Source organism: Sinohyriopsis cumingii, chromosome 5 (assembly GCF_028554795.1).
Source record: "Sinohyriopsis cumingii isolate HCF-2022 chromosome 5, ASM2855479v2, whole genome shotgun sequence".
Lineage (NCBI taxonomy): Eukaryota > Metazoa > Mollusca > Bivalvia > Unionida > Unionidae > Sinohyriopsis > Sinohyriopsis cumingii.
In genome coordinates this window covers 134,294,670-134,429,170 of record NC_142965.1, presented here as the reverse complement: position 1 = coordinate 134,429,170, position 134,501 = coordinate 134,294,670, and the positions used below count along the sequence as shown (strand labels likewise).

The following is a 134,501-nucleotide window of genomic DNA, read 5'->3' as shown; positions in this document are numbered from 1 at the left end:
TCCTCTGCAACGAATTATATTACAATCTAAAATTAGTGTCTATTTATCTGCTCAAAATAACTGACCTTTAGTGACTTCACAGTTTGTAGTTTTGTAATTATTTTGCATTTCATTAACGACATTTATTTGTTCCTGAAGGTGAAGTTTTCTTAATTCCATTTGTATCTGAGTATGTTGAAATTTATTCTTTAAACCTCCTTTCGAAACCAGATATAGACGAAGCAATTAAATCCAATGCCCTGATATTCAAATTCCCTTACCTACCAAATAGTAAATCACACTATTTTGTGTCTCGTGCTTTGTGTAAGATTATTTCCCTTCAGAAAGATCATACTATGACACAAGATCAAGCAATCCGTTCCTTTTCATAGACTCTAACCCATTCGTATGTAGGATTAGAAACGTCGGTTTCGACATCATATGATAGTATCAGTGCTTGCTGGTTTCTATAAAGAAATGAGTGAAATTAAAGTTGTTACCATGGACAACGAAAATTCCAAAATAAAGTCAATTTAAATCTGTAAAAGAAGTTTTAATATCTGCTTTAAATACATTCAGATCCAGATAGTCTCCCAATTTCCGTCACCAGTTCTTGTCTTAAGCTAAACGAACAATATAAGAAAAAACAACAAGTAATTTATTTCTCTACAATGCAAAGTTAAAACTCCTACAGCATTGTGACTAAACCCAAATAATGTTAAATGTCCTATCACAGGTCCAAAAATATAGAATGTTCCGAATGAATTTCCATAGTCTTGAATGTCTCAATATAACGACTATAATGATTTAAAGAACTGCCGCCCAGTTTTTAATCTCCTATTCATATCAAAAATCTTAGAAAAGGTTGTTCTATCCAAGCTTGTATCGCATCTAAATTCAAACAGTCTTTTTAGCAATGTACAATCCGCATATCGCCCTTGCCACAGTACTGAAACTACTCTTCTAAAAGTAGTTAATAACATTCTCTCTGCGTTGGATAGCGGAAAGATTACAGTCCTCACCCTCCTTGATTTGTCTGCAGCATTTGACACAATATACATTGATATATTACTTTAACGTCTCCAGCATGTATTTGGCATTCATGATACAGCCTTACTGTGGTTCAAGTCCTATTTGGTCAACAGGACACAAATTGTATCTGCAAATGGAATACACTCCAACCCAGTTGATCTATGTTGTGGTGTTCAACTGGGGTCTGTTATTGGACCTGTTCTCTTCATTCTGTACACTCAGTCGCTCTCAAGTGTCATAGATCATCATCCAGTGTCTCACCAATTGTACGCTGATGACACCCAAATATACAAATCTAGCCACCCAACTGAAGTTGATGCTGCCATCCAGGGTATAGACAGGTGCATTTCCGATGTGAAATCATGGATGACTTGTAACAAGCTGCAGATGAATGATGATAAAACTGAGGCCATTCTGATCACAACACAAAGACTTTCTCATTCACATCCTTTACCTCAAACAATAAATAACAGCAACACCAACATTAAATTCACACAATCAGTACGAAACGTAGGTGTTACTCTGGACAGTACTCTCACATTGCACCAACATGTCATGAACATATGCAAGGCTGCATATCATGAGCTGAGACGCATCAGCTACATTCGCAAATATCTTCCAGTTGATGCCACTAAAACACTTGTGTGTGCATTAGTACTTTCAAGACTGGACTACTGTAACTCAGTTATGTCTGGTTCATCTCAATATCTGCTCCAGAAACTTCAAAATGTTCAAAACACAGCTGCTCGGATCATGCTTAGAGTACCACGATCAGAGCACACCTCACCGCTGTTCTGTACCCTACAGTGGCTATCCATTCTATCCAGAATCAAACACAAAATTTGTTCTCTGTGCTACGTTTCACTGTCGGACTCTAGTCCAACATACCTATCCGATCTCACTCATGTGTACACACCAGCAAGATACTTACGATCCTCTTCTGACAATCGTATACTCATTATTCCCACTATGAAAACAAAGTCATATGGACAGCGTTTTTTTTTGCATACCAGGGCCCACCAACGTGGAATGAATTGCCAACTGAAGTTAGACACAAAGACACAGTAATCACATTCAAGAGGGCTCTCAAAAGTCACTTATTTCGACTGCAAGAATAAAATTAAAGACCTAATAATGTTTCCTACCTGAAATATTCTCAGCATTTTTTTATTTTTTTTAATGTTTTTGTAATAATATTATTATATGTTTTTTTTATCTTATAGGTGTTGCGTAATAATGTAAAGCCCTTAGAGCTTCTAAAGATTAGGCGCTATACAAAGTCCTCATTATTATTATTATTATTATTATTATTATAACTGATGCTGTGATAATGGTTTGTCAGTTGGGCTCTAACTTTTGACACGTTAAGTTGTATATTTTGAGTAGTATTGTCACAAGTTTGGGCTGAATTTTATTTTCTTCAATTATTTAATTCAACTGATAATTTTCCCTAAAAATACAAAAGTGCTCTGTTATAATTCTTCGACAAAGACATTTGTTGCAATTTATACTGAATTCAAATCTGGAATAATATTTGTGTGAATCAACAAGAGACTGTGGACACGACAAAACTACTTAGGTTATTACAGACGTCTTCGCCTTCCCTCTTGAATTTCATCAGGATTCGAACTAAGATTTACTTTGTTCTTTTCATTGGCAAGATTTGTGTTTATAATAATTGTATTAATTTTGGACTTAATTCGCAATTCGCATGGAATCACGTCATATTTGTAAGCCTTTTATATTTGAAAGCAATAATTGTCAGTACCTGTGAGGTTTTTAGGCAAGAACTAATATGCACTCTACACAGTCAAAAATGAAATTAAGGTATGATAAAAATACAAAGTAAAGGAGTTTTCAGCCTAGTGATAGAGTTCTGACTCTCTTGCCCAAACTCTAAAATCTACTTCAGACTAAATACCATGGTATTTACACAGTTGAAAAGAAAGTAAATGGTTTAAATTATTTTAATAATACTCCCCGAAAGAAAAATCAAAAACAATTTTAACATATAAATATCTTAAAGACAAGGAATCAAAGAGTTCACAGTCAGTCTTATTGTCAGGTGTGAGATGGTTATCATTGTTGTGGAATTTGAGTTCTTTTATTTTTCTTTTAGATAAGTAAACAACCTTGCCCTAAATCGCTTTTGGTAATCCGTGGCCCAAACAGTAAAACTTTAAGCACTGAGACAGATTAAAATAGTTATCTACAATTGGCTAGATTCTGATCAACAAACTTGCTCGATCAAATTACAGTTGCATTCTATGAAAAAGTAAGTTCTTAATTTTCAACTAAACCCTACGTTTACGAATTTCCTTTTACTGGAAGAACTATTATTTCAATTATAGGATGAGTCTGCAAATTGACAGACGATAAACCAGGTTGTCATTTAAAATTATTGCAAAATCTAAAATGGATTCATTAAAGAAATTGCATGTGCTTGACTAATGTAAGGAATCTAATTATATAAAACATAATACCAGATTGCAGATTATCCGAAGCTTTCAATTGCCGTGTAAATAAATTATTGTAATGTAACATCATATGTTGCATTGGACCTTCTCCTTGACCCAAATTGATTCTTTTTATTCATTGTAAAGACCTAATACACATCTAAATTATTCTGTATATGTATGGGTTTAAAATCAGTATTTTGCAAACATTATAATCATTCTAGAAGGTTATTTTCCATTTGGTAATGGGATTTTTTGGGAAAATGCTAATTGTGACCTGAGGTCAAATAGAGAACTATATATAGTGTAACAGAGGATTTTATCAGTTGAAATTGTATTTGGCCTGGAAATTTTATTTCTTCTAATTATTCAATTCAAGTAATTATTTTCTCTGGAAAGAGCGCTTTGATAAAATTCTTGGATAGAGACATTCGTTTGAATTTGTAGTCAATTCGAACCTCATACATCAACACACAAGGAGCTATAACCGACACGTCATCGCCTTCAGTTTTTGGATTGATTTCGGACTTTTACTGAATTTTCTCAGGACTTTAAATAAATATGACTTTTGTATGTAATTCTTGAATTATTTTGTGACTTAATGCGCAATACCGTAAGTTCTTTTTTCACATTTTCACTTTGTATTCTAGGGAAATAAATTATTTGTTAAAGTTTCAAACTTTTTTCTTACTGATGTTAAGAGCATAGACAAGTAACACAACGTAGAAAGGAATTTACGAGAAGAGGATGACATTTGATGGGTTATGTGAGAACTTTCAACGTATTTCTTATCTTTGAAAACAAATGTCTGTAGTAACAATTAAGGCTTTATCCTTTAACTTCTTGTCGCAGACGGATTTTATTAAATATAAAATGTGTAGAAAATTTAGTATTTACCGACGTTCTGCTGTTTAGAACTTTTATCAGAGATAATTGTTCAATCTTTTTTCCCTAAATAGATGATTTTTCCAGCACATGGGATCACGTCATATTTGTAAACTCTTTATATTTCAAAGAAATAATTGTTAGTACCTGTGAGGTTTTTAGGCAAGAACTAATCTGCACCCTACTCAGTCAAAAATGAAATTAAGGTATGATAAAAATACAAACTAAAGGAGTTTTCAGCTTGGTGATAGAGTTCTAGCTCCGTTGCCCATACCACAAAATCTACTTCAGGCTAAATAACATGGTACTTACACAGTTGAAAAGAAAGTAACTGGTTTAAATTATTTTATTAATACCCCTGGAAGGCAAAAACAAAAACAACTTTACCATATAAATATGTTAATGAATTTTTTTAGCCTTGTTGATCATGCGACAATTTAGTTGTACCTGTCCCGCGCTGTGAGGATTTAAGCGATTGAATGCAATCGGACTGTAGCGACTTTGGTGTAACCAGTCGTCGGAATTCAGACATAATGAACAGACTGGACCAAAACTTTCACATCGGCAGCAACAAGAAAAGAATTGACTAAAACAGCTATAACTTGGACATGGGCATTTTTTCCATATGTAACTTAACGAACAAATAAAATCTACCATGCATCGAAATCATAGATTCAACACCTGTGCAACAGTATCCGGACAGGATGAACCTTCTCAAACAGGAATATTTTAAAAATGAAATTCAGTATTTGATGGAGAATGATCTCATTAAACAGAGTAAGCGTGTTCATGTTCCCCATGTATTCTTGTATCGAAACCAGATAATACTTTTCGCATGTGCACAGACTATAGAAAGGTGAACAGTGTGACCTAAACAGACTAATTTTTCATTGCCAAGAATCGATTACTGCGTTGATGAAATTGAAAATGCAAAATATGTACCATGTTTGACCTTTTGAAAGGATTTTGGTAAACTCCACTGACGGAAAGGGCAATGGAAATTTCGGTATTCGAGACGGAATTTTTCAATGTAAAATGATGCCGTTTGGAATGAATGGATCACCAAATACTTTTCAACGTTTAATGAACATGATTACATCTGGTCTAAATAATTGTGAAGCTTACATCGATGAGGCCATCATCTACAACGACACCTGTAAAGATTACTTACAGACAATTTAGAAATTTTTGACAGATTCACTGATGCAAATTTGACAATTAATTTATCCAAAAGTAAGTTTTGTCGTGCTTATGTTACATTTATCCGACATATTGTGGGACATGAACAAATTAAACCAATATATGCAAAGGCCAAGGCTATCAGTATAAAAGTAACTGATGAGATTTTTTTGGTATGGCTGTATAATACGGAAATTTTCGTCCAATATTTCTATAATTGCTGAACCCATGACAAATTTGTCAAACTAGAAAACAAAGTCTCATTGGTCTGAAAAATGTCAAGAGGCTTTTGAGAAGTTAAAGGCCATACTTAAGAGTGCATCAGTTCTTTTATCTCCAAATTTCAGTCTATCATTTAAAATGTCGCTTGATGCAAGTGATATTGGCGTTGGCGCAATATTGATTCAAGAGGGCAAACATGGTATAGATCATCCAGTGTGCTGTTTTTCTAAGTAATCAAAAAGCACCGGACAAAGTATTAAACAATCTAGAAAGAATGCTTGGCTTTGAACTGGGTTTGCGACATTCTGAAGTATTAGCTCAGCTCTATCTTTGATTATTGTATTTAGTGATTACAACCCCCTTACTTTCATCGGCAAGATGAAAACAAAAATCAGAGATTATTACGGTGACGTTTGATGTTGTAGGAATACAATGTTGAAATCAGGCATGTTAAGAGAAAATCCAATCTAACAGCAGATGTACTTTCACGCGTATGGAAATATAATATAGTTTCGTATGTATTTTGTGTCATTCATAAGATTTCATTTTATGTAACTTTATATGACAAGTACATTTTATTATAGTTTATGAGGGAAATATTAATTTCCATTAATCTCGGAGTCTGGAACTTAAAACAAACCCAAACTACTTGAAAGTTTTAAAGGAAGTGTACGATCACTGTATCAAAAATAAACACGCATCCGCAGAAAAAATATCCAATTGTTGTTTTTGCATAATCTTTTTTTCTGTTGCCATAGATGAAAGTAGAATTACAGACTCATTCTCGATGAGCGGTTTTTTGCAAACCTAAGTTTTACTTGATGGAGTGGACATTCTGGTATAATGTTAACATAAAATATACAGTAAATTAATGGTACTTCAATTAATGTTTATAAACATTACGCTTTAAAAAAATGTTTAATGAGATAATGTTTAAAATATTCAGTTAAAGACAATTATGAGTCTATGATTACACCTGGAATAAATGTCATTAAGGGAAAACAACCTATTATTTTCATCTGTTCCTTGAAAGAGCATAATAAATGAATAGAACATACATCACAATTATCTTCAAATCCTCTGACCATTTTAAGAATATAACGGATTTATTTGAAATATTCGCATCGAAAGTTGCCATAGTTGTGACAGCACAAATTTGCTACAGGTCTTTTGTCAATAAACTAGCCGATTGCAGTCGGCAGCATCCAGAAAGTTCATATTGGAACTGTCTAAAAAGTACACTGAATAATGATGTTAAACTATTAATTAATGAAGATAAATAAAGCTAAGACAAATAAACTATGAACCTGTCTATATGGCTGTCAGATTTGTGCATCCTGTTACGAGAACACAGAGGTCTTCACAAATTATATTTAAAACTAGAAACATAGTTGAGAAGGTTCATTTCTGTGTCTTACTTTGAAATAGGTTTTTCATGAAATAACTTCCATAGTCAGCGGACAGTGTCCAAACAATAGTTCGAAGGGACCAAATACTAAAATGCAAGAACTGATTCCTGACAGCAAACGAAAGCAAATGAACACCTTCATCCTAATCTTTTCCAGGATCAAAAGAATATGGTCGAATCAAATTTTTAAATGTTTCACCGTGATAGACAAAAGACTTAAATTGCTCGATGCATAATTCATACATATCTTGCTAGAAATTTCCAGACATAACATTCTACCCCTGACCTCACTGGACAGATTTGGGCAGACTGTGTAAAATAAACATTATCGAAGCTTTTACTATTATTTCAGTTTCAATGTTCCTCAGAGGAATTGCCGCTGTTAATCTGGTGGACGCACATATCATGGTCAACAAGTATTAATTACCTAACAGACACAGTCTACCATTATTCTTCTAAATAGTTCGTCAAATGCATGAATAGTTTGCAAATGCCTTAGGTAACTTCTGGTTGGGTTTTAGACATTATTTACAAACATTACTTTTAACATTTTGCTAATAGAAATGATTCCAGATCTTGTGAGAAGTCTTATGAATCTCTAAATGACCAGCCAAAGCAGTTTCATGGGCCAGACAAAAACTTTTCTATATTTGCGATTTTGGAACTATAATTTGATAGTTTACTGATCACTCACCCCCAGAGGTATCTCACGTGGTCTCCATTTTCTCAAAAGGACACCATTTTTAACAAACTAACAAACAGGTGCTTCAGTGGCTTCAGTTTCGCTAGTAGCTTTCTGAAACAAATAGGAGATCTCAGAATCTTTTTCCTGTTCGTTTGTCACCCTGATTAGATTAAAGATAATGAGTAGCAACAGGATTAATAACATTTGATAACACTGCAATTAATACCCTCTGATTCATCCAAACAAGCAGTGAAAGTGACCTCATCAAAAGTCTGACCAATACATGTCAATTAAAGAAACGTTTCCTATCAACATCATTCTCAAGCGTTTCTTTTGCCATAGATCTAATTAATACTCACTCTGGGTATAAAACAGGGATTTCATTGTCAATAGGATAGACTTTCTGATCTAAACAAGGCTTGTCAGTTACAAGTTGATTTATCACAACAATATCGCCAGTTATGTCAATGCCTAGTAATAAACAAATACCTTAGATAGGTAAAGACTACACTGTCCCGACTTTCACGAGTCCTGAAACTAAGTCTGCTGACAAACTTACACACTGGGAAGGAACATTAAGAAATCGGCACTCTACTCCCTGCATATGAACACTCTCATTAGAAGTCGACTTCTCAGAAAAAAGCAAAGTACCTGATAATAAAAGACTCATAGAAACTCCTGTGTCCTTAAAATTGTAATAAGGATAGGATTGGCAGAAAAATTAATGTGTGATGTTTAACACTTCCACATGATTGGTTCATAATTCTCCAAATACACCCAGACTGAGGTTTCTCTTACCTAACACATGTAAATGCATTGCTTTCAATATATGACCGTGATCTTCGCCTCTTAGAAATAAAAGCATTTGGAATAGGCCTATCTTGATTCTGTTCTTTATTTTTCAATTCATAGTAAACAGAAATAGTGTGCCCTTTCCTCTTGCAAAAGGCCCGCGTAGAAAGAGATAACATTTTCTAATCAATCTTATTATAATTTTGATTCCTAAATGTTCTGCCAGATTGAGATTTAGGATTGCTCTTATTAGACTGAAATAGATTTTCACCAGAAGACTGCTGAGTAGAAAACTTACTGTCGAAATTACCTTTATCAACAGCATTTTCTAAGTTTTTGACCTCAGGTACCAACTTATAACCCGTCAAGATAAATTCCATAACCAGATCATAATCAAGACTTTGTTGTGCTGACAGGGAAGTGTATATGTAAAAAAAAAAAAAAAAACCGAGTTCATTGTTGTCTTAGCCATTTCAAAGTTTCAGCAATCTTCTCAAAATGAGGAAACTACCTATCTATTTCTCTTTGTTTAAAATGGAATAATAAACTAATATTTTTGCAACATCAAAAATTGAAATTGTTTGTGAAGTGGCGACGTGCAATTCACTTGCAAGCGTAAATTCCTTTAATCTAAATTGAATTCACTTTCTTCCATTTCTCTTTCCCTCAGAGTCTGCAATTTTATTTCTCTCTCTTCCTCTTTCCTCTTTTTTCAACTGTTTTGTTTCTCTTTTCCATTTATTTAATTGAATTTTTCTTTCTTTTTTCTGAATTGCATTTGTTTCTCTTCTTTCTGAAGCTCAATTGTCCTAACCTATTTCATTATTGTATTTTAATTTCAATTCCATAACTGTTAAGTAGAGCCAGACGGAGACGTACAACAGGTAGACCCGGCATTTCATTGGGAATTTCCAATCTTCTGGACTCAGATTGAGATATTAACCGGGTCAGGGAGAAAATGAATTTGATTTTGGACAAAGTGGAGTCCAAAATACAATTATCCATAGCATATAATGAAAAACAAAAAAGAACAAACAGTGCAAATTAAATGTACATAACAATACCAAATACATGATGGAGACCTTGAAGTAATATATCATGCTTTATTGTGTTAAATGCCTTATACAAGTCAAGGACGGTGAGGACTCTAATCTTTCCTCCATCCAAAGCAAATAGAAGGTCGTTAACTACTCTCAGAAGGACAATTTCAATGCTATGGTGACCGTGATATGCGGACCGTACATTGCTACAAAAAACTATTTGAACTCAGGTGTCATACAAAGTGGAATAGAACAACTTTTTCTAATATTTTTTGAACGAAAGGCAGGTTAGAAACAGGAAGGTAGTTCTTTAAATTGTTATGATCATGCTTCGGGGAAATTTTTTCAACGGAGGTTTCAAAAAGGCAGATTTTAAATGTTATTGAAATTCCCCTGATGAGAGAAAAGTATGAATAATATCGGTTAGTGAAGGCAGTGTTGAATCTAAGCACTCAAGCAGCAGTGATGTTGGAATCGGATCGAGTTCACGTGACTTTGGGGTGCTCTTTTTCACAAGTGTATCTACCAAATTCTATTACGGATTGCCGTTGATATTCTATATCAAAACTGTATGGTGAGACAGTTGAAATTGTGCTGTCAAGCTGATCCTTATATGTTTGTACTTTATCACGGAAGAAATTTTCAAACAGGTCCCGAATGTCACCCGGAAAGAAAGCCTTGGGAAGTGATGTATGTTTATTCGTAGACATTAGATGGTTTGTAATCTCAGAAAACTCTTCGCACAGAGGCGTAGCTATGATATTTTGCGCCCGGGGACGAACTATAAAATTGGCGCCCCAGCCCCCTCCCCGTTTAATCACATTTTTGAATATTACCCTTGTTTACTTATTATAATGTAACGTTGTAAGCCTCATTTTGGCGCCCCTGTACCTTGGCGCCCGAGGACATATGTACCCCACTGCCCCCCCCCCCCCCCCCCCAGCTACGCCTCTGTCTTCGCAGCTGGAACTTTCAGAGATCTTAGTTTTGTGGTAAGCTGATTTTGCTCGATGAAGTATATTTGTGACGTTCTTTATAGCGCTTCATATATCTGCATATGAATAGTGAGGCTAATGGAAAGCCAAATCCTCTCAGTCTGACGGCATTTTCTTTTATAAGTGAGATGCTGGTCCTTAACGCTACTATAACATAGAGAACACTTTTGAATTTATTATCTGCACTTGATTGCTTGGGTATGTTTATCAAGCAATAAACGCAAGCACTTATTAAGTTGTACTGCTGCAGAAGGTAACGAAGTTATTAGGTTTGCTCGGATGTTATGCATTAGTTGAGTTCTATTTATCATACGGAGGTTTCTCTTGGTAGCAAACAGAGATGGCGAGTTAGGGACTTACACGTTGAAATGGTATATGACACAGATGTGATCTGATACAAGTTCGTGGAATGCAAATGAAGACTGTAGAATATTATTATCAGATCTATGTAGAATCCAGTCTAAAATGTGTCCATGCTTATGGGTGTATTGGCTAACTGACTGTTTGAGGATGAAAATATGTACATAATATAGGAGCATTGATGTGTGTGGGTTTCCAGGACAGTCAAAGCGAAGTTGAAATCTCCAAGAAGAATCAGTTTGCCACCTATCCAATTTTCATACTCCAGGAGGTTAGGAAATGTTCCAAAAAGAGATTCATTCAGTTTGTTTTTCGACAAGGATGATGGCGAGAGAAGCATGAAAAATGGACTGATCTTTTTTCAATGGTGAGTGAAGTTTGGACCGGTTTTGGATTATAAAGTTCTTTGAGATAACAGCAACTCCATCTCCGCGGGAGTGACGTGGGAACGACTTGATTATTGAGTAATCGGATGGTGTTAGATCCGCGCACATTGGCTCGTTACCTGATTTTGATTATTTAGCCATGTTTCTGCTATGATAAAGACGTCGATATGATTATTGTTCATAAAGCTAACTATTATATGCGCCTTGCCCGCGGTCCTATTGATTGAGTGTTGAATAATGCTAGATTACAAGGATTGGATTTGAAGGGTGTGTGGTCAGTATTGGCTTGAATAATGCAAGATTACAAGGATCGGATTTGAAGGTGTGTGGTCAGTATTGTGTACACGTTCTTCATCTGTACATTCTTATATTAACATTAGAGCATTTGCTGACTTGTTTTGAAATTGAAATTTCTTGATACGATGCAAATTATAAACGTGCTTTTAATCAGTATGAGTACCGGATTTCTTTAGCTCAAACACAGAACAGTGTGTCCATCAATGGCAAAATGACACTATACTATATCATTCGAAGTCTCGTCTTACTTCTCAACATTGTCAACTTTGTAAATATGTTCCACTGTTAATAGTCTGTGTATGACATTTATAAGTTGTACATGAAAAGGAAATGACCAGCCCTAATCTTCTTTCTTCACTATTCTTTGATTTTAAGTGAGCTGGGTGTATTCATCAAATTGTTGATTTAGAAAAAGTGGTTTTGGTTCATTGGTTTACAGAAAAATATATTTTGGCATACTTTGATCGATTCTAGCTGACCATTATTCGATCCTCACTGTGTGCTACTCTCAGAGACATTTTCCTTCACTTCCGTATCTGAACTTTGAGGGATGTTTTCGTTCATGCTTCGCTTTGAGCATCTGAAGCGTTACGTTCACTGTCTTTCCATACATCGTCGATAAAGAACAGAATCATGAAGAAAGAAGAATGACAAGTCAGGACTGCCAGAATGGAAAACTGAGCGAGTTTGTGTGCTTAATAAAGAGAGTGGAATATCTCTTGGGCCCGGTGAAAGAGAAGGAAAGCCATCCATATGGAAGCACACGAAGAGGGAGTTGATCACCTATAGATCAGCAAAACAAATAATAAGAGAAGTGATCGTGGAAAAGAAAGAGAGGAGAAACAGCAGTTGGAGCAAGATAAACGTAATTTCGAATTTCCACGGCTCAATGAATGTTTAGAAGGATGCAACAAATATGAAGATGAAGTCAAAGAGCTCTTTAGCAGCAATAAACCGAACGAAAATATCAACAGCTAGAATAGCCGATGATCCAGCAAACCGAAGATTGGAAGATGAAAGCAGACTTCTAATTTTAGACTCTCCGCCACCGTCAGAAGGTTGAGCAACTGCATTAAAATGTGACCTTTCTGCAGAGTCAGGTCGGGGAGTTGCTGTTATTCTGAATTTTAATAACATCAACGATTCAGGACAGCAATCGACAGCCCTTTTTCATGGCCAACCAGTTTTATTTTCTGAAACAGACGTATTCCGCTCAAGCATTGGTGGTATTGTTTGTTTGTCTTTTGTTTTTCACAGAATAAAAGTAACCTTGCAAATTGAATTTCATAGAACTTTAATTAGCAGATATCATGAAAAATGTGTTACAGGTTTTTTTCAATACATCGAAAAGTAAAATAATGTGGGTCTAAATTTTACCTCTACTGTATGCGTGCTGCATAATTTCGATTTACGTCCGAGAACAACTTTAATTGTATCCCTTAAAAACGAATACAGTCTTTACCTGAATACAAAACCTTTAAAATCTATTTTATTATTGACATCTATGTTGAAAAGAGTGTCTAAAAACTCGATTAAAAGTTGAATACTAATCCCGTGAAACTTGGCCACGTGCATTTCCAGATCAGATCAATTTTCAATATCTTGCCTTTGTAATCTTTTTCAAAATTGTATACCAAGTGTGAAGTTGAAAACATTTAATAATTTCCGATGCCTTGTTTGTTTCCGATCCAAAAGAATTTTCAACAACACTTAATAGTTAATAATCTGGACAGGCATATTATTTCCATGTCGGCGCCGGGCGTATGGAATAACAGGTTCTGGGTGATTCTGTAGACCTTCCTCGTTTCTTCTTCTTTCCCTGTAGGCATTAGTATATGGAGAATCATCACAGCGTGGACTGTCGCCAGCTGCGCTACCTGGAAGAAAGATGCATACATACATACATACATACATACATAGATACATACATGCACGCACGCACGCACGCACGCATGCATGCATGCGTACGTACGTACGTACGTACGTATGATACTCATTTAATTTCCTTTCTGTTGCTGCCACTCAACACTTGTGTGTTCGTTAGTCCTTTCAAGACTGGACAAAAGTTAAAAACACAGCTGTTCGGAATATTATTAGAGTACAAGGAACGGAGATCAACATAATCTGCACATTGAATTCAGATGAGATACAAGGTGGGATAGAAGAACTTTCTTGTACATTAATTTTTTACATGAATGGGAGGTTAGATCCAAGGCGGTATTCTTAAACTCGTAACAGCCAAGCGTCGGTGTCCTCAACAGAAACTTTGCAATAGCAGTTTTGAGAAATGATGGGAATTCCCCGGATGAGAGAGAAGTATTGATAACATCGGTTAGTGAAGGCAATACTGAACCTAAACACTCAACCAGCAGTGATGTCGGAATCGGATCGAATTCACATTACAAGTTTCACAAATCAAAATAAAATTAAACAAATGTGGATGCTGTAATGAAGTTCAATTTAATAATTGTCATAAAGAAAATACGTATGGGTTATACTAAACTGCGATCATACGGACAACAGCTAGCAATTGTCGTAAAGGAAAGACGAATGGGGTATACTTGAATGCGATCATATGGACAACAGCTAGCAATTGTCGTAAAGGAAGACGTATACTTGAATGCGATCATATGGACAACAGCTAGCAATTGTCGTAAAGAAAGACGTATACTTGAATGCGATCGTATCGACTTCTGCACAACTAAACATATATGGCTTTCAACCAGAGAGTTTAATTCTCCTTTCTTTTAGATATAGGATTCACATATAGGATTGTTGCTTTAATCAAGATCTTCATTTCTATTCCGGAAAATACTTGCAAATCGAACTGAATGGATCGTTCGTGTAAAATTGCAAAAGTGTGTTTTCACTGGGGCAGGAGGAGGGTTGTTAACCAGTTTGCGTCATTATAATCGTTAATTAATTTAAATTACAGCGAAAAAGATCACTCCAGCTTAGTTTCGTTTGATTTTCTTGACTTACGAGATTAAACAAGAACTTAGTAAACGAAAGCTGAAGTATATTTTCTTTCAGTTGACAACATATGCAGTACTTGAGTTGCGGTAGAAGACCTGTAAGGAAACATCGTATGCTTGTGTGGCTTATCAAAAATGGGGCTGTCGGGGGGGGGGGGGGGGGTAAGACACTGGGTAGTTTTCAAAAATGTCCTAATCAGTAAGATAATATAAGCCCCCATAAGTCCTGAGGGTAAGACCGTTTTTATGTATATTTGAATTTATTTATATTTAATTTAATTTAATTGCTTGTTTGTTATTTTTTTTAAATTAATTCTATTAGATGCTATTGTAATGTAACTTTGCTTACTGGATTCGATATTGTCCAGAATAGAATTCAGTTCTAACTGATCTTTTTTTCATTTTTGACGTAAACAACTTTATAGAGACATTGAATCTAATGCTGACCTAATTCCTGACCTTGATTCAGAAACAGTGGCAGTTCTGGTAAACAAACCTTTTTTTAAAAACAATTATTCTTTCCCCGAGAAAGAACCATTGATTTTAGTTAAGGCCATACTGGGAGTACGTGATGTTAGGCATGCTAAAAGCTTTTTTATTTTATTTTTTTTATTATTGTTTTTTCTCGAAAGATGACCATGTGACCCTCATCCGGGCATCTGTTTTGCGTTGTAGTTAGACTTTTTCTGATGTTTTGAGAAAGAATAGTCATTCGTACCTTAACACTTGAGACGTGCAGGTATTTTATGTTGTGTTCACTTCGGGCTAACTATTTTATTTTCTACAAATTATTTGGATTTCAAGTAATTGTTTTCCCTGGAAATACTAGTGTTCTAAATTAATTCTTGGACAAGGACATTTATCCAAATTTATACAGAATTAAAAAACTGGAATATTTTCTGTGATTCAACAAAATACTGTTGACACTGCAGAACTTCACAGGTTACAATCCACGTCATCGTCTTCCATTTTGGATTTCATCGGGATTCGAACTCAGTTTAATTTAGGAAGTTTTTGATAATAGAACTTCTACTTTTTATCTCCTGAATTAATTTTGGATTTGATTCGTAAAACAGTAAGTTATTTTTCTCATTTTTACCTTATTTTTCTATGGAAATAAATTATTTGTTAAATTTTACAAAGCTTGTTGTTTTTCGCTCTTTTCTTGTACGTTTTGTAAGAGCCTAAACACGTAACACCGTCTCGTCTGACAGGTTTTGGATTCTTGTCTTCAAACGGGCGCATACAACAATCAATGACTATACATACATACATACATACATACATACATACATACATACATACATACATACATACCATACGTACATGCGATTCTTACAATCAAAATCTACCTAGACCTCATCATTGTTAAACTACGTGAAATCTTAGTAAAGTCTAATAAATACAAATTAAACGAATACATCTGCTGAAATGACGTTGGGAGATTCCTGATCAAATGTGGTCATTATCTTGTCATGTGAGGACATACAATGCAAAGGATTGATAAAATTGTCTACAAAATCTGACCGAAATACAATCGCTCCAAAAATTTCAACTAGCAGAAATCTAAGTGTGGACAAATGAGCTGATTGTCGTCAGAAAGACGTTATTATTTCGTCTAGCCTTACATCTTTCTTGACTCTTATAATCCTTGTCTTTGTTTTTTAATTCAGTACCTTTTTCTATTTCTTTTCTTTTCCTCTACTAGAAATGCCATTTCGATACTAAAATTAAAATGTACTTACCATATTTCGCTTGATTCGGCAAGAGGGTATTCACGATGATGTTGAAGTGATCGAACACACCTATTTCAAAATCACTGTATCGATTCTTGAGTCGGTGAATTTTCTTGATATTCATGTGGTCTTTGTTCAGGTCTAGCTGGCACGCTTTAAAGGCAACAGGAGTCTTGGCAGTATATTCCATTGTATCCATCAAACTGCCTACCTTTGCTTCCACCTTGATTCTATCCACCTGTAAGACTTCATCTATCAGGTACATGATTCTGTTGCTAATACGTGTATCCTCTGCAATGGAAGTTTTTACTAATTAATTAATTAATTAATGGGTTGTCGTTTTATTTAGTTCGTAGAACTCTAGATGGTACTAAGTTTCAATTTCGTTAACTTAGTAGTACTTTTTCGACAATCACAATTTCAAATAACTGAATTCTTACATCGTATACTCCAACATTCAATTACGTTAAGCTTTCGTAAAATAGCCTGATGTTATGAGAACATTTGATGTTGGTAAAATGTTAAAAGAATAAATCGCAAGGTTTCGTTTTGAAACAGCTAAGGTCACTAGACGCAAGAATTTTATTAGTATTCAATTCATTGTTTAAATTCAAAATATTTATTTACCAAAAAGAGGATTACACATATGGCTTACCATAGTTTCCCAAGTCTACACAAGAGTTTTTATCTGGCATCTCAGATAATGCCAAGATTTCATGACCATTAATTGACACTTTGATGTATTTGCAATGTCTTGGGTCCTGGTAAAGAATCTCCACTTCATAGTCAGGATCGCTATTTTTGATCTTGGTAGACAGAATCCTGGGCTCAGTGAACGATGGGATGAAGTCCCAAAAGTTTCCTGCCAAGATCCCTTTAGGCCGACGGAAAGTTAAGATCTTTTTCCAACTCAGCTCTTCCTGTAATATTACATATCCAGCTCCGCATTGCCCGTGACTGGGACCCACGTACGGGAGCGCAATCCAGTTTCGCTCATCGAAGTCTTCTGTTAATAATAATAATAATAATAATATTAACAACAACAACAATGACAGTCGTGCATGGACGTGTAAAACCAGTTCGCGTAGTTAATCCGAGAAACCCTGTGTACACGGCCTTTTATGGAACTGGGCTTGTTCATGATTATTCGATAGTGCACCAAAATCAGTCAACACCTTATCATCACGCGCTGCACCCATCGCTAACATTTTTTGATGCTAGTTGTAAGGTCTCACTGGATAGTTTCGTATTTTGACAACCCCCTCATTTTTAAGGTAGAAGGCATGAACCTAATTATCACAAGCCTAGCATTTATAAATTCACACATAAGCTAAATCTATAATGTGGTTCAGATTTACTTTGAGTTAGGCTTGGAAATAGGTTGTCTTGTTGGTGACTGCCTGTCACAGTTAGATTTGCATTGGAGATCAAATGCGTAACTTGGGCTGCAAATGAGCTGTTGGCTTGGCTTACGTATTTATGTGTGTCTGCTACAGAGGTAAATATCTAAAAATCTAGATGGTTGAGGGGTGATGAAAAGTATGCTAATCTGTTATAGTACTAGTGAACTTTATTCATGCATAAGGCACATACTGATTCTTTTAGCTGCCTTGTCACAGAAAAATATTCAAAATAGCTATTTCTTGTCAAAAATGAATGTAAAATTTAGGGGTTGGTGGCAGTGTTGGTTCAGTATAAAAACCATCAGTTGCATCAGGAATTAACCTGATTACTGCAGTCAAAATCTCACATGTATGCTTTCTACAAAAATCATTAGTTTGTTTTTATTTGTATCTTCAGTGTAAAATTATTCTCATTTTTCTGTAATTGGTCATCGTCGGATGAAAATTCACCAGATAAACTGTCCAGTGAGACCTTAAGAACCTTTGTCATTTTTTCAGTCTTGTCAAATGTGATTCACTGTGCCATAAATCATATCCTTATTACCTCCATATCTTGAATCTGACATAGTTAGGTATTCCAAACATACACTTCCTATAGATTTGATTGCACTTAATCATAGTAGAAGAAGGGACTTAACTCAACAGTTTTAGTGCTACCAGGTATTGCTCCTGATCCATTCTCCTAATGAACAACAAAAACCTTATAAGTTTCAATCAAGGTGGTTTAATTGAAGTATTTCACATACTTATTCAGTTTATCAACATTTTCAGTATAAACTTAGTATATTTTCCTAATTTTATGATGATTGCCTTAATTTAATGCTCTTACATCCATATCTACTCATGATGTAATGTTTCAATACATATATTTCATCTTATTTACAGAAATTTAAGTTATAATGACCTGTATATAAGAAGTTCAGGGTTTTATTTTCTTGTCGGCCTCAAGGTGTATGGGAGCACACCTGCCGAAGTGATATTGCTAACAGCAGGACAACATCAACAATTTATTGGGAGTCAGACATGCCAATTGTTGTGGAGCTTTCACAGGAACAAATATATCTGCACCAGTTTCATTGAAGTTTTTGGTGAGTTATATTAAATGGATGTCCCTTTTTTACATTGTGTTTTTTCTCCTCCCCTTTTTTTACTTTGCATGATTTTCTATTTGCTTTAGATTCAGTTCTATGCAGGTGACAATCACTAGCAAAACACACTTCTAAATAGCAGCAACTTCAACAACATTATGTGCCGGCCAGTATGAAAATGATTTAGAGGTGTCCTTCTCAGTGTTCTTAAAATACATTATCCATGCATATTGTTTTATCAACAGATGGGATAAATATGGGTATAAAATTTCATTGTTTAAGTTTCCCAACTGATGTGGTTCAGTTTACAAAGATTGGTCCATACATTTGATGTTACCTGATGAGTTGCCTCCCTTAAGTCCACCTTGGACTTCTCTATTCTAGAATAGATTTGACCTTCTTCATGAAATCAGTGAGAGAGTTCTGGTCAGTTTATATATGCCGTGCATCGTTATTATTCTTTCAAGTACTTGGCATGTACATTCTGCAGCCATTGTACAAGAAATTCAGCTTGGCTTCTTTTACATCTTTTATTCACTACTATTTCAGATTGCATGAAGAGTTGTATTATTTGTGCTCTCAGATATCTCTGATATCACCAGGCACTAACAAGACAGGGTGTATTAGCTATGAAAAATGATGAAACTGACATATTATAAAGAAATTGTATGTTTCAGAGGGAAAAGTAACACATGAAGTATGAAGCTGTCTCATAGCTGTTGCTCTGTTTGATAGCTTTTGGTCATCGATAAATTCAGTAAATCATAGGAAACAAACAATTTTGAATTTCAAACTTTTGAAGGTTGCGTTTTATTTAGAATTGGTCAAAGTTTTGAAAATAAGAAGATTTTCCCTTAATCAGACTGCTATTTGAATTCTTAAGGTCTCACTGGATAGTTTCGTATTTTGACAACCCCCTCATTTTTATGGTAGAAGGCATGAACCTAATTATCACAAGCCTAGCATTTATAAATTCACACATAAGCTAAATCTATAATGTGGTTCAGATTTACTTTGAGTTAGGCTTGGAAATAGGTTGGCTTGTTGGTGACTGCCTGTCACAGTTAGATTTGCATTGGAGATCAAATGCGTAACTTGGGCTGCAAATGAGCTGTCGACTTGGCTTACGTATTTATGTGTGTCTGCTACAGAGGTAAATATCTAAAAATCTAGATGGTTGAGGGGTGATGAAACGTATGTTAATTTGTTATAGTACTAGTGAACTTTATTCATGCATAAGGCACATACTGATTCTTTTAGCTGCCTTGTCACAGAAAAATATTCAAAATAGCTATTTCTTGTCAAAAATGAATGTAAAATTTAGGGGTTGGTGGCAGTGTTGGTTCAGTATAAAAACCACCAGTTGCATCAGGAATTAACCTGATTACTGCAGTCAAAATCTCACATGTATGCTTTCTACAAAAATCATTAGTTTGTTTTTATTTGTATCTTCAGTGTAAAATTATTCTCATTTTTCTGTAATTGGTCATCGTCGGATGAAAATTCACCAGATAAACTGTCCAGTGAGGCCTAAATAGTGTTAAAAGTGCCGCTGTGAATTGATTGAATCAACTGGGCTCGCAGGCGGCTAAGATGCTTCGAGATCGAATCAGACGAAAATTACTTTCAAAAACAGTTCCAGTTACATCGCCATCGATGGTGGCACCAAATATTCAACGCAGTATTTGTATATAGACACCGAGGCCAATCATTGAGTCGTAAAATAGGTACGGATGAGAGACTGAGGGAGAAAATGGCCAGAAAGAAACATACACAATTGTGGGCAGGCAGCCAAATATGAAGTATATCTTTCTTTACGATCTGCCACACTTTCGCCTAACTTTTGGCGCTTTTTTTATCCTTGTTCCACATTTCGTGATATCAATAATAATTATAATAATAATAATAATAATAAAAACAACAGCAACAACTTTATTTTCTGAGGATAAAACATTTGGCTCGGAATCAATCAACCGATCTTATGCAGTCCCCAATAATAGAATATTAAACTATCAATGCAACATATGCTGAAAAATATAACTCTACAAAGTCGGACACTTCACATTTTGGTTGTTTGTATTGGTTTCGCTTCATTTTTCAGTACATGGTAGGGTATACATGGAAACCAGCATATTAGATGGAGAACCCCAGAAGAACCACTGACCCATGCGAAGCTACTGGCAAGCTTTCTCACATACCCATGTCGGCTGATCCGAGACTTGAACCCACGTGAACAAAAGAGAGATGTCAATGATCTGTAAAGGCGAGAGTCTTAGAGCACTCGGCCACCAGGGGCTACGATACGCGCTCACATACATACATACATACATATATATATATATATATATATATATATATATATATATATATATATATATATATATATATATATATATATATATATATATATATATATATATATATATATATATATTTAGGGGGAGAAGAGAGAGGGGGGCCTGAAGGAAGAGAATTACAAATATACACCAAACAGAGAGGACAGTCATATCGTTGTGCCCTACAGGAGAATGCTTGGCAACATAAATATAATTTCTGAATACGAAAAAATTATATCATAAAAACGATCGTACTGTAATTGAGAAAAGAGATATTCATAAAGTGTACAAAAATATCCCACCTTTCGACTCGAAATGCATATGAAAATGATTTCTAAATGTCAACATGAAGACCCACTCCGCGACCTTCTTTAACCTGTAACCCAGAAAATCATATTTACTATGTATCTTTTAGAATCATACAAATAAATACATTATTTAAAGGGGGCCCCGAGTGGCCGAGTGGTCTAACGCGCTCACCGTTCCGGATCACTGCCATCTCACCTCTGCCTGCGTGGGTTCGAGTCCAAGGCTCGGCTAGCGTGGGTACGTGGGAAAGCCTGCCAGTAGCTTCTCGTGGGTCGGTGGTTCTTCCCTGGGTTTTCCAGGGTTCTTCCACCGCCAGTTATGCTGGCCGCCATGTATAGCCTATCTTGTGCTGAAAAATGGCGTTAAACCGGAGAACAACAACAACAACATTATTTAAAAGATGGAAATGTATACCTTAAAACAATTCTGCACCTTAATCCAAGTTCCAATTTTGCACGAAGTTGTCCCATACGTACAAAATGGTCTGCTACCCAACATGTCAACTTGACGCTAGAACGAGATTCTTAAGAAATTCCCGGGCGTATAGTCTGTTTCTAAATTCTTTAGTAATTTTTTTCCGATAAACAATACACTGCAAACACATTACATACTATTCATTATCGTTTCTCTTCCACATAATAGCTTATTTTTTTATAAAATGTTGAACTTTACTAAATTTTTTTACAAGATCGGTTTAGTTTGCTTAATATCTCTTGCCATTTATTGGCATTGTTACATTGAATTTTGTGAAACTAGCTATAAACCTGACCTAATTACTACACTAAACTGCTGACAGAAACAGCCCAAAGTAATGTATTTCATTTCTATAGCTGGATGGATAAACATTACATCTTTTCAAAGCTGTGCGCAAAATAGGCCGACATATCGCGAGTCGTGAAATCACGGGGGTGGTATCACATGTGTCCAAAATTAATATTATATTAAACAGAATATTCTGGTGACAATTGCCTCTTTTCAAATGGTAAGCATTGCAGTGTTTTATTTTCGTCAATCGGTCGAATTCGGTATGCGTTTTGCTTCAATATTGGAGATGGAAACCTTAGGTGCGCAGAAATGCCCGACATCATTATACTCGTTAGATATTTGGTAATAAGAGTCTAAGTAAAGTGCCCGACGGTTTCGTGATCCAGATGGAGAGGTGACAACGCTGATATTCCCGAAATACAAAGGAAAATCGACGATTATTGATCTACTAAGAGAATAAATTACACAACCGAATCTTTCTATCAAAACAATAAAATCTACAGCACACACTCGGTAGTCTACAGGACTCACGGTACTAATTCAGTTCCCATAGTAAACATATGCCAACCCCATGATATTAAAAATTCAATAACTTAAACTTTTTGATTGCTCATGATCAAACCTTTATTTATCAGTATATGTGAAACCTGGATGTCAGCTTCTGTGTAGATGAGGAAAGGATATGAACCGCGGCATTTTCTGGACCTGCTTGTGTTTGAAACATGTGCTTTCAATTCCGCAAAAAAAAAGTCAGGTGCTAATTTTAGTAATGAGTGTTCCAAACTCAAGGCTGTTAATGGACTGAAATTCCATCAATAAAAGAATGTCTTTATAATTTTTTTTCACTTACAACTAGGATAAGTGTTCCCTTTCACTTACAACTAGGATAAGGGTTCCTTTTCCAATAATATAACTTGCATTATTAACCAAGCCTGGTCAGCCAAACCCATATATACTCTATTTTAGGTTCACCTATTTCCAGGCTGGTTCATATTTTTCCACATCATTAGTACCGTGTGTCCTACAATTTCCTGTTCTTAATTTACGATACTAAAGTTTGACTTAATACCAGTATAGGCATGTACTCAATAAAACTAATTTAGAGGACGTCAGTCACATTGTAAATACTAAATTTGTATATTTCTTCCTTGAAAAAGACGTCGGGGAATTTTTGCATATTAGTCATAAGGTATTAATATTTTGCAGAGATTGTAGTCTACAATACGGGTCAGATTATTACGTTTCGCTCACTTATGCTATATTATAGAATTATAGAATAACCAATTATTATGTTAGGTCAGGTTGGGTTGGGTTAGTTTAGGTTATGTTAGGTTAGGTTACGTAAGGGAAAGTAAGGTAAAGTAAGGTAAGTTAGGGTAAGGTTAGGTGATATGATGTGATGAGATGTGATGTGATGTTTTATGTCATTATATGTTATTCTATATTATGATATAATGTTTTGTTGTGTTGTAATGTTCCAGGTTGTGTTATGTTAAGCATGTTTGACATACATGTTTGCACTTGGAAAGTGACAACAGAAAAAGTCCTCTCTGTTTCACGAATCAAGCAGAAAGTCGACTCACCATTTCAAAACAACAGTATTTGAATTAGGACTCTGTATGCTTTCTTGCATGTAATCTACGTGTTTCCCCTGATCATGGAATCTTGTAAACCATGTATTTCCCCTGGTCAATGGAATCTTGTAAACTATTGTTTTGCATAGTTAATTTAATTGTTTGTTTGTTAGTTTAAAAGAAAATAATTATTCCATTACATGTTATTGTAATGTAACATTGTATTCTGGACTTGATCTTGTCCAAAACTGAATTCATTTCTGCTTGATCTGATTTATTTTTTATTTCATTTATGTAAACAACTAATAATATCTTCATTATTCTCTACGTGTATGAGCTTATTATTCAGGTACACAAGAAGGACTAAATATGTTGATCAGGGTTTTGGCGATTCCTAAGTGAATTTTATAGGCTATTGTGTTATAAATAAAAAAGGCTCATTAGATCATTCTAGAAGGTTATTTTCCATTAGGTAATGGTTGTTTTTAGAAAATGCTGAGACCTGCGGTCAAGCAGAGAACTATATTATCCTGTTACTGTGAGGATTTTGCCAGTCGTGCTTTAACATCTAGCACTTTAAGTTGTATTATGTTGTGACCAGTTTGGGCTGAAATTTATTTTCCTTATATTATTGAATTCAACTGATTAATTTGTCTGGAAATACAAAAGTGCTCTGACAAAATTCTTGGATAAAAACATTCATTGTGAATTTATACTGAATTCAATCTTGGAATAATATGAATTGATTCAACAAGAGACTGTTGACACATCAGCACTTCGCATGCCATAACAGACACGTCATCGCCTTCAATTTTGGATCTCTTCGGAAAACTTGAACTGAATTTTAATCAGGACTTTTTATTACTAGGACTTGTGTCTTTAATTCTTGGATTATTTTGGGGTTTAATTCGCAATAACGTAGTTCCTTTCTCTCATTTTTTCGCTTTGTATTCTAGGGAAATAAATTATTTGTTAAATTATACAAAGCTTGATGCCTTCACTCTTTTCTGTTACTTATTTTAAGAGCATATACTCGTAACAACTATATATTTGCCAATGTTATTGGAATCGTACTTGTAAACTATACAATTCCCCTGGTCAGTTAAATCTTATTTGTGAACTATGTATTTCCCCTGGTGGGTGGAATCTTATTTGTGAACTATGTATTTCCCCTGGTCGTTGGAATCTTAGTTGTAAACTATGTATTTCCCCTGGTCGTTGGAATCTTAGTTGTAAACTATGTATTTCCCCTGGTGGGTGGAATTTTATTTGTGAACTATGTATTTCCCCTGGTGGGTGGAATCTTAGTTGTAAACTATGTATTTCCCCTGGTGGGTGGAATTTTATTTGTGAACTATGTATTTCCCCTGGTCGTTGGAATCTTAGTTGTAAACTATGTATTTCCCCTGGTGGGTGGAATTTTATTTGTGAACTATGTATTTCCCCTGGTCGTTGGAATCTTAGTTGTAAACTATGTATTTCCCCTGGTGGGTGGAATTTTATTTGTAAACTATGTATTTCCCCTGGTGGGTGGAATCTTATTTGTGAACTATGTATTTCCCCTGGTGGGTGGAATCTTATTTGTGAACTATGTATTTCCCCTGGTGGGTGGAATCTTATTTGTGAACTATGTATTTCCCCTGGTGGGTGGAATCTTATTTGTGAACTATGTATTTACCCTGGTCGTTGGAATCTTAGTTGTAAACTATGTATTTCCCCTGGTAGGTGGAATTTTATTTGTAAACTATGTATTTACCCTGGTCGGTGAAATCTTTGCAAGCTATGTATTTCCAGTGGTCAGTGGAATCCCTCCTTGGAGCTAATGTTTTCAGTTGTAAATGCACCAATTTTAAATAAATTTATTTTTAACATTATTGTACAGTCACTTGTGCTTTTTCATTAGTTCAAACCCGGTTAATTTTAGAAATGAAAAGTACAGTCGGATGAAAAATGCCTCATGAATAATGGAATAAGTTCGGAGAGAGAGACAGACAGACAGACAGACAGACAGACTATGGAAACGACAGTCAGATGTACGGACGGTCGTTGTACATGAGATACATACTTAACAACAAAGAGACAACGTCCTTCCTGACGATCTTCCATGCCGCTTTTGCATCAGATATGTTCAGTTTCCTCAAATTGCGGCGCTTTTCAACTTTTTCCCGCATTTGTGAGATCCTGAATAAATTGAACGCTTATTATCCTACTGATGAACACACCGCTTTTGTCAGGAAGTCAAGAAAGTAGCTTAGCTACTATGACGTCGTCAGTTGTACGTCATATATTTGTTCCTCGAAATGACGTCAGAGATGTCTTGCCTTATATTGTATGTATAAAAATGGTAATAGTTTTGTTAATAGGGGACCCGAGTGGCCGAGTGGTCTAAAGCGCTCTCCGTTACGGATCAATGCCATCTCTGTCTGCGTGGGTTCGGCCAATGTGGGTATGTGAGAAAGTAGCTTCTCGTGGGTGGGTGGTTCTTTCCGGGGTTTTTCCTCCACCATTAATACTGGCCGCCATGTATATATAGCCTATCGTGTGCTGGAATAAATGGCGTTAAACCCTACAACAACAACAACTAGGTGATAATACAGTGGAAAACAGCTTTACAATGAACACCATTATTTAGCACGAGGACAAGCCTACAATTAAAAATGTTACACGCGAGTCCAAACAAAAGTGCCTCAGACATGATCTCATTGCTGAGTTTTATAACACTTTAAAAAAAATATCCGTTCTTCAGGAACAACTCAAGTTTTCTGCCCACTAGGGGCATCTTGTAACCAAAGTACTAGACCTAAAAATGGGAGGAAAAATATAATTAAAAAAATCGAGGTATGGTGGAAAGTGGGGGGGGATAATATTTTCTTGAAACTATCCAGAAACAGAGTGTAATAAGCTGCAAGCTATCCCGAGTGTAAAGCTAGCGATGTGGCTTCACTGTACAGCAGAAGAATGACGATGAACTTGATGATTTTCCAGAGGAAGCAAAGATTTTTTCAAACATCAATTTATGCTGTGCTTAGAATGTAATGTCACCATACACAAGAAATAAGATCACTGATATGTATATATCTTGATATAGACCAACATTAATTCTTGTGAGGGAGCTACAAAAGTTCATCCATGCCTTGACGAAAGTTATTTATAGCCTCAGTGAATCATATGCAAATTCACAAAAACCATGAAAATACACTATGGATATGTATTATATATAATGCAGGAAAATATTTATATATAGATATATAGATATATATATATATATATATATATATATATATATATATATCATAACTTGGGGTTAGCAGACAGAGAAAAAAACTTTCAAAGTGTGGAATACACGACTAATTATAATTATGCAAGTTAGATTAAGATGCATACAGTCAGAGCGAGAGACAACATTGCCATCGCCACCTGGAAGATTAAAACTCTGGCGCAAATAGGAAGACTCCAAGAGTTGACACATGAGCTGGAACACTACACATGGCACATTCTGGGACTCTGTGAAGTTAGATGGAAATCCCTAGGAGAACACCAAACCGAAGATGGGCATATATTATACTGTAGTGGAGAGTGTGACAAGTCCATAAATGGAGTAGGCTTCCTTGTAAACAAAGCCATCAAGGGATCTGTACTTGAATGCTGCCCCATATCTAGCAGAATCATTTCCATTCGTCTGAAAGCATCTCCCTTTAACATCACAATTATCCAAGTCTATGCTCCAACTACCGATCATAATGATGAAGAAATAGAGGAGTTTTACAACAAACTACAGGGTATTCTAAACATGGTCAGTAAGAAAGATATCCTCATTGTCCAAGGAGACTGGAATGCCAAAGTTGGCAAAGATGCTCTAAAAGACTGGACCTTCTTGCAAAGAGCTTACCAATGAAAGAGGGTGACGGTTGCTCGAGTTCGCAAGCTACAACAACTTGGTACTAGCCAACACCCTGGAACAACATAAAGCTTCACGATGCTGGACATGGCACTCACCAAAATGAACCCATCACAACCAGATCGACTACATACTGGTTCAAAACCGTTACCGATCTGGCATCAATAGAGCAAAAACAAGGACATTCCCAGGTGCTGATGTTGGGAGTGATCACGACCTCGTGATTATGAACTTCCGAGTGAGGCTGAAGAAAATTAACAAGCCAAAGAACATCAGGCTCAATTTCAACCTTGAACAACTGAAGGACCCTAACATCTGCAAGTCATTCCAAGCCACAATTGGAGGAAAATTTGCTCCACTCCATGTGATGGATGGTGATGTCAATGAGATGACAGACACCTTCAACACAGTCATGACAGCAACTGCCAAGGACATCATTGGCCTCCATCGACCGAAGAAAAAACCCTGGGTTACAGAAGAGATTCTGAAGTTGTGTGATGCCCGAAGAGAACTAAAAAACACCAGACACACAACAGGGGCATTGAAGTACCGAGAAATAAACAAGAATATCAGAAAAAAACTTGAGCAAAGCAAAAGAAAATTGGATTGGACAAAAGTGCACAGAAATGGAGAACAGTCTGATAAAGAATAACAGCAAAAAGGCATTCCAAATTGTGAAAGACCTCACCAGACAGAAACAACCAAGAGTCAGTACCATTCAAGACAAAAATGGAAAATGCCTCACAGAAGCGAGTGACATTGTAGAAAGATGGACTGAGTATTGCAAAGAACTCTACAACCATCAGTCCACAGGAGACCCAGAGGTGCTTGAAGTTCCAAACTCCTCAAATGATGATGACTTCCCCATTCTCAAAGAAGAGGTGGAGTCAGCAATAAAAGCACTGAAGAATGGGAAGGCAGCTGGAGTAGACAACATCCCAGCTGAACTTATCAAGAATAGGGGAGAATCAGTGAAAGTGCTACTAACAAAAATCTGCAACAAGATCTGGCAGACAGGTGAATGGCCAACACAATGGACCCAGTCCCTGATTATAACACTTCCCATAAGAGGCAATCTCCAGCTGTGCCAAAATTACAGAACTATCAGTTTGATCAGCCATGCTAGTAAGGTAATGCTGAAGATCATCTTGAACAGACTGAAACCACAAACAGAAGAAATAATCGCTGAAGAACAGGCCGGGTTCCAGAGTGGAAGAAGCACAAAAGAACAAATATTCAATCTCAGGGTTCTGTGCGAAAAGTACTCGTAACATCAACAAGACATCTATCATGTGTTCATAGATTTCAAAAAGGCCTTTGACAGAGTGTGGCATGAGACATTGTGGGCCACAATGAAGAAGTATAACATGGGTCAAAAGTTAACCAATACCATCAAGCAGCTGTACGCCATGGCTACCAGTGCAGTAATTGCCCAAGGTGCTGTGGGGGACTGGTTCCAGACAACAGTGGGAGTGCGTCAAGGCTGTCTCCTGTCACCCACGCTTTTCAACATCTACTTAGAGCGCATCATGAGCGAAGCCCTGGAAAACCACTGTGGGACAGTCAGCATTGGAGGGCGTAACATCACCAACCTCCGCTTTGCAGACGACATTGATGGGCTGGCAGGCAGTGAAGACGAGCTAGCCACCCTAGTGAAGAACCTGGATGAAACATCTTCCAGATTTGACATGGAGATAAGTGCTGAGAAGACAAAACTGATTACAAATAGTGGCAAATAAATCTCAGCCAAGATTAAAGTCAGAGGACATGAACTGGAAACAGTGAGCCAGTTCAATTATCTTGGTTCCATAATCACTGAAGAATCAAGAGCAGAAATTTTGTCAAGAGCAGCACAAACAATGGCAGCTATGTCAAAGCTAAGACCCATCTGGAGAGACAAGAATATCTGCCTGAAAACTAAAATTAGACTATTGCAAGCTCTAGTCATCTCAGTTTTTTTGTACTCATGTGAGGCATGGACCCTGACAGCAGAATTACAACAAAGAATCCAGTCACTTGAAATGAGATGCTACAGAACCATCCTTGGCATCTCTTACATGGACCACATCACAAATGAAGAAGTGCGTAACACCATCAGGCGCGAAGTAGGCCAATATGAGGACCTCCTCACCACTGTCAAAAAGAGAAAGCTGAAATGGTATGGCCATGTCACTAGAGCCAACAGTCTATCCACAACAGTCCTGCAGGGCAGCATCCAGGGTGGCAGAAGGAGAGGTAGACAGAGAAAAAAGTGGACTGACAACATCACAGAATGGACCAGGAAACGTTTTGCGGAGACACAGGCATTGGCACATGATCGAGACAAGTGGAGGGAACTGGTCAGATGTTCAGCAGCACAGTGCCTCAACCACACTAGATCATGAGACTGATGATGATGATGATGATGAAGTTAGAATCAACCAGTTGCACACATAAAATGAGACGTGAAGCAGATGTCAATTGTTTAATATGTATTCAGCATTTTGGCATCTAAAAAAACTACTTAAAAATATTTAAGTATTTTAAGTTATATAAATCAAACGAATAAATCACTACTTGATATGTAAATACCAAAAGCTTAAGATAAAAAATCACAATACCTCTTCAAACTAGATAAAAATTAAGGATGAATAAACAAACCTTTAACATAATCATGATTATATTAGATATTTATCCAAATGAATTATACATGAGAGAAACTACATCAAGAACCTAAAATAACAAAAAGATGTTGCCATGTTAATATTTCAACATGGTAGTTCTCGTGACCACAAAGATGAAAGGTACTATTGTGCTGGAAAAACAAAACTGGAAGATTTGTCATCACAGATAAACAGACATGGCATGAGAAAATACTTTTGTAGAAAAGCTTGAAAGTTTGCAATAAACCACAAAAATTATCAAACAAAACTGAATATGCAATTAGTAACATATATAGCTTTATATATATATATATATATATATATATATATATATAGCCTTCAGAGGACTCTGCTGTATCATGTTGCTTATTGTAATACTAAAATTACCCTTGTACCAACAAGTGAAATTGATACGCAATACAGCTAATCATGAATAATACAAAATAAAACACACCCAAAACATTCCATCATGGTTTTGCTTGCACCTCAAACCAGTCCAAAAGAGATATAAACCAGCAATTTACAAGGATACAGACTGTACTAAGGTTGTTGCTGTTGTTTTTCAGCACAAAATTGAACATACATGGTGGCCAGTGTAACTGGTGGAGGAAGAACCTTGGAAAACCCCGGGAAGAATCACAAACCCATGAGAAGCTACTAGCAAGCTTTCTTACGTACCCACATTAGCCAAGCCAGAGACTTGAACCCACAGTACAGAGGTGAGATGGCAGTGATCCTGAAAGGTGAGTGCTTTAGACCACTCTGCCACTTGGGGCCCCGACTGTTATGAGGTATTTTACAATGTATAAAACTATAAAATCAGTGTATGAAGAATGGGAAATTGCAAAATTAGTGTATGAAGAATTAGGACCAAAAACCAAAAAACCTATGGTTTTCACATATAAAGATGAAAAGCACTCTGATTGAATAAATATATATCATATTGGCTAATAGAACTTACCCAAATCTGTATGTACATATGATGATTGTTTGCCAGTGATTTGGATTTTTAACATAACAATTTTCAGTCATATCACCACAATGTCTGCAGTGTGGCAGTTTATAGTTATGTCTAGCACTGGGGCATAATGCCGCAGACACGCAGCATCATGTCCCACCCAGTCACATTATCCTGACACCAGGCAGACCAGTCCTAACACTAACCTCTAAATGCTGAGTGCCAAGCGAGACAGCTGCTAGTACTATTTTTGTAAGTCTTTGGTATGTCTCGGGTTTCGAACCCATGACCTCCCACATCCAAGGCAGATGCTCTAACCACTTAGGCCACTGGAACGGTCCATATAATGATTAAAGACGAAGGTTGTGTCTATGATCACTTCACTGACAAGCATAGAGGTCCAGCACATAAAGAATGCAATCTGAAATACATATATCCAAAATACAATGCAATGTCCCTTCATAACTTTTTGGAAACAGTAGGAACTTGTCTATCAGACATATGCTTAAAAATTATAAAGATTAAATGGTAAAAATTGTCAGCAAATGACAAGAAATATATTTTATTCATTAAGATTTTACAGTTGGCAAATTTGTAAAGGAGAAAGAAAAAAAGCTGAAAAGAAAATAAGGCTTTTAGACAGCATTGATTTATGAGGTAATCAACAGAACAAATTGCAAAGAACCATAATAATGACAAATTTATAAAAACCCTGAAACAGTTTATGAATATGACATTTAAGTATCTGCAAAAAGATGTTTACTCAAATAAATACATGTACACAGAAAGTTTTTACATGTTTAATAAAAAAGTCAAACAAACTTTTTAAGAGTCTAAATGACCTGAACATATGCAGTGATGATTTATTAGTATGTACATAATGTCATACAACATTTTAACTTGAAAACACTTGATGAAAAAGATACATTGATGCCATGTTGCATTTTTGAGGAATTTATGAATATATGAATGAAAATATGCAAACTTGACCCTGCTAATTATCAAAGTCTTGCTTGATTAGGACATTATAGCATATCATTGAAGATATTATGTACAGAAATTACATAGTTGACAGACTATGACAAGGTGTATGTTGGGGTGACAAATGTTTTCATCATCTGTGGTTCTTCATTTCCCCAGCTGATTAAATTAATTGTAATGAACATTTTAACATGTAGTAAATGGCATTGTTTAGACTGAACATCTTAAAAACTATTTAAAAAATTTAAAACCTTTAAACATATCTGATAGCAAAGCAAAAGGAGCTACTATCTATTAGGTATTCAGTTCATTTGAAAATTTGACATGATCGGAGTTTACTAATCAGAATTGTATTTCTTAATTTATTCATTAATCTAATTCTTAAATTATGTCATTAATTTGTGTGTTTAATTGCATCATAGCATCAATGTATCTTTGAAAATCAGCAGTTATTTAAAAAAAAAAATTCATCTGGCAAATACCCTATGAAAATAAACATGTATTCAATAGTTTTCCAATTTCCAAACCTCATGTTGATATCTGTGTTTTGCCTTTATTAAAACATGTGTCTGATAGAGATAAAACAGACATACAGACAGTCTAATAGGTATATTAAAATTAAAAAATTGGAATTTAATCAAAACCTAGACAAAACAGTTTAGTCCATAACATTTTTATTTCTTTCCAGCTTCAATAATTGCATCTATCAGATCCCCCTTTGTCTTCCTAAGTGCTTTAATTGCCTCATTTCTCTCAAGTCCAAGTTGCTGCATCATAACACCAACATCACGTTTGTCTAGACCCTCGTCACTTGCTGCCATTTCCCCAACTGCCTGTAACACTGCCCGCTCCTCTACTGCCTCACCTATACACTCCACACTCAGCAGTTTGCCCTTGTGAATAACCTTTAATTTTTCTAGCGGAATCTTCAATTCATGTGATAAAACTTTATAAATTTCACTTCCTGTCCATGACTTCTGGATATAAATTTTATGTTTAACTTTGTTATATTTTACAAATATTTGGCAGTGTGGTTGGTTAGGGTCAAGTTCAGGGACATCCGTACACTCTTCATCACGGAAAAGGTATGTCCGAACAGTCACTTCTTCACAAGTTCTTATGGCACTTATGTCCTTTTCTCGACTTTCAGTGCCTGGTTTGAACGCCAGATTAAAATTAACCAGTGGTGTGTGTCTATAATCTTCATCAACAACTGAGTAATTCTGCTCCTCTTCTGCTTGATCTATACAAAGTAAAAAAATTGTTTGGTTGTTAGAACAAAGTCAAACCTTCATTCAGAACACTAGGGATAAATATAATATTCCTTAGACAGATAAGAATATGCATGTAACGAGTGGCCAAGTGGTCTAAAGTGTTCACCATTACGGATCAATGTCATCTCACCTCTCTGTGTGCGTTCGACTCTCGGGTTCAGCCTATGTGGGTATGTTCGAAAGCTTCCCAGTAGCTTCTTGTGGGTTGGTGGTTCTTTCTGGGGTTTTCCCGGGTTCTTCCTCCACCATTAATACTGTCCACCATGTATAGCCTAGCTTGTGCTGAAAAATGGCGTCAAACCCCAAAACAACAACAGCATGTAATGAATTTCATGTATCCCATACAAAACAAAACACAGATATTAACAAAAATGAATATAGAAAGGCAGAGATACCTTCATGGATGCTGCCATTATATGATATTATCAATATGACAGTTCATGGCAACCAAATCACAGTACGAATCTCTAAGAGAGTATTGTCTATGAAAATGTACACAAAGATTCTTGGGCAGTCCCTTTACACTACAAATGATTACAACTGGCAAACATAATATCATTACATATGGAAATATAGATGTTACCACAGATCTAAAAGTCCCTGGCTATGCAAAGGGACCTACCATTTACTTTGGATGAAAAGGGGCCTGGGATTTTCTTTTGGGTTGGAATATTTCTGTCTTCTTTTACACTTACGAACATTTAATTTTTTCAAATAATGTAATGGATATAATTGGAGGGGTGGGGTTTAAAGTAAGAGCCATGTATTTTAAAAAAAATACAAGACCTCGCCCCCACCCCAACAAAACCTAAGTGCTTGGCTATTAATGGATGGGAATATTTGAGCTAAGATCAAATGTGAAGATGTTTTTAAAATTTTCAGCTGAGTTGCCACCTCTGAAGCTTTTCTATTTTGAATACTAGGTGGTACCAATCATAACTCGAAAAATGTTATCTTTAAAAAAAAAGGCAATAACGTTAGGCAGGCTGCCCCTTAAACCTACACTGAATAGGACACTGTATAAGCTTTAATTCCATGTCATATCATAATCTTTTTCCAGGCAAAAACTTATGGTTACCACGTTTTTCTTTTCTTTTGAAAGCTTCTCCAATAAAATGCTTCAAGTCTGAATAAATGGTCTATTGTGCTTCTTTAATTAATGCTTTTAGTCTGACAAGATGGTCTATTGTACTACTGTAACAAATGCTTTCAGTCTGACAAGATGGTCTATTGTACTACTCTAACAAATGCTTTCTGTCTGACAAGGCTGTTTACCGTACTACTCTAATACATGCTTCTAGTCTGACAAGAATCTATTGTACTACTCTAACACATGCTTCTAGTCTGACAAGACAGCCTATTGTACTAATATAATACATGCTTCTAGTTTGACAAGATGGTCTATTGTACTAATCTAATAAATGCTTCTAGTCTGACAAGACTGTCTATTGTACTACTCTAATATATGCTTCAAGTCTGACAAGACGGTCTATTGTACTACTCTAATACATGCTACTAGTCTGACAAGATGATCTATTCTACTTCTGTAATAAATGCTTTTAGACTGAATAAATGGTGGTAGTTGTACTTCTCTAGCATATGAATCCACAATGAAGGTCTGTTAGTTGTTTTGGACTTGAGATTGTAAAGAAATCATGTAACACCTACATTAACTTTGATATTTGTTTGAATTTCATCACAATTGGACATGTACCATGTAATAACTACCTTACATTTGATGTTTGTTTTAATTCATACTAGCAATTATGCATATCTTGCCTAGAAAATGTTAATCCAATTACCATCAGTGAAAATGCTGTGGTCATCTTTTCCAAAGTCCTGAACCTTTCTGTGTTGTAGATGTTTTTCTGGTTGACTATTAGATCCATCAACACTCTGTCTACATTCTGTTCTATGTGAAGGCCAGTCTTGGATCTGACAGTCTCTGCAACTAAAGTCAAGAAATCCTTTACTGTCAATTCAATCGCTAGATATAAGAGACTATGTCGAAATCTGAGGTGCCATAAAATCTTATAACACCCTTTACTGTCTTGGACTTTTGTCTTGATGTAATCAATTTTGTTCTATATTGATCAAATTCTTTAACTGAATTGCAGACAAAAATATCTGAAAACAAATGATGCATTAAGTCAAATAGAGCATCAGCATTATTTCTTGATAGCGTATCAATTTAAATCTGGAAAACTGAAATAAATTCTTCAAAACAGACAATAATAAAATGAGAATTGAGAGAAATTTATCTCTCTTAGTGTTATGTATATATTTAATTTACATTGTGTGCTTGACTTTTGTCTGCGACTGAGGTTCATGAAGTTTAGCATGCCTGTTTTTAATGATTGAAAGTTGTAAACAAGATGTTTACTAGAATTTGAGTTAAAACCTAACCTTGTTTACAAGTTAGTGAAATTTTCCATTGGAATGATTAATTTTCCAGAAAATTCTACTGTATCATAGATCAAGTGGGTATGTGTATAAATATGGAGTTGATAAATAATTCATTCCTGTTTTCAAGATCAGTCTGAGGATTACATTTTTTATCAGAATTTACAGTTGTGTTCATATATAGTTCAAGGGGAATTATTTATTTAAATTATTCATTCGAATTTGTAAGTGCTCATTGACTTTGGATTAATAAAATATTTTTGTAATTATCGAGAACTCATTCAAAAACATTCTAGACTGCATCACTGTGGTAAATCATGGCATTCATGACTACTGGCATTCAGAACATTTTATACTTTTAGACCTGTGATAGGACCTTTAGGATTATTTGGGATTTAACTCACATTACTGAATTGACTATTAAACTTTCTCCCTAAGAAATAAATTTCTGCTGATTTTAATAAACATGTTGGCTTCAATTTTTTCTGCTACAGTAACAAAGTTTAAAACCTTGAGTCATAACACTTTGAACCAATTTTACCTCCAGTGAAAAACTTCCTTTTAATTAAAGAAGAATGTGTGTTTAGATATAACAAACACAAAACAATGTGAAAGCTTTGTAAATTGTTTAAAGCTATATGACGCCAACAATTAATTTTAACATTCGTCCTGCAAAATTATCAACACTATATTTAAGGTTTAAAATCGAGCATTTTCACTTCACTCAAAAAATTAAGCAGTCACTTCACTCAACCAAATTTAGCATTGTCACCTCACTCAACAAAATTTAGCAGTGTCACATCACTCAAATTTTTTTTAGCATTTTTACTTCACTCAACAAAATTTAGCATTGTCACTTCACTCAACAAAATTTAGCATTGTCACTTTACTTACCAAAAATAAGCATTTTCACTTCACTCAATAAAATTTAACGTTAAAAATATATATCAAGCAGAACTCGTGTTATTCCACGTAAACCATTTTGCTCTGGTTAGTCTTTTGACACCAAATCAATTGAAATAAAACAACCCACTAATAAAGTTTGATGAAAGTATGTGCAACAGAACTCACATTACTGATTAGAAACTATTTTCTCAGTGATCTTGACCGCTAGCCCTTTGCCCCCAAATCCGGCAGGTTCTTTGTCATCTGTTGGACAACACGTCTTCAAAGTTTGGTGATGGCAACCTCTCATGCCATTTTTGGTACCTCGAGGGTTGAGGGGTCTAAGTATGTTATATTGTTAGACCCCTCAGCCCTGTATTCACTAACGAAGACTCCTAATTTTTTTTGTAACAATCCCCTGTGCCATAAGTCACTCTCTCAAAAGTACATAATAACTGTAGTCCTACCTCTAAGACCCGATGCTGATATTTATGTTGTTGGCGTCAGGGTCTTACAGCCTAACTAAAGGCGCTGTGTAGTGTGTTTTGATGTCGACTAACATCGTTACGAAATTAAAATTTTCAGGAATATTTCACACAACTGACAACTAAAATAATGACGCTTTTCTACAAAGTAAAGTTATAATGTTTTAGTCAGACTTTACTTACTATGATGCCTTTTCTCTAATAAATTCAAATTCTCACAAAAGAAATGGACCCGTTTTCAAGTTTCTTTGGCCTACTTTTCAGTTGGCTGGAAAGCGATGAAAGCCGAGAATGCCAAAATCGGATAAAGTGGAAACATTAATTTTTAACGAAACGAATAAAAATATATTATGCCTATTGGAACTGTATGCAACGGTTCGTTTCGTTCAAGAAACATATCCCAAACATCAACCTACTTGAACTTACTTCAGCATACTTCGACTACCGTCGCATTGCAACAAATTCAAATGTATGTCAACGTAACATGAAAATGCATCAATTTGCTAGTGTCATAATTTCATTCCACCAGGATAAAGACAGCACAGTAAGTTTATTAATTACACATAAATTAGTATAAAAATGTCGATATAGGCTGCCAAATGTGTGAGATGTTCCTGAAACTTTGATTACTCATTCCAATGTCAATGACATCGGAACACACTATACAAGGCCGTTATTTGGATCGTAAGACATAGCACCTTAACAAAATCAAAATGTGCTATGTCTTACATGTAGGACTAATAATAACTGGTGAGCGGCCCCATACTTGTCATTGTCATACGGTCTAACTGCTTTTTCTTGGATCTCAATCTCAGATAAAAGTTGTAATGTAATAATCTCTCAACGTGCTCATGCGCGTGGAAACAATACTATATAAAGAAATAGATGAATCCGGGTCAAAACAGCTTTACGAACCACTAAGCATGCAAAATAAACGGATGTAATCAACTAAACCTTCGTTAATGTACCTTAGCACCGGTCAAATTAAGCGTACACTTTGAGAATGCATTTTTCAATTCCTGGCAAAGCATCTATTTGTTGCCTCACCAGTAATAAGCATGTTTACATCTCGTGCATCGTTTCATGACCTTCATCTGAGTTCCGCATCTTTTACAATTAATAAATGGGTCATCCATTTCGTTACAGCGTTGCTAGTACAACTCTTTGGGACCTATCATTTTATAAAGGGAGGATGTTATATATATTTTACTGAATATAGAAAAATCAACCACCACCAGCCAAACTCATTGAGACAAAGGTTTTATTTGTAAACATAATAGTAAATTCCTTAGGTAAATTAATAAGTAAAATAATCCTCTTTTTAAATTTTAAAGATAGCTAAACGATTGCTCCCTATGGGGAGATTACTCTTATAGATTGTCATTTCTTCCTCCACTAGTAACGTTATTATCTTACAATATACACAACAGTCGTAAACATCAATAATAACAATGCAGGTGATGCTGATACAATAATCAATTTCCAAACACATGACTAAATGAGCATCAAAGACTAATTTGCCCTTCACTTATATTCGTCTAAAAAGTTTAAGCTTTGTTTCTACACATTCTCGTGTAACATTGATGACATCTTGACAAGTTTAACACAAAGTACGAAAATCAGCATTGATTTAGATCAATTCATGATAACGCTAAGTTAGGGGTGTCAAATGGTCAACAGAAGATTATATCCCCAAAGACAGTTGCTTCAGATAAAATGCCAGTATTATTCTTGAAAGAGAAAGACGTCTACCATCAACCTATAGACTAAAGATGTAATGTTAAATTCCCATTACACCTTATATTGGTACCACAATCAGTGAAGTACGTGCAAATATACTGAGTTTTTACCAGCACATAAAAATACTAAAGCTATACAAACACATAAAAATACACCGAGTTTATACAAGCACATTAAAATATACTGAGATTATACATGTACACGAGCACACTCAAGTTGTACAAGCACATAAAACAGAGAAGTTATGCAAACGCATAAAAATACACTGTTATGCAATATACAAGCAGATAAAAGCAAACATTTCAACTGAGGTTACACAAGTACATAAAAACAAAAGCGCATACATGATTATTATTTTTAAAAAAACAAATTTCTCTTATAAATATGCTTTGATCTATATCCGTAAAACTTAGTAGCTGACAACCACATATTTGTCTCCACCTCCCCGAAAACAATTCTACGGGAACCCCTGGTCGTGACGACGTTTTTGAGGTTCTCGGAAGTTCTCCAGGATTTGTTGGAGGGTGGCAATACTTATCACATTGGGGAAACGGGGTCTGATTATCAGAAATATATATATATATATATATATATATATATATATATATATATATATATATATATATATATATATGTTTTAGAGTAGCGGCCAAAATAGGTTGGGAAATACTGTGTACACAGGCGCAATATTCTTCCTCGGTAGTTGATGTCCTTCAAACGAATTTGCACCGAATATTGTTTCAAATTGAAATTGAAGTTGACATCATGTAGTGGACTTACGTAAGGCCTTTATCAATGGCAGTTAATGGCATTAATTATGTAGTTCTTCACAAAAAGCTAACTTTCATTTTATTAATGTTTTACCATTTTCATGAAAGTAACTTTCTTCATGAGAAAACTGTCTTTCTTGAAGAATATTTGTCTAGCCAGTACTGCCAAATATTAATGACAAGGTTTATCACGCAAAAAGATTGATCTTTTTAGGATTTGACCTGTGAGCTTTCTTCTCGAAGACAGTAACAACCTTCATGGAAAATGTTACTTTGTGAAAAACACATCTTCATGAATATCGCATAAACAAAAACAAACAAACAAAAAACAACGGTAATAAATATCCCATTTCATTATACTCATTGTAAACTGAAACTGTAAATTATAATGCAGCCTGTTTTAGTAATCTAACCGTGATTCAGTATTATATAATCACAAGTTATGTTCACTCCACCTTCAGTATAGTAATCCAACCATGCAAGGGCATACCTAAAATATCTTTCACCCGGGGCGGATCCTTAGCAGCAGGGAGGGCGAACCCTACAAACTTTAGAAGGTTCCAAATGTTAAAATGTTCTAAAGTTTCTAGGGTTCGCCCTCCCTGCTGCTTCCTTCCTTTGGCACTCCAACAAATAATTTTAAAATGTAAACACACAGAAAAATATATTATGGATGCAAGTAGATTTTTAAACAGTACGGTGCTGTCATAAGCAAACTGGAAATAACTTTTACCTTGGCGAATTTTTCATTTGGTTTGAAAACTTAACTGGTATTTCAATTTTCCGATGGCATCCCCCACACACACACACCTCCTACTGGCTGTCACCCGGGGTGGACAGCCCCCACCCCACCCCCTTTAGTATGCCACTGCAACCATGATTAAACACTATCAAAGTAGTGGATAAATTATGAATTATTTTGACGTCATTTTCTGTGCAGTTAGTCGATCATGATTAAATGTTATCTATTCACACTCCTAACTTTTCTGGACGCCGCTCACTGAACATGACACCTGAAAATATTATGCAACAAATCGTGTTATAAATATATATTGCTAGAAATTTAGTGTACACAAAATATTTAATATCACCGTGATTTTCATTGGAGATTTATTACTTTACATGTCTCAGTAACAATTGTCACTGTGATTTCCATTTCCGAGTTATTACTGGACATGTCTCAGTAACAGCTTTAAAATATATGTAAGACAAGAAGGTACTTCAAAACAGAATATACGTTTAGCGTACTTAAAATTTGTCCAATGCATGAATTCATGTATATTTTCAGAGTTTCAATATTCAATAATTTCCAACATTAATCAACGGAAATAAAAATGAATACTTTTATCTTTGTAAATAGGTGACACTGCTACTATCGTTTGAAATATCATCCATAACACATAATTTTTCCTTGTGTTCTGACACCCAAAAAGTCCAATGTCCAAATATTTTATCTCTCTACATCTGAATGGCATTGCGAAGGAAGTTGTTAAAAGTTGTTAACTTTATAGAATGGTTTTCAAACAGGCAGCAACTGTGGGTATGTATCGATTCCAAAACTATTGTTTGTGCATCAAGGTGAACCTGATTAAGTATAAGGTCAATGAAGAGTTTATTACAGATAAATTCCTATAAGAGATTTTTTCGGGATTTTAAAAAGACGTTAGAGGTTTCTACGGGATTTTAAAAAGACGTTAGAGGTTTTCTACGCGTGAATCAAATGGGATATCTACATGAGATGAAGATATTACTGCAACATTAAAACTTTTTCCTCTTGTTTGTCCTTGTAGCCCAATAAAATAGCATATACATATTTATAATTTCCCCTTTATAATCATTTAATTTGCTAAAGAAAGTTCTAAAAGTGAAGTTCTGTTTACCGTTTTCGTGGTGTTCTGCAGAGAATATGAACTTCTGACATAGTGGCATATGTAAGGTGAAGTTGTTTGCATTTGCAACATGCACAGTGGTGAGAATGTTCACAAAGATCTGATATTTTCATGTACTGTGGCCGAAATTGCGTTGGATATTGGACTTGTGGAAATTGTACATGACATAAGCAGACAGCTAACCAAAATGACTGCACGTATATGCTCTGAATATCAGTTTGAAGTAGTCTGAAGTGAACTATTTTAGCAGCCATTAAAATAGGGAATTGATTTTTGGCCAGATTAGACAATACTAGCTTCTGAAAGTGCAAATAAAGAATTACCAAATATATAAAATGTAAAAAAAAGTTATCGGTTCTTTTTTTAACACAATTTATCTCTAAATTCCAGGAGGTGAAAATGACCAACAGAGCTAACATGTTATTTTATAGTTATTCTGAAGTAATGTCTAGCTGTATATTCTATAATTCAAATAACAAATATCAAGCATACGTCAAAATAAAGGAAATTACGGGTTCTTTTAAGAATACTTAAGATATGCCTGATTCTTTTAAATAGCCAGTAAAAGGAGTGCGGAAAACCTGTGAAATGCTTTTTTCTTTAAAAAAAATATAACCCTATGCAAAATGTGAAACTGAAGTATCAAATACATATTACTACATCTTGAAAGTAAAGTTGCTTACACAAACAAGCATATCAGTCAATTGGGGGCAACACGTTAAATGGCACAAAAAGAAATAAAAACTTTGAATTGTAAGAATGACTAATGGAACAATCTACCTATAAACTGCATAAGCAAGTGAGAAAAAGATTTATAGGAAAAATGGTCATGTATGATTCTCATTTCATTATAGCTTATTGCTTTACTCACAGTATCATCAATACCGGTGACGATCTCATTGGTTTTTAAAATTATTATATTATAATAACGTTGCTTTGAAGCCGTAGTAACATTGCACCCAGCCCATACAAGTCAAAGGTATAATAAATCCTATGACTCTTTAGGTAACTCCTAAAGCCAGCAGCTAAAACTCCAGTTCATTGGTCACCTCTATCCATCAAAGAAAACAAAATTGTTTGCTCTGTTGTACTTTCTCTGGCTACTGTGCAGTGTTCGATTGTTTATACTAATTTACTTTTAACTTTATTTATTTTCGTAGACCTAAAATTAATCATATTGCTGGTAGATGGCATTGTTAGACACAAGTTTTATTTTCTCTCTCATTTAGATGCAAGAAATAGACTGCTTAGGATTTGTTTGTTTAGGTTTACTCATTACATTTCTCGCCGCTTCTCTCACATTTTTAAAAAAGTTTCTTTGGTTTGTTTTTAAGCATATAAATGTATTTAGACAAAAAATGTATAGATTTCAAAGCGTCCAGTACAGTTTTATTTAGATTAATATTGATGTTGTGCTTTGAACAGTTTCTTCGTTGTGTTTCTACTTCCTCAGTTGAGTTTTCAAAATGTATTTGTTTAAGTGTTATCAAACTATCACTCAAAGTAATCTCAGTCTAAGTGATAAAAACTCAGTCAAGTATATTATTATATTTGATGTCATGTATATCTTCTTCAAATTATATAATTCCTTTAATCTATCAATTGCTAAAAATTTATTTATTTGTTAGAGATGTTATTCTTAGTAACTCGATATATGACAATGACTTGGATATATTTGTTGATCTTGCAAATGTTGGATCTGAATCGCCTCAAAAACTTCGAAACTGTAATTGACTAATGTATGCAATTTGTTAGACATGGTTTAAGACGATATGAAGAACAATTAAGCCTCATTTAAAAAGTCAGGGAACAATATTCTATTACCAAGAGGTAGACAAACACAAGTGTAAATTTCTATAAAGGGTATCACAACCAAAATGTTAACACGTAACTCTATACCTGCACGAATAGGTGAAAATGGCTTTCCTCAATTCTTTATTTTTGACACGAGATGGAAATATATGGAAACCACAAAATAATAAATCTATAGGTTTACAAAAATCTTTAGAACCAACAGATCAAAAAAGCAGCCAGAGAAAATTATAAATGCAATTTTTAACATACATAAACCATTTGAACAGCATGTAAGGGAAACATTCTATATCAGGTGATTACCACGAAAGAATCCTAAGTTAAATACGTTGTAAGAAGAAAGACAATTATGAGAGGACGTGAATACCCCTGAAGTAGTTCAATCAAATAATATGAAATCAGACGCTGAAATGTCACAGCTAGAAACATCATTAGCACTGCATAATTTGCTCGTTGGTTGCAGCTCTATTAAAAGGTTTATATTTGGCAAGATACAGAAATGAAAAGAGTAATGAGGGAAAAGAATCTGTTTCAAAAGTAAATTACACCAGCTCCTTCAATCACAGACATGATTACAAATGGTTGGAGACTTTTTTGTTTCGTGATATGTGCCATTTTGAGTGTGGGTCATGCGGTTGTGATTAAAAGACTCCCACCATTTTCATGACTTTTGATTACATCATTCTTGCCCACGTTCTCTTCTTTTATGTTGCTCTATCTTCTGACAAAATATTACAAACTGCTGATCAGCTGGGGGTAGTATATTATTTCGGTGTTAGTGTTTATAGCAGTGTTTATTTGTAGATTAATCATGTCTGATGACGTTTTAAAATTGTTATTTGATCCAATAACGTTACCAGTTGTCACCATCTTATCAGTATATAATGACATTTTGCATTCACCTCCGACATCAACGTTTAGTCTTGCTTTTAAATCTGAAATATATGGTAAAACTTTCATTGTTGTGTTTTCCTCTGGTTCATGGCTTTATTGCCACAAATTAATTTATAATTCAAACAACTGTTTTACAGTATCTTCAACAGTGGAAACAGACTGCGCAATATATCTTCTATTCTGCACTTGAATACCTGATATAAATATTACATAACACGTAATGCTTTGATTTGATCTAGATATTCCTCCTTCTTTTGGCTCCATTATGTGTTTTAGGAAAAATAAGCCCATCACATATTTTCATCTCTTGTCATCGTTGAATTTTCTCCTCCAGTATGCATTTTTTTCTCCAGTATGCATTGTTTCTCCTTTGTTCACTTGTTTTAACATCACCATCATAATGTCGTTTGTATGCAAGTATCACATCAGCTAGCGTCAGCTCTCATAATCCGTTGTGTAGCTTTATATTCTTCATCTCCATTATCGATGAGATATTTATTTTTCCATTGATATATCTTCAGTCATGATTTGGTGGAATGTTAACGTTATTACATATTATGTTACATTCTTTTAGATATGAATCATCCTTTTTATTTGATTTAAAGCTTAAACAGTATAGTATAACGCTGAGCATTCCCTCACAAGCATTTATATATGAAGATAAACGTGAAATATGTATATCGATGTTACTAATTCGGTTTAGTTTAATATGATAAATACCAGGAAGATATTCCACATACTACCCAATTAAGTTAATTTTGCTAAACGTCAATATGACACCGTGCTATAAATTCAATGAAATACCAATGTCAGGTCTTAAAGTGTACTTAAAAAATAAGTATGACGGTTTGTTTCTGAATTAGTAATTTTCTGTGCAAATCAGTATACATTTAAATATTGGTTTCATGTCATTATTAATTGTAGCATTAAAGTGAGTTGCAGGATATGGATTGAGTGAACTGTTTGATTTTTCCTCTTTTAAATGTTTAATTCAGTACTAACTTTGTTCTCATAAATTTTCATTCCTTAGCTAAATCATAAACGTTTGTAGTTTAAATTATATTGCTTAATGTTTATTGTTAGTGCTGCATGAGTGATTAAGTAGTTTATCTTGCGCTAACTTGACTTAGGGCAAAATATAAAAAATAGGTCACTTGTAAAATATAAATGTTACAATTCTTATATAAACTTATAATTTAATTGTACTGGCGACAAGTTAGTTACAGTTATTAATTTATACTTGATAAGTAATATATCTCTTTTGGAATCATTTAGTTCTTTGTGGGAATGAGAATGGCTCAACTCCTCGATATTTCGCAGCTTAAAAGTCGTCTGCTGCTGCATTTTTCAGAGATGGATTGTTCTATGTTATAATTGTTTAATTTCATTTTTGTGACTGTAATAGCGCAGGCTGAGTTATTGGGAAAATATTTTAAAAATTTGTAGGGTATTGGATTTTGTTAAGATTTTTTAATTTTTTTGTTTTGTTTTGTGGGGTTTTTGTTGACATTGGTATGGTATAGTGGCCAACCATGTTGATTCTCTATACTAATTTTCTTCATTAAGAAAACACATTTTCTAACGTTGCACAGTTTTCATAAAGATTGAGTCTTTTGCATGAAAATTTCCCCTTTCCATGGACAGTCTTTTGTTTCGTGAAAAAATTACATTCTTCACAAAGGGGAAGTCACTCTATTACGAAAAACAAGTGTCAACTTCATCAAGAATGCCACTTTCTTATGAAGAAAATGCCTTGCCTTTAATTTCGTATGGTGATTGTTCACAAAACAACTGAGTTTTCAAGACAAATATTCGAAAACATCATTCAAAATGTAAATATCCCTAAAAAGCATGTGCCTTATATTCCACAAAGAAAGTAACATTTTTTTCATGAAGAGTGTTTTTTTTTTTTTATTTTGTTTGAAAGAAAGATATCACAACACTATTTTTCATTTTAAAAAATCTAATCAAGTTTTTTGTTCGCCCAGAATGTAAAAAAAAGGTGATAACTTTTTCATAAGGATTTTTGCCAGTATTGGCTAGACAAACTTTTTTTAGAAAAAAGACGGGTTTCTTTTCAAGAAAATAACTACTTTTTGTAAGAAAAAAAGAAAGATATTTTTGCAAAGGTCAGTGAAGATTTTTCTTCGTGAAGGATCGCCATGTTAACGACATGAACGGCTATTCATATATCAGTCCCTTTGATATGAGAATCCTAGAATCGTACTCGAAAAATAATGTAAACATACACGGACACGATTAACTTATACAGCATTGCCTGCATATCCAGTCAATTTGATCTCGCGAGTCAAAATTACATGCTGGGTGCAACTTGGACGTCAGTAGTGGTCAATGTAATCCACTTTTCAGGGTCAGCATCACTAAAACAAACCGACTCGTGGCCATCTTCGCTAGCTAAGGTTCCGATAACCCTGTCTACAGATAGATAGTAGATAGGGTTATTGGAACCTTGGCTAGCGAAGATGACTCGTGCCCCATAAAAAGAATTTTATCTCTGTATAGTATGATGTCTTGATCGTTGTCATCTATAGTTTATAGTGATTCATTCCAAAAACAATTCCATGTTAGTGAACATACTTTTTCTTATTATAAAATTACTCTAAAATAAAGATAAGGCATATGTATTCATATCAAAGCCCTCACCCCATCCCGCCCATTTGTGTCAGGATTTGTCTCTTCATCATTTTACAATAAATGGTTCGTACTTGCATTGGTTGAGCAGTCACTATCTCACGTCTTCGCCCTGTTCATCGATGAACGGCTAACATGCGACACCAATTATCAGCTCGGATAGATAAAGTAAATAAATGTTGTTTCATATTATGAAAAAGTGTCATTCTATTCATGGAGCAACGTGTTTGTAGGTGACTATATATATATATATATATATATATATATATATATATATATATATATATATATATATATATGTATATATGTATATATATATATATATATATATATATATATATATATATTCTTATCGCATCGTTTCCCGATTTAAATTATTTGTGCACATCTAGGATCATTATTAGATAATACCCTGTAACCTATTCAGTAAAACACGTCAGTTTATATAAAGATGTAAATGTAAATCAGGGGAGATGGTGAAATGACTAGATTTACAGCTGCCCCACCCATACTCACACCCAAATTACAGGCAACTTTGCAATCAGTATTTAACACTGCATTTTCTGTTTGGTGTGTTCATACAGCGTATTCGCTACACTTCATGAGCAGTGTATCTTCTGTGTAGTGTGTTCATACAGCGTATTCACTACACTCCATGAGCAGTGTATTTTCTATGTGGTGTTTTCATACAGAGTATTCCTTACACTCCATTAAAAGTGTATTTTCTGTCTGGTGTGTTCATACAGCTTATTACTTACACTTCATTAGAAGTGGGGGTATTTTTTGTGTGGTGTGTTCATACAGCATATTCGCTACACTCCATTAGCAGTTTATTTTCTGCGTGGTGTGTTCATACAGCGTATTCTATAAACTTCATGAGCAGTGTATCTTCTGTGTGGTGTGTTCATACAGCGTATTCACTACACTCCATGAGCAGTGTATTTTCTATGTGGTGTTTTCATACACCGTATTCCTTACACTCCATTAGAAGTGTATTTTCTGTGTGGTGTGTTCATACAGCGCATTACTTACACTTCATTAGAAGTGGGGGTATTTTTTGTGTGGCGTGTTCATGCAGCGTATTCGCTGCACTCCATTAGCAGTTTATTTTCTGCGTGGTGTGTTAATACAGCGTATTCCTTACACTCCATTAGCAGTGTATTTTCTGTGTGGTGTGTTCAAACAGCGTATTCCTTACACTCCATTAGAAGTATTTTCTGTGTGGTGTGTTCATACAGCGTATTCTTTACACTCCATTAGCAGTGTATTTTCTGTGTGGTGTGTTCATAAAGCGTATTTCTTACACTCCATTAGCAGTGTATTTTCTGTGTGGCATGTACATTGTAATGTTCATAATACTTTATAAATAGTATGTATTATGCATGGTCTATTGTCCAGTATGAATGATCACGTGACATAGAAATTATGTCCAGTGACTTCGGGTGTAGGTTCATGTCACTTTCCAGAGCAGAATTTGCATTACTGAAACAGTTATCCATCTGAATGATCCAATTGTGATCAGTGATCTACTACTACTGCTGCTGCAACAGCTGCTACTACTACCACATCTACTACTACTACTACTACTACTATTTTATTACTACTACTACTACTACTACTACTAATAATAATAATAATAATAATAATGACATTATATTAAAGACTAATAAAACAGTATATTTAAAATAAACTGCAAGCCATCCATTAATTTCTTTACGTAAATGATAATCCATTACCAACGTTTTCTGACCCATTCATGTGCTTTAAGGACAGCAGAATACATTTATTAGTAAATCACAAAATTAACTGTCAGATACAAGTGCAAACAAATTAATAATGAAAATGCGCATCGTACTTAAAATGGAACATAATTACTTAAATATTTCGTGCCCCAAATACACTGATCAGATTGTATATATCGTTAAGAATTCACGTAGATTCACACACACGCACACACCACATGCATGTACACACACAAATATCTCTCTCGAGACAGGCAGAGAAAGACTGTGAAAGATATAGGTTTTGCCCTATCTCACCTTAATCTTTGTTGTGCCATTTTGGAGTACCCAAATTTACTCGGCACTGTATAACCAGGATTGAGCTGACGTGCGGTTTAAACCTATGCGTTCATGGCCGGCTGATATCAATGGTCAGCAAAACAAATATATATTCTGGAAATAGCCATTAATTATCAAATTGATTAATTAGCAAATGAATATCAAAAGTCCTCTGATTTTATGGATTTCACATGGTAGAATCAATAATCGTCCCAACAAATGAACATCCAAATACCTTAAACATGGACTAGTGATGAACAATTCTCAGTATTTTGTACGCAAATCACACGATACTAAACAATTTAAATCTATGAAATATTTTTTCTTTCCCCCATACCAATGGTATGTTTATGATTTTCGTGCAGATGCGATGATGAGACTTTTAAAACTGCATTTCACACATGATTTGAAATGATGGTTCATACTGATTTCTCATTATTCGATATCTCAGAAAGTCAAAAGTAGCTCACAACTCGTAGATGACCTGAGATTTGTTTACACCTAGTTTCAGTTCGCATCTGACTCAGTCTGTCAAAAAGTCAAAAGTAGCCCGCTGCGTCTTCTTTGTGGTCTGTTCAGTCGCCTCTACAATTATTTCTGTCCCTCCGAAAGCCATCTTAACGTCATACCTTCCACCTTCATCCTCCTCCTCCAGTTCTATCAATATCTCACCCAGCAGTGTGCAACCTTTGTCGGTGACAAAGTTGGGACTTTTCTTATTCGAGGAGTAAACACGAATGCGCCCTACTCCTTGGTCTTTAGATGCACTCAGTGCTACGCTCGTTTGGAAATCACCTACCTTAACAGGGGTATCCATTTCAACGTATTTGTGGAAGACATCTTTAACAAGAACCCTTCCCAGACTGTCGGTATATTTCTTCTCTTCAGGTTGTCCTTCTTGATACAGCTTGCTCACAGCAATGCCGTATGTCAGACGACACATTCGGGAAGCGATTGACATTGGCTTGTGACCATAGATAACCGCGCCTTTCAGCACAGCGAGGCCGGCGTCGAAAGGAACCAGGACCTTCATGTTTGAAAACCTTCTTCTGATAGACTCTTGGACGATAAGTGACTCCGAAAAGCCTCCAACTAGCAGAAGGATTTTTGTACCGCGAACAGGATGTTCTCCAAGAACATCCTGTATGTGTTCCACGATGTTTTCGATGTTCTTCTTGAACAGCGATTTCATGACCTCTGCATCTATTACCATCTTGTCCGCTAAGCACTCCATTTTGCCTGCATATTTCCCAGTTTGGGGAAGAGACTCTTTCAGGGACTTATTTCTTTTACTCTTGAAAATTTCATAGAAAGATACAGGAATCTTCACTCTGACTTTCGGCTTATCTGTCATGTCCAGCTTGATCTGCCGTTTTACAAGCTCAAACTCTCTGAACAGATCCAGAAAGTCCTCGGTACACTCTTCTGTAAATTGACGTACCACATCTTCCCCAGCCAAATCTTTCAAGAGATCCAAAAATGCCTCATCAACCTTCACACCGCCCCATGCCCCACCGCTTGGTTTATGAAGCTCTCTTACTGCCTCCTTAGATTCCACTTCATGTACTGTGATATCAGCCGTCCCACCTGAAGGGAAGCAAATTGATCACATATAGATCGGAGTTGTAGAGTTTAATGTTTGCATTCATAGAGTTATTATATAGAAACTCGGTGAACATTTACAAAATTGTACGACGTTTTATGATATTTGCATTAAGCTATCTATTTAGGCAAGAAGCAGCAAGCTTCTTTTCTTTTTTTAAATTGGTAGCGTAATAAAATCTTTGTTTATCAAAGTGGAAAAAGAAAAACAATTTTTGCAAAGCGTCTTACAAACACATGCGTATTGATAAACACCTATAAATATATAGTTCGTGTATAACAATACAGTTCGTTCCTAAAAAATTAAATAACCATCTTGTTTTATAATTGAACAAAGTGAAAACATATTTCACAAAAAATGTTGTTCGCCATTATACTGTATCCAGCCATTGTCAGGAAAGTCGTAATTATCCCCTTTATGTGTTGCCTGTCAGATTCTAACTAAATAAAATTATGATTGTGTTCAGTGTTTTATCAACCCTTACATCTTGTTCATATTCTTATTCTTCAAAATTTAGGGTACATCTTTCCACACAATCTTTCATACAGCTATATCCTCATGAAAAGTCAGCAAGCAGCAGACTTCATCTCTCATTTTCTGGTCATATGATGGCAACTCTCCAATGAATTAAAACGTTTTTATATGATTACTTTATCATTGTTTCGAGTCTGCCAACTTCATTTTAAGTTTTGCTCCTGTTCCATATATTGATTAGAAAACATGTACTACGTTGTTTGGATGCTGATAATTTTCAACCAGGCTGGCTATTCTTCATAGTTTTGAATTCAAACTTACCGCCCAGATCGATGATCATGTACTTGGTGCCCTGGGAGAAAACGGTGAAACCAGAATCATCGGAGCCCGTTAACGTGCCCATGGGTAGATGCTTGCAGTAGAGGGCGGCCGCCTCTGGTTCCAGGGCAATGCTCAGCTGGTGGTTCTCTATACAACACTGTAGGGGATGAGAGTGACTCTTACATATTGTTTGAGGGTTAAAAAAAACAGGAGTATTACTTTCTAAAAAAGTTACGAAACCCTAGGGCGAATAAAAAAAAATTACGATTCATGTAACAGCGTTTAAAATTCTCTTCGTGTTGACATGCAGAAGAATAAATGGCAAAATTAATTCTGGGTAGTAGAAATGATGATGAGATGAAGGAGGGGATGTCTATGACGACAATCACGACGATAATGGGGTGCAGTACAACGACGAAAACGATGATGGTTAGAAGAAAAGAAGTAAACGATATGATTATCAAGCTACTAATATGACAGATAGTCTCACAAACTGACTGGCGTTGTCTGATCAGATAACAATTACTCTCACAAACTGACTGGCGTTGTCTGATCAGATAACAGATATTCTCACAAACTGACTGGCGTTGTCTGATCAGATAACAATTACTCTCACAAACTGACTGGCGTTGTCTGATCAGATAACAGTTACTCTCAGAAACTGACTTGCGTTGTCTGATCAGATAACAGATACTCTCTTAAACTGACTGGCGTTATCTGATCAGATAACAGTTACTCTCACAAACTGACTGGCGTTGTCTGATGAGATAACAGCTACTCTCAGAAACTGACTGACGTTGTCTGATCAGATAACTGCCACTCTCATAAACTAATTGGGTTTGTGTGATCCGATAACAGCTATTCTTAGAAACTGACTGGCGTTGTCTGATCAGATAACTGCTACTCTCATAAACTAACTGGAATTGTGTGATCCGATAATAGCTACTCTTAGAAACTGACTGGCATTGTTTGATCAGATAACACAGTCTCATAAACTTACTGGCGTTGTGTGATCCGATAAGAGCTTCTCTCAAAAACTAACTGGCGTTGCCTGATCCGATAATAATTATTCGCACAAACTGACTGGCGTTGTCGGATCAGATAACATCTACTCTCATAAAATGACTGGCATTGTCTGATCAGATAACCGACACTGCTAGATAAAGAACAAGAACATGCAGAGATGACGTTTTCCTCGATCTACTATTAAGGCTGCAACGTTTACCAAACTTTATAAACGTGTGCACGCTTTACAATAACCAAAACGAAGCTGTTTAATCAAACGATTGGAAATTTATCTATTGTTATGATTACTGAAAAGCTGGCAGCTGTAATAATGTCTACTCCACTAAACTTACAACTGTTTCATTTGCGAAATGTCTTTTTCTCTTGTTCTGGCAGGATAGTTTGATAAAAATAAAAATAAAAATAATTTCATTAAAACATCCAGGGATCGCTGTGATATTGTTTCCACTGTTACATATATGCAGATCTAGAAAAAAATCGAAACGAAAATGACGTAATGCCTAGACATGCACATGGTATGGAGGTGTTTTTGCAGGACATTCAATGAATAATAAACTATGGAGTGGCTGACTATATAACATTTCTTTTTTAAGAAAAAAAGACTTGGGTATATCATTTTCGATATACTAACACTCTGTGCAGCTTCCCTCATGAACTGTTTGGCGCCGTCTGACCAGATAGCGGGTACAGTCAGGACCCAGCTGATTTCTGACTCATCTATGTGTTTCCCCTGGAGATCCATGAGGTTTAAGGCGTGGTTCTTTAGATAGCGTATCCCGTGAGCGAATACTTCCTTTGCCTGAAGTGGCTTGCCGAATTCATCTTCTATGGTGGTTTCCCGACGAAGTCCCTGTGTAAATCAGAAGATTCTCAATCATGAAGCATTCTGCCTAGAAAATCATTAGTATTGCTTCCCTCTTCCAGATAATGACGTAACCTATGTATGATGTAATTCAGGTTGCACGTTCTGTACTTTCACACATCTAATTTTAAGCTTCTATTAGCTACCACCAACTGAAAGCGTGGCATCTATAATGATATCAAAGTATTCTGCTTGAAGACCGTGAATATGTACATATCAGCCGGTTAAACAATGTTTAATGAATATATAAATAACATGAATGGGCCCATTTATAAGTATGCTTTTTAAGTCACAATAAACTGGTATACTAATATACATTATAGTATTGTGCTGGCTTTCTTACCTGCTTGTTATGTAGGATCATCTTGAAACGACGGAAATAGTACCAGTCCTTATGCTCTTTTTGCTCTGCAAGCTCTTTGTATTTGTCTTCCGCCTCATAACCAAAATGGCTGAAGGTCTTGTCAGGTTGAAGCAAAACGCATGTCGGTGTTTTTAGGGACAGTAAATTGCCAGCGTTCCATCCGCTAGGGGTACAAATTTTCAGCGGGTCAGCTTTGAAGTCAGATAACAGAGAAAACGCGTACCCGGAAAAAGTGGTCCCAAAGTCAATGGCGACAGTAATTGGAAAGGACATCGTGGTCTACATGAAACACAAAAAGTAAACACCTGTATGTGCAGTTAAACAAGTTTGAAAAATGGCAAGGACAGTCGCCAGTAAATCTTCAAGATGGACGCTTTAAGAATATAATTCTTTTTATATTCAGGAATAATCATGTCATGTTTAGTACTAAATTCACACTTTTAGTACGCAAGGAATTCACCTCGTGCGGGTTCAGTGATGTAGAAATAGTCCGATGCGCCCTCCTACATGTTGTAAAAGGTTATTAGTGGAAGCAAGAACCGCGAAGGCTTTAGCTCACCAGAGTCGCCACCTGTCGGCTACCATTGTGTTTCTGTGCCCTAAAACCCCAAACCTAAGGATAAGGAATTTGTTTTAAAATTTTCTAAATGCAATAAATCGGCAAAAACGTTCTCGTTTTACGCGCTGTCGTACTTGTTTGAAACTTGTAGTCATTGTCAAAGGTCAATTATATTGTATTCAATCACATAATATAAATACTGGAGGAATTTACAAACTTTGAAATTTTTCTTGTGATACTTTCTGATTTATTTATCAGTATACAACTTTTAGAAGATACTTCACTGTGTTCCTTTTCGCTAAAAGATTAATTAATCAAATTATAAAACCTGCTTGAAATTAAGAAGTCCCAAGATTTTCCATTTCAACATTTGTCTTTGCGATCACATATACCAAAAGCTTTATATTATTAAATGTTGGAAAGCGAAAGGTCAAAGAGTGCTGAATAGATGAAAACTGCAAAGAGGAGAAAGAAACAACGGGATAAAATTTCCCAGAGCATAACAGTGTGAGACAAACCTAAGTTTGGAAATGTTTCAAGGCTTCATCATATGAAGCTTGTTTGAGACAAAAAGGTATTTATCTTATACCTTTTATTGTTTCTTTCTTGCTACAAAAGGCCAATGGCGGACAAGAATTTACCATGTGAACGTGCTCCAATAAAACTTGTTTTTGTTTTGCCATATTGTCGAAATGATCTGTATATTTCCCATTAAGCACGTTTGACCACCTATGACTCCTATTTTCATTTTCATTCCAAATCTTATGTTTCTAGCATTGACTTTAATAACAAGATGTTATCAGAATCGCCATATTAAAGTTTTTATATACGTTATACATTTTCTTCGCTAGAACGACGTTCAGGCGTAAAGTATAATGGTAATGGCCGAATATTAAATAGAGAATCAACCGCCTTTATTTCGATTATTAAGCTGAAGAAAAACATATTTCAAAAGAGTCTTGCATATTTAATACAAGTGTTTATGTGTTATTTGTATTACACGGGACCATCTAACATGGAACGCAATATGTAACAGCCGCATTTTTAGCCCAAGAATTAAATCAGGAGCGAATGTTTGATAATTGGACAAATGATAATTGATAATTTCATATTCTGTTTGGGAAAGGTACTATTTATTTTACATGAAACCATCTGACCTGGAGCGTAGTATTTAACATCCCCAATCGTAGCCCAGCAATTAACAGCGGACGTTTAAAAACTAAATGATAAGTGTCTGTTAATACGGAATTAAATTTATTTCAAAATGAATAATAATGCTGGAATATAGCTAATACTGGAGAGAGAGGCACTATTCACTTAGACGCTGCCTTGTGTTCATCTTTTTATTGTCGTCTTTTGACTGTAATCGGCAATTCTACATGAGACGTACATCTCTCTCTCTCTCTCTCTCTCTCTCTCTCTCTCTCTCGAATGAGAGGATTCGCTAAAATGGTATTTGCAGTTAGCTTTTAGCTGATAATTAAATGATTAACCTCAAATTTTCTATATTTTAAGTTGTGACTGCGCACTCACTATTTTGCTTGGGCCCTGCTCATCGCTTTTACTGCCTTGGGCCCCGCATGCTGCCTTGGACCAGGCCTGTAGGGAAGGAGTTTTTTATTTTGCTGATATCACGTAATTATTGGACTGCTGGTGATGCAGTCCACATAAGTGACAACTGCATTAAAAATAATATTGTGTTCATATGATCTAACATTCATAAAGTTATTTACAAAATTACTTTTACATATTATGTGATAAACTACTTATCTGAATGTAAATTTGTAAACCATCAAACTAAAAACAATCCTTTTGGGAGCCGAGACCACCATAATGTACATGTAACAGAAAGAACCATGACATTTCTTTACAAAGATTATTTTCAAATATATACAAATAACAAAGGATACAAATACATGAAAGAAATGTGACGCTTGAATAATTTGTGTAGTACAGGTGTGAACACCTTCATCATACAATGTTACTGCTGAGAAATTCATATTAAGCTGCAACAAGTTATGTTCATAAGATATAACATGCCTACAGTTATTTACAAAATAACTACAAGATAAGAAGCTATACACCAAGGCGGTTGGTGGGGTGGTGGTGGGAAATGTAAAAATTATGATCGCTAAATATACAACCCGTATCTCCAAGAATTCTTTTCCAAGTGTCGCTAAGAATGCCGACCCAAATATTCGTACACCTTAAACCTATACTCCATTGGCTGAACTAGTCACGTGACCCCATTCCTGGGTTTGATTGGCCCCAGAGGGTCTATATTGCTTTGTTTACAGTTCTCAACAAGACCCATTCACCCCTCATCACAAATATCCTTGCGCTTGCACAAATAGTTTTTTACTTGAGGCCCCGCTCATCGCTTTTGCTGCCTTAGGTCCTGCATGCTACCTTGGGCCGGGTCTGTAGGGAAGGAGTTTTTACTTTGTTGATATCACGTAATTACTGGACTGCTGGTGTAATACACGTGCTGTTTGCGAGATTTGGGTATATGACCAATAATGCAAATTGTGGGTTACCAGATCAAATTACATCAACATTGTATTTTCGTCTCACCTGGCAGCGGATTCAAGACCTAACGAATATTATAATCGCAATTTCTGATCAATTGAATCATATTCCGATCGTTTGGCATAGATGTAAGGTCCTTTAAGTTTGCTGTATAGTCCCGGTAGAAAGCATCTTTGCTAGTCAAGGTTCCGATGCGTTAACCCTGTCTACACTTTGGCGGATCGAGCAAATATGTCCGTGTCTCGGGTCTGTCAATTTCATTGGATGCGGCGACAAGTTACATCATCCATTCAAATTGAAGTTCAAATTTGAACGATGTTCCTAGATGATTGAGACAAATGGAGTACAGTCTTCCACTGTCGGTCCGTGTGTGTACATACACCTTTCACTCAAATACACCAGTAATGGCTTCCCTCTGGTACGTAGTCATACTTTCGATGTTAGTCGTATAAAGTATCCTTTTGAAGTCAATTGCCTCCACCATTTTCGGTCGATGTGCAATGCACCGCTGTTCACGCTACTGGTTAGGTGGAATTACATGTTAAGGGAGGCAACTCAACAAATCCAATAGATGTCGCTAGGACAAAGCACTAAGCTATCTGTTCTACCCGCCAAGGTGTTGATAGGGTTAACACACCGGAACCTCGGCTTGCGAAAATGGGTAGAAAGCGACTATGAAATATTGATACCGCGGATGTCTGCGAATATAAAGGTTTCTATAGGCAAGGCGCTCTGACCCACACCCCATGTCAAAATAACTAATATTGGGTGGCGCAGGTCAGTAGTATCTAATAGGCATCGTAGGCACTGAGCCATGGGCCCACGAAACCGTGTTGTTGAAATGTGTTTACATACAGAGGGAGATTCATATCCATGACAGTCATAATAAAGAAGTGTCTAGGGCTAAATAACCTTAATCCATTCCTGGGGTGGTGAGAGTCAGAGGAAACTCGGACTACATCGTCGTAAGCCACTGGCGACATTTCACTACGCTCCTTTATTTTAGCATAAAGGAATGTAACTGATCGTTGCTACTGGCTTGTGACGATACTGAGGCATAGAATGGAAGATTGTCATTACTCCAGATTACCTCATATCAACGTGGTCATGTAATCGCATTTACTCGTCTTAAATTAAATAAGTATTGGTGTTTTAAAATTTAATACTAACGCAGTTTAACCAAAGTCTACTCAATTCCGATCGTTAAATGCTCTGTACCTTAACTGTCATCCAGAAATTTCCAGACGAAAAGTTTTGATTGCTATGGATTTTTACATTGGTGGACAGGTACTATCTTGGGTCAAGAAAAGAGACGTATGGTCTATTCATAACAAATTCCAGGGTAGTACGATTTTTTTATACGCGTAGCTTTCATTTTAGCATCATTTAATCTTGTTTTTCTGGATCATATCTTTAGGCTGACCTCTTACAAAAGTGTCCGCATAGTTTAACATCGGATTTACCGTATGTATGCTATTTCTCAGGGCGTGTATATCATGATCCACCAAGTAATATGGATATATGAGGATCTAAATAAAGTAAATAATTGCCATTTAAAGGTATGTGTAATCTAAGTATCGCCACCTTACGAACTCTTTACATCATAAAATGCAAGCATCCATGGAAAGAAAATATCTTTTTAAATTGAACAAAATTTGGGGTGACACTTTAATTATGTTGAATGTAACTCAGACGTTTTTACTGAGGTATATCGTTTATCAGCTTCCCAAACGAGGCTGAGGAAAACGAAAGTTGAAACCGCGAGCTCCAGACAACACCAAAATTCACACATTAAGGTCAGTTTGTGGCAGCCTAATTTAAACGAGACCACTTGTCGTCAAAATAAGCTGATACACCTAAAACCCTTTCAAATCAATGCTAGCATTTTTGCTCTTGTAGTTCTTCCTTATGGGGTGGGAGAGGGGACAGGATTTTCCCAGTTCTTGTTGTTCATTATCCATGCAACAGTTTCAATAACCCTATAATTTTTCCTGTATTGAAATCCTGAGTGCAGACTAAGCGATTTAATTTCCTCCCTAAAGGTAAGTTTCATTAATGCTTAAATTCGTATCTACATCTAACTTACCGATAAATGCGAAGTTGCACTACACTTCCCTATGTCACTGCCGGTCTATCAATTTTCTTCCTTGTTGTGAAATTCCATTATTCGGAATACTCTTGCACAATAAATTCTTCCACTCAGTTTACTCCCTCATAACAAATGCATTGTCATTAAATTTTAATAGATGTCAATGCACTAATGCAATCGCTTGTACATTCCAAACCTTTGGAGGATTGTGAAATTAGAAAGTTTGAAGCGCTATTATTAATGTTCATCTTTATCAATAGAGGTTAGATTACATAATCGACTTACAGGACATTTGATAATAGACTTATATGATATAAAATAATCAACTTAGAGGACATTACATAATCGACTTACAGGACATTAGATAATCGACTTACATGACTCATTGTATAATCGACTTACAGGACTCATTGTATAATCGACTTACAGGACATTATATAATCGACTTACAGGACATTAAATAATCGACTTACAGGACATTAAATAATCGACTTACAGGACATTATATAATCGACTTACAGGACATTATATAATCGACTTACATGACTCATTATATAATCGACTTACAGGACATTATATAATCGACTTACAGGACATTATATAATCGACTTACAGGACATTAGATAATCGACTTACAGGACATAGTTATATACAGTCTTCATTTGAAAGCATTCAAATTCTCAGTTTTATTGTTCTTCAAAACTCGAACGTAAGAAATCAATGAAATGATAAGCATACACAGGCGAATGGATAGAAGAAAATGGATTAGTTGGAAATTAAACTAATCGATGACTGACTATATTTTCAATTGGTTGTGCAAATGTAATTCAATATTATATGTACGGTGAAATTCACGCGAATCAGCATTGGTTGTTGGAAACTATAACCATTCCTGATATATGTATACATTGTTTTTAAAGAACTATGGATCCAAACAACCCAAACTAACTAAAATATATTTTTAGATTGGTGTGTATTTCCTGCACTACTTTTGGTTGAAAACCCATCCCGTGCAAACATGTAAAATACATTACACAGAAAATACGGGAAAATTTACCTTTACTAAATGTCCATAAAATGGAAACGAGTATTCATAAACTCATTAAATCTGTATACATGTCGAAAACATTTGAAAGATAGTTCTAGCTATGACAAAGAGTAATTTTTGTTTCAGTATGACAAGACGGTTGATTACTTTAAAGCAACTGAATCCTGCGTGAATCCTGGGGGGTGGGGATGAAGATACGACATGGTCTTTTCTTAAATTTCTTACATAATCTTAAACTTATTTCAGTTGTTTGATTTTTATTTTTTCACTGGCTGTTGACAGAAAAACATGGTGGATAGCAGTAGTGTTCCCTTGCCAGTTAATTGGTTGAGTTAAGCCAAATTGTCAAAGGGTGGTAATACAGAAGTCACGCAGATAAAATCTGATTTATCTGTGCACATCGGCCGCGTACATAGTGTGATTCGAATTTCATTCCGAGTTCCGTATGTAATCACAGCCTTTTCATATCGATACTTTTTCGGGATTAATCCTGTACAGTGTTAAGTTAGGAATTTTTTCGTCAGAAGTCATCGTTTGCTGCTTGGAATAAGATTTCGGTAACATAGAATTTGGTTTTATTTGTGCTTTGAGCGACGCAGACCTGAATAATAGCAATACAATTTGGAAACAGGCGAATGGAAGGTCCTGCCTTTAAAGTTATCTGTTAGAATGGAAGGTGGTGGTTTTGATTATGATTGTTTGTATGTAAGTAGATTGTTCTCTCTCTCTCTCTCTCTCTCTCTCTCTCTCTCTCTCTGTAGGGGGCCCCGAGTGGCCGAGTTGTCTAAAGCGTTCTCCGTTACGGATCACTGCCATCTCACCTCTGTCTGCGTGGGTTCGAGTCTAGGATTCGGCCAATGTGGGAATGTGAGAAAGTTTGCCAGTAGTTTCTCGTGGGTCGGTGGTTCTTCCCGGGGTTTTCCCGGGTCCTTCCTCCACCATTAATACTGGCCGCCATACATAGCATATCGTGTGCTGAAAAATGGCGTTAAACCCCACAACAACAACAACAACTCTCTCTGTAGAATTAGTACTAATGGTGTAGATGCATGAAGGCAGTGTCGAGTCTAGAACTGGTCTGTAGACGACGATGTGGCGCGCCAGTTTGGGCGTTTTAAGTCATTATATACTTTTGCGGTCCTTTAGAGACTTGTTATTCTACTGAATACGCATTCTCTGACCTGAGTTTACGCCGTGGTAAACACGGGTTGATCCTGTGTTACATTTGCTTTGACTTGCTAGAGACGTACCAGCTGGGAAGTTTTTCATAGAGTGTACTTGGAAAGCTGTTGGCCACCATCCGGGTAATAGTCCACAGTGGTTTTCATCATGCATAGATTGGATCGTCTGCTTGGAAAGATCAGTGTCCATTGGGAATTTCTGAAGGAATGTTTATAGCACATGTCAACTAATTATCAGCATGGGATAGTGATATTGCATGTCCCTGATTAATTGTAATAATTTATGTGATAGTGTTGGAACTCTGCTCTTGGGAAGAAAGTCTCTTGGAGCCGATTTCGTTCGCTGTTGCATTAGTAATTTAGTGGCGAATTAGATATAAGAGGAGAGTCAGCTGACAAGTACTGATGATGATCATTTATTTGCGCAGGTGCGCTAAGGTCTTTGGGGATACGTGTTATCCTTGTGGAAATGCAATCTCCGACCTGGGTTCTTCGTGGTAAACAGGTACGATCATGTGTTACATTTGTTTGACTTGTTAGAGACTATGTGTTATGAAGTGTTTGCTACAGTGTAATATGAAGACTGTTGTGAGAGAGTTTGAGTACTGGATGGACGCTCAAAGCAGTGTCATGGTTGATCCAAATTAGATAATTTGTGTTCATTGTTGATGTTTAGTTTATTTCTTTAAAAACATTTAAATAGAGAGTGACGGGTCTTAGGAAACAGGTCTATTGATTTTGAGTTTTATTTTAATCATGTATGGGAGTCACGGATCGATTTGGTGGCTGAGTTTAGGAGAGTAATCAATTATGACGTTCATGTTCACTCGAGGGCGAGTGATCTCTTTCGAAGGCGTGGGTAATGTAATAAGTCTAGAGTATATACCATTTGCAATTACGTCTCCATTTTATAAATTTATTAGATTTTAGTAATTAATTGTTTGATTATTGGAAATCAGTGTAAGAGAAATATTCCTCAGCTCGAATAATTAGCTAATTGATGAGGTTTCCTGTTGGCACAATTTAGTTTCGTAGTGAGTTCAGGTAAGAACCGCATAAATAGGCACCAGCCAAGTAGTTCCTATTAAAATCTACAAATGCTGCTTGATTGTGCATCACCATGTGAACAGTTTGTGAAAGGGACTGATATGTGTTTCAATGGAATAAATGAGGAGTTGTTCCATTATCTGTAGATGCCTTTTATTGTTGCTACGATAGTAAATATGGTGGAGTGATACAGGTGAAACTAGATTTATTATCGTGGTTTGACTGACCTAAGGATAGAGTAAGAAAATAGTTCCCCGATTTGGGAGTTTTAGTTTTATTTATAGTTTCATGGACAGAAAAACCGGCATTATGTTATGGCAAGCTAATGAGGAGAAACCATGGAGTTTTGAGGAAGTCATGCAATTGTGAAGTTTTTATGCAAATGTGAAGTGGTGATCACTCATTGATTAGAGGAAAACTATTTACAGTTTTGGCCAGTTATTAGAAATTCCAATTGACAATGGTAGTTGTCAAGAAGTCATTGGAAATAAGGTGAGTTTTAGCGAAATTCATGCGAGTGTTAGATTCGCTCTGTAGAAAGAACCCCCTTGGCATATTACAGTAATAATGTTCATGGACTTGTCACAAAAATGTATGTAAATTTCTGGATTATGGAGGAAACATGCATGTTTCCAAAGAAAAATTATTTGTGTTAAGTATTTAAATCCGAGGTTTAACAATGAAATGTACTGACAGTATTTTATGCAAATTTTTCTAGAGATTTTGCTTCCATTCAGGTGACATGCATTTTATAAACTTAGATGAATGCTACTGTAATCTTGCAAGATTACAAAAATGAAATGTGACAGGATTGTTTCAAAAATACCCACAAAATTTATCATTTAGTTACCATTAGCGATCAAGAGTAACTGCATATAGTAACAATAATATAACATTTGATATATAAGTAATCACATATAAACTACAACAGCATATTCATTTGCTTTTCTTATTTATGCTGGGCTCTAGCCCTGTATAGGTTTTCTCATTTTTGTTTTGTGATTTTTGTGGTTTGTCACTAATTTCAGCACATGATTGGCCATACCTGGCATCATTTTTTGCTTTGTTTTGCAACTTACATCTTGTATTCTCTATATAAGAACACATTTAAACCAGTCCAATTTCAAAGAATACCTCCATGTTCCATGTTGTCTATACAATACTGTGCAGGACCAGTCAACCAGATTTAACCAGACGGTCATTTTGCTGGAATTTAAAATCTTGTATCCATATATAAAAATATCTCAGAACCAGTAATGTTTTAAAACAAAAATAACCTTAACTTCCCAGACTGTAGTACATATTCATACGGTCTTCAAACAGATGTGCAGAACCACATGTTTTAAACAAAATTTCCACAAGTTCATGGACCAGTCTGACATTAATATTTTACAACTCTTTTTAAAATGTTGGACTACATTACTGATTTCTTGCTTGAAATAAACATTGCTACCAGAGCTGCTTGAATGGAGTGCAAACACAACTACCAGAGTTACAACAAAATAATAAATAATGTATCCCAAAATGGTGTGTGTGTGTGTGTCCTTTTACTGCAACCATGTATCTTATTTTTGCATAAACACTACTCATGAATAACAAGTGAAAAGCAAACTGATCACTGAAAAATTATTTCTAGCACTATCATTATACACTAACACACTGTATCACAACCTATACTTTTACTACTGTGATAATGAAATCATGCTATACATGTACATGGCTTAAGTACTGGGATACTACAACACTAATATAACATTTTAAAAAGCTCTTATGCACTAATGCAAGTGCTGTACAGCAAAAACCAAATATTTGTCTGGCTATTTTCATAGAATTAGTAAGCAAGGTTGGTAATACAAAAATGAAAAAACATTCCATTTCAAATCCAAATGTCTGAAGTTTGATTCTTTGCACGTGTGGACATTGTTTTATATGTAAGAGAGAATCACCTCAAAATCAAAAGATTGGCCACTAAAAAAGCATATCAAAAATATACTCCACAATCAAAATAAGCTCTGTGATTAGGAATAGGTTTTTTTTAAAAATAAGCTAAAAAAAATTGCCAAACTTTCAATGTATGGCTGTATATGCAAATGACTCAGCGGAAGTCACATGTAATAGAGAAAAGACATGCAAACAACTGAAACAAAATTCAATGTGCAGAAAACATTTAACAGCATGACAAAGTTTCTAGTGCACACAGTACACCGAGCATAAAGTTGGATTCCAGGGCCTAGACAAGATCTGCAACAGAAAATGTGACTTCCTTCTGTGGACTTATCCTTGGGGGTAGCAGGTGTTGCCATTTTGATTCAAGTACCCCTTTTGACAAAATCAATAGGATGTATGGTAGGTTTACACTGCGAACATTTAGGAGGAAAGTGAGGACCAGTTTTAAAATAAAGATGAAAACTAGTGAAATGCAGATTGAAATATTTCCTCTTCTATAATCAAAATGACAACTTTAGTACCATACACACTCACTTACAAGTCCAAATTCACAGAACCAGATTTGCTGTCACAAAATTAACCTGCAGATCTGGGTCGATAGTTTGGAGTAATCAGTAGAACAAAACCATGATCTCCTGGCAGTGGTAGATCATGATATGTGATGTCTGAGTCCAATTAAACAAATATACATGTATATAGTAATTGATGTGTACAAGAGCAAAACAACTAATTTGCATGCCCTTGAAATGACCTTATTTGATTAAACGATGCATCATCTACACAAAATTGAAAATAATTGATGTCTAGGGAACTATTTTTTATGGCAGCAGTCCCTACCCTTGTCTGTGAAATTTCATTTGAACACACAGTGAACAAGAAATTGACTTCACCTTGCAATAAATAGACATTTAGACAACCCCTCCATAATTTTCTATTTGTTATTCTGCCCAAAAGTTGTTCATGAGTTTTTAGTTACAGACACAAAAAAGTATAAACATGCTGTCAGATCAACTTTTGTGCTAATTTCATTTTGCCCCTGATGCCTTTAAGTCCATGTACCAAGTTACAATTTTACCATAAACAATATTGAAACAAAAGTGACTGAATGAAATCCCAAGTTTTTGGAACCTCAAAACCACAGGCTCTATCATTAAATAAATTTTGAAGTCACATTTAATATTATTTTGAAGTTGTATAGTGATGTTTTAATTTTAGGATTTTAAAAAAAAATCTGATATTTTCATCAAGTATGGTTAGTGTTTTATGTATGTTAATACACTGTACTATCAGACTTGTTATTAACCAATCGGGTTGGCCTATGAGGCTTGAGCATCCACTTTGGATTTGGGAGGTTGCAGGTTCAATCTTCAGCCAAATCAAACCAAAGACTTATAAAAATGATACTAGCAGCTGCCTTGCTTGGTGCTCAGCATTAAGAGGTTAGTGTTAGGACTTGTCGGCCTGGTGTCAGGATAATGTGACTGGGTGGGACATGATGCTATGTGTCTGTGGCATGATGCCCCAGTGCTTGACATCACTATAAACTTCCACACTTCAGACATCATAGTGATATAAATGGAAAATTGTTAAAGCTACATTAAGAATCAAAATCACACACACTGACTGGCACAGCCAGGAAAATAACAGTATTTGATCTATTTTGCAATGAAACAGTCTAACCTCAAAATGACTTCTGCCAATTTCCACATAACTTTGCTCCTACAGACTGATTCTTCTAGTACAGCCCCTTTACTCTGCAATGTTTGCCTAAATTCTTTATAGCTGACTATCAATACCGTATACAAATACTACGTCTTCTTATTAATCTGAGCGGTTGTCAAACTTGAAATTGACAGATCAATGCAATGCTTGCTATGTACCTGTTGGCGGACTTCATATAGAAAGAGTGCAGGATTCTCAAAGCCCATGATTGACAGCCACACCTGTTTTTTTTTAAAGGCATCACTACATTAATTAATATCCTTGTATATTTCCATCATTTTATTATAAGTTTGACGAATTCCACTGCACTAGTTCAGATGAAGAAAAAACATCCTATGTTATGTTAGGCAAAAACGCACATAAAACATTCAGTATAGGTTATGTTGCCTTTTCTGGAAACAGCTGCAAGCAAGCTTTCTGAAACTGACAGAATCATACCCGTTTCCTTTCTCATCTTATACAAATGCCAAGGGACTGAACTGAAAATATCTAATGTTTAGGCTTTAATGCAGCTTTCTATTGAATACAAGTAGCATTCTTTGATGGCCAGTAAAGTCTATATGTATTTTATATACCCAGTAGGTCGTAACTCCTTCAATGATAAATTACTATCACTGTAGAGCAGTGGTTGCCAACTCCCAGGTCATGACTCAAATCTGGGTCATGAGTACATCCTTGAGGGTTGCAGAGGGTCACATGATGTTTTACTCAGTGTGAAAACTTATCCAAATGTGAACACAGGGTTGTGAGGCTCAGAAAAATTATTTTTTAGGATCAAGCCCACAAAAGGTTGGGAACCACCCCTGTAACGTCTACATGTTTTCATATACCCAGAAGAGTGTTACTGCCAAGCGAGTCTACATGTAATTATATACCCAGTAGGCTGTTAGTGCCAAGTGGGCACTACATGTAATTATATACCCAGGAGACTATTACTGCCAAGCGAGTCTACATGTAATTATATACCCAGTAGGCTGTTAATGCCAAGCGAGTCTACATGTGATTATATGCCCAGTAGGTTGTTGATGCCAAGTGAGTCTACATGTAATTATATACCCAGTAGGCTGTTAAAGCCAAGCAAGTCTACATGTAATTAGATACCCATTAGGATGTTGATGCCAAGTGAGTCTACATGCAATTATATACCCAGTAGGCTGTTACAGCCAAGTGTTGTTGTTGTTGTTGTGGGGTTTAACGCCATTTTTCAGCACACAATAGGCTATACATGGCGGCCAGTATTAATGGTGGAGGAAGAATCCGGGAAAACCCCGGAAAGAACCACCGACCTATGAGAAGCTACTGGCAAGCTTTCTCACATACCCACATTGGCTGAATCCGAGACTCGAACCGCCGCAGACAGAGGTGAGATGGCAGTGATCCGTAACGGAGAGCGCTTTAGACCACTCGGCCACTTGGGGCCCCAAATCCAAGTGAGTCTACATGTAATTATACACCCAGTAGACTGTTAAAACCAAGCAAGTCTACATGTAATTATATACCCAGTAGGCTGTTAAAGCCAAGCAAGTCTACATGTAATTATATACCCAGTAGGCTGTTAATGCCAAATGGGCACTACATGATTTTAGTTTCTTTGCTGTGCATTTAGTCCAACTGAGTTGAAACTGTATATAGGCCATTCTCTCAACAGAAAGTGACTCTTAAAATGCTCCCTGACATTGTGTAGCTACTAGATGATTCAGGAAAAACTTTATTATATGAGCACAGTTGCTGTTATTGGAATGTACTGTGTATATGAGACAAAACTCTATGTGGGGGGTGGGGTGATTGTGGTTAGGATGGGCTGCTCCCAATATGTTATTAAAATTATTATAGAAGTCTCACCCAGGCTCAATTTTGGTTGGATGTTAAATTAGTGAAAGATAGATGTAAAGCTCCAAGCCCCCAGTCAGCAGTGCCGACAGTTAAATGACTGAATATAAAAAAAAGTGAAATTCAATGAATACAATTTAGAAACAATTCAATAATCAAATGATTCAACTTTCCCAAGTACTCTCCTTCCGCTCAACCCTGTTATAGCCTATTTCATCACTTGATTAGTAGTGTAAGATAGATTTCCATCTGTCCTTGTATTCTACTCATCTGTGTATTCTTCTCTCCTATTCTTCCCAATTCCTTCTCCTCTTCCTCCAGACTTTCTCCAAATTCCTTCTCCTCAACTTCTCTATACTCCTTTTCCTCCTCCTCAACTTCTCTATACTCCTTTTCCTCCTCCTCCACTTTCTCCTCCAGACTACTTTTCCTCCTCCACCTTCTATTTACCTTCTCTCCACCAACCAGACTTTGTTGACTCCAACTGCTCTGCTACTCTCACTTCTGTCTCCCTCTCTTAGAGACTCGGGACTCAACTGAACCGGAAGTTCTGCCCACCAAACAGCTTCCTTTTTGAAGCTTTGTCTTTCTTAGAATTTGTTTCTAAGTTTTACCACCAAATTACTAGTGGCTTTCTCAGAGTATCCTATTTGCTCAGCAATCTTCCCAGGAGAAATACTGACCTTTTGCTTGTGAGTTAGGAAGTTGTAATTCAGATCTAAATTGTAATCACACTCTCTATCTCAATTCCAATTGGATGTCGCTGTGAACTGATTCAATCAAACTTAGCGGACAATGTCCTCTTGCAGTCTGTCCATGTGTGGATGGATGAGAACATGCCCCATTCACCTGCAGGTTTCCTCCGATCTTAGGACTAATCTTTAATACCCAGGTGTGATGGCTACAAGCCTTTGTCAAATGACACAAGTGGTCACCTATGCCAAATCCAATTTTCCGGTCATCCTGCAGGTCACAGTAACCTTGCACAAGAGATTAATGATAGCCTGTGGCAATGTTTAGCCATCAGACACATGGCTTGTAATAATACTCTAGTTTATACACGACCTGATAGCTGGGGCTGAGCAAATGTGACACCCTATGCTATTGGAATGTACTGTGTATATGAGACAAAACTATATATTCAGTCCAAAAAACTGGTAGCATATACAACATTGTCCTTAGTGCAGTAATATAAAAGTTACACAAATTACTTTGAGGGTCCACCACCACAACACACTGGTCTCCATCTCATTATTTCTTCTTAATTTTTTTTTGTGGTAATGTTTTAATGATCTCTAAAACATGTATCTCTTCTGAGTGTGTGGATTGTTTTAGGATTGACAGCAAAGCTCGTTGAATCAATACCCATTATTTTTAACTTAACAAGTACTGTAAAATTTACTTACAGTGTGCCTTTGCTAATACCAATGATAAATGGATAAGATATTTGCATAAGCATATTAGGAGTAATAAGTATCTATAAATATTTATTCATTTACTCACCATATACATGTTAGTATTTCTACACACGAGAAAAATATCTTGCTCAGTGCAAAACAATTGTGGCAAGCTTTTGAGCAATGAGACATTTGCTAAATCTATTAACTAACCTTGCTGGAAGTTTAAGTATGCCTATGGCATAGCCCTTCATCCATTATCCATTTGCTTATGGCTACTGGAGACCATACATCTGATTCAATTTTGATGAAACCTGAAATATATGCTTAATATGTCATCAAAATCTACAATGCAATCAGTAATGAGCAAGATACATACATAATAATGAGGTGATCCGACTGTCTTAGCCATTCATACAAAGTGTGGTCAAGAAACCTACCTTATAACAAATGTTATTGTGAAAAATCCATTTACGTTTTTAGTCATATTGTGACCTTTGACCCGTCTAACCAAAATTCAATAGGCCTTTTCCTTAAGGGCAAGCCCTCTACAAAATTTGGACAAAGCACATAATTTTGAACAAAAGTTATTGGACAAAAATCCCCACCATTTTTCTTCTTTCAGTCAATGTGAATTTGATAGCTGACCTTTTGACCCCCAAACTGCTCAACTGGCTTCTGTCTTACATAAAAGTATATGTACGTATGGTCTAGGAAAGAAGAAAAATCGCACCAACATTAGTAGACAGTGAAGCAACTATGTGCCCCAGGGTTTTCTTTCCCCACTACAGTTCAATACATTTGTAAGTTTCCATATGCAAAAGCTATGTCCATACTGTTGATGACAGTATCTGGTTGAGAAGTGAAATTTTTGTGCTGAAGCAATTTCTCTTTTGTCATATGAGGTGACTTGACCTTCTACCTTACTCCAAATGTAAGTCATCCACAGAGTTTAATTTAAAACTGTGATGTAGAACTAAAGTTATTTTAGCATGTGTCTGTCACTTTGTTAATGACAATGCCTGTGTATTGTTTATGAATAATTTTAAAGGAAAAAAGACAAATTTTTTTTTTATGAATTACAGTTAGTGACCATATTTATCTGCAAAGTTTTAAACCTATTACAGCAGGTATATTGAAAAAAATAACCCTAAATGATGAATACAACTATCTACATGATATGACTGTTCAATATACTAAATGCCTAAATGATGAATTCAATGCCTAAATGATGAATACAATGCCTAAATGATGAATACAATGCCTAAACGATGAATTCAATGCCTAAATGATGAAATAAATGCCTAAATGATAAATGCAATGCCTAAACGATGAATTCAATGCCTAAATGATGAATACAAGTATCCACATGATACTCAGATGAATTAATATTACGGTAATGAACTATGCAGCCATTATCTGTGCAATTAAACCAACAATGCAACCATGGTGCAAACCTTAATCTTAATAAATGAGCTGATACATGTGTGTATTAACTGTATATATTCGTAATTTGTCAAAAGAAAGGTTTCCATATGTCACAGCTATCTGCAGTTTGTTTATTGACCGATGAATTTCCATCACACTATAGACTGTCTACCAGCTCCAGCTACTGGTTTATTTCTCTCATCCCATATTGTGACCCCATCACAAGAACAAATCTTCTTCATGTTCTGAAATATTCCTGCTGATCTTGCAATAATGCCACATACAAGCCTGTTGTCATTTGGAGTGTTTCTGTGAACTTGACTTGTCTCCAGGGAATGGATCAACATAGACCGCCCAATTATGTCCCACACCTTAACCTGCCCGGTCTCAATTCTAAACTCAGTCCTCCCAGTCTCTGTTGCAGTTATGTCCCCTAGCTCACCTGCAAGTTTTTCTGATGGTTTTTGGGAAAGACCTTGGAATACATCTCCACAGCTTTCACATCCCTGTGAAATATCCCCACACTCATGGATACAGAGAGCATGTTTTCCGGGGTTTAGTCCATCTACTGTCCCTTCAATTATACAGGTTGAATTATTTTTCTGAACAAAGCGAGCCACCCCCTTAATTAGGTCGCTGCCTGCTTCCAGGATTGCCACTGCTGCTGTTGTTTGGCCACCAGAGGACTCTATGGGAATAAAAACCATTATTAGTATCAGAGAATCCAACTAGTCAAAATAAGTGCGTATAAAGTTTATTTTGAATACACAATAATGTAACTGGAACTCCCAATAAACAAGGCCATTGTCATTGATTGGTTTAATCAACAGGTGCTGGCCCAATACCAGTGGGATGAAAAACATTATCAAACATAAAAACTTTGTAATTTTGATTTGGGATTCATTACGAACTCTTTAAATTATCTATTATCTACATACTTAAGTTGGGGCCCTAAGTGGATCACTGCCATCTCACCTGTTTGCGTGGGTTCAAGTCAAGGATTCGGACAATGTGGATATGTGAGAAAGCTTGCCAGTAGCTTCTCATGGGTCGGTGGTTCTTTCTGGGGATTTCCTGGGTTCTTCCTCCACCATTAATACTGGCCGCCATGTATAGCCTATTGTGTGCTGAAAAATGGCATTAAACCCTACAACAACAACAACATGCTTAAGTCTTCAAGGAAAAGTATATTTAATCAGCTGGTAGAGTATCATAATTAATATAATCATAGTAGCATTTCTTAACTGTGAGTGCTCTCACTGACTGTATATGTTAACAAAAGGGTATAATATTAAGTGTTGTGCATGGGCCTGACATTTTTTACATCACTTGCCCAGATGGGCAAGTTATCATATAATCTACTTGCCCTAACAAATTCCTTACTGTACTTGCCCTGACCTATTTAGGGGCAAAACTAAAACGTAAGAAACTGTGACACAACTTTTTGTAATAGTGAAATTTTGATAAGGAAAAATTAACAAATTAGAATACAGCAAACTAACAGATTCACCAGAAAATTATACTATCAAAATAAATTTGGACAACATGTTTTAAGGATTTGATGTGTTATCCTTATAATTTATTCAAGATACATTTGATAGAATTTTAACATTTTTATACTGTTATTTTCATGTTTGTATTTATTTGGATGGGAATTAGCATCCTAAATTTTTGTGCAATTACTTTTTACATTTTTTATGATTATCCTTAAGTATCTAGCTACTATTGTGCTGTGATGCTGAAAAATGCCACATACATAAATACATACATACATACATACATACATACATACATACATTGGAACTGAGAGATTTATGAAATCGACAACCCACATTGACTCTTGTAAAAAAATAAAAACTTGTCTTCTATAATAATAATAAAATAGTAACAAAATGCCATGTTTGATCTAAAAATACTCAAGCAAGGAGGACAAACACGTATCACAAAGATATTTACCTAACTGACCTCACAACCGGAATATGGAACTATACATCACAGTAAACCACAGAAAATGCTAAATTCAAACAAGGGTTGTTGACTTTTATTTGATCCTGGTCCACATAGATAAATGATAACTTTATTATATATATATATATATATATATATATATATATATATATATATATATATATATATATATATATATATATATATATATATGCATTATTGCAGTGTAACACACACTGCACTACAATTTTGTTCATGGCAATTTTTTTCTTTTCTCTACCTTTTAATGAAAGAATCTGCATACCTGTATATGATTCTTGTAATGAAATAGTCAACTTATGAATGCACCTACCAAACTCTTTTAATGAAAGAATCCGATTTACCTGTGCACCTACCTTAAATCGTGTATCTTCAAATACAGTTAAACAGAAGAAAAAAAAAGGGAAAAAAAATAATAATAAATAAATAAATAAATAAATAAATAAATAAGCAAATAAATAAATAAGCAAATAAATAAATAGACAACCTGTATCTGACCTGTAGTGTCTTCAAATAGTGACCCCATTCCCTTCAAGACCGCTGGTCTTCCAGTTTCCTCAATGAGCTGCTTTACTTTGACAGAGGAAAGTGAGCTCTCGACAACCACCTGTTCCTTTTCTAGATTAATGTCAACAATCTGGACACCTTCCACGGAGCTCAGACTTTTTCTTACAGCCTCAACACAACTCTGACAAGTCATCTGGACTGCGAATTCCATTTTAATAGGCTCAGCCATTCTATTTTTCCTTAACTTGTCAACGGTCGTTCTCGACTTACTTTCAGCTTCAAGAATTTAACTACGAAAATATGCGAAGGTATTCGATTATTCCAAAGAATTCGCTAACTGTGACAATTCCGAAATATTTAACTGATAATCGGTGATACTTTGTACGTGTAAGAATAAGATCATGCTTGAAAAGACCTTATTTTGTTAGTCTGAGCTTTCTGATTCCAGCTGGTATTCAAAACAAATTGATCCTTGGGTCACCAATGAAGAATGCAATATGACAAATGTTATAAAGGCTATTTTTTTTTGCTGCATGCTTGTGAATTTGATATTATAAGCGGGGAGACAGTTTTGCGAGTTTTACTATTCTACTCTGAGTCAGAATAACGAAGCGAGTGATAAATGAGGTAAAATAAATAAAATGGCTTCAACATGACACTTTGTATTGTAGCATTGTTTCAATTATAAATATGATGCTGAATGAAAAGTCCAAATTAGTATGGTAAGATAAAGTATTGACTAAAGAGGACAACATATTTAAGTTACGGAACCGTTTCTTTGAATTCTTGAGGCTGAACGCTTACAATTACTTTAGACGTGAGCTGACTATACGCACAAATTTTTCGCCATAGTTGCAGATATACGGATGATCTAAGAATGCGGCTTAAATCCATGATCAATTTACATTGTAAAACTTATTTTAAAAAATTCGAAATCATGTAATGGAAGCTTTTATCCTAAAATAGTTCTGGTGATTGAAATAAATTACGATTAAGTAAGAGGTAAAGTACACATACAATTATCTTGAATTTTTTTGTTCCGTTTCTGTTAGCAGATTTTTTTTATTTTTTTTTAATAAAGAGGTGGAGAAATATTTTCCATTTATATAGACAAACAAATTGACGCTTACAAGTACATAACAAGCAAAACAACATGTGTCAAAATACAGGCAACCCTATATGCTGACACATACCAAACCTTTAACTGCCTGGTAAGTATTAGCAATAGGATTTGTTTCTATTTGCGTTTATTCTTTTGATTATTATCTGACATACATTGTATATATTGAAGACAGACAGACACATAGATAGATATGGGTTGTTCTCCCGATTCTACCTTGATATGAGTTTTAAAAATAAATTAATTTAAAATAAATCAACAAATATGTAACTGTAAGCCAGAATTTTTATATTAAAACTTTAACAAGATTTTCTGGAAAGTTTCAACACTGGAATATTTTACTATAAAGCTTACCTTTCATGTTAGGAAATATTTTTCACTCTTAACCTGGGATCATCAGAGGCGACTTGGAATGTCTCTGAATCTTGAGTTTGCATATGCTTGCTTGGTCGATAATTAGTAGGAACACCGGTTTGTCGGTGCGGTACGTTTCAAAGTAGTATATATTGAGTCACTTTTTTCCCCTGGAAAATCTTGATGAAAGGGCAGTTCTAGAATTTATATTGTCATCCGAAATTAGAAAAATGTGTCTGTAACTGATAGCTACTGGCACAATTCATCTGTTCCAGTTCTCACCACTAACCACAGGGGCTCGTATCGTTGCTTACAATTTACCTATCAGTTATACCATAAAAATACTTGTTTTTTATCGTACGTTTATGACTAATGGGTGAATACGAGCCCTATACCATTAATAACGTTCCACTGTTCAAAATGTTTCACTTTTCAAACTATGCTAGACCTTTCGCTGTCTGTCTGTCTGCGGCATCCCGTAATCTATCTATCTATAATGCAGCACCACCTCGTAGAGATTATGATTTTAATTTTTTTTTTTTTCACACCATGAATTGTGGGCATATTACTTGAAATGAGCACAACAGAAACTATACTTTGTAACTGCTAATACAATAGTTCCTCCTATTCCTGCATTATTACTTAAAAGCAGTCCCACAATGTAAGACTTTACATTTTTGTTTCGCTGATATGCCTTATTACCTAAAAATATACTAATATTGAAGTGTTTAGATGGTTTCATTTCATTCAAGATAATTACCATCTTTTAATCAATTTTGGCATTCCCAGCTTCCATCTCATTCCATCCAACTGAAATGTAGGTCAACGGAACTTGAAAACATGTCCATTTGCTTGTGTGACAATTTATTTAAAAAAAAAAAAAGACAGTAAAGTCCATCTAAATCAAACTGATTTTAGTTTGTGGAAATACTTCAATATGTGCTGTCTTTTGTATGAGATATTCTTGAAATTTTGGATGCTAATTCCAATGTCAGCTAACACCATAGCACACTACACTAGGCCATTATTTATTTAATTAAATTGGGAGATATGTGAAGGCAAAACATATAATAACTAAATTTCTACATAAAAATGCAGAAACCTAATCAAGACTATGATTATGATTTTCTTATGTTATATTACATGGCATATTTAAAATAAACCTCAAATCCTGTAAACTTGAAGTATATGCCCCATGCCTAGAAATCACCTTTAAAGGGATTGGAAATGGATATGAGATTTTATCATTTACTTAAATTTGTACATATGAAGGAAGTCTTTGATTTTGTTTACCCTGAAAAGTTATTCTTCATCACTGAAAATGTTTAAATGCCATGGCAATAGGCATCAAAATATTAATAGGACATGTCTATAGTAATTGTAATTTATTAATGGTAATTGCTGATGGGATATTTTTGGTGGTTTCAAAAACCTTACTGAAATATGGCAAAGTCTAGAACATTTCAATATTGTTTTGAAACAACCCCATAAAATCTTCAAGAGAACACATGCAGAAATGTTTTCACCTCATAGTGGTCACTAGTTATTTTCACTACAGGTGAATAACCTCAGCTTCACTTCTGCGTGCAGGGCTGAGCAAATCCCATAGCCCGACGTCCCGGACTAGTCATTTTTGAAGTCGGGCAAGTAAAATTTTCCAAGTCGCTAGTCCAGACAAGTGCTTTTTAAAAAAGTCGGGCTAGTCCTTATTTTCGTGCTTTAATCACTATATCTACCTTTATTTGGCCAATCATGCCCTCCGGGCGTACTGAATACTTGATTCTACCGCTCTTCATATATACATTTACAACCTGTTACTGCTTGACTGCATATTGGGCTAAGCGACCAAATTATCGGCAAATCAAAACACGTCAAACAAAAGAAAGCCAGTATGATCAATTAGCAGTGTTGTAAGCGGTTTTGTTGCAATGAGTTTACTCAATCTAGATCATAACCAGCGGCTCACTATGATTTTAATCCAGCGAGTCAGTGTAATTAAATTAATGAAAGGTACTTTACCGACATCAGTGTTGGATTCCTTTATGAACTGATTAAATGACAGTAATGATTCTTTAATTTATAATTGATTATGCAGATGATTAATTTCCACGTGTGATATTGTGTTTGAAGTGAAACAATTGCGCTAATTTCAGTTCGTATTTAAAAGAGAAAATTGATCTTATGATCACTTTAGAAGTAGTTGTCAAGCAAGCTGATAGTTACTCAGTGGACAAAATGAGTTTGCTAAATTATGTTCGCAAGGAAGGTAATAATGGCGATTCGGAGAAGGTAAATTTGTTTGAAAATGGAGGGATAAAACGTAAGACAGATACTGAGTGTGCTTGTTATCCCTGGCTTGAATATATGACTCGGAAGGTGGCAGACATATACATGGACATATTTTTCAAATCCATCAGCTAAAACATATATACATGAACCTGAAGAAGCCAAATTTATTACAACCAATGTTTTTAAAAATAAATTATTTTAAGAAATAATGATGTTGTATATTATTAATCAGCATTATTTCATTTGTTTTTTTCTATGGATTAAGTACATACATCTCATCAAATCTCTGCCAGTGATTACCATTTTGGGACTAGTGAAAAGTAAGGTAGGACTAGTGAAGAGTAAGGTGGGACTAGTGAAGAGAAAGGTGGGACTAGTGAATTTTCTGAAACCACTTGTCCTGGACTAGTGGTTAAAAAAACATTTGCTCAGCCCTGGCATGTATAAGGGGTTAATTTAATGTAATTTTAATTTAAAACTGAATATTTTGGATTATAAAACTTTTAGCTATACAGGTCATATACCAGAAGAACTTAGGCGATGTGTTGTCATCTGCCATATATCCATCCATCCGTAATTTGTCTGTTAGCACAAGTTTGTTATTGTTACTCATCATAAACAACCAGGATGATTGTCATGGAAATTTGCACAAAGGTTTAGCTGGTCCTAAATGAAAATGGTGCCCCTCAGAATCCAATATGGTTGCCATAGTGATCATCATGACAACCTTGTTACAGTTACTCCTGAACATATGGTCATATAGATAGATATGGGGTTTTCACTAATAAATTTTGTATCGACCCTGAAATGGATAATTGCACCATGAAAATGAAAATGAAATGTGTTATCCAAAATGCCCAAGCAGCATAGCTCAGGAACCATTGTATATATTCTGATACAGTGTGGCGTGTACATTGTCTCATAATCCTATATGTGCCTTGTACGTGTTTTGTCACCTCCATTTTGAATCTTGTAACCATCATAGCTCAGCAACCCTTACTGTTAATTGGATGCCTTTTAGTAGATGAATTCCCTATTACCATTTTTACTTGTGTTTTAATCAGGTCCAGCTGCAAACAGCATAAAACCCTGATCTACTATTGTCTATGTTCTTTGTTCTATTGTTTACTCCACATAGGTTCAGATATTCTGAAATATGTGATATCAGATTCATTCTGCATTTCGACTAGACTTAATATGCAAGGACATATCATACATTTAGATGTTCTTTTTATCATGGTTTTTTCAACTTTGATATGTTTTTTCTTGTCACTTCCAGTTTGAATCAGTTTATTTCCCTTGACAAATAACTTAACATCTTCGCATTAGAGGATGTTCAGCTGACATTTATCCAGAATAATTCATACTTTCAGACAATGGCCACAGGGGATCTGACTAACAACATCCGAAGGCTTCAGAAGGACTTGAAAAGCATCAAGTACACAGAGCAGCTAGATATCACAGGGTAATGTGTGTCAAATTGTAGCTGAACATCCCCAGTTGGCAAAGCCTGGACTTGGCTAAACTCACTTGTTTAGTGTGAATTTATCTAAAAGGCCTTTGTTTAACTTGTGTTCCACCTTTTCCTTGCATTATTTTATTTGGATTATTCTATGCTGACAAAATCTTTACCAAGACCAACAATTACCGTTGTACCTGATCTAATGCTACATTTTATCCAGGCCTTTCATAACAATACATGTTAAAACTTTTGTAATATTTCAGTTAAATACACTCCATTTAATCTTTGCTTCATCTAAAATATTATAAGGAAAGTTACTGTTGAAATAATGAACTCTGTTGGGCTTCATATGCTTGGTTATATAGAATGGTTTGGTTTGGTGATTCAGAACATGGCAACACCTGTATGGTAGGTTATTTAGTGCCAAGGCGGTTGGAGTGCCTCTCCCACACCACATTAGTCATCCCAGGCTGATACTTAAATATTTAGAGGATAATACGTGTCTGCATATCAATTCTGTTAAATAATTAATAATTGATTTAGGTCACAGAGGTCATAAGTGAGTGTAGTGATGGTGTGAGTTCCTTGCAGGAATAAATGCTTCAGAATTCAATTATCTTATCTTGCTTAGTCTGTTCAGATACTTTTACAGTTTGACTGTGAACAGTTTAAAGTTATGAACCAGGGCCAAATCACCAGGGAGCTGGGAGAGACCCAGGGGCCAATGCTGGTTGCATAAATGTCTTGCACTTTTTGTGCTGAAAAACTGTATATATTGCTATTGAATAGGGTATATCAGAAGACGAGGACAGACACTGGTTTGGTTTTGGTTTATAATTAATTTTAACTAATGTACATAGGCAAAAGGTTGAGGTGAATTGTATCAAAATTAGGGCAGATCAGTTTTATTCTCAGCCTAATGTCCAGGGAAATTGGTTTCAGACAATTCTCATGTTCCCCCCATGTTTTCACTTATTGCAATATTTCAGTCTCATGCTAAAATTTGATGAGATATGTGAATTTAAATCAATAGAAAAAGAAATCATGTGTAACATATTTAATTTGCCAGTCGTAATTTATATTGAGTAATTTTTATTGGCAAGGTATCATATATACAGTGTTCTTGCAGTGATATGGTAGCATCATTATTTTCAGCAGCTAAAACAGAAAGGAATTTACTGGAATTCAGACTTTCTCCAATTTCTTCTTTAAAAACTTGAACTACTGGCACAACAAAGTCTCTTGTCCTGAATCTTTTCTTATAATTATAATTAGCACAAAGTTGAACACCACTCTACTGGAGCACACACATTGTTTCCATATCTGAAAATGGTTTCCATATTTAGCTAGGATGTGTTAAAGAGGGCCCTAGTTTATTTTTTTCTTACATTCTCACTTTTTTTAAAATGACCTTTCCTATAGTGGAGTGTTAGCATATCTAATTTCATGGATTTTCTCCGTACTGTTATGATTCTTTGGTCGTAAAACAAAGTTACACAAATGAGAGAAAACTGACAAGTCTTGTAAAAGTCAACAAATAATTTATTTTCCTAGAATACAGAATGAAAATTTAAAAAGAATTCACAGTATTGTGAATTAAATCTCAAATAGTCCTGAAAGTTTTACAACAAGTCCAAATGTATCAGGTTCCATCTGACTGAATTCCAGTGGTATTCTAAATAATGTGCCTGTAGTCTCGAATTTGGTGATGTGCCAACGGCCTGGAGTGTGACGATGTACTAACAGTCTTTTGATATATCACAGTAATATAGTCCAAAAATGTCCTTGTCTGAATTCACTATAATTTCATATTAATGTTTCTGTCCAGGAATACTATTGATGAGCACTTTGCATTTCCAGTGAATAATAATTTGAGTAAATATGTCCTCCCAAATGAATAAAGAACACAACCAGTTTCTGCTAAAGATGTTAATGCAAGAAAAATAATTTCTCAAATCAACAACAATGTATAAGAAACTAAGACACATTTACTAGAACCAGAATGAGGGTCAAAAGTTCATTTCTAGAAAATTTTAAGTTGTCAGCAAGCTCAATTCTGTTGCTAAAACATGGTAAACATCAGGTAAACCAGGTTTTTAATGGGGGAATTCCAATGTCATAGACTTGGGTTTAGATAAACATGTTTACATTATTAATGATCTGAATTTTTAGTCCGCACTTGTAGATAATTGTTAGCAATGTGTTATGTTGTTTATGCAGTCAGACAGTAAACTTGATTTTGAACTAAGGTCAGTTATAAATTACAAATATACATAACATATAAACATTCAGAAAAGTCAACAAATAATATAAATTAAATGTGCATAACAATATGTTTGCCTATACCATATATATACTGTGATGCACAGTCTTTATGAAGTCAAAAACTGTCTTGAGGCTTATTTGATTAAATCCTGAATTTGTGTCAGTTCCATTTACCAATACACTGGTTATATTTTCAACCCATTCCACTTTGGGATTTAGTTTGCAATGATTGCAAAACATCTTTCTTCCAGAGTCAGTAAATTCACCCAATCCTCATTGTGTCTTGGGTGGCATAATTGATGATAAGGGTTCCACAAGAGAGTGCCACTGCTGCTGGTCTGTGGCCTGTCTTTCAGTGGTTCCTTATGTCAGGTCACATGCCTTCATCTCCTTCTCAGCTGTCATTCGCCATATCTCAAGGAGCTGACCCTTGTTGCACTTTCTGTCAGGTGTCCAGTATAAGACTATTCTGGGTCAACACAAATGCCCAAGCCATCTCCATATCCTCTCTTTCACTGTTTGTTCTCTGATGCCTCATTGTTTAATATATTTCTTGGCTAGAATAATGTATGAAACATTTGTAGATACCTATTTTCGAAGGTCTTTACTTTGTGAATAGTCCTGTTGTAAGCTTCCAGTACTCTGAATCATGTAACAACACGCCAAGGACTTTGCTGTTGAAGATCCTTAGCTTTGGTTCTGTTGCTTAGATTTCCAAATATTCTTCAGCATGATGAAGGACAGGTTGGCTTTGCAGTTTCAATAATTGACTTCTCTCGGTGTTTGCATCAGTTGTCACATTGCTTCCCAGCTGAAGAACTCATCCACTTCATTGATGGGATTATTGTAGATGACAATGGGGTTATTATTTGTTTTCTGTTTAAGTATAACAAAAATCATTTGCTTCTCCCTACACATTAAGCATAGCCAGTTTGATAGACCAGAAGAACTTACGGGATTTTCTGTTGTCTGTTGTCTATCAGCACAAGTTTGTAATTGCTACTCCAAAACTACTTGGAGAATTTGCCATGAACCTTTGCACACAAACTCATCCCATGGTCTTGCAGGAACAGAAAGTCAATATGGCCATGCCAGTGACCATCTTGAAAATCGTTTTATCTCTAGTCGAAATTGAAAATTAATATTCCTTTGGGGTTTTCACAACAAGACTTTTATGATGTTTACTTGATTGTAAATGAAAATAATCCCAATCTGATATCCAATATTCTCTTTGATTTTGTTTTGTTGTTTTCCTGCAGAAGAACATGTGCTGTTTAGTGTCTTGGCAGCAGGAGTAAAATGCGTTGCTCAACACATCACTGTAGAAGAAAAACAGCTGAGAAACTTTCAAAAGGCTTATTATTCAAATTGCCTCAGTGCTAAATAAACAGCTTTTCTTGCTGTGTCATAAAATCAAACCAAATTAGTCATCCAATGGCATGTATCAAGCCTGCATCCTTTCATTGCAAATCCAAAATACTCAACACTGAGCTACCGTGGTTCCTGCCTCCATTTTTTGCCTCTTATGACATGCATGTTTGTGCATCAGGCCCTTTCAGCATCGCAAAGCCTGTGGAAAGGACAGAGTCTGTAATTGCAGTATTTGTCTCATGTTATCAGTCTTATCAAAATAAATTTGTACCATGATGTTCACTCAGTGTAGGTTTTGAAACATAGCAAGTATTATCGATTGATTTAAAGAGTATTACATCATCTATGCTTATATGATAATGTTGTCATTCAGTTAAACCATTAAAGAAGTCTCACATAAAAAGATTGCCTCACCATGGTGGTCAGATTTGTTATTTTAATGTCATTTAATTTCAGTGATCTCTGCACTGCTAGTTGTTTCACATGAATAATAAAATCAGATCAATACGAATATATATCATATTTCAGCATAACACAGGGGTCAGCACCTGTGTACCTACCTATCTACCATTATGTCTTCACCACATACAGTCCTGCCCTGGCACAACATCTGTCCTCCTCTTGTGATACTGAGCTTTTTGGAAAGACAGATGTACGTTTCATGGACAGCATATATAAGGTACAAAATCATTCAGGCAAGATAAGCAAAAGATTTAACCATAGTAAAGAAAAAGATGATAGATAAATGTATTCATAATTGCTTTTTGCAGGATGTTTACAATGAATTTATGTATTTCAGTTATGTTTTAGAGATCTTGCTATTACTGCTACTCTTGAAGGAATGATGGTATTGGTGTGGGATTTTCACTAAAATGCCTTTTGAAGGAATGATGGTATTGGTGTGGGATTTTCACTAAATTGCTTTTGCAGTCAGGTTTTGGGTCGGAATGAAAGTGTTGTAGTTCTGACCACTAACATGTATATGCTGTGAACTATCTTTAAAACCAGACCTTGACATTGTTGCCTTGTGAAAGGGTACTGCATACTTTTTAGTACTTCACTGAGTTCATAAACACAGCATTTTTTTTTTTCTATATCAGATGAATTTTGACTAGACTTGGTATTTAGTTGGTATCCAGTAACAAGCTGATAGTCAGCACTTTAGAATCATTTTCAGAATTAAAGGTCTTGACTATTTTTTTAAATCTCTGATGGCTTATGAACATGTTAACACAAATAATTAAGAATGCAAGACTCTATATCAACACTGTTTAAATGGAACAACTTGGGATTTGAGGGAGGGACAATTTTCCTTTTCGAAGCCACTCCCTGACATATGGAATCTTTTTTCAAGTCAGATTATCTAGAAGCCAGCTCAAATAACTTAGGGGACAGGAGATGGTGTCTCCGGGGTAAGGGAAGTATCTCCCTCCACCGCTTACCTGTTCACCTAAGGTATTATGATTGGGTAATGTATTTGAAGAAGAAACCAAATTTTTCAGTTATACTTACCCAATCATAATACACATTCACCTTCCCACCCTCCCCATAGTTACATCCATATAGAGAGCATGCCTTTCTCTCCTGTAGTAATTAATGAATTCACAAGATTTGGTACAAAGTTGTGATATCAAGGGGAAATCACTCTAACTGCCACCTATATTGTCAGCTGGTTAGTTAAAAGTTTTAACCTGGGAAATTTGGAATTGTGAAGTTAGTAGTTCTCCTAAGGTATTTTGATTGGGTAAGTATTAGTAAAGAAATATTTTACTTAGAAAAATTGATTTTCAGTTATAGATGTGTGAATGTGTATGGCATTGAGTTGTATTGGTTAAGAGACATTGAATTTGCATGACACTGGGTTGCTTTGCTTGAAGATACAGCATTTGTTCTACAACTTTTTGATCCACTATTGTGTTTTTTAAATTATAAATGCCAAGTAGGGATTGAACCATACATGGCATGTGGGTATGTCTTGACAGAATAAGAGACAACTTCAATAACCTATTCTTGATGTCAGGTTCAAAGTTAAAAGCTATCACAAATATTTTTTTGTGAACTTATGTTGTAAAAATGTTAACTCAAACAGATAAGGAAATATTTTATTACCGAACTTGGTATGTTGATGTTTCTCATGAATATCTGGGATGGTTTAAATACTTAATATTTACAATAAATAGGAGGGAAGAAAAGGACCTTACTGTAAATTATTGCGAAATCTTTTACACCAGCAGAACATGAGTGCTTTCATGGGATTCATTTGGACACAGTTGAAAACCCTCTCTCTCTGTATATTTCTGCAAGTCCTAATGTAACATAAAATACCTTTCATTCTTATAGAATATGGAAGATTTTCTTCTTCTTCAGGTGTTGCGAGATGAGTTTCATTACAAGCCTCCCATCACAAAGGAGCAGTTCTTCAATAATGGGTTTGCTGAGAGAAAAATCATCATGTGCAGTAGTATAATTGAGATGGTCAAGGCCAAAAGTCAGGGTCTGCAGCCGCAAAAACCACCCAGCCAGAAACGTACATCTGCTATCACAAGTCATATCTCCCAGTCTAATACACCTAAAGTGGGTCTTAACATTGGTTATTTATAATTTAGTAATAACAGAGAGAAGTAAAAAAAAAAAGCACATAAATCTTAGTGTTTCTCAATGATAAGTAAGTAACCTGTATAAATATGAAAGATATGTATACCAAGTATTTTTGAAATACTGGACCCAAAGTCAAGTGGCATCATATGCCCAATAATGCAAAGGAAATATGATTCACATTGGCAAGGGTCAGATATTTCCTAATACAGACTTATGTAATACTTGCATTCACAAGAGTGATTGCATAACTGGAAATTGCATAATTCCAAATATTTGGTTTCACTTTCTTTAATTTTCAGTTGAAAAATGTAATTAAATTAACTTAAATCCCATTCATTTTAGCTGTTTGTGAACCCTAATTTTTGGGTTTTAGAAAGATAATTTCATAATCTATTAGTCTTCACTATAAGATTAAATTAAAAATCATATGAAATTGTGTTAATTTGAAATTCATGTAAGTTGGTGGATATCTGTGTTCAAGGAAATAGAGCTTTCTGCACATTACTTAAAAAGTTATGGATCATTTTGTAGGTAACACAGTATGGTAAGGATATTACTAGACACACATTTCCCATTCACTGAGCAGGTCAGACTTGTAATTCAGAGGTTGCAGCTTCAAAACTGCCTAGATGAGCTCATGTCTGCTGTCCAATGTGTCCTTGGAAAGACACTGAGCTCCCATTCTTTGGCCTGATATAGCCAGTAATGTTATAAGTGCCATTAAAAGCAGCAGAATAAGATGTTATGGATTAAACCTGGGTTTCAACAAAAAAAAATTGTAAATTTTCTTGCCTTGATGTTGACATCATAGCTGTATACTTCTGTTGATGTCACCAGCTAGAAAGCATGAGAGAAATGTTAGATACTGTACTGTTAAAACATTACAAGCAGCTTAAATTTGAAGAAAGTGGCCATGAAGCAATAAGAGTTATTTTTTCACCTTATAGCATAGTTTACAGATCTGTAATGCCATTATCTGACATAACTTTTTTAAATCAGGACCAGCATTCATGTCCCATTTCACCATATTTCTCGAAACCGTTCCTCACACACATACACACATTGGATTGGAGATCTACAATAGTCCTGATGCACTCTTCTGCATGTTATCAAGGGAGTAATAGAGGCAATCATTTTGCCTTGTGATGAAACCAGGTTTTGATGTTCGCAATGAGGTCTTTGACTTTTTAAAAAGAGTTAGGTCTATACATGTATATCAATTTTCAAATAACAATTGTTGGACAAAGGGAAGTAACTCACTTTCCTTTTCTTACAGGCAGCTACTCCCCAGCAGAGTGGTATGATGCATTGGAAAAAAGTATATATTTTTATGAATATCTATGATTGCCAGTACCATTTTATCTTTGAATTATGATTGCCAGTACCATTTTATCTTTGAATTATGATTGCCAGTACCTTTTTATCATTGAATTACGATTGTCAGTACCTTTTTATCTTTGAATTATGATTGTCAGTACCTTTTTATCTTTTAATTATGATTGTCAGTACCTTTTTATCTTTGAATTATGCTAGTACCTTTTTATCTTTGAATTATGATTGCCAGTACCTTTTTTATGTTTGAATTATGATTGCCAGTACCTTTTTATCTTTGAATTATAATTGACAGTATCTTTTTACCTTTGAATCATGATTGCCAGTACCTTTTTATTTTTTGAATTATGCCAGTACCTTTTTATCTTTGAATTATGATTGCCAGTATCTTTTTATCTTTGAATTTAAAATATACAGTTATTATAAGATAATAAATACATGTATTTTATCATGGGTATGATTTTTCCGATGAGCTCATTCAGGTTGGATAAATATCACATGAGATGCTGGGTTCTGGTATGACTTCCCACCAATTCATATAAATCGACATACGGTTTTACAGGGCCTAAATGGTACAAAACACCTTTGATGCATGACTTCTAAATTTAGTCAATAGTTAGAAAATTGTAATTGGACATTAGAATTGTTCAAATTGAAATTGCAGTTTTTCTTGTACATTCCTAAATTCTTAAATGTAGATTTCAGTTATTTCACTTGTCAGAAAACAAACTTATAAGTAGAAAAGAAGAGTGGTAGTGGCCAACTGGTTTCAATTGTGTATCACAAATGGTGCTCATGGCAGCAGATGCTTTTATTGAAATGTCTTTAAATGGCTGTTTAGCAATATTGGTCATGTCATAATAAAAGTGCTATTCATGACGGCAGATGCTGTTTATTTACAGTATAAGCACATGCAGTGGACATCAGCTGATATTCATACAGGAAGATTCCTGGCAGTGTTTACATTTTAAATTTGTGATGAAAGTTGTTCCAGATACCTAGACATTTTATTATGTACCAAACTGTATTTTTAACCTTACCTCACTCCACCACCTACCCAGCCCCCACCCCCATATTTTGGAGCTCCTGGATCTGAGACCTTTGTAGTTGTGTCCTAATGCTCATCATACCAAATTTGATCCTTCCCTTTTTAAGACATAGTTAAGGTTGCTAGGAGTTGTCTGTCTTAGCTGTACCTGGATCATAATAATCATGCATTGTCAGATGACTATTGCAACGCTTTCAGTTTCCTAATGATTTTATTTAATTTCATTTCAAAATCAAAATGAATTAGATTATACAGTGTTTGCATTCTCTGTCAGCTTATGTTCATAATGATGTTTAGGATGGTATAAAATATATATTTATTTTCTTTGTCTTCAGACTGGAGTTTCAAAACCAAAGTCAGCTGATCTTGGGGTTAGCAAATCAACAGAAGCCTTGACTGTGGGGAACTCCTCTACTATAGGTATTGTTTGCTAAAAACAACACAGTGATGGTTATTATGTTTGGGTATTGTTTGATAAAAACAACACAGACAGTTATTATGTATGGGTATTGTCTGATAAAAACAACACAGAGACAGTTATTATGTATCGGTATTGTTTTATAAAAGCAATACAGAGACAGTTATTATGTATGGGTATTGTTTGAAGAAAAAAAACACAGGCAGTTATTTTGTATGGGTATTGTTTGATAAAACAACACAGAGAGTTATTTTGTATGGATATTGGTTGATAAAAAGAGAACGGACAGTTATTATGTATGGGCATTGTTTGATAAAAACAACACAAATATTTATTATGTATAGGTATTGTTTGATAAAAACAACACAGATGGTTATTTTGTATGGGTATTTTTTGATTAAAACAACACAGAGATGGTTATTATGTATGGGTATTGTTTCATAAAAACAACACAGAGACAGTTATTATGTATCAGTATTGTTTGATAAAGCAACACAGTTATTATGTATGGGAATTTGTTGATAAAAACAGCACAGAGATGGTTATTTTGTATGGGTAAAGTTTGATAAGAGCAACACAGAAACAGTTATTATGTATGGGTATTGTTTGATAAAAACAACAATAGAGACGTTTATTATGTATGGGTATTGTTGGATTAAAACAACACAGACAGTTATTATGTATGGATATTGTTTGGTTAAGTAACAAGAGACAGTTGTTATGTATGGGTATTGTTTGATTAAAACAGCAACAGAGACAGTTATTATGTATGGGTATTGTTTCATAAAAACAACATGAATGTTATTATATATGGGTATTGTTTCATAAAAACAACACAGAGACAGCTGTTTTGCAGTAAACTTTCTCATATCAGGTAGAATCATGTGCCTTCCAACTTGTATTCTCTGTGGCTAACTTGTAAGGATTGGGTAATTTTAAGAATTGGGGAAACTTGAGAATCCAGAAAATATCTATGAATTAGGATATACAAACACAAGCCATAGGACATACCTAAAATATATATTGGTCTTGCATGTGCAAAGGTGCAAAACAAGCATATTAACTTTGTTGTTGAGGTCTCCAATGTCAGACTCATGATTTCAGGTATGCAGAGGTTTTATTGATGATATGTTTATTGGTTTCTAAACACATTATTAGTTGTATCATCTGAAGGAAATAGGAGTTAAGTGCCTTTCCCAAGGACACACTGAGCCTGCTGACCCAGGCTGGCCTGGGTGAATATTAAACCCACAATCCATGGATTATGAATGCAACACTCTATAACATGAACTGGTTTGGCATCCTGAGATTGTATTGAATCCATTTCCCAGCAGTTCTGTTTAGGAGTCAGCGTTTTTGTATTCTTCATTTCATACACCCACCATAATAGAGATTAAGATGATGTCTGTCCTTTTGTCTGTCTGTTTCCAGTTTTATTTCAGGACAGTATCTTAAGATCTCCCTTATCTTCAGTTACCAAACTTTGTGGATAGCTTGCGCTTAGGTTCAGGAAAAGGGTATCAGTTTGTTGGCCAATATGTCAAAGGTCAAGGTCACTGTAACTGAAAGAAGAGATATGGTTTTCAAACAGTAGCATTTGTTCTACACATTAACATTGATTGGTTTTGTGCTTAATTCCTCTTTTTCTAAACCATATACCTTGGCCAAAGTTGATGGAAAGGATCAAAGGTCATGGTCATTGTGGCTGAAAGAAAATGGGTTTTGCAAAATAAGGTAAAGAATTCATACTTCAGCATATGGCTAGATTTATGCGTCACAGCTATAGATTATGATCCATCCATCATAGTACCGGGCTAGGGACAGGGTATGTGTTGTTATCCTGAAGAGGATTCTGATTAACTTGTTCCTGTATGGTAGGATTATTAGTGATTTCTTTTTCCTGTTACATTTGTTACATGTTTAGGCTCTTTCAAACTGTAGCAGGAAAAGAGCGAAGACAACAAGCTTTGTAAAATTTAACAAATAGTTTATTTCCCTAGAAAAACAAGGTAAATATGAGAAGAAGAACTTACGGTTTTACAAATCAAATCCAAAAATAATCCAAGAATAATCCAAGAATTAAAAAATAGAAGTACTAGTAATAAAAAGTTGTAATGAAACTTGAGTTTGAATCCAGATGAAATCCAAAATGGAAGGTGATGTATACTGTGGTCAGCGTCGTATTGATGTGTCAACAGTTTTTGTTTGAATCACAGAAAATAATATTGCAGTGTTTTACATCTTTGCAAATTTCAATAAATGTCCTTGTTGAAGAAGAGCGCAAGTATTTTCAGGAAAAAAACAATCTCTTGGAATCCAAATAATTTGAAGAAAACAAAATAATTAGCCCAAAAACTGGTCACAACATAAAGTACTTTAAGTGTTAAGGCAAGTAATGACTATTCTTTCTCAAAAGCTACGACATAAAACAGATGCCCGGATGCAGGCCTATCCACTGGAGAAACCTAATTGATACATGTTATTTGTCACATACTCCAAGTATGGCCTTGATTTCACTTTATGAATCTTACTCTGAAAAAGAATTTTTAAAAAAATGTTGTTTACTTCAACTCCTACTGGTTCTGAATCAAGGTCAGGAACTAAGTCAGTATTAGATTCAAAGTTTCCATTATTAGTTGTTTATGAAAAATAGGACAAACAGAACTGAACTGAATTTCTGGACAATGTCAAATCCAATAAATAAAGTTACATTACAATAGCATGTAATGAAATATAAAAAAAGATAACAGTGTATCATAATGTATGAGTAAAACGAGAGTGTGCTTTAAAATAAGATAGCGCAATTTGACAAAGTTAAAGAAATGCACAAGCTTTTGTTGCCTCATCCAACCAGATTTTGGTTAATGCATCTTGATATTGATGAGATCTTGGCTGTGACTGAGTTCTATTGTCAGAAATCTGTCATGCAGAGTTACAGCCCCTGATTGTCAGATATGCCCACTAACATTTGGCACATGAATGACTATTTCATTGGATTTTAAACAAATTTAGGATGTAGCTTGATGTCATTGAGACCTCTGCTGAGTTTGATTGTAAGTGTTAGCTTAAGTACATGTTAAGTTATGCAACATCACCAATTGGTGAAGTTATGGCCTTGTATATCAGGGGGCCTTTGTGGCTAAGTGGTCAAAAGCACCTGCCTTTACCAATCAATGCCATCTCACCTCTCTCCACATAGATTTGAGTTTTCCCCCAGTTTTCTTTTGAACACATTAATATGATTAGGTTATGAATCTTTCCAATTTTCTTCTGGACATATTAATATGAACTGGTGGGAACCATTTCCATCAGTACATATTTTTTGGCTAGGAATACCGCTGCTTTCCTTTTGAAAACATTGATACGATTTGGTGAGGAATACAAACAGTAATACTACTATACAATAATTTTCAAAAGAAATTGCAATTTAAATTGAAACTAGATACATGTGTGTCTAGTGGTCATAAATAGTATTATTTCATTCTTTCAGGAGCTACCAAAACAAAGAAACCAAATTCTGCTTCTGGAGTTTCTCTCGCATCAAGATCTGAAAGTATGAAGGAGACACAGGTGGTGAATGAACTGTGCACAGGCCCACTTTTTCAGCCCACCAGACATAAGGCTTATCACAGCACCTCCAATACTGCTGACCTGAGGGCAGTCAAAACCACTCAGCCTAGGGGTGATGATGAAGTAGAAACATCCCTATCTGGGGAGCCTATCTCAAATGATAGACACCACACAATGCAAGCTAAAGTATTTTCCACCCCAAGTATTGGCAGAGTTCATCATACAGCAGTCGAAGTGGTGACTATTCCCAGAGGTAAGTTTTTTAAAATCTTTATTATGATAAAAATCATCTTATTGCCCGACAAAGTGAGCAGGACCACATAACCACTGTTTTAAATACAAATTTGTTACAGCAACTCCTGTTTTCTATTCAACCGCTCATGACAGAATCTGTATGCTGCTGTTTCAGCAGTTTCTTTTCCAAGCAAGACCTCAGATTTCACATAGCCATTGTTCATTGCACTTTAAGAAACTGGTATTGCATACTCTGGGAAATTGGGAAATTTCATTTTTCTTACTGTAATAACTGCTAGTGATAGTGTACTTAAAAATTTTGGTTCGCTGTTTGCTTACACATAAAGTTTACACAAGTACAACATATAAAGAAATTGCAGCCACAATACATGAGAGTGGCATAGAGGTACAGTATGTGCTTATATTATGTACACTCAGACCCACTTATCTCGACCTCGGTTATCTCGAGAACCCATTTATGTTGAGCATTTTGGTTTGCTTCCCCAAAAATCCTTCTTTATTATGCTAATATTTGTCCACTTATCTCAACCCCTGTTAAGTCGATAACACCGTTATGTCAGACATAAGTTTCGGTCTGAAGTAACATGTGGACACACTTAATTCAATGAAACGCATCTTTTAATGTCCATCTCAGAGAAATTTTACAAGAAATGACCTGGCATTTCCGCTATTACCAGTACCTCGTACTGGTAAAGATGGAAAAAGTCGGTACAAGACCAGATATTACCAGTATTATCTCGTAAGCATACTTTAGAGTAAGGAAATTGAATTAATGCGTTTCTGACCTTTACATAAGCTGCGTTCAAAATGGACATTATTTCATGTCAACACCATGATGATGTTGTTCATCACATTCAGCATCTCGAATTTGATCTTATCTATAACTCAGAAAATTATCAAGTTTACATGTAGCTAAAAATACCTAATTTGTTTTACACAATATATTTAAAATGAATTCGGTAATAGTTGAAGTGTTTCCATGCTTGGTGCGAGTGTAATCCTTCAACTTCAGCATGTCTAGATCACGTGACTCACGTTAATCTTTAAATAGCAATCTGCAAAATTCCAAACTAAGCTGGTCCTCCCCCCCCCCCATTCGCATGGTTATTAATTCGTTTTGAGCAAGAGTAAATAAAAGCACCAACGGTAATGTAAACAAAAAAAAAATCCATAACACTCAGTATTTTTTAATGAAATTGTTGATTGCTGTGCCATGATTATATATTCTTCAACACAAACGGAATGAAGCAGAAAATGACTGATGTGATTAACCTCTATGAAACAAAAAGATGAGTGCTTTCATTTGTATTGTTTTTATCTTGAGTATCAAAGTCTTGCAATCCATCAAAGAGTTTAGTCGCCTCTCCTTCTGGTGCTGTGTTTTTGCCCACGATCACTGAACAAAGTCAGCAGGAATATGGGACTACAGCTGTATGAATGGAATAAGTTGGCTTCATACAGAAGTTTATGTTGAGACAGTTAACTTTAAAGACTTGAAGCACATTTTACAGTGTTTCGGTACATGAATACCAACAGCCTCATCTGTTCTGGTACAGAAGCAAATTCTATCAATAAAAACCAGCACATTCTGGTGTAAAGTAACCTCTGATAATAATAAAAATAATATTGGTCAGTTACATTTTGCTGCTAGTCACAAGTCAACTCTAACAAAAGAAAAGACTTTTTTTTAAAGGTATAGTCCTACATGTACTTAAATTGGCCTAGATTTTGGATAGCATGAGAAAATCTTGTCATGCTGAGGCCCTCAAATGAATGAGGTTATTCACAGGGAAATAAAAACAACTTTAAACCACTGACATTGTTGCAGTAACTTATTGTTGTAAAAATGTGTGACTTGTTACTTAATCTCATTTAAAAGACCTCCAATCTTCTTTTTTCTGCAACCCGGCATGACTGAATTATTATTTTTATTGTGCATTAAAAATGCCATTTGTTTTTAGAAACAAAACTCCCCACTTTTGGTACTTCAGATGTATAATCATTGTTCTGCAGTAGATTTGTCAACTAAACCCTGATATCTCAGGACCCGGTTATGTCAATGATTTTTTTGACACCCCGACATAATCGAGATAACCGGGTTTGACTAATCCAATTGGAAGTGATTTAGCAGTGACAAAAGTTTTGATGGATTGGACAAGGGTAATACTATGCTCCTTTGTATTTGTTTTGTATGTGTAAATAATGAAATAAATATATTTAATTTCACATGAAGTCAGGGAATTATACACAATTCCAACTCTTGCATTATTACTATTTGACATGTTGCACAGTACCATTATTACTATTTGACATGCTACACAATACCATTATTACTATTTGACATGTTGCACTGTACCATTATTACTATTTGATATGTTGCACAGTACCATTATTACTATTTGACATCTTGCACAATACCATTATTACTATTTGACATCTTGCACAGTACCATCATTACTATTTGACATCTTGCACAATACCATTATTACTATTTGACATCTTGCACAGTACTATAATTACTATTTGACATCTTGCACAGTACTGTTATTACTATTTGATATGCTGCACAGTACCATTATTACTATTTGACATCTTGCACAGTACCATTATTACTATTTGATATGTTGCACAGTACCATTATTACTATTTGACACCTTGCTCAATACTATTATTACTATTTGACATTTTGCACAATAACATTATTACTATTTGACATTTTGCACAATACCATTATTTCTATTGACATGTTGCACAGTACCATTATTACTATTTGACATGCTGCACAGTACCATTATTCATGCATCAAATGTTTTCAGTACAAGACTTTGATGCATATTAAATGACATGCAAATTCTTTCAGCTATCCCAGGGAATGATTCTTTCATTGACACAGTAGATATCCATGCCTTTGCCAGTGAGTCGATGCTGAACAGTACAGTTCCATGTGAACCAAAGGACATATATATGATTCAAAATCAGATCTCAAACCTTTACAAGGTACAGTGTGTTAATATTATGCTAACATTGATCATAACAACAAGGTTATCAAATTATCAGATTTTTAGGAGCATGACTCTTTTTGCAAATTTAAAAGATGTTTCTTTTGGTAATTACTATTTCTTCTGGGAATTACTATGCCAGAATGCTTGACTGATAGTTGAGTATCAGTGTATGAAATTTTTTATTTGGTATGTTATATTTGCTAAATTCACAAACAAAGAAAATAATGTTAACATTTTAACATAAAATTAAAGAGGTAAATGAAAATTGCATTTAATTATTTCCTTATTAAGTGACATTGTCCTTGGTCAGTTGAAAATATTCTGCGAATTAGTTTTCAGCCTCACATGTTTTCTCAGGTCTTAAATTTTGTGTACTGATTTCTATTTGGTGCTTTATGGTTTTAGTATTTTTGTCAGTCCCCTATCTGATTGATTGGCTGATGGGTTGATTGAGTTGTTTTTGTTCATTTAAATGTCTAGCTCTGTCATGATCAAAATTGACATATACCACCACCAACAGCAGGCTGGTTGCCAGCTTTACCAAGTGAGGTACTTGGTTGTGCTACTCACAGACTGGTTGCCAGTTTTGTCAATGCAGACATCAAGAGTGAGGTACTTGGTCATCCTGCAGTCAGGCTGGTTGCCAGCTGATGAAATGCAGATGTCAACATGGAGTTATTTGGTCATACTACTCACAGGCTGGTTGCCAGTTTTATCAATGCAGGTGTCAAGAGTGACGTACTTGGTCATACAACTCACTAGCTATTTGTCAGTTTTATGATTGCAGATGTCAGGAGTGAGGTACTTAGTTATACTACTCACAGATTGTTGCCAGTTTTATCAGCACAGATGTCAAGAGTGAGGTACTTGGAAATACAGCTCACTGGCTGGTTGTCAGCTTTATCAATACAGTTGTCAAGGGTGAGTGAGGTACTTGTTCAAGCTATTTATCAATACAGATGTCAAGAGTGAGGCAATCAGTCAAGCAATTTATTAATACAGATGTCAAGAGTGAAGTGATTGGTCAAGCTAGTTATCAATACAGATGTCAAGAGTGAGGTACATGGAAATACAACTCACTGGCTGGTTGTCAACTTTATCAATACAGATGTCAAGAGTGAGGTAATCAGTCAAGCAATTTATCAATACAGATGTCAAGAGTGAGGTAATTGGTCAAGCTATTTATCAATACAGATTTCAAAAGTGAAGTGACTGGGCAAGCTGTTTATCAATACAGATGTCAAGAGTGAAGTAATTGGTCAAGCTATTTATCAATACAGATGTTGAGTGAAGTGATTGGTCAAGCTGTTTATCAATACAGATGTCAAGAGTGAGGTAATTGGTCAAGCTATTTATCGATGCAGATGTCAAGAGTGAAGTGATTGGTCATGCTATTTATCAATACAGATGTCAAGAGTGAGGTAATTGGTCAAGTCTATTTATCAACACAGATGTCAAGAGTGAGGTGATTGGAGAAGTTATTTGGATAGTTGACGTTGCATATTGGTAATGGAAGGTATACACATTTTGTGCTTTTAGTTGCTTATATTCAACATGTTCCTGAACCATGTTCAGATGTTAAAGGCATTATAAACACCATGAACTCTATTATATTATAGCTTGCATTAATTTTCCCACTTTGTGTGTTGAAACTGAATTTCCTCAAAAATTGTTTATTGTTTCACATGTTTGTATTATGCTTTCAGATAATTTAGTTGCTATCCATGTGAAATACTTCAGCATATCTTCCCATAATGGCCTGAAGTCAACATTGCAGTTAGATTAGGATTTTACAATGATAAGTCAAGGACCTAAAAAAACAGTTAAAACAGATTAGATTATACAGAAGAGGTCATCAGGAAAATATTACACGCTGTACTAATTGGAGCCACCTGACAACCCCATTTTCCTTCAGCAGCCCCAGATTTTTTTTGTTCTGAAATATCCCAATCAAAAGTTAGTAAATATTGCCTACCAGAACCAGCAATGAAATTTCTGGTATCTTTCCACCTTCCTCTTTGAAAGGAAAATTGACACAAAAAGCAATGTCTTCTTTAATCAGTAATGCAGTGTATTGAAGCAAAATTGGGTGACGGTAATGTCTACAAATCATTGCATTGGCAAAGTTAACTTGGCCTGTTGGGCCTGTTTAGGTGAAATGAGATATACTGAGCTGACTTTTTTGTCTGAATCACCTCCTAGCATGGACCCTGTATGTTGTTGTTGTTGTGGGGTTTAACTCCATATTTCAGCACACGATAGGCTATGCATGGCGGCCAATATTAATGGTGGAGGAAGGACCCAGGAAGATCCACCTGGCAAGCTTTCTCACATACCCATGTTAGCCAAATCCTAGACTTGAACGCACGCTGACAGAGGTAAGATGGCAGTGATCTATAATGGAGAACGCTTTAGACCAATCGGCCACTCTGGGCCCCTGGACCCTGTATGTATTGGTATTATCCAACATATGTTGTCATGTATTGCTTCCATAATTGACACTCTTTTTGTTGTCTAGCTATTTGGATAGTTGACAGAACATATTGGTAATGGATGGTATATACATTTTGTTTTTTTTTTAGTTACTTATATTCAACACATGGATTGAAATTCATCTGCCAAGGTTATCATGGTCTGGTGTTAAACGCAAATGACTTTTTGACTACTTTGAATGAACCAATTCATGGTTTTTATCACATTCTATTTCATGCTTTTTTAATTGAAAATGGAATATAGTTTTAAATTCTGTTTAATATTGCTTTTTTTTTAAATTTGTGTCTGCTTGTTAAATAACCTGCAAAGATTCCTTGTTTTAAAAACACAGAACTTGAATTCATTGTGAACATAGCTAAAGGTGCCATACGATTATAAGGTACTTTTTTGCCAGTAACAACACCTGCAAGTAACAAAAAGAGTTATTATCCTGCAGCCTTAATTGATATTATGTTAGATAAATAAACGTGTATGTTCATATTAAAGACTTTTTATATAAATTAAGCTATTTTAATACCAAGAAAGTGACAACAGCAGAAACTTCTACTACAATACTTTTTAAAAAAGGCAACATCTCTACAAAACAAGAACAAATTATATAACTGTTAGTCATTTTGGTTTAAAATACATTTTTTTTGCATCAGCTATAAAGGCAAATCTGAAAATAAATTGGAACAGAAATTACAAGAAATGAAATTTATGAGGTTAAAAACTAAGTCTATGTGGTAAAATTCCCAAAAGTACTCATTTTGTGAGGACAATTTGGTGTATTTCTCACAAAAATTTGGGGGGTGACAGAATTTGAATGTTGGAATCATCCCTTGAGACTGATTGTGATAGTCTGTCATTTCTTGAGAGGCCAGTGGGTTAGTGACCCTCTTCTGCAGCTCTTTTTCAATCCAGCTGAATCACACATGGAAAACTCACATAATTAGGTATAATTTCAATCCAGCTGAATCACACATGGAAAACTCACATAATTAGGTATAATTTCAATCCAGCTGAATCACACATGGAAAACTCACAAAATTAGGTATAATTTCAATCCAGCTGAATCACACATGGAAAACTCACATAATTAGGTATAATTTCAATCCAGCTGAATCACACATGGAAAACTCACAAAATTAGGTATAATTTCAATCAAGAACCACATGGCAAACTGACATAATTGGGCATAATTTCGATCATAAATCACACATGGTAAATAGGAGTAATGAAAATTATTGTGACATAGCTACAAGTTAAGTGGTTATAAACTGTTGACATTGACCATATTGGGCATTCATCACAGTGCTACAACTTAACAAGACCTGGGGACTTCTACTAGGTAAACATCAGGATTCTTGATTGCATTAACTTAACAAGACCTGGGGACCTCTACTAGGTAAACATCAGGATTAATGATTGCATTAACTTAACAAGACCTGGGGACCTCTACTAGGTAAACATCAGGATTAATGATTGCATTAACTTAACAAGACCTGGGGACCTCTACTAGGTAAACATCAGGATTCTTGATTGCTTTAACTTAACAAACCTGTGGACTTCTACTAAGTACAAATCAGGAATCTTGAATGGTTTGACTTAACAAGAGCTGGGGATTCTACTAGGTAAACATCAGGATTCTTGACTGCTTTGACTTAACAAGACCAGGGCATGTCTACTAGGTAAACATCAGGATGCTTGAGTGATGTGACTTAACAAGAACTGGGGACTTCTACTAGGTAAACATCAGGATTCTTGATTGCTTTGACTTAACAAGACCTGGGGACCTCTACTAGGTAAACATCAGGATTCTTGAGTGCTTTGGCTTAATGGGGCCTGGGAATTCCTACTAGGCATACATCTGCCTTTCTGGGTGTTGCAACTGAACACAACCAGGGGATTCCTAAAAGGTGTACATCTGGCTCCATGAGTACTACAGTGTAACAATGCCAAGGTGCTATAGCTGGACATGTATCAAGCTTCCTGAATCCTACAATGTTACAACACAAGAAGACTTTGGGAGATGCCATGTGGTTTTACCAGTTGAATTGGACGCAGTTAGAGGTTTTTCAACAAAATAAGAGATCCCTGTAATACATCAGTGGTCACATACCTTAGGAGTCTGTGTTGCACACATGTACCTTCTCTCTGTATGAATGTTTGGAATATCCGTCACTAGGCACCATCAGAAGTGATTACCCTCTGAGTTTGCCACGTTCCTTGCGAAAAGAATATTTTGGTGGCCAGTGGTGTCAATTCAGGGCTAGAGTGTCATCACTGTATTGTCTCAACATCAGTCTATAGCAGATTCCCTGTTCAGACTTTGGGGGATGCCATTGGTAGACTTCTTTATGCAAGGCTAAACATAAAATTCCCCTTTTATGCTCCCCAGTCCCTGACCAGAGAGCCTGGGCAGTGGATGCTTTTAGCCAGAAGTGGTATTGTCAGCTTGCTTACACCTTTCACCGCTCAGCTCATTTTGATTTTGATGGCTCCTCTGTAGGCCCACCAATTTTGGTCCAATGATCTTCTCACTGACAGCCTGATCCAGGAGAAGGGACCTCCTGTCACAGCACAGGGACTCTCTCAAGACATCAGCCCACAGATTACGTACCTTCATGCTTGGTTCGTGTCAGACAATCTCTCCATCTGAACAAAGCTGCAAAGTATATCATTCTGGCCAAGAGCAACTCGACATCCAGGGTCTAACATGACAGATGGAGAATTTTGTGCTGTTGGTGCAGTAGGAAGCATTGATCCTAGCGGTCCATCTGTGAATGTAGTGGCTGATTTTCCTCTCTTCCTTTTTGAAGAGACACAATGCTTGTATTGTACCATCAAGGGCTATAGGGCAGCCCTTTCCAGCACACTCAAATTTTCTAAATGTCTAGCCATCAGTTTGGTGAGCTACAAAAATTAATGCCTAACTCTCTAATGCCAAGATGAAATTTCTTGTGTATCTTATGGTTCTAAACCAAAACTACCTTTGAACATTAGGCTGAAGCTTCTTTTGAGAACTTTACCTTTAAGACAAGACAGTTTTCCTGCTGTTTTTAGTATCTATGAGATGTAGGAGTGGGCTTCTTACCTTATTGCTAGAATTAGGCTGGCTGCATTTCCGTGGCAGCTAAGGGTCAGTTTGTCTTCTTTGCTAAGCCTTTTAGTAAACACCCAGCTTCCATCAATAAATTCAGCCCCATGTACTTATCTCAAGTCTCAGCTGTATGTGTGCTGGGGATAATTAAAATCGACTTATATGTCGGGCAGTGTGGATTGTTTTAACTATCAGGACCTTTCCCTCATGGAATTTAAAGCTCGTGAGGTTCATGACTGTGTCAACTTTTGGGCTGGTCTAACTCATTCATTGTTGGAGGATGTGATGAATTCTTCACACTACCTTCTCCACCTTTCATCTTTGCTCCTTGGCACACCAAAAGCAAATGCATTTTTTCTTTAGGGCCTGTAGTTGTGGCACAAAAAGTGGTTCAAATGAATACCAGCTTACTGTAATCAACACTCTTACTGTAAAGGTGGGTATTTCCTTGTATTCTTTTCTAGCTTTTATGGGGTCATCAGCCACCCACCATACTGGAAAATTCACCTACGCAATAGTCACCATATTGCTGATCTTAAAATGTATTGTCCTAAGGGCTGTTTGGTTGGTTGGTTGGTGGGGGGGTAAAACCAGTTTTAGTGATGCAATAGTTTTCTGTTGCTATTACCAGATACCCTGCTCCCAGCCAATACTGATGTCCCTCTAATGGTCATTGTCCATAAAAATGATGAAAACTACTGGTCATTTGCGGGGTCATAGGACAGGCTTCTGGAACCTTCCAGAAAGCGACCTTATGGGAGGATGAAAATTTCATCATACAGACAAGGGTATCCATCCCAAAAAGGTTAGCTGCACAATAGTAATAGTTAAATATTGCATCATTAAAAATCCCCCCTCCACCAGAGAAAGTAAATTTTATTTCACATATGTATTTTCAATGTGCATCATGTGGTTTTAAGGCACCATCTGTGTCCAGTAAGATCCAGCATGTTTATCTCTCACAGATGGTTTAGAAGGTCTCAGAAATCTATTCAAGGTCAAAATCTGCTCAAGGTCAATCTGTATTGGGATAGTGTCATCACTGTCTTAACACCCTACATGTATGCAGTAGTGTGGCAATTGCATGTCTGTAGTAGGCTGTGGCACCTGCATGTATGAAGTAGGGTGTTGCACCTACATGTATATAATAGGGTGTAATACCAACATGTATGTAGTAGGGTGTAATAACAACATGTATGTGGTAGGGTGTGGCACCAACATGTATGCAGTAGGGTGTAATACCAACATGTTTGTAGTAGGGTGTGGCACCAACATGTATATAATAGGGTGTAATACCAGCATGTATGCAGTAGGGTGTAATACCAACATGTATATAATAGGGTGTAATACCAGCATGTATGCAGTAGGGTGTAATACCAACATGTATATAATAGGGTGTAATAACAGCTTGTATGTAGTAGGGTGTAATACCAACATGTATATAATAGGGTGTAATACCAACATGTTTGCAGTAGAGTGTAATACCAACATGTTTATGTAGCAGGGTGTGGAGCCAACATGTCTGTGTGAATAAGAAATGACAAAGTCTACTATTAAAATAGCAAAATGCAGGAAAACTTCCAAATGAAGACCACTAATACAGATGAGGAAAAGTAGATTCGGTGTGAAGATGGTCTAATGTTTAAGGCAAATTTAGCTTTTTTACAAAATCTGTGGATTTAAATAAATGCTAACAAAGATGGTCTTTTTTTGGTACAGTAAAAAGTGTCACTATAGTAGTATTGCCCTCTATCTCTTTTCAGACAATGGAAGACCTTGTGCATAGAGTTGATACCACCATGAGTCAGAATAAAAATGCTATACCAGACCCTTATATCAGCCAGTTGGAGGAACAGATTCACAAGAAGTTTGATAACCTCTCTGCCCAACTGACACTCCTCAACAACCGAGTCACCATGTTAGAATCTCAGGTAATTTCATCTTATACTGATTTTTGTAAGAACAGAGTATTTTGGGATAGTTCTGCATGTTAGATTTTCTTTAAAACACTTATTGGAAGAAAAAATTCATCACATTGAGTTTTGCAATGGAGGCATGATTTCATAATGATATTATGTATCTTGCAAAATTCTTATATTTTGGGAAAATTGAATTTGTGTGAGCTATGGCCAGGTGTTCAGTTTAGACAAACTGTTGGATTGTGCAACTAAAATTCTTCACATGCTGCCTGCACAAAAATAGTATTAACGTTTTATATTTATATGACTTTGTATAAGCAGTGCAAATTTTCTAAAGGAATCATATTTGACATAGCACAGTCAAAACTCCCTTAAAGAGCAGCATGAGAAAGGGAAAAAAAAAAACAGTATTTTTATATGAACTGACCGTATTTTATCCAACACAAGTTTTAATTAAGGTCTAGAATTAAGATATTTGAGTAGATAATTTTTAAGTCCAGACTTGTGTTTAGTAGTTGAAATTCAGGCCTGGTATGCTTCAGTGCTAGCAGTTGAAACAATACCTTCAATAATCACAAGCTGTTACACTCACAATGCAAAAGATGCAAAACCAATCATTTGCAAGTTATATTTTAAGTTCAGTTGTTTATTGGTTAGAGTTCTATTTCCCTACAGTTCAGTGCAAGCTACAAGCATACCAAATGGTTAAAATGCTGTACTGTTTTTCTGACTGCTCTTCTTTATCCTATATTGTAAAAGTTGCAAGTCACTTTCTTAGCATGCCTACACTAGGCTATACCCCAGTGCTGTAGTTGATATCGGCATTGGCTCTCCATCACTATGAAATACCCCATGTTATAGTTGTTATAGTTGATACCAGCATTTCCCCACCTGTTCTATGCTATACCCACATGTTGTAGTTGTATGAGCATTGACATTAGGAAATGTACACATTTTATATTTAAGTCAGTATCTCAGATACTATTGCCTCTGTGACCTGTTTTTATTTTGGCACACCTTTTACATTTAGGTTTGTTTCTGGGACTTTTGTGGATATACCATCATCAAATTAGATATGTGCATGCATCCCAAGGACTACCACAGCAAAATATCAAAATAGGTCACAGTGACCTACCTTTTAAGTTACAGTAATAATGTGCACCTTTTATGTTACGGTCAGTTCTGTGACTGTTTCTTGTACAGTCACGAAACATGTACCACATTTGTTGGCCTATAAATTAATACTTCTTGACCAGGAAGTCTGGGCTTCATCATATGCTCTGAATCGGATTATGTATGGATTATGTCATTCAAATCACTGATTGTATGTTATGTTTTTTTATGTAAAATTTATTTTTTGCAAAGTACAAAAAATGATGCGTAAAAAAATATTATCATTTATGGAAAGAGATTGTATCAGAAAACATCTGGGACCTGGCATTGAGAAAGATTTTAAAATATATACATGATCATCAGCATTACAATCACATACATCAGATGTTATTACAATCACATACATCAGATGTTATTACAATCACATACATCAGATGTTATTACAGTCACATACATCAGATGTTATTACAATCACATACATCAGATGTTATTACAGTCACATGCATCAGATGTTATTACAATCACATGTATCAGATGTTATTACAATCACATACATCAGATGTTATTACGCTAAAGCATCATACACTAATAATATATGTAGTTTAAATATTTTACCTATATGTGTCTTAGAATAGAACACTTTAGAAACTGAATAACCATGACAAAGACTAAAGTATTCCGAGATGCATATAATATTCATGAAACTGAAAGCTGCTAGTGAAAAAGACAAAGCCAGGGTATTGATCTTTCCTTGCCTTTTACTCCGCATCAACCTATGTGGGTGAAGGACGGAAAATTTACAAAAGGAACGAATTCAACTTACACTTCACATTGACTTTTATTGGCCAGCAAATATGGTATATGCAAGCAGAGGAGTAAGTACTCCCTCTTTATGACACTGTTCATGGAAGAAATGAAAGTTTAATAGGTGAGAGAACATCATTTTGAGGAATATTCTAACAAGGCAGTGTCATAGCAGTTCTTTAAAACACAAAATTAGGATATTTAATGAGATGAATTACATTGTAATTGTTTATTAGCCACAAACTAAAATTGATAGAAATAATTAGGCTGCAATAATAAAGTAAAATACAACAAAATTTATGAGATTCATGACCTTACCCCTGTTGTAAGATTGGCAGTGGTATACTGAGGGGCTTTATAGTGAGGGACAACTCTACTGTATAGTATATAAAAACAGGTCACTGTGACCTACTTTTTACAATCCAATAATTCTGTACACCTTGGATGTTTTAATGAGTTCTTGCTTATACATATAAGTCAATCAAACTTGAAATGAATGTTCATTCTATTAAGTGCAGCATTACCACTCAAAGAAATGTGTGGTGCGCATGCAATCTTTGCTTCTTCTGACAACTTCATTTCTTATTTTGTACTTGATATTATTTTAGGTACAAGAATTGACCTTCGTGGATTACAACACAAGAAGAAATTTCCCCGTTGCCCAGATTAAGTTTGCTGAGAAAGCAGAAAAGCTCAATGATGATGGTCTTTTAGAGAACCAGGAGAAAACAAGTAAGCCGGATTTTCTAATCCATGTAAGATTTTGATCTCAGTTTGATTACTAGCATGAATCAGTACTTTTTGGACTATGTTTACTATATATATATATATATATATATATATATATATATATAGAGTGTTTTCCTTTTCACAAGGAATTTACCATGGATATAGAAAAATCTTCCACAGTTTTCTTTGTACAAACTTGTGCCAGAGCATAAGGGAAGATTTTGGGCATGAGTAAAATGTGTATGATTATTGTTCTTGTATGATCTACTGTATATTTTGGGACACCATATTTCTTGGGAGACCATAAATTAATTATCAAAGTAAATATTTTTTTGTTCACTGTACGTTTTGGGACAAATCTTTTTTTGTCAAATTGTATGTTAAAGGACACCTTTTAAATCATTCAAAAATTACATATCAGAAAATGCAGTAAAACTTAAATTTTATTTTACAAAAATACAAAAATGTATTCATAAGATAAAACTTATTCCACTGCAGCATCACCTCATCAACCCAAGCCTTTTCCTGCACATGTACAATCCATCCTTTCAGTGCATGAATATTTTTTACCTCCCTTATGCTATGAAAAGTATCATTGGAGGCAACACATTTCCATTTGTGGAAGCTGCCAGGACTAATATTTGATTTTTTAGCTGCACCATTTGTGCAAATTCTCACTTCTAACCCACTTCTCTGGGTCCTGAGTGGCCGAGTGGTCTAAAGCGCTCTATGTTACAGGTCACTGCTATCTCACCTCTGTCTGCGTGGGTTCGAGTCTAGGATTCGGCCAATGTGGGTATGTGAGAAAGCTTGCCAGTAGCTTCTTATGGGTCAGTGGTTCTTCCTAGGGTTTTCCCGGGTTCTGCCTCCACCATTAATACTGGCCGCCATGCATAGCCTATCATGTGCTGAAAAATGGCGTTAAACCCCACAACAACAACAAAAACAACAACAACAATAACAACCCACTTCTAATTAACAGTCCGTCTAAGAATGAGATCCAAGTACACTGGAGTTTCATCCATGTTAATGATCATATTGTTGGTGAAATCATCTTCTCTTCTGACTTCATGAATTCATCATATGATTTTATTTTCTCCTCGAAATCTTCTGGAAGACACTGGGTCATTGATGTCCCTGCAGGAATCACTACAATGTGTCACCTTACAGTTTGTTCCATTGTTTCAATTTACTTTTAAAATTCCAGTGAATACCAGTAAAAAGAAACCAAAGTTGGCTTCCCCACTTTAGCCAACTTTATGCTTGTGTGCTTATGTGTGTGTGTGTGTGTGTATGTATATATATATATATATATATATATATATATATATATATATATATATATATATATATATAATTACCACTCTTAAAAAATACAAAGTTGGCTTCTGGGGTCAGGTTGCTTTATAATAAAATAACTTTATATTTGATATTCTGCTGGCTTGTTCAAACATAGCATTTAATGCTCACTACCAGTTGTGTTTATTCACTACCAGGGCTTTTATTTGTTTGCCATCTGCAATTGTAATTGATACAAATGGGCATTGATGTTTGCCGGGAAATATTATACACATCAGTAACTTGCTTTAATAATACATTTTGTAACCCATGTTAGAGCAAAGATTGTAATTTGCACTGACAGGGAACATATTTTCAGATAATAATTTGTATTTGTGAGATACTGTCATATATTTAACATATATGGATGTAATAAAATCTTGGCTATTTTGTACCTTACACCATGTCATGCATGAATGGCAATGCCTTTAAGCAGTTGGGTGATATTTCTCTCTTTCTCTTGTGATTTTGTTGGATCCAGTGTTCAATCTGATAACATATTCAAACCTTTGAGTACAACCAAACACGATTAGTTTTTCTATATTCATGTCAGTGAACAATGTGTTATACACTGTCTGACACAAGTGATACACGATGTAGTATGGATGCATATGATACATATACAGAGTTTGTGGAAATATTTCTTTCGTTAATAAATTGCTCACGGATGAAGAAAAGAGGAATCGGTGATAACAATGTAAGGTTAGTTTCTTTCATTTTATTATCACATGAGCATTTTGTTTATCTATTGTATTGTAGCATGCTGTGGGGTGTCACAAATTCAACACAGATTTATTTTGTTTCTTAAGTCTTGTGACATGAACTATTTTGAAAAACAGTTTCACTATAAGCTCAGGGACAGGAAAAAAAGATTTTTTATCATGTCCCAAAATGTATGGTAAATACAGTATTGCTAGGTACATAAATCATTTAGACATGTTGGATGGAGTTTTGAAAACAAAAACTGTACTCTGAAAGAACATGCAATTCCCATATTAGAATAGCTAATATTATAATATCGTATTTTCAACCAGGATAATAAAAAAAGGCTTGTCGTGTATAAAGTGTCAAACCCTGTGTTTAAACAAGGTATGCATGAAATGGCCCCAAACCATAAAGAAACATTTCCGAAATCCAATAGAGAACTTCAGAATTTTGTTGCTAAAATTATCTTAACGTGAAACTTAAAGGCACTAAATGTATGTTGCAAAGAAAATTATTTTAAAAATTAAACAAAGGTCAGGCATTTTTTTCGGTAGCTTCCATATAATTGGTTGAATGTATTTAATATGCACAGATGCGTTTGAATGCAAGTCTGAAAGACATTTGTTTCAGACTCAGGATTTCTAAACAGTATAACTGTCAAAACAAATTGCTTTGTCCCTTGTGAGACTTTCCACAAGTCAAATTGGCTTTTGTGTCCAGACTTTACACAAATCATAGTATCACAAGTCCAGACATTCCTAAATGGCCTCAGCAAGACTTTCCACAAATTGGGTTGGCCTCAGTTGAGACTTTCTTCAAATCTGAGTGGCCCTAGCCTGCACTTTCCACAAATCTGATTGTCCTCAGCCCAGACTTCTTCATAATCAAACCATTTAATTGTTCATAAGGTTATGTGGTAAAATAATACAAATTGGAAAGAGTTTGTTTCATCTCCATTTTAAACTTTACAATGTTAAAACTAGCAGATTGGATTAGAAAATAATTAGAGAATGGAAATGGAGACTGGCAAGAGTTGGGCCACTAAGTCAGCAGATGGAAGAGGAATCAAGAACAGCAAATTATGGTGTCTGTATTAAACGTTGTTTATACAGTTTCCAAAATTATAGCCTGTAAGTTTGTTCCGCCCATAGCCAACAGTGTGGACGGACATGGTTACATTGTCCAGTCCATCATTGTGGACGGACATGGTTACATTGTCCAGTCCAACAGTGTGGACGGACATGGTTACATTGTCCAGTCCAACAGTGTGGACCGGCATGGTTACATTGTCCAGTCCATCAGTGTGGACGGACATGGTTACATTGTCCATGGTGACATTGTCCAGTCCATCAGTGTGGATGGACATGGTTATATTGTCCAGTCCAACAGTGTGGATGGACATGGTTACATTGTGCAGTCCATCAATGTGGACAGACATGGTTACATTGTCCAGTCCATCAGTGTGGATGGACATGGTTACATTGTCCAGTCCAGCAGTGTGGACAGACATGGTTACATTATCTAGTCCAACAGTGTGGACGGACATGGTTAAATTGTCCAGTCCAACATCCATTCTATGACAATAATTTTTGCATAATTCCTTTTTTCATTCTTTTCCTTTTAACATTTTATTTGGTTCCAATAACTGATATTCATGAAATTTTGAACAAATATTCACTGAAAGTTTTTGTTCATTTTTTGGATTCGTGGATGACAATGTCAGTCAGCTGTTCTTTTCCAGATGGTGATGATACACTAATGAGGTCAGTACAGGGCCTCAGGTCAGATGCAATCTCATCCAGTTTTTGCTCCCCTATTCGATGTCCTGAGGGAACAGTGTACACCCAGCATCATGGTAAGCTGGAATCAGCCAATGATGACACCTTTGCGATGGACACAGAGGAGGATGCCAGGCGATCCAGCACACCCACAAACACTGAAAGCCAGGCTTTATGCAGGAGTGTACCTGATTCCTTTTCATTCCATTTCACCGATGCCGACACACAAGAGAAAGCACTGAGGATCAAACAAATGTAAGTTGATTTCCTAACAAATCCATGAATAAGCAAGTGAAGCAATTGTCAGTGGGATTAAATTTTTACTTCCTTGTCCAATATTCTATGTTATATTGTTGAGTTTTCATGCTTCCATTGGCTAACTACAGGGATTTATTCTAGGATGGTACACATTTCATCTCGAATTTGGGAGACTCTGCCTTGCCAGATACTGTTGCTGCACATGAACATGATATGATGTTATGTGATGTACTACATTTATTTGCCTTCTGTCTTTGGAACTGTGTGTCTAAGTTGTCATGTGGAGTATACAAGTTGAGATCCTTTAGGAGAAGGCAATAACAGAGTAACTGTAGTCACATTGGCAAGCTTTCTTAGTATTATCTACACAAAAAGAAATATTCTTGCGATTTTCTTCATTTGAAGATGTCCTTAATAATTATCCCCATGCTTTTAAAGATGCACATAAATATTGTAATACAGTCTGTCTGTGCATATGTATGTCCTTGAACTCATACTCCAATAAGCTAGATGCATAAAACTTTGGTCAGCAGTAATCCTGTGGGGATAGATTGTGCCAGCACTTTTGACATTTTTATCCTGTTCGGAGGGGAGAAGTTAGCATTGGTTTTACATAAATTTCAAATTACTCTATATTTCTCACATGTTAAAGAATCAGGATTTCTGGATTCACAGTTGTAGTTGATTACAGAGTATAGTTTTTTAGATTCATTACAAGGTACAAAAAGCTAACAGTGGCCATCGTGAGACTGATATACATCTTTTGGGGAAATTAAATAGAAGTTGTTCCATTCTGAAAAACCAGAATTAGGGATTTACAAATGAATTCAATCACATTGTTTTAGTGGGATGAATTTCTGGTAAGTTTGGTTACATCCTATAATCCAGATTAATGTGCAATATGATTTCATTCAGAGAATGTGTTCTGTTTGGTTATTGTGTTATTTGTAAGTAGACTGTGTTCTGTTTGGTTATTGTTTTATTTGTAAGTAGACTGTGTTCTGTCTGGTTATTGTGTTATTTGTAAGTAGACTGTGTTCTGTCTGGTAATTTTATTTGTATGTAAATGTTAACATACATTGAACAAGTTTTCTTAGGAACACTTTTTAACCAGAAGAGTTCATTACCAGTTTTTATATAATCAGCATTTAGTGGTATTCTGTTAGAGGTCGATGACCAGTATTTTAGTTTTTTATTTGCCAGAATTATAATCCTTACTGGATCTAAGATGTTTTGGTCATTGTGTGTTTGTTATGTGAACCCTAGCCTTATGTTTAACAGTGGAAACCCATGTCCACTACTTAAACAAGTTCAGCACTTTTAATTAAGAATTATTTTGTACTTTAATAATTTTCAGCATTCAGTAAAGCAATATTTAGAACAGCTGGATTTTAGTGTGCATGCTACATAAAAGGCCACAAATATTCGTACTCAATATGGCAAAAGAGCCACAAATATTCATACTAAATAGGCAAAAGAGCCACAAATATTCATACTAAATAGGCAAAAGAGCCACAGATATTCATACTAAATAGGCAAAAGAGCCACATATATTCATACTCAATATGGCAAAAAAGCCACAAATATTCATGCTCAATTCGGCAAAAGAGCCACAAATATTCATACTAAAATGGCAAAAGAGCCACAGATATTCATACTAAATAGGCAAAAGAGCCACAGATATTCATACTAAATAGGAAAAGAGCCACAGATATTCATACTAAATAGGCAAAAGAGCCACAAATATTCATACTAAATAGGCAAAAGAGCCACATATATTCATACTAAATATGCAAAAGAGCCACAAATATTCATACTAAATAGGCAAAAGAGCCACATATATTCATGCTAAATAATGTTGCAACGCTTACCAAACTTTATAAATGTATACATGGTATACATTGATTGAAATGATTCAGAACCAACCTTTTCCCGGATCTGCCCATTAGGATTACAGATAACAGCAATTTATCTGTAAGCCATTAATTGTCTGCATGAAGCTTGTAATTGTTTAATTTGCTGTACGTATTATGGCAGAATTCATTTTGTTCAGGCAAGACTGTTTAGAGATGATTGTGTTTGTTTAGACATGATTGTGTTTGCTTAGACATGACTGTTTTTAGACATGATTGTGTTTGTTCAGACATGACTGTTTTTAGACATGATTGTGTTTGCTTAGACATGACTGTTTGTTAAAACCTGATGGTGTTTAACATATCAGACAGTTTAGGTAAAACATCCCAAGGATCATTGTTATATCATTTTGTTCTGCTGTGTGCATAATGTTTATGTAGATCTGGGTCTAAGCAGTAGAGAAACAACATGTACTCAATTCTGTTGATGTATTAAGTGTAAACCAATCAGTATCAGTGTTGTCTGTAGTTAGACACTACTAGGTCAATCAAGAATTCTTGAGATGGTTTCAAAAGAAATTGTGTTATCTTGAATTCCTTGAAATTCTTTTTTGGACAGTAGAGTATCCATCCGCTTAAGAGATTCTTTTTGACTTTATCATTGCTTTGTGGTTGGTGCTACTGTATCTACAATGTTTAGGAGTTACAAAGAGACCTTACCATTGCTGTGTGGTCAGGTACTACATTATATACGATATTAATGACTTACAAAGAGACCTTACCATTGCTATGTGGTCAGGTACTACAGTATCTACGATATTGATGACTTACAAAGAGACCTTACCATTGCTATGTGGTCAGGTACTACAGTATCTATGATATTGATGACTTACAAAGAGACCTTACCATTGCTATGTGGTCAGGTACTACAGTATCCACGATATTGATGACTTACAAAGAGACCTTATCATTGCTATTTGGTCAGGTACTACAGTATCTACGATATTGATGACTTACAAAGAGACCTTACCATTGCTATGTGGCCAGATACTTCAGTCTCTACAATGTTAAGGAGTTACAGAGAGACCTTACCATTGCTATGTGGTCAGGTACTACAGTATCTATGATATTGATGACTTACAAAGAGACCTTACCATTGCTATGTGGTCATGTACTACAGTATCTACGATATTGATAACTTAGAAAGAGACCTTACCATTGCTATGTGGTCAGGTACTACAGTATCTATAATGTTTTGGAGATATAAAATAGATATTATTAAGGACTTAGATTCATCACTCAAATCCATGAAAGACTACTGTAGATCCTCATATACAAGTGGGATCAGCTGCAAATAATATGACCCTGATCTGCCAGTGCATTATGCAACGGTTGATAAAGGCCTGTTTTGTTTGTTTTTACTGATTACTCCTAACCAACTTCATAAACCCAGATCTGTCATGCATTGTACAGTGGTAAATCTGGGTCTAGTTTGCAATTGGAACAGCTTATAAACAAGTATATACAATTTATGTATGTGTTGTTTTTTTCTTCTCCAGGTTACAGAGCACAGCAGGATTGCTTAAGCCATCAGTACCAAATATACTTCAATCAGAAGAGTCCAAATTCAGTACAACCAAGTGATTTCAATATTTTATGGACAAAAAGAACTGCACATTACCCTGTGAATAGAAAGGCATTGGATTAATAAGCAAAAGTGTTAATAATAAAAGCAGTTCAAGACCAGTGATCTTGAAAGACTATGATTTCACAGTTAAATTCTCAGGTAGAGATCTGACTTTGGAATAGTTCCAGAGTCAAACCAATTTGTGAGCTTTTACCGGAATTGTGTTTGTATTTTTTGTTATGCTTGCATTTAGAAGATGGTGAGACACGTATTACTATTTGGATGGCAACATCAACATTAGACTGATCATTGTTATGAGACTGGTCAAGTTTTTGCAAGTCAGACTGGTATTTAGTTGTGGTACATCATAGATTGCTAGTCAGACATATTTAGTTGTGGTACATCATAGATTGCAAGTCAGACTGGTATTTAGTTATGGTACATCATAGATTACTTGTCAGACTGGTATTAAGTTGTGGTACATCATAGATTGCTAGTCAGACTGGTATTAATTGTGGTACATCATCAATTGCAGGTGAGACAGTGCTTTGTTTGGGACCCTTCTTTTATATTTATTTTTTTACACTAAAACTGACATTTAAACAATTGAATGTTGCCTTTCATCATACATGGCTCTTATTTTTGTTTCTAAATGCTGTATATTTTCACTCTGTTTTTGTACGTTGGCTTTATGTTATTTCTGTGTTATATTTGAATTATAGGGACCATTTCTAATATTCATGAATGGAAAGTCACAAAATCACTTGTACACAGAGAATTTACGTGCCTCTCTTTTACATAATGAATATTTCACCATGTAGATACAGACAAATAAAGGCATACAGACAAATAAAGGCACACAGACAAATAAAGTTACATAGGCAAATAAAGGCACACAGACAAAGGCATACAGACAAATAAAGGCACACAGACAAATAAAGGCACACAGGGAAATAAATTTACATAGGCAAATAAAGGAACACAGACAAAGGCATACAAATAAAGGCACACAGAGACAAGTAAAGGCAAATAAAGGCATGCAGACAAATAAAAGCAGTGAGAACTCGTGTGCTGACAGATGATATGTATGAATGATTTCTTTGTGACTTAAATAGTAAGAATGATTATTTACTTGTTAGATATTCCAAAATAAGATTTTCCTAAACTATATAAAAACAATCAATGCTCCTTTTCTACGGGTAAATCTACAGGTAAAACAGTGTTACCTCGTCATTCATTTCAGTTACCCTTCTTTTTCCCCTGAAAGTAACTACTATTCTTCTAGCTGTGATATATTTTGCGTTATGGTATTAACAATCTAGTTACTTCAGTCTAATTTAGCCTGTCAGCAATTTATTTATTCAGTGTTCTATCATTAGTAATTAATGTTTTAAAATTTGTAATTACTCATGTACTCTTGCAATCTCCTCACCAATGAAGTAGTAATTACTTTTGCTATCTCCTCACTAGTGAAGTAGTAATTACTTTTGGTTTACAACCTCATAACTGTGGTTGTAATTACTTTGCCATCTCCTCATCAGTGAAGTAGTATTTACTTTTGCTGCCTCCTCATAAATGAGGTTGTAATTACTTTGCCATCTCCTCGCTAGTGAAGTAGTAATTACTTTTGTTATCTTATAAGTGAGGTTGTAATTATTCATGTTATCTCCTCAGAAGTGAAGTTGTAGCTCTTTTTGCTGTCTACTCAGCAGTGAAGTTTGGAGTGGATATTATATTTGAATATTTATGACATTTGTTTGTTCATGTACTTACCATCTTTACTTGTCTATAAATCGAGTCCAACTGCAAGCAACATAGACCCCAATTTGCCATTGCATCATGTGCTAGCAGATCAGGGTATATGGTGTTCATATAAAGATTACTCCTAACAAAATACAGAGATCCAGATTGGATGACACATTATATGATGGAAGATCTAGGTCTGTGCAGTTTTTTATACTTGGACTAGACTTGAAAGCAAATATTGAAGGTAAATATTTCCATTTGCTAACATGTTACCTGATCATAATATGTTAGACATCCATTCACAACCTCACAACTCCAGACCGCCTGTGCTAAAAATTATATTAACCATATTAATTTTTTATGTTTTAGCATCAAAAGTGCTACAAGGTCATTTGCTTCTCTAGGTTATAGTGGTCTTCCCCAATTTTCAATTACCACTTCTGCAGACCTGCCAACTCTTACGATTTTGCCACAAGTGTTAAGAAAATTACCCTTAAAATACTGACTTATGGCATACTAGCAAAAACTACACAAAAATGATTGTTACTGAAGAATCCAGATAATTGGTTCATCCATGTTTTATTTGGATCCCAGTTTCATCTTAGAATTATTGAAATTAGTCAGTGAACCAGACAAACTTTACAGCAGCACCCCAGGCGCTTTGAACTGCACCTATTTGTTCATGCGAAGCGTCTGCATGATCAAACTGTTTATAGAGTTTTTAAAAATGGCATACAGAAAGTGATGCATGTTTAAGATGAAAGGGAAAATAAGCTTCTAGAAAAGTGTTAATAATCAACACAGAAGAAAAAATATAGTATTCAGATTCTTGTGAATAAAAGCTGGAAAGGACACAATTACATTATTGGATATCATGTGCCAATTTGAGTAAGTCTCGTAGAGGGAGATATGATTGCCGTCATCATGTGAAATGGTAAAGAATTTCAAAGAATTATGTCAAATTTGAGAGATAGCAACAATCCATCGAGCTGGATAAGGTTTGGAACTACAGTTTGTGCTACTGTACTAATTTTAAATAAAGTCTACATGTACTTTACAAACTTTTCAGTTGAACATAATGTTTATTGTCAGTGCTTCAAACTTTTAATTATGTTTTGCAGCTTTACAAACAGTTATTGATATTTTGTTACACCTTACTGAAAACTGGTCAATCTTATGGAAAAAAATCAACTGCCTTACTGAGACGGACTTGCCAGGGTTGGCAGGTCTGCTTCTGCTTGATCAGCAGAATAGTAGTTATTATATAGGCAAAACCTGTTATAACGCGATTTGTTATAATGCGATTCCACTTATAACACAATGGCAGCATGGCACACATTTCTTTATTTAAGGCGACCTCTCTTTTTAACATCCTATATACATGCTCTCAGAAAAGCCAATTATTTGTATCCCTAGCATATTTTTTATCCGAGCACTGCGTTTAATGTTGCCACCATGCACCGTTTTCGTCATATTGGCCTGTATATAATTCAAAACTGAAGTATATTTGATGTCTGATGAAACCCAGTAAACAAGACAAATGATATATGATAGGTTAGTTAAAACTGATGACATCGAAATTTCGATGTACATTTTCAGTGAGGAAGTTTTTGGAAAAATTTGTTAACACAGTCCAGCTTATATTTGGGATGTTATTATTTGGACCCTGAGCATTGCGTTATAATGGGTTTTACCTTTACTAAGATGAGAAGAATGGCTAGAGTTATATTTTTTAAGTTAAAGAGCTCAGTGTTAAGATTGAAACTGGACATGCATTATTGCACATTTATTAGCCACTGAATAATATAAACAATATAACTTTAAAAGCAATAGATTTTAACTGGTAAAAAATAGTCTAGATCCATATCTTCAATGATTACTGTGATTGTTGCATCCAGTTCTAGCTGTAAGGAAATTTTCTAAATTTTTTGTAACAAGCAATTCCAGGACATAGAAATGAAACAGAATACTTTCCAAAGCTAGGTACTATGGAACAATACATAAAACATCAAAATAATCTTTATCATTTTGAAAACAATATATCCATTTTTACAAGTTTTGAACATTTCTTGATCTAGTTTTATTGTAATATGTTGTTTCCTAGGACATTTAAGAGTCAGTTAAAAGTTTGTTGAGATTTTCCATTGCAGGTATCAGCCAATGTACACAGATAATTCGTTAATACAGTTTTATGTGAATTTATTTTTATTTAATTTTTTTGTGAAGACTAAAAAAATAATGAAATTATTTGTAAGAATGGAAAAATTATGATTCATAAATGGCTATAATGATTGGTGTTTAAATTAATTGAATTTTGTATTTTTTAGTGAAAATTACAGGCAGTAAATCCAGAATTTCAAGTTATACGATTTTGAGTCACATGACTACACTTGGGAACTATCACACAATTTATGTGTTAGCTGCATGTCCAGACATTTCTCTCAGTTTTAACACTGACTTTAAATGTCAGCAAACTTTCAGGTAAGTTTGAAGTCAGATATATTTGAAAATTTATAAATTCCATTAATTGAGGAAAGTGAGGTGACTTTGGTTTGCATTATTTTATTGGTGAAATTAGTCTTCAGGTTTTTAATTTGTCTTTTAAAATCTTCAGCAAGTATATGATCACACTGAAAATATTTTTGATAAATAGGGTCATTATCTCTAATGTTATTAAATTTATTCCAAAATGAACATTTTCTGATTTGTTTTCAACATATTTACCATTTATAAGGCTTTGATAAAGATAAAAACAATAAAAACACACCTTCCATTCATTGTAAGGCTTATTATAACTTGGAGCCACTTTTGGATTGTCTGAGACATCTCTTATGCTTTAACCATTTTTAAAGCTAAGCAGTTCTATACTTTGAAATATAAACAAATTTGTCAAAAAAGATGTCTGAAATAGTCTAAGTGTCTTTTGGAATCTGTTGGAAAAATGCATATATTGTCAGCCTTGGACATTAAAAGTCTCTAAAATGTACATAAATAGCCTTTTCCATTTGGCCATGTTTGTTCTTAAGTATAATAATAATAATAATAATAATGAGGACTTTGTATAGTGCCTAATCTTTAGAAGCTCTAAGCACTTTACAACATCAGACAACACCTATAAGAAAAAAAAACATATATAATGATATGATTACAAACACAAACACCATGAATTTAGAAAACATAGAAAAAACATGCTGAGAATATTTAAGGTAGGAAACATTATTAGGTCTTTAAGTTTGTTCTTGCAGTCAAAATAAGTGAGTTTTGAGAGCACTCTTGAATGTGATTACTGTGTCTTTGTGTCGAAGTTCATTGGGCAATTCATTCCACGTTGCTGGGCCCTGGTATGCAAAAGAACGCTGTCCATATGACCTGAGACCATAGTGGCAGCTGAGTTTGAAAATAGACCTTTTCCAGTGAATGACAGGAGAGGTGCATCATGCTTACTATATAAATTATGACATGTAAATGTGAAATTTACTTCTGTATCCATATTTGATCAGTATCCATACATTATTTGCATTACAACTATACTAGTTTGAGAAATATATTTATTTTTGGAAAATTTATTTAATAGCATTATTTAATTATATATTTATATGGTATAAATTTATCATGCATTTTCTCAATATCTAATGCAGTTAATTTGGTTTCAAAATATTTGTTCTATGTTTTATTAATAAAATCAATGTTTTTGCAGGATTATTTTTACTCATTTAAAACTCTCTTGTTAGGTAGAGAATCTATGCCAAAAAAAATTACCCCTTCGTAAATGGGGGATAAATCAGAGCATTTCATTTTTTCACAAGAACTCTATCTGATGGCTCCAGCAAAATTGGTCATATAAAGACGGGTTTTTATTAGATGAGATAGAGCCAGATCATACGGTACTGCTTACTTGATTTGGAGGTTTCCCACCCATCATGATGGGGCAGTTAATCCCCCCCTCCATATTCACCCCAAGTTGAAGCGCTAAGATGGCGTAAATACATGACAATTACCCATTGCAACTCTGTAGCATATTTGAGGACCTTGTCAGAGTAATCGACGGTTGAACAGCAAGTGTATGAAGATCACCCATGGAAGATCAGATTCAAAATCAGATACCAGATGAAGAAATGTCTTTAAGACAATACAAGAAAGTGGGTCCTTTGACCTTGAAAAATGAAATTCATGGTGTTGTCTTAAAAACTTGAATTTTGAAAAAGTTGGTCTTATCCTTAAAATGTCCTTAAAATTGATTTTTAAACTCCTTCAATTTTTTCCCAAAATCCATGTATTTATCTTAGGGAATATAAAATATAAAAACTGAATAAAGTATATCTCTCTTAAGTTCAGATTTTTTTTTTGTTTCTGTATTTTCCAAAAACTGAATAGATAAATACCTAACATGGGATGAAATTAGTTGATTTTTCTTCTACTCTTCTACATATTGATTGAGTGATGGATTAATTTATGTTTTGAAAGTACTTGAAAACATTGTAAAAAGTCCTTGACAAACAACTCTCTGGGACTGCATGAACCATAAAGAAATTTGATTTAATATTGGATTTAACAACAAATAACATTATATCTGAAGAGCTATTACTCTTGCAATCAACAAATAACATTATATCTGAAGAGCTATTACTCCTGAAGTCAACAAATAACATTATATCTGATGAGCTGTTACTCCTGAAGTCAACAAATAACGCATATGAAGAGCTATTACTCCTGCTGTCAACAAATGACATTATATCTGAAGAGCTATTACTCATGCTGTCAACAAATAACATTACATCTGAAGAGTTATTACTCCTGCTATCAACAAATAACATATCTGAAGAGCTATTACTCCTGCTGTCAACAAATGACATTATATCTGAAAAGTTAATACTCCTGCAGTCAACAAATAGCATTATATATGAAGAGCTATTATTCCTGCTGTCAACAAAAATCAGATATAGAAAAATGGAAGTATTATGATTATAAAGATGAATACACACAATGAAAGCGAGAGACATGCAGTAATAGATGCATATTTAAAGATTTTAAAAAATTAACAAAAATATTAAGAAATGGTAAAATTAAAATGCAATATATACCGATACAACACATACAATGTTGCTAACAAGAACATCTGAGACAGATACATGTATAAGGAGGAGGAAGATGATAAACTTAAGCCATTTTCTTAAATGCTACTTTATTGCAAGGGCTTAAGAATGTAAGAGTCTTCAAAGCAAACACCAATGCCAAGCAAACCATTAGTCTGGGCTGTTGTAGTTTATTTTCGTTAGCTGATTTAATAGGATCACCTACATTTGTGATGATGGTGGTTATTCAAGTTGAAATAATTATTTATTGATTGATCTAGTGTCGCATCTTTTCCTTTGCTTTATGTACGGATTTAAAATCAAAATAACTATAAGCTCTTAAAGATATTTCCTGCATAATATGAAAGTTATGATACCAGCATGCCTTGAAGAACCTTTCAGTCTTCATCTTTAATGCTGATGTTCATTCTGTTTATCGTACTTCATTGTAATTGCTTGTAGTGGCCATTAACATGGTATGAAATAAAGTCACCATGGAAAACATTTTTAACAGGCAAAGACACCAGAAAATGTGAATATTAGCAATTAAATATTTTTTATGTGTTGTTGATCTAATCAAGGAAAATTAACAGATTTTAAGTTTCAGAAAACTCAAACTGTATCCGATTGTGTATATGGTTGTGTGAATCTCTGGGTATTTAATCGTAAAATTTTGATTTTTACTTTGATACACAATTATTGCTCACGAGTCCAGTGACCTAAGTGGTTATAGTGTCCACTGCATGAGTTCAAACCCTGGACAAGTCATGAAAAAGGCTTATAAAAATGGTACTTGCTGCTGCCTTGCTTGGTGCTCAGTATTAAGAGGTTAGTGTTAGGACTGGTCGGCCTGGTGTCAGAATAATGTGAATGGGTGGGACATGAATCTACGTGTCTGCGGCATGATGCCCCAGTGCAAGACATCACTATAAACTGTCACACTGCAGATGTTGTAGCGATATGACTGCAATTGTTAAAGGTATGTTAAAAATCCAAAACACACGCACAATTATTGCTCAAGTGATTAGAATTTGTTTTATGTACTTAATGTCAAAACTTTCTACATTGTCATTTTGAGCAGTAACATTTGTTTAGCTTTGTGCTAATGCTTTTCAAAGTTCAAGAAACAATGAATAATTTTTTAGATGACTTTGTTTCATTCTTGTTGTTAATGTAAAATAATATTTTTTCTGACTAGAAATATTTTAATAATGAACAAAAATATCTAGTATCCGTAGTCAAATAGACTTCTGTTTTCATGAGTTCTCTTTTTATAGGAGTAATTTATTCATTCAAGGGTAAGTTCATTTTTCTATAGGAATAATTTATTCAGTCACGGGTAAGTTCATTTTTCTATAGGAGTAATTTATTTATTCAAGGGTAAGTTCCCATTTCTATAGGAGTAACTTATTATGTCAAGGATAAGTTCATTTTTCTATTGGAGTAATTTTCTCAGTCACGGGTAAGTTCATTTTTCTATAGGTGTAATTTACTCATTCAAGGGTAAGTTCCCATTTCTATAGGAGTAACTTATTCAGTAAAGGGTAAGTTCATTTTTCTATTGGAGTAACTTTTTCAGTCATGGGTAAGTTCCCATTTCTATAGGACTAATTTATTCAACCAAGGTTTAAAAGCTTTTCTTTTCAGTTTCTAGTTTCTATCATGCATCATGCTTATTTCTTTACCTTTGCCTCTAAACATTATTTTAGACTTGTCAGTTTTGTTGCTTTCTGCTTATTTTCTTCTTAACTGCATTTTTGTGTCACTTTATGCCAGTTGTTTTTGGCAAGTATCAGTGAACTAATGGTAGAGGTTATTACCTAATCGTGGTTAATAAATCTGTTTTATATCAACGTTTAATTAAAACATTACTGACAAGTCCCATTGAAGATTCAAAAATCCCATTAAAAACTCGAGGGATGATCAATAAAGTTGCTGTTCCGGAAAGTCTTTAATCAGCATCTGCAACACCCATCCCACCCTCAACATTTGACATGTTAACCTTTGCCCAGTAGGAAAACTTGTATGCGGATATGAATTTCTTCTGATTTTCGATCTCGTCAATGAAATAATTGTGTTGCTCATTTGTTGCTGACAATTAACGTGACTGTATTTTGGCCATAGAATAAACAAATGTGCTGCAGTTGGTATTTTCTTTCCCAATTATATGTACGAAGTAGACTACTGAGATGTAGGACTGTAACATATATCGGGCTGTTATGGTTGTATCTGCGTAAGTTTTCGCTGTACTGATCTTATGAATGTGTTTGCTTCAGATGCTATTCACAATTTGTTTTTCAACTTTTGAATGTAATTAGACTTTGTCCATACTGTACTGTTATCCTTAAGTCTGGTTCTTTAGGCATATTATCAGGTTTGACAATGTAACTAACTGTGCTCTTTGTATAAATGACAAACATAAGATGGAAATACCACCAACAATCTGTGTAAATATTTTGCTTTTTCTTACTCATATTTTAATTTAATTTTTCTGCTTGGGCTTCTTTCAAATTCCTGTGAATGTTTTCCAAGTTTTCTCACTTTGAAGCAGTCTTCTTTTGTGAAGATGCATTTTCTCGTGATTTGTGAACCTTAGGCATTTCTTGAATTTTGATTTCATCATCGATTTATTTGCAACAAAATTTTTACTCAAATATGTAAAAGATTTCAAGAATACTTGTAAATTTAATCTACACTATATTCCAATATTTGCTTCAATTTAATCTTAGCATTGTTGTCAGATGACTGTAGTATATTTTCAGTACTAAAAGTTCATACAAATAAAATAGTAAAAAATAAATAATGGATACCAAGAGGTGCGCAAAATGTGAAGAACAGCAAATAATATGAAGACCTAGCAGTTTACAGTAATTACCACTAACCTTGTCGATGTGTGAATATAATATGAAGACCTAAGAGTGTACAGTAATTACCACAAACCTTGTCGATGTGTGAATATAATATGAAGACCTAAGAGTGTACAGTAATTACCACAAACCTTATCGATGTGTGACTATAATATGAAAACCTAACAGTTTACTACAAACTTTGTCGATGTATGAACATCAAGCTGTAACAGTGTACAGTAATTACTACAAACCTTGTTGATGTGTGAATATAACATGAAGACCTAACAGTTTACAATAATTACTACAAACCTTGTCGATGTGTGAATATAACATGAAGACCTAACAGTTTACAGTAATTGCTATAAACCTTGTCGATGTGTGAATATAATATGAAGACCTAACAGTTTATATTAATTACTACAAACCTTGTCGATGTATGAACATCAAGATTTAACAGTGTACAGTAATTACTACAAACCTTGTCGATGTGTGAATATAATACGAAGACCTAACAGTTTACAGTAATTACTACAAACCTTGTCGATGTGTGAATATAATATGAAGACCTAACAGTTTACTGCAAACCTTGTCGATGTGTGAACAGCAATACTTAACAGTTTACAGTAATTACTACTAACCTTGTCGATGTGTGAATATAATATGAAGACCTACCAGTTTACAGTAATTGCTACAAACCTTATCGATGCGTGAACAACAGGACTTAACAGTTTACAGTAATTACTGCAAATTTTGTTGATGTGTGAACAGCAAATCATTTGAAGACCTAACAGTTTACAGTAATTACTATGCACCTTGTCGATGTGTGAACAGCAACAATATATGATTCCTATTAAATGTAATACGATGAAGAAAACAAATCACCTAAATGAATTCACGAAACAGTACATGAATTGGAGACAGCACTTTGACGAATGTTTTAAGCTGAATCATAAGGAAAGAATTCAAATATTAAAAGCATTAAGTCAAATTATTCAAGCAGATACAGGGTTAAAATACATGCTGTTCCACCTATTGATTTTTATAAGAAGCAGCTGTCCTTACAAAGCCTAAAGATGTGGATAAAAGAGATCTCAGTATAAACTATGTTAATTATCTGTGTGCATTATTTAACTTTTCCTACTCAGAACAACAGAGAAAATGTTTTCTTTGGTTAAAAACTAGATACGTGAACGCTAGTGATAACAGGTCTAACAACGGCAAAATGCTGCCCAACAGAGGGATACGAGAACATAATAGAAAAGTCGCTTATTTCAAAACTGCTAACTTTATGATAGTTGAAATACGGATCACATGTTTATAGTCTGACTATACATTCCAGTTTGTTTGTACTCCCCTACTGATTTCAATAACGAAAACGTTTATTGTGATAAAAAGTGTACAGAATTAAGTAAATTGATTCATTGATTTATAATTTCTAACATGACTGTGACCAGATATCCCTTGCACTCTTTCATGCTTAACGTACTTTCCATACTAACATGGCGCAATATTGCGTACACTATAGGCAAGTTTATTTCCATCAGACAACATAATGGCGTAGTTCATTCTGTTCGGCAACAATTACGTTGAGAGTTTGGAATTATATCCCGTTGCACACATGAACATAGAAATTAAACCGCTTGCTAAATACACGTGAAAAGCAAATTTGTTGTTGTCATTATTTTACTTTGCTTGATACGACACTGTAAATATCGGAAGCAAACGAATTATGTATGTACATCTGTAGGCGTGACACACCCATTTGCTGAAAATGGACTTGTCAAGGAACTGGAAATGGATCTGAGCATGTCCGTCTATTACATTGAAAACTTCCGTTAGGCATGAAACGCGCAGACGATCACGGTGTTAGGGCCACTCTACTTACAGTCAGGTTAGAAACTATGAATTAATGAATGAATTGACTAAGTTCCTTGCACTTTTTATCACATTAAAGGTTTCCATTATTTAAATCGGTGGGGTTTTTTTTACAAACAAACGGGTTTGTATTTTCAGACTATAGTCACTTTTATCTCTTAATTTATGTTGAAACTATATAATATATATAAACTCCTTTAAACATCAGTTGCTACAATTGTGGTGCGATGAAATAAATGCACCAACAGCAACCATCAAGTGTACATTATTCTGCCATCACTTTTCGAACTGTGTTATTCCCATGTTAATGTTTATAAATTGATGTATATAAATGCTATCAATCTATAGAGATAATAAATTAAATTAAAAAACCAGTCAAGAATCTAATGGAATCTGGTGTCAAATAATCACTTTTAAACTCTGTAATTCATTCAAAATCATCGATGGGAACAAATTTGCTCATCAGTGCTAGTTACTGATTAGATGACACATATGAAAATGGCATGGATAATTTTGCCAATCTCTTATTTACAAAGGCCTATTATGTTCTCTAGATTGTTCTTTCCTCCATTCGGTCCAATTTTTTGTCAAATAAAGTTGTTGTATTTTCCACTTTTCCACTTATATGTTCCATTTCTATAGTAATTTTCAGTTCTTTATCTTTGAGGGCAATACTGTTCATGTGGTTTTTTTATCATCAGTGAAACCCCATTTTTGCAAGTCTTTTATTCCTTATTTGTCTTTTTGTCATTTTTATAGCTAAATCCATTTATACTATGGAAAGAGAAGATGATGATCGCAAGGATATTGATCATCCCATTACGATGAAGATGAGGAACAACAAGACGACAATCGAGGATTCAATAGCTGAGGATCCTATCACATATAATTATATAATTTGATGTATGATTTGTAAGTCCCCAACTATCTGCATGTCTATTTATAAATAGAAAGTATAGATAAGAAGCAATTTTAGCGTAGTTGAAACATAGTCTAAATTAATTAAACCTAGTTTACAAATTGAGGGAAAATTAATATAAAAACTTAAAATAGACAAACAACCAATATACATGTATGAAAAGAGTAGACCATGTAAAATAATAGCACAAGATTCTATAACTTCACAAAATATTGAAATTAAATCTTCAAATCTTTAGGGTGAGAAAAAGAATAAAATGATCCATACTACCAAATGGTCACCCTACAATCAGATCTTTACAATACCGTTTAGAATATAGAGAAGTTGCAAATGTTCTACAAAAATGCATTTTGAAAAAAACCCTAAAGATCTGATAGATTTATGGTATAGTTTTATGAACAATTTTCAAAAGATTTCTAGTGAGTGCCTTAACATAGGGTATGAACATGGTATCTTATCTTACACTCTGATAGAAGGAGGTATTATCATACGAAGTTGTTTCTAGATGTCTGGCATGTAGGATTAAAACTGTTTTCCACAGTTGTACGTAAGGATGAATCAGGGTTTCTAAAATGACGATAAATTGGAGAGAATATTACAAACTTGTATGATTTAATGTTTTACACCAAAAGCAGAATTTTTTGTGGATGACATCATTTGATTGATTTTGAGAAAGTTTTTACCTCAAATGCATGGTCCTATATTGATAAAGTTATGCATGTTTTACATTTTGATGAACCGATGATAAATTAGATACATTTTTATGGAAACCTCAAATTCTTTGTAATTATTAATGGTCATTTCTCCATTGGTTTAGTATTAAATTATGATCTAGACAAGGGGATCAACTGTCCCCATATATTTTTATCCTGTGTGTAGACATTTTAGCCCATATGATGAGAAAAATTACAGTATTAGGATGTAGACAGGGGGATCAACTGTCCCCATATATTTATATCCTGTGTGTAGACATTTTAGCCCATATGATGAAAAAAATTGCAATATTAGGATGTAGACAGGGGGATCAACTGTCCCCATATATTTATATCCTGTGTGTAGACATTTTAGCCCATATGATGAGAAAAATAACAGTATTAGGATGTAGACAGGGGGATCAACTGTCCCCATATATTTATATCCTGTGTGCAGACATTTTAGCCCATATGATGAAAAAAATTACAGTGTTAGAGGAATTAACATATGTAACATAATAGAGAAAGCTCTAAACCATTTAAATAGTTTATATCAATATTCAAACTTTTCTGGTCTTAGTATAATATTTATAAAAAACGAAGGCACTTTGGATAGGAAAAAGAACAGATAGCAAGAAGAAATACTGTCCAGAATATAAACTTAACTGAGGCTGTACTAAGTTAGCTGTCTAATGTATAAAGATTTCAACTATCTGTAAAAATATTACAACTATTAATTATCCTCTAAAATTTGTGAAATTAAGAACCTGTTAATTCAGTGAAACAAGAGGTTTTTGACTCCATATTAGTGTGTTCGTTTGTGTGTGTGTGTGTGTGTGTGTGTATCTGCATGTTTTTGTGAATGAATATGTCGATGAATGTATACATATACTCCCTTACTTGGTGTGTATACGTTTTCTTCTATATATACTGTATATACTGACATGTTATCTTTAATGTATAAATGTAATTTACAAATATTTTTTAGAACCTACGGTTGAATGAATGCAAGAAATTCAAATTCCAGAAGAAATAACATTGCTAACAATAGACATAAATTCGCCATTTGACCAGCAAGAAAGAGAAGCAGAAACGATAATAGATGGTAACCACCAATGAATTTAAAGTTCAAAACTTTCGCCTGGCAAGTGTAGATTGTTTACTCTGCAAGAGGATGCAGTACTCGCAGGGAGCCGCGAGCCTAAATCCAGGGGGTCCTCCTAAATGATTCAAATCGGACCCTGTGTTTGCTAAGGCCAGTTCTGTTCCCCTGCATTCGTAGGCTCCTGTACATTGTATGATTTTGCTATATGGTACGCACCTGAACAGGTGTAGACACAGCCTGCATGGTGCCCATTTTGGATTCCGATACAAAACAGCCAACGTTTTATGTAGCCATAAATGATGCAAACTATTGACATAGTGGGCATAACAAGAGGGTGACATTTTCAAACCTTGGATTGGGAAAGGTCTCTTTAGATTATACAAAGCCATCTGACATGGGACCGTTGTTATCTTACATCCTCAATTCAATCCAAGCATTTGAAAGTGGAATATTTTATAATTATATGTAATAGAAACCAATTAAAGTTAGCACTGGAATGAATGATAAATGTAATATCATCACGTGATCTCTCTGATTAAAAAAAAAAACATAACACTTTGCATATGGAACTCCTGTATATAACTTAAATAATTAATAATTATTGACAAGTTTTCCGGTGAACTATAAGTGACTAAAGAAGAACGTTTTCTCTTCCAAAAGATTAAGTTTCGGATCATATAACAGTATTATGCAATATCAACAAAACGATACTTTTATACTTCCTATATTTTTGCAGTGATATTGAAAAATGACACTGTACTTGAATATAGTTGACCCGTGTGTGTGTGTGTGTGTGTGTGTGTAACTTCGAGATCTTCAACGATTTTATCTGTTATAAATTCTGCTAATTATTTGCCAGGGTTTTGATTTAAAAAATAATTTCACTCTTTTATGTAGAGCAAGCAATGTAATTGATGCATAAATACTTCTTGTGCTAAGTTTGAATTAGATGCATCGTAATGATCGTGTCTTGATAATTTGTCATGCTGGCCATAAACACCTTCATTGATAAGGTCACTGAGGGCAATAATTTCATACTTCAGCCACTTACGATGCATCTTTATTATCTATACTCACTATGCAGGTACGTGACTTTGTTCACGGCTGGTACACTGCGTCATAACGAGGTAGCAGCGGCCTAATTTCAGCAGCCATCTTGTTCACCTCAGGAAATGTTCTTGCTTCTGGTTTTGTTATTTTCCATAAATCTTGAAAGGGGCTGTTGCTCAAAGTACCTGGCGAATTGCAAGAAATCTGTATGTTTTCCTTTTTTTTTCAATGGCTCTCTAGCTTGTGCAAACATTCCCGTACAGGAACTATTTTAACAGAGACAGCCCCAAGACAGCTCTTTTGAAATTGATAAAATTATAAATAATTGGTGAGGGTTGTTACACGGGCTTACCGCAAGGAAGTTCGTTTCTTGACATTGCTTCCAGAGGATGCTGAGATAAGTCTTTATTCCTGAAAATACTTCCTCTGTCTACAAGTTTTTAAAGTGATATCCCCACACAGAGCACGCAACATAGGATTGTCCCCACAAAAACATATCAAGTTATGCGATTCCAGTAGGCTACTAACGTTTAGACAAAAGGCTGTTGAAATTATTTGTTTATATTGTGGGACTTGCACTAAGTCCGCATATTAAACGAACTAAGCTGATTTCAGTACTGAGGATTGTTCTAGCCGATGATGCTTAGAACATCACATTAAGAGCAAAACAAGATAAAAAAAGTTCAATGTGAAATATGTGGTATTGAATGTGAGATAAATCAAAACTGAAGGACCACATTTCTAAACATTCTGGGATAAAAGAACATATCTGCAAAGTGTTTGGTAAGAAGTTTCCATTAGGCTGCAGGTACGTAGATGCACGGTTTGTGGGAAAACCTTTGGCATAAAATCTTTATTATCGTTACAGAATCGGCAAACAAGTTTCAAGTACAAAATAATACCTTCAGAAACACATGCGAAAAATCACCAAGATTTTTTTTTTTGAAAAAGGAAGCGGTTACACAAGAGGAGCGGCAAATCCTCTCTAATGCAAATCTCGTCCAATGAGATGATTTTAAATCTCGTCCAATGAGACGATTTTGTGTACCTTAAGATTTTACTGTGCTTATTTACAGTGACAAATGTAGTACATAATGCTGCATATACCAAGTTTTCACAAATCGAAAAAAAAAATACATTTTTTCTAAACAATGTACTTCCAAAATAAATCTGACAGCAAAGAGTATTTTTCTGAACAAAATCTTTGCAATGGCATTTCTGACTAAAAATAATAACATTTTATTTTCCACCATTTTTTATTTTATTTATCCTTGTCATAGCACGAATTGTATGTATTACTGCCGTTAATCATGGCTTCCATATCTGAAGCCAAATCCTCACGCAAACATAGTCAGTTTATAAGTTAGAAATATATTCATTTCAATAATTCTTGATCGGATGGAAATACATAATAATACAGGTGGCATACTATCAGGGATAAAATGGTACTTCAGAACATTCACGTGGCATAGTGCATCTAAATAATGTAGTGCAAAACATTCACGTAGCATACAGTATATAAATCCGTGGCATAGAGTATCTAAATTATATAGTACAAAATAATCACGTAGCATAGAGTATCGAAATCCTGTAGTACAAAATATTCACGTAGCAGAGTATCTAAATCATGTGGTACCAAACATTCACGTGGCATATAGTATCCAAATCATGTGGTACAAAACATTCATGTGGCATAGATTATCTAAATTCTGTCATAAAAAAATTCACCTAGCATAGTGCATCTAAATTATGTAGTAAAAACATTCACGTTGCATACTGCATCTAAATAATGTAGTGCAAAACATTCACGTAGCAAAGAGTATCTAAATTCCGCCATACAATACATTCACGTAGCATACAGTATATAAATCATATAGTACACAACATTGACGTGACATAGAGTATCTAAATTATATAGTACAAAACATTCATGTGGCATAGAGTATCTAAATCATGTGGTACAAAACATTCACGTGGCACAGAGTATCTAAATTCTGTCATTAAAAAAAATCACGTAGCATATGGCATCTAAATCCTGTAGTACAAAACATTCACGTGGCATAGAGTATCTAACTCCTGTAGTGCACAACATTCCCGTGGCATAGAGTATCTAAATCCTGTAGTACACAGCATTGACGTGGCATAGAGTATCTAACTCCTGTAGTGCACAACATTCACGTGGCATAGAGTATCTAAATCCTGTAGTACACAACATTGACGTGGCATAGAGTATCTAAATCCTGTAGTACACAACATTGACGTGGCATAGAGCATCTAACTCCTGTAGTACACAACATTGACGTGGCATAGAGTATCTAAATCCTGTAGTACACAACATTGACGTGGCATAGAGTATCTAACTCCTGTAGTGCACAACATTCACGTGGCATAGAGTATCTAAATCCTGTAGTACACAACATTCACGTAGCTGTGTGTTTCTAAATCCTGTACTACAAAATATTAACGTAGCATAGTGTTTCTAAATTCTGTAGTACAAAACATTAATTTAGCATAGAGTATCTAAATTATGTAGTACAAAACATTAATTTAGCATAGAGTATCTAAATTTTGTAAAGGGTGTAGTAGCATTGCACTTGAAAATGACTTACTGTTGTTTTACTCTATAGTGTGTATGAAATATTAGAGTTTAAAATTTATAAATTAAGCGACCTATAGCATTTCAATCTGTTTCAGACCATAGTATTGATCAGGCTTGTTTTGCATTACTATCATAGATTGTATACAAGACTGGTTTTACCGTCTGTTGTATAACTTGAAATTGCATTACGTGACATTACAGGAGCAGCTGTTGGATGCCTAATGTTTGTCATGGGTACAATGATTCATTGGCGACATGAATATGATACATGGGTATAATGATTCATTGGTGACATGAATATGGTACAAGGGCACAATGATTAATTGGTGACATGAATACGGTACATTGGTACAATGATTCATCGATGACGTGAATACGGTACATGGGTACAATGATTAATTGGTGACGTGAATACGGTACATTGGTACAATGATTCATTTATGACGTGAATACGGTACATGGGTACAATGATTCATTGGTGACATGAATATGGTATATGGGTAAAATGATTAATTGATGACGTGAATACGGTACATTGGTACAATGATTCATTGATGACGTGAATACGGTACATGAATACAATGAGTCATTTATGACATAAATACGGTACATGGGATTTAATTCACAACAATGCAAGTTCTTTTTAAATTTGCACTTTTTATTCAAGGGAAATAAATTATTTGTTGAATTTTGCAAAGCTTCAAGGTTTTCGCTCCTTTCTGTTGCTTAATTTAAGACTATAGAGTTGTAACACCACAATCTCATGGCTGTTATATGAAAAGCATATCAAAATACCATAGCATATCAAAATACCATAGCATACCATAGCATATCAAAATACCATAGCAGCAAAATACAGTAATCTCATCTCCTTTTTATGAACAGTGTAATACCAAAATACCATAATATCATGTATATTATATGGACAGCGTAATAACAAAATACAATAATATGTCTGTTATACGAACAGCATGATACCATAATACCAAAATACCATGTCTGTTATATAAACAGCATAATACCATAATCTCATTTATGTTATGAAGAGTGTTATTTCACAACATTTATTATTTCACATTATGTAATTAATCTGTTATATGTATTGTTATTAATAATTACATAGTGTTAGATAATCAAAGTTTGGTCGTCCTGTTGTGTGAAAGAGTAAATACAAAAGTAGTGAAGGGGGGCACTCTACGTACAATGGGAATTAGCATTAAAAACACCCTTGGGTCAATCTACGTACAATGGAAATTTAACATGGAGAAAAATCGTGGGTCAATCTACGTACAAGGGGAATTAACATGGGAATAAATCGTGGGTCAATCTACGTACAAGGGAATTGAACATGGGAATAAATCGTGGGTCACTCTACGTACAAGGGGAATTTAACATGGGATTTTTTTTTTTTTTAAAAGTTTTTTTTTAAAAAAAGGGGTAGGCAATTCAAAAGACTATCTCTTTTCGAGAAATATGGCTGGCCCTGAAAAGGGCCTTTGGGTTTTCTTCTTCTTCTTCTGCTTCTAATTTCTTCTTTTCCTCCACCAACTTCTTATTTTATCTCCAACACTCTTTCTCTTCTTTTTTTTCTCCTTCTCTTCTTTCTTCTCTTCCTCCTCTTCTTCTTTCTTCCTCTTCTCATTTTCCTCTTCTTTTTCAATTTTTTCGTTCCATGTTCTTATTCTTATCTTTTCCTCTTCATCCTCCTTCTCCTCCTTTATTTCTTTCAACAGATCACTGATGATTACCTTCATTTTTCGTAAATTGTTTATCTCCATCTTCACTCGATGGGGACTATATGAATAGTGATCCTCGTTTAGGTTAACCAACATTTGCTCCATCATTCCTAAATTGTCGAGGACGTTTTGCAATTTTTCCATTTTGTCAAGGTGGTTCGAAGCCATCTTCTTTTTTATTCTGTGCAGAATGGTTTGAACGACGAATACTGTGGGTTCTTATACTCAAAGCGCGAACGTGAAGGAAAACATCCCCTAAAAACATAAAATGGATCTTACCTAGATCATGACCCAACATCGCGCGTACGTGAAGGAAAACATCCCCCTACTTTCTCATTTCATATAATATAACCCTAACTTTACTCTCCACATTTGCTAAGAAACCCATAATCTACTATTCCCACAAACATACCTGAGCTCTTACAAACACAAACACACAAACTCATACCCTCACACTATCTTAAAAAGAGTTAGTGTTTATATACACACTACTCTACCTACACACATTGGCAAATCGATCGTTATTTCTTTTCTAGAGTATTGGGTAGCCCTGAAAAGGGCTGTTTTTTTTAAACTCCAGATGCACCTATCTAATGGTTGCACCTTCCTGGCCTGGCGCCGCACACGCATCTTCTTCCCCAGTCTTCTTTCACCTTTCTTCTAGGGAGCGCAGAGGGAGGATGATTCGCTTCAGCACCCCAATCCTCTGTTTCAGGAATATTAAACGACATCATCTCTTCTCTTTTCTTTTCCTCCTCTTCCCTCTGTCTTCTCTCCTCTTCTTCCTTCTTTATTCTTGCTTCTTCTACTATAGCCTCCGCTGATAGTTCGTTTACTATCCGCCTGGCATATTCCAGGTGCATCTGGAGTTCTAACAGTTTCACTATTCTGCTAGTCATTCTTCTGGCTGTGTTGATCAATCAACAAGGGTAGCTGGACTGCCGAACGAGTTTCAATTTATACTGAAAGCGCGAACGTGAAGGAAAACATCCCCCTAAAAACATAAAATTCATCTTACCTAGATCATGACCAAAAAAAAAAAAACAACAACGCGCGGACCTAAAAGAAACACTCGCTCACTTTTTTATGCTACCCATCACTTCAATAGACTATCCACATACGCAAAGCAATCCAATCTAACCCAAAATATACACCTCAAACAGCCCAAAAAACAAACATCATTTTAATCTACTATCCACACCAACCTACTTTATCACTTACAAACACAATCACACAAACACACAAACACATACCCTCACATTTTTTTTGAAAAAGAGTTAGTGTTTATTTTCACACTACTCCACCTTCTCACATTGGCAAATTAATAGTTATTTCTTTTCTAGAGTATTGGGTAGCCCTGAAAAGGGCTGTTTTTTTGTTTGCTATGGCATTCTTTTTTAGTTTCTAAGAATGCGATGTCCTCTGATTATAGACTTTCTGGCAATAGGTCTGCTTCTTCGGAAAGAGAAGAAGAACTCTTTGGTGTCGATACGGCAATCGACAAAGCCTCTGTCAGGTTCAGGTTGCTGCTGTTGTTGTTGTTGTTGTTGTTGTTGTTGCTGTTTTTGAAGTCTGTACTTCTCTGTCCATTCTTCTTTCTCCCTGTTCACTTCTTCTCTGAAGAGCTCTTCTATCAGGTCTTCAGTGATTTTTAACATTCTCACGTTCTCTATTTCTTCTGGCTTCGGTATCAGACTGTGTCTGACCCTATGCAAATTCACGTAGGCTTCGTTGAGCTTAGCTAGTTTGGAGCACATCTTCGTAGGAGGATGAGTCGACAATGGATGGTTAGACTGGAAACAACCCCGGTTCTTAAAGTGAAAGCGCGGACGTGAAGGAAAACATCCCCCCACACGGTTTTCGATTCGCAACGTTCAGTGATTGTCATGAGAGGGATAGTAAGAAATGAAAGAGCATCAATTCAACATTCTTATAGCTAAACAAAAGACAAAAGCATTTTTTCAAAACACAACATTTTTTATTCAAAAATCACTTAACACTAAACAACAACTCTAACATTTTTAACAATAATCCAACACTATAACATCAAACAATTTTTTCAAATCACAAACATTTTTTTCTCAATGGACAATCTATTTTAAACAGGGCTGACAACGTTGTGAATGAAATTGTGATTTCCACTGTTGGAAATCATTAGGCCATTGATGGACACTACGTTTCCTAGCTTGAGACAAAAGATAAGCATAATGGTCACAAAACCATCGATCTACTTTCACATCGTTTCTAGCAGAAGAACGAGGATCAAAATGAGTCACTAAATGTTCTAAGGAATAGCCCAGGCTGCGATGATGCAGAAAATACACACAGTACTGTCCACACACCAAGGAATCTGTGCCTTGTAATTTCACGTTATTGAATCGGGTAGTCTGAGCATTTCTTCTCATAAAGTCGATGATATCGTCTTCCAAAGGGGGCAATCCGTACGAATCGAAATATTCCACACATCCTTCTTGAGGAAAGTAAACGGCTACCCAGTGGGTTCCTGGGAGATGACTTTCGTCCGTGTTGATCACGTAAGCTTGATGGTCTTTAGGTTTGCGATGAGGGAGTTCATCTTTAGCACAGACGACAGGATTCCAAGAAGCCGTATACGAACTGTGGTTCAAAAGGTAATAAAGTTCCCAGGTATCCATTGATTTGTGTTTGTTTTCTTCTTCACAGGTAATAATAAGTCGTCAATTCGATCCTGACTTTTTGCTTGAAAATGTCTGACGAATAAAGGGTTATTCGTTCTGTTTCCTCACTCTGATTCAGGAGAGCTTCGATACGATGGATCTCTTGAGTGGTTAATGCTGGACAAGAATGTTCACGCAAGTCTTTATACCACTGGTGCAACACGTCTTTATTCGAGATGAGACTCCAAGCTTCGTCCAGATACTCGTCCAATTT

General features: G+C 35.1%; 5 protein-coding genes across 7 annotated transcripts; 1 reads left to right on the top strand and 4 right to left on the bottom strand.

Annotated features, from left to right (window-relative positions):
• Positions 1 to 12,993: 12,993 nt before the first annotated feature.
• Positions 12,994 to 26,145, bottom strand: LOC149800280 (uncharacterized). Its single transcript, XM_089957211.1, has 4 exons — positions 25,968 to 26,145; positions 17,083 to 17,433; positions 16,437 to 16,718; positions 12,994 to 13,593 (listed from the first exon to the last, which is right to left on the bottom strand). Exons 1-4 carry the CDS (start codon positions 26,071 to 26,073, stop codon positions 13,427 to 13,429), a joined length of 906 nt encoding a protein of 301 aa, XP_089813337.1. The 5' UTR covers positions 26,074 to 26,145; the 3' UTR covers positions 12,994 to 13,426.
• Positions 26,146 to 31,946: 5,801 nt separating this feature from the next.
• On the bottom strand, positions 31,947 to 38,623 carry LOC149800279 (uncharacterized). The gene is made up of 3 exons (XM_089959868.1): positions 38,476 to 38,623; positions 35,458 to 35,606; positions 31,947 to 33,624 (listed from the first exon to the last, which is right to left on the bottom strand). The coding sequence occupies exons 1-3, from the start codon at positions 38,562 to 38,564 to the stop codon at positions 33,056 to 33,058; spliced, it is 807 nt and encodes a 268-aa protein (XP_089815994.1). The 5' UTR covers positions 38,565 to 38,623; the 3' UTR covers positions 31,947 to 33,055.
• A 10,199-nt stretch (positions 38,624 to 48,822) lies between these two features.
• Positions 48,823 to 59,175, bottom strand: LOC149800278 (heat shock 70 kDa protein 12B-like). 3 transcript variants are annotated; one of them, XM_089959866.1, is made up of 6 exons: positions 59,070 to 59,131; positions 55,988 to 56,053; positions 53,875 to 54,174; positions 53,301 to 53,519; positions 51,644 to 51,800; positions 48,823 to 50,832 (listed from the first exon to the last, which is right to left on the bottom strand). In XM_089959866.1, the coding sequence occupies exons 3-6, from the start codon at positions 54,166 to 54,168 to the stop codon at positions 49,769 to 49,771; spliced, it is 1,734 nt and encodes a 577-aa protein (XP_089815992.1). In that variant the 5' UTR covers positions 54,169 to 54,174; positions 55,988 to 56,053; positions 59,070 to 59,131; the 3' UTR covers positions 48,823 to 49,768. The 3 variants fall into 3 exon arrangements, with proteins under 3 accessions (XP_089815992.1, XP_089815993.1, XP_089815990.1); XM_089959867.1 differs by having other exon boundaries at positions 55,988 to 56,132; positions 59,070 to 59,118; XM_089959864.1 differs by lacking the exon at positions 55,988 to 56,053 and having other exon boundaries at positions 59,070 to 59,175.
• A 10,142-nt stretch (positions 59,176 to 69,317) lies between these two features.
• Positions 69,318 to 73,471, bottom strand: LOC149800277 (copper chaperone for superoxide dismutase-like). The gene is made up of 2 exons (XM_089959863.1): positions 73,157 to 73,471; positions 69,318 to 71,360 (listed from the first exon to the last, which is right to left on the bottom strand). The coding sequence occupies exons 1-2, from the start codon at positions 73,392 to 73,394 to the stop codon at positions 70,825 to 70,827; spliced, it is 774 nt and encodes a 257-aa protein (XP_089815989.1). The 5' UTR covers positions 73,395 to 73,471; the 3' UTR covers positions 69,318 to 70,824.
• Positions 73,472 to 74,741: 1,270 nt separating this feature from the next.
• LOC149800276 (uncharacterized) lies at positions 74,742 to 117,396 on the top strand. The gene is made up of 12 exons (XM_089959862.1): positions 74,742 to 74,764; positions 78,302 to 78,393; positions 82,555 to 82,705; positions 84,394 to 84,600; positions 85,901 to 85,942; positions 87,340 to 87,424; positions 90,913 to 91,245; positions 94,108 to 94,244; positions 101,588 to 101,755; positions 104,269 to 104,392; positions 108,174 to 108,465; positions 111,881 to 117,396. Exons 2-12 carry the CDS (start codon positions 78,305 to 78,307, stop codon positions 111,963 to 111,965), a joined length of 1,713 nt encoding a protein of 570 aa, XP_089815988.1. The 5' UTR covers positions 74,742 to 74,764; positions 78,302 to 78,304; the 3' UTR covers positions 111,966 to 117,396.
• Positions 117,397 to 134,501: the final 17,105 nt, after the last annotated feature.

Excerpts from the sequence above, each read along its gene's own strand:
- LOC149800277 (XM_089959863.1), bottom strand. The coding sequence starts at position 73,394 with ATGGCTGAGCCTATTAAAATGGAATTCGCAGTCCAGATGACTTGTCAG. Across the intron at positions 71,361-73,156 it reads ACTATTTGAAGACACTACAG|AGTCCTCTGGTGGCCAAACA; the intron begins GTCAGATACAGG and ends TTATTCCCATAG.
- LOC149800280 (XM_089957211.1), bottom strand. The coding sequence starts at position 26,073 with ATGCGGGAAAAAGTTGAAAAGCGCCGCAATTTGAGGAAACTGAACATA. Across the intron at positions 16,719-17,082 it reads TGTAGACTTGGGAAACTATG|AGGATACACGTATTAGCAAC; the intron begins GTAAGCCATATG and ends CTTCCATTGCAG. Across the intron at positions 13,594-16,436 it reads GCCGAATCAAGCGAAATATG|GTAGCGCAGCTGGCGACAGT; the intron begins GTAAGTACATTT and ends TCTTTCTTCCAG.
- LOC149800276 (XM_089959862.1), top strand. The coding sequence starts at position 78,305 with ATGGCCACAGGGGATCTGACTAACAACATCCGAAGGCTTCAGAAGGAC. Across the intron at positions 78,394-82,554 it reads GAGCAGCTAGATATCACAGG|CATAACACAGGGGTCAGCAC; the intron begins GTAATGTGTGTC and ends ATCATATTTCAG. Across the intron at positions 82,706-84,393 it reads TCATGGACAGCATATATAAG|GTGTTGCGAGATGAGTTTCA; the intron begins GTACAAAATCAT and ends CTTCTTCTTCAG.
- LOC149800278 (XM_089959864.1), bottom strand. The coding sequence starts at position 54,168 with ATGTCCTTTCCAATTACTGTCGCCATTGACTTTGGGACCACTTTTTCC. Across the intron at positions 51,801-53,300 it reads TGAGGGAAGCTGCACAGAGT|TGTTGTATAGAGAACCACCA; the intron begins GTTAGTATATCG and ends CATCCCCTACAG. Across the intron at positions 50,833-51,643 it reads CATGATCATCGATCTGGGCG|GTGGGACGGCTGATATCACA; the intron begins GTAAGTTTGAAT and ends GCTTCCCTTCAG.
- LOC149800279 (XM_089959868.1), bottom strand. The coding sequence starts at position 38,564 with ATGGATGACCCATTTATTAATTGTAAAAGATGCGGAACTCAGATGAAG. Across the intron at positions 35,607-38,475 it reads TGTAAACATGCTTATTACTG|TTGCAGAGACTGTCAGATCC; the intron begins GTGAGGCAACAA and ends TCTTGACTTTAG. Across the intron at positions 33,625-35,457 it reads CCACAGCATTTTCACTGATG|ATCAAGCAGAAGAGGAGCAG; the intron begins GTAATTGGATTA and ends TACTTTGTATAG.